Raw genomic sequence first — 143,002 nt, 5'->3', positions numbered from 1 at the left:
TTTTTCAGTATCTCCACAACGTCAGAGAGAGAAAAAGGCCGGCCAGGAAAGAGAGGTTAGATAAATAAGAAGCCATTCCTGAAGTTTGGTGATATTAACGCCTCAACACGTGCAGAGATCAACTGAAAAACCCCACATGGATATTCATTTGCACACAAAAAGTCAAAGATGACTGAATTTGAGCTCCATTTTTTTATTTTAATGTAAGACACGATGTGATTCCTTTGCTTGAAGGTCATGGGAGCACATGAAATATAAATGATCCCTGGAGATGAGGGCTGTAGTCATGGAAAATATGGGGCATTAACTGTGTGCTTTGAAGATGATGACACAGATGGAACATCAGGAAATGGGAAAAGTCAAGGAATCACTTTAGATGTTGAATCACTTTAGGATGATTGTTGATTATTTCCTCTCATTTCTCTTGGTTTAGATCCCTCCTGAAAACAGTTAGTCTGCACCGTTTTTAATCTTCAAGCCATAAAAACAAACTCAAGGAAAGAAAAGCGCCATGAACATTATTTATGGCTGGCTTCGATTAAAATGACTTAGAGGAACTTTGCAGTAATTAAAGTTCAGCAAAATGGGCTGTAGGAAATTGTAATAGACATGTTTCCTTTCTCTGACAGTTGATAGACCAAACAATTATCTAAGAGAATAACTGACAGATGAATCGAAAAAGGAACCAATTAAACCAATTTAATGAAACAAACAACATTTTGTGGTTAATTTACATCTTATTTCGACTTGAATGCCTTGAGCTATTTGCATACACAGCCTACACTAAACTGCAGAGAAAGTGAGTAGCATCAGACACTGTGCAACAGAGGATGTAAGATGATTATTCTCCACTCTCCGCTGTCAGAAACCTGCCTGGAAAAACAATAATGTAATGCCTTATGAAAGATGCAGCACCAAATCGCTTCCCATCCCACCGGCTGTCAGTCAAAATAGGAGGCATACTGGTTGCATAAGTAGGTAGTGAAGAGAAAATATCCGCCAGAATAAGTGTTATTCTTCGATGATTGAATTATTTTATCCTCTCTGCCAGTGTCAGTGTCAGCTTGAGGGGTGAATATGAGGACTTCTTTAATTGAAGACAGAAGCTGAATGTAAACTTCACTTTCAAATGTTTTTTGTTCTGGATGTGCAAAAGTATAGTTTCGTCAGTGGTGCTCTAAGGGTTAACCTTCAATCAGGTAAACTAGAGGATGTTTGAAAGATCATTTGCCTGCTATGATACGGCTTCAAAGTTCTCGAAGGAGTTTCGAAGGGTCTCGGAAGCACATTTATATTTGTTATTTTATGAACTTTGTCAGGAAACAGGCGGTGTTCACATTTTCAGTCTTTATGCTAAGCTTAGCTAATCAGCTGCAGCTTTACATTGAACAGACATGTGATATTGGTATCAATCTTCTTATCTTCTCTCATCTGACAGCAATAAATCTGATGTTTTGTTGACTGGAAAAAGGACAAAGCTAGGGATTTGTCAATGTCTACCAAAAGGGATAAAATAAGCACCACATATTCGCCGCTATCAACATTTACACAGACAAGAATAGCATGCCATACAACGGATAAGTATACAGGCTATCGACCTTGAAGCTATTCCAGAAGCAGACAACTCAAATTCACAGAAGACAACTTTATCTGTAGAAACTCAAACAACACACTAGATTTAGAAACCTTATCATCAAATCTACCTGCAACAGTCTAAATAAAGCTCTGTATTGGATTGTAGCAACACTTGTGTTAGTTTGCAGCTCGTTTGTGGTCCTGGTTACACTGAACACGAAGAGGTGGTCCTGTCTGTTACTGATATATAATCACCATTTTCCATGTTCCAGCTTGTAACGCCAGGTTTTCTTTGATTATAGGAAAGAATTGTATAATGATTTGTCTTCACGTGAGCTTTCCCCCCAGCTGGAAATGATGGAGGGATGTAGGATAAATAAAGGGTCAATCAATCAGAGAGCACATTTTATAAGGTCAGGTATTTGGAGAAGTCAATCGCTGAACTAACTTGACTTAAACTAACTTAACAATAGTTGTGCTGGTAATAAACTGTCACTGGGGGAGATCACTGGGGCAACAATTACGGCTTCGGCTGCTCGGCGAAGCTAGCGTAAGTATCATAATAACTGGCGAAAGGCAGAACTTTCAAGGCTTTCGAAGCATTAGCTAAGCGAGCTAAGCAATAGCAACAGTGTTAGTAGTATTCACTTTGTAGAGTCGTTAACCTAGATCTTCATGAATGACAGATACATCCTACCAATTGCTCTAAGAAAGAGGATCAGCATCCTGTTACCATGGAAAATGCTGGTTCCTGTCAAGTTGCTGGACGCGCCGGAAATCACGCCTATCATTTGTGCAAAGTATCATTGGAATAAGGTGTCCATGGTGTTTGCCCATTTAGTACATTTCCTTTGGGCTAATGTGAAAGCTGTCAAGCAATCCCTGATAGTGACCAAACAACTGGACTTGATAAGGAGAGTATCTGTCACCATTAAAAAATGCAATGAAATGTTGCTGAATAAGATGCCTCTTTTTCGTTCCGTGTCTACCAGTTTGTCATTACTCATGGTCAACGCGTGGTCAATTTGTAGCCTAATGATGCTCATAATCAATGAGGTCTTTGACATCAGAGAATGTACATATACATATTAGAGACAATACGATGCTGCATGACTGCTGTCGCTCACAAATATTAAATTCTCCCATGTGGTTCCTGATGATGCAGGATGATAGCCGCCCGAACTGTCCAATCGATCGAATCAGGAGGTTAAATATAACATGGTATGTAGCATTTTTCCCTCGTTCGAAGCAACTTCGACAAACTACAGGTGTGAAAGTAGCTTTAGATAGAAAATATGTTTGTGTTTGTGCATTACTCAGAGTAGCCAGAAATATGCTGTTGTTGAATGTCATTTTTCAAAGCTGTGAGCACCACAAAGAAAATGTTATTTACTTCCACTGCATTGGGAAGGTAAAAGAAATCTTAGAGATGGATATTTCAAAGCCTGGACAAATAAAACCAAAACAAACATGTAGGTTACGAGTTTACAGTAGATAATGTATCGCTTGGTGTAAGAAAATCATTTCTTTTCATAATCATTTCATAATTACCCTGATACTTGAGTTCCTCTAGTTCTGACAAAGAAAAGCTATGACCTGTTCATATGGTTGTTTTCTCTCATTTTCTGACCTATAAAGGATTTTCTTTTTTCTAGCAACAATGATGTGACATTTTCTTTTCCAGGAGCATAAGCAGGTTTTTATTACCAAGTCCTGCAGCCATCCATGTGATATATTTGATTCTGATCCTGTGAGAACTGCCCAGCGTGGTTGTCCAGACTGCCTGTGATTTATCTGGTGTCTCCAGATTAAACAGTGTACACTCCTGGCAGCCTCAGAGACAAGCTGCGCTCTGAACAATTTCAAATGTAAATACAACCTGACTATGAAAATCTATCTTTGAGCTTTGGGGCTTCATTGTGTTCTCAGAGCAAACGAGGGCAGGGAGCAGGAGCCAGATGATTGACTGCACAGGGTGTCCTCCTGCAGCTAGAGGAAAAACTTAGATAGGAGTTTTGGGAAGTTGTGCAAGCCTGAATACCTGGGCTAGATACCAGGAAAGGGAGCAAAATGTCTCTCTAGTTTGACGCACATTAATGCAAACAAAAGCATACACGCTGATCGGATAATTTAAACAAGGTGAAAAGAGAACAAACATTTGGTCTAACATGGAGTCTAAGCAGAACAAGCTGAACAAATTCTCCTGTACTGTGATTATATTCTATTAACCCCAGCCTGTTTTCTCTGTAAGAGGCGGGGGTTGAAAGCAAATGCTGGCAGCACAGACACAGCGCTGTATTAATGATCCACTTGGGAGTGGTTTGAGTCCAGAACATATTTCATGAGCTACAAGAATGAGTGCTGAGGTTTCGGGTTTGGGGTCATCTGAAGAGTCAAGACCAAACATCCCTCGTGAGGTCCCCACAGGAAGTCATCGCTAAGAGTGTAATTAGGTAGAGGAAGCCCCAGTTTTGGTTTTTTTTTTTGCTCTGTGAGTCTTCCTGTCCAAAAGATAGCATTAGCATCTCTGTCCTGGGTGAGGATGTCAAACAATATCTGGTTGATTCAGTGAAATGAAAAGTAAAACTAATGCTGAAAATGTGTTTTACACATGGTCCATGACTATGAAGATGACAACCATGGCATGGTGCCAACACAGCATCAGAGTTTTGGCAATGATACCAAAAATATAATTCTTTTGATTCCTAACATTGAGGAATTTTTTGTTAAAATTCATCAAAATAAGAAAAACTTCTTAAACGTTTCAGTTATATAAGAACTGTCCAGGTAAAAAAGCCTATTTTATTTTGATCAAAGAAATATGTAATCAAAGAATAGTAGACAAAACTAATCCCTGATGATGCTTAATGATGTTTAGACTACCAATTGGCGACTGACATCATTTGTATTCACCAAATTATCCACTCTTGTGATCCAATTTCTGCTTGTAGCAAATAAAGCATGATTAAACTTTTTTATGGTCATGTTTAGGCCCACACAGTACTCGATTACAATGAGAAACAGATTGAGGTCTTAGTTTAATATTAGAAAAAGGCAACAGTAATGCCAATAATCAATATTTGTGCATAAAAAAACTTGAGCAAAGATGCCACAAATTTGAAAAAATAAATCTCAAAAATGTTTTTTACATTATGCAAAATACAATGGAAAAAGACTTAATTTGCTGCAGAGATGAAAGCAGCAGCAAGTGAAAACACCCGATGTGTCTGTGGTGATGAGAGGTTCATCAAATTGAAACATGAAACAAACATAAATGTCATATTTTCATTAAGTTTACCACTTTGTTTTTGTTCGATTGAGCTTTGACTGGCACTCCTGTAATTGGGTCCTCTCATTGCGCCTTTTTAGCCTTTTGCTAAATTTGGATAAAACAATGTGGATCAGTGCCTTGATCCATGAGACAGGATGTCTTTACTTTTTTTAATATGTAATCAAAAGCTACAGCTCAAAACATCTTCACTCGAAAAACGTTGTAAGTGTACATACTCAAGGAAGCAGTTATATTACGTAACATAACGGGCAAAAGAAAATATTGGTATGTAAAATTGTTGCTACTGCTGTAGTGGTGTTATTTTAGATCACACTACGCTGCTCGACATGACCCGCCCTACTCTGCCTCTGATTGGCTACATCCTGCCTGTTAGGCAATGTGCATGTGCAACTCTCACCAAAGATTGAGGCGAGATGTCTCACTCTGTAGCTAAAATGGAGAATTCAAGACACACTGTGAAAAGCAAGCAGCAATGCACCATATGAGAAAAATAATGTGTTTTTGGAAAATTAAAGTATGTAAACCTATTCTACTCGGACCCCCAAATAAAAGTATGAACCTGGAAATTAACATAATATGACCTAATTACAACAAATTTTGTTTGGTATACAAATATTAAGTTTGATTCCCATCCCTTGTTGGGAACAGATGGGGACATTGAGACCACCAGAAGCGCTCACAGGTTTTAAGGCAAGGCTCTCTGAAATCGTCAATTATGGCCAAATTGAAACACAGTGACAGTTTAATGTTTTATTATTTGTTCGTAACATTATCAATGATTGATGGAGGTGAAGTAATAAAAAAAAAACATAAAAGTTATCAGCTGATTTAATTCAATCAAATTAGCACAGTTAATAGAGCTGCTAGCCAGTACTCTGAAACCGATTAAAATTTTTAAATCTAACTTTCCCAGTCTCTGCATGTCGATGTCTCCGACTGTGATGACTTTTACGTGACCGTTTACTCACAAAGCTGAAGGATGTGTGTTTACGTGTTGAGGAGTTTGGCGTTCGCACCAGGCGGGCTTCTGCTCCAGCTGGTTGTTTATGTTCATTTTGGAGACCAACCACCTTCGACCGACATCAATTCAGGCAAGAGAGACACAACCACCATGTGCGAGTGTTCTCTTACTGTAAATATTTCTTTAGCTGTCGGCTGCCCTCCCTGCCAGCACTCACATTTTTAAAAGGTGTGGGCTCAGACAGATTTAGACAGTGCAGGTTTAACTTGTCACAGTGTTATAAACTATGTCTTATATGTCTTTCTACTCAAAGAGAAGTTAGCAGGTAAATAAATGTGTACTTTTATTTATCACGTTGACAAGTGTTGGCTTTGCCCTCATTAGACGCCCACAGTAAGATGCAAACCTGATCTTAGACCAGATCTTAGTATTCATGTAATCTAAAGAAGTAAATAACCTGAACAAAAAATAAATCTGATACACGTCAGTTTTGACAAGAACCTGCAGGCTGACTCAAAAACACATTACTTTCCTTCACCCCACAAAGGTGCATTGAGACTTCCTGATTTTTATGATTTTAGACACATTTAGTGCTGATTAGGTGTTTATTCAATCAGTTAAATGAAAGAAATTTAAGTTGCAACCATTCAACCAAAAATGGCAAGGCTTCACCCAGCCCAGTCCCCAGATAAAGTGTTGGCAGTTAACCTTTCTTCAAACCACAGACATTCACATTTGTGCACGTAATACAAGGTTACAAGGTAAATTTATTAAAAGGCATTTAAAAAAAATACAAGACTATGCTTGAGTCCTTGTGCTACATCTTTATATATACATAAATAGGCTGACATACCATATTGACATTTCTAAAAAATGTGTAATTTCATGTTCTCATTATATTTTTATGACCTGACTGTCATATCAGGATGTGGAGGGGATGGTGGTGGAGATACAGGCGATAAGGCTGCCAAGCCAATGACCGCAGATCATTGCGGCCATTGCAAGGCCGTGTTTCAGCATAATGTTAGTGCAAAATTACTGGATATTTTTAAGGAGACCTCGGGACAATTAAAAGGCGTGTTTGTGGTGACAAAGAACGGCTATTTTTCAGGAGAAGTCGGAACATCCTCAGCTGTGTTTGTGGCGATCAAAGCAGGTATTTTTAGCTAAAACATTATGCTTTTCTGAACCTAACCAAGTGTTTTTTGTACCTAAACCTGACCAGATCATAAACACAGCATTGTTGAAGCATAATATTTAAAATTAAATCTAAACAAACGTAAAGTTTCAACATATCTTTGTTTTGTAAAACGTACACCCCAAAAATGTATTCTCGTGATTGGGTTGCTTTACTTCACTCCCCATCAAAAGACATTTAACATTACATGAAAGCTTAGCCTTTCTATAGGATTGACAATTTGAGCATTCAGGATTTTTCTTCAAGGAATTTAATGTCAGTACATGTTTATACAATGAAAGAGTCACTCCCTATAGCTGCTCCATGAACAAGATACTGCATCAGGTTAAACCGTGAAGGGATTTTACAATAACGACACACTACAGTTCACAACTATTTACACAGAATCAAATATCTTGTATAAAATAGTACTCAGTGGAGTGTACTGTACCCCTGTAGTTTTGTAGGAAGAATATGAGAACACATTACATGACAATGTGGACTTGTGAGAGGGAGGATATACAAAAAACAGTACCAGGAAAAAAAAAGACTCCAAGCTATTCATTACTAGATTATTGGCTCACGGTTTTCACTTAGAAGTGATGATCGGAGTTTAAACTTTCAGAACACAGTCATGTTCAGGGGTCTGGAACTGGTTTGCTGGATCAAATTAAGTGTACCAGAATGGTATGAGCGAGTGTCCTCAAAATCAAATGTTTCTCTTGTGGCATTTTATTTCACGAAAGCAAACACAAGCATGACTAATCGCAGTGTATAGTCTCACTTTTCTCCTTTTCTTTTTTCCACGGATTTTGAGGCTTTACACTATTTATCTTCCCCAAACTGTGTCAGCGTGAAAAAAACACTAGTTTTTATTCCAATCCAGAGAATAATGAGTGACCAGAACACATCAGTTGGGTTTAGAAATGGATTTTTTCACAATAAATAATTAGTTTCTATGGCTATGCTGAAGGGAAAATATGATGTTGCTCCTTTGGAATGTCTCCTCTATGTCCTGCCAAATCTGAGCTGGAAACACTTAGTAGGGAACCTGTGTGCACTAGGAACCACTAATAATTTGCTTAAGGGAACCTCACATCTGGTCGGACGGCTGAGGCAGAGGTTAAGAGTGTCGAAACTGGGCCACTGCTCCTTGCCAGTTGCAGGCTGAGAATAGGGCCTAATGTTAAACAAAAATCTTAACTACAGGAAATAGGCCTGTTATCATAATATAACCATTTGCCTTGGCTGACAACCAGGCTAAAATTGCTCCTTGTTTACTATTTTTGAGTAGGGCCAAAAGTTTATGGACAGATAAATCACAAATCCTTAGCGGAGCAACTGCAGTCGCCCGCTCTGTTTGTTTTTAGTATCATGGCCAAAAAGTTGAACAAATAGACGGAACAAGTGTGAAAAAAGGCAAGTTTGTTTACACAGCTATCAGCTTTGTTTGAGGGCTTAGATGATAATCCGGAGAGTTCCGCCCTCTGAGCTACTGAACACTGACGAGTGCTCGAACGCCTCACAACTTCTTGCAACAGCTGCTTTGGAAAAAAAAAAAACACAGAAAAGTTACAATTTGGCAGGAGGAAAAAATGAAAACCAACTTGAGGATGGAGATGTTTCTTCAGCCTTCTCTAAGGGTGGATAAAAATATTAGAGAAATAGCAATATGGCCAAGTGCAATAGCCAAAGAAGTTGTATGTTTTGATAAAGGTAGAAACAGCACTATAATGAATTACTATAATGCTGCAGAGATGCCAAACCAACAAATCTTGTTCTCCAGATGTAAGAAAACATGTTTGTTTGGTAAACACCCCACCAAGAAAAATGATCATGATAATTCCCACATCTGGTGAATCATACTGCAATCATAATATCTGTCAAAATAATCAACATGATTATTAACTACATTGTGCAGCCCTAGTAGTCATGTATGTATGATCTGAAAGTAAGGTCTAAAACATGTCACTCATCATTTGTCCAGAGGGAATGAACAGATGATCAAACCAGAAGGATTTTTTGGCAAGACATTTGTGCTTCAGCATCATGGATGAAAGTTGGTGTGGATTTTGGCCTCAAGGGTCTCACCTGTGCTCTCCCAACTCTGCTGACGAAGCATTCCTTCGACTCGTATAACCTTCAGTTCTTTTCAGCAATAAATTAACTCAAAGCGACAGCATCGCAAAGTTCAACTCAACGTGAAAACGACTTCTCAAATCCCCTCTAAAAGAACCTTTCAGACGGCGACTGCAGGACCTGAGCGGTTCATTGGTGACCAGGATCAGGCCTCAAATCAGTGCTGTGTTTTGGCTCCTGCATCAGAGTCTACTTTTCCGTCAGAAATAGGGTGAACCACATCCATATGAATTGCTGCATATTTGAGGTTATTAAAGGCAGGGCTTAGTAGCCTATGCTGGCATGCTGATCCTCAGTTCTGTGTATGATAAAGTTTTAGGACCCCGGGACAGTGTGGCACCCTTGTTACTGCAACAGACCCGCTGCGAGAGGCCTAAAGTAAAAAGAAAAGAGCAGCTGGGAACACTTAAAACCAAAGCTAGCATATGAAGTTTTTCCAAAAGCAAAGCAAAGGTCCTTTCACTTATATCGCTATTATATCAGCTTTTTTTTTTTTTTCTTTTTGGCTTTTCTTAAATGTGAGCAGTGTTTGTTACCCATTTTATTTTGTGTTTTGCCTACCATAGAAAAGTTATTTTTATGAAGTTCTTCAGAAGTTTTAAGCTAAGGGTTTGGACCGGCACTAATATGTAATAAGAAATACAGTGTAGGCTACTGTCACGACAATAAAACCCAGGGAAAGTCAGAGTAGGGCATACCATGGCCTGACGACTGCCACAAATGCTAGCTTTAGCTCTTTTTTTAAAGTGGTATTGTAGCATCCTCTTACAAATGAATAGTTGGATTTATTAGTAGGAAAACACATTTGTTCAGTTCAGTACACTACAAGGTTTTGCTGCTAAAAACCTCACTTGGACTGGTGTGACCAGTTGCTTATGATGGCTAATGCTCAATACTGTTGAGTAATTGACATTACTCTGTCACTTAAGCTGACTTTACCTGCCTCCTTTACACAATGACAAAGCATATTTGTCACAAATAAACATTTCAATGGTTTTATTATACAACTAAGCATTTAACTAGCTAGCATTTTGTGGCTCATCATGTTCATTTTCCAGCTCGCAACTTTAGTGTTTTGGCTCACTCTCTTTGCCTTCAATTTCAGCCACAGTTCACAACTGTATTTAAAAAGGGAAAAGCTCTGATAAACCCACTATACACTAGCGGGTTAGCAATAGTGACGTTAGCAACGAGTTGGTGTGCATAACGGAGGATTTTGCCACTAAAGACCCTGATATATTCCTCCAGAAGTGGTGGAGACCAAAATCAGAGCTAAAAGGAGAGTGAATATTGGATTTACTTATCAGGTGGGCACAAACATAACTCTAAATGAATGCTAAGATTTTATTGGATGTGTAAATAAGCAGCTGCTCTGCACATCAACTTACAGCTTGTTTCTGTTGCCAACAAGTGGCCAAAAATTCAGTTTTTGCAGGAATAAAGCAACTGAGTTAAGATAAACTTGGTAAATGAAGTAGAAATAAATGCACCATTATGCCATAACTTTGACTTGTGGCCACAACAGCAAGTTCAGCAAAAGTTGGCATTCTTTATTTCTTCAAACCACATGTCATATCACGTTCCCATTACATGAACAACTGCCACCTGGGCGAGATGGTTTTCTAGTGAGAGACCAGCATTTCAAGATTTATAAACATGAAACCACTGAATATTTTTAACGCTACAATGGGACAATTTCCAGCTGAGTTTGTGGCCACAGAAACATGTAAGCCAAAAGCATTTTTTCTGGTGATTGGGTTGCACTTTAAGATCATATCACACTGCAGAAGCGTACTGATATCAAGTTATTCACTTTCAACATTTTTTACATGAGATGCGAACCACACAGACATGCAGCATAAATCTTCAGAAGGAAAGAGAGAACAATAAAGAAAAAGTGGGTATTGTATGCTGTGTTTTGTCTCACTATCAATTACACCAACACACTGTGTAGACAACTCCACAGGGATATAATTAATGTCTCAGACCAACAAAAAACAGATGTAATTCTGTTCATAAAGAGGCCAACGTGCAGCCTCTACCAATGTATTACAGAGAAACTATTTGCTTCAGGCACTGCTACATGCTTATTTTCTTTTAACAAGGATTTCTAGGCTCATGAGTCGCTCATATTTAGGCAGTGAAACACAAAGAGGAGAAACTAGTCTGGCCATGAAGAAAGGTGACATTCAATATAAAGCTGTCCTTTACAGGTAGTAAAGGAAAGTTGGAGCTTCACTTCTAGGAAACACCTGATTCACAACATCATTTTTGCAGGATTTGAAGCTGGCACGTTTATTCGGAAAAACAAATGTGGGGAAAAAAAGTGTGTGAGAGAGAAGGGAGGTAATTACGAGCACAAACCTTGGACAAATATGTAACGTCACTTATATCCCTGACAACCAAGTGTTTCATTTGAACACCATTAAACATAAGAACCGACCAGTGACAACGCTAATGGAGGTTCCTCCTCTGAGTCTTTCACTTTTATTTATAGTGGAAGTTTATCAAACAAAGTAGAGTGGTGTTACATTTTGTTAGGATCTCATTAATACCAAACTGTCCATTAAAACCAGAGTAAAGGTTAGAAAGTATAGTGCTGCGAAGGCATTATGAAGTAAAGTGGTAGTAAAAAGATTAGACTATGGAGCCAGATGCACAAAAACGTCAGTTTTTCCCAGCGTATTACAGTTTTTAATTACTTTTATGATCATGAACACATGCATATGTTCCAAGATTACACATCAACTCGTGTAATCAGGTTTTTTTAGTTTTTTGGTTTTTTTTGCAATTGCATGCTGTTTTTCTAGATTTAACAACCATTTGGTCAGATTTGTCTTGGTTTTATAGACTTCTCACATCTTTCTGAGCAACAATAGGCTCAAGTGAGCCTTGCATCTCCCAAACACAAAATAGACCATCAACATCTGCAAGGGTGCGAGCCAGCTTTCCAGCTTTTTTGTTTTTGGTCACTGTGACTAACATGATGACTCACTTTTTTAATGGGAAAATGCAACAGGTCTCTTTGAGGTTTACAGTTATTTTTAATGGAAAAACTGTTGTAAAGTTACGAGTTACTGAAAACACATTCTCCAGTACAAACCCCTTTCTATGGGGTCATTACAAGCAAAGAGAGGGTTTAATTGTGGGACAAATCCAGGAAACAGCATCATTATGGATTACATTAACTGTACTTAACACATGGACGCTGTTTTTCAGGTTTAACAGAATAAAATAAAAGGTTCTGTGCAGAAGTCTACATTAAGTGTATTTTGCTGATATATCAATGGTATGAAAGCAGTGCTTTTTTTTAGTGCTAACACTCACAACAAAGTCTTATTTGTTTTCAGGGTGTGACAGGTAAAAGACTGTGTGAGACAAACCAGTACGTTTTTGTCTGCAGGCCTATCTTAACCATCTGAGGGAACCTAAAGCAGGGGGCCGAACCCAAATCTACAGACTCTTGTCGGAGTTCATTTCCCCCTAACCTCCTCCTGTCAATGAATTCCAGATGTTTTGCAGACGAAAGTGAATTTTAAGGGGTGGAGGGGCACTGGCATGGGGGGGAGGTTTTTTTTTGCACAGTATGTATTATGTATGTATGTCGCCTACCTAAAAAGCAGTATAGGCCTCTTACACATGGCAGGACTCCAAGGTCATGCAGAGACATTTTGTCCTTAATGTCTTAAACAAGCAGTAACTCACCATTCAACTGTAAAGGCAGATAAACAATTTACATTTAAAGAAAATACAAAGAGTAATATACAGCCGATACAGCTGAAATAGTTGTAACTAAGAGCAAGTCCACACATACTATACGATTGCCAGCACAGTTTAAGTAACAGCCAGCATAGAAACTATTCCAAGTCTAATGAAGTCCTGACTTGCACATCTTTGGCACAGAAAGTCCACAATTCTGCGAACCCTCGAATTCAAATAGTAGGTCATGCAAACAAGCAGAGGAGGTGTTTCAGATCTAGTGACTGTGTGTGGTCCGCCTCACTGGAATAACCTGAGGTAATGAAGTCACGACTGGAAGAAATACACTCCCCTCTATTTTTAATAAATATCAAATCCTTCTTGCCTGAAGGCAAGATGAAAAGAAGCCTCGACCTAGTGTTCCTCTTGGCTCGTAATAAAGTGGCAGCCCCCATGCAAGATTCTCACACACGGGGGAATCAAACAAAAAAATGCATGAAATGCAATTACTGTCCCTGCAGTCTATATACGAATGTATGAAAGATCTAAAAGCTCACTCGCAAACAAATTAATTTAAAGGTTGCACTTGAACGTTAAATACTTTTAAATCTCGTCTTTTCGCTTTTAACAGCTTGTGGTTTATTTTTGTTACAAATATGAATGAGGCTGGTGTGAAAAATTAGTGTTTTACCATGAACTTCCCTGACCGCTCATGAAAATCATTACAGCATCCCTCAAATTGCTCTAAGCACCACTATCCTCGAATCAGTCTGACTTCTAGCTGCAAATCATGGTTTCATGCTCACCACTCTTTCGCCTGACTCACTCGACCAGGACTGCAGACTCATTGTTTGCTTTCCTTCCTGGTAGCGGCACACGTCGGCTACCGCGCATGACATTGGCAGCAGATGTGGCGGGGCCCAGAAAAAATAAACTGGTCGACGATGATGCCATCCGCAGAAGCTAAATATTGACTTAGCGACCTGTAATCAGATTCACACACATGACAGAATGGAAATAAACAGCAACATTTGCCCGTGTCGCCTCTGCCGACCCTCCCACCACAACACAGGAACCCCAGCTCGCTGGGAAAAACCAGCCGCCTGGGGCTCTCGGCTCAGCCGATCTGGTAATGAGAACTTGCCGATGACGCCAAGGGGTGGGAATAAGAAAGAAGGAGACATATTATGATGTATAATTAGTTGTATGACAGTCCTGCCTCCTTTTGCTTTGGAGTGAAGCTTTGGAGTGGGCTCGTCTCAGATTTGTTCTCAAAATAGAATTCTACTTAAAAAGTCAACTGAGGATTTTGAGCTAAAAAGCCAACCTTTGAAGATAAAGTGACTGAGTCGCCGATTACTATTCACTGCAGCTATATTTTGACCTTTTAATACAAAATAATGACTGAGTACAAACAATTTTCAGATTACATTCAGTAGTTTAGATCTGAGGTTCCTGTATTTGAATAAAACTAATGCTGCCTGTATAAGAGATAACCTTTCTCCACATCTGTTTATAAGATCAATGTAAATCCAAGCATCTGTTGATCTGCCTGTGTCACAGTGCTGGCTCATCTCGAACAGAGAGAGAAAACATTAAGCATGCATTCTCTGAGCTCTATAAATTAAGGCTCCAAATAGAAGACCTTCATGTGGTTGGAATCTGGAGATTAAACAATGGTCGTAAATCAGGCCCATCTGGGGTGCAATAAATCTGTCGTTCTATCTTCGGGCTCATCTCGCTCTGGGTCCCGTTTACCAGGATTTGAACAGCTCACAGTGCAGATAGAGGAATCACTTTGGGAGGAGATTATCTCACGCAGTTGTCGCATTGTTCATCCATGAAAATCACTTTTTGCTATGGATCAGCATGTACTTGGAATCAAATTGTCCATGAATTTCATTACTTAGATACTTAGATTTGGTTCCAAGGATTATTTTTGGCTCGGCGTTTCGCTTTTCACTGATTTGCAAAAAGGCACATGATTGATTCAGAGGTGACTCATGCAGCTTCATGGTTTGAATTGAAAACTTTGAGCGAGTACCACCATGTGTGGTATATCCCAGAATTATACACCAAACTCTTATTGACTGAATTATGAGTCATACCTATGGGAACAAGTTATCACATCCAATCATTTTTGCTTCCAAATTGTCTTCTGCAGTATCTTTCATCATGTTACGTGACCATGTTCATATATGATTCAAGACACTCGTCCTTCCTCTGGACACACACAACCACTCCCTTCTTTAAGATGTGTGTTGATTTATGGCAGTCATTCCTTCGTTATTATGAAGTAATGTGTTTTATGTCCTTCTCAGAATGCTATTGAATTCATTAATGTATTATTATGTTGCTGAAGAAAAGCAAAGCTTTGATCCAGCTGTAGTCACGTCTATATTTGAGTTTCACGCATAATTATTATTTCTCTCCATGTCTCCCCGGCTTATTTGCAGCAGATGTTTGGGAATTGATTCTGCATTATACACCAAGCCAGCTGTTATTCATTCACTCTTTATTTGTTTTGTTTTCTATGAATTGAACACACTCAAAACGAATGTTCAGAATCTTTCATCACTTGCCAGTGGACCCAACTAATGAGGGATATGAAAGCTTTCTCCCTGGTTTTATGTTTTGGAGCACTGAAGCTTTTGACCACATACTTTTGCCTAAATATATATTTGTATCTAAAGTCATCAAACCTAAGTACTGTAAGAGGAAAATTTGATGCTGAAGTCAAAAAGATGTTCATGTTTGAACCATAAAAGAGTTCGCAACATAAAGAGCTTGAAGCTTAAAAGTGAGACCACACCGAGTTGGTGTGGCGTCTTTCCAACCAAACCCGTACTGTTTTTACAAGAGTTCAATACTTTACTTTTTCCACCCTTCTCTCATGCACTTGAGTGTACCAGGAAAGGTTCACCATGCATTCTGCAAATTCAAGCAACAACAACTCTTGACTACATTAAAAGAAAACATGGCGTCCATTGTGATGTTTTATGTATCTCAAGCAAGCTTCAAGCCTCTGCAAGTCGGATTTGGATTCTGTGCTGACATGAACTGAAAGTACTGGCTGCCTGGAAGGTACAGTAAATCTAAGAATCTATAATCGGCTTTTGGAAAACTGTCAAATGCTCAAAGAACGTCCAACTGTAGCTTGTTTTTGACGTTATGTTTCCAACAAGGCTAGACTTGTAAAACTTTATCCTTAGCATCCAGCATTGTTCTCGGGACATTTGTGCGCAGGGAAAACAAGTAACCATTGTACAATTTGACTCCGGCAATTCAGGGCTACCTGACCAATGATTTGAATCATCAAAATCAAGGGGGAAGCCATCATTTGTCCACAAAAGTCTTTAGCTTGCAGGTAGTACTTTATTGACTTAAGATATTTTTTATCAAGTTTAGATGAGTAAGAAGAAGATGAGAAGTATTTTCCAGTTCAACAAGTAGTAAATATTCACTGCTATACCGTATATCCGGTATATTACTGACATAGTGAAATATAACAGTTAAAGCTGAAACTTAATGTGGAAATACATTGTAAAGGACTGCAGTTGTTACTTTTTCCATACAATCTGAATAGCAGGTTTTGAACACGAGCCAGGTGAGATGGCTGCCATATGGTTCCATTTGTGTGTGGGAATGTGTTTTGACATTTCCCCTCTATTGTTAAGATCTAAATGAACTATCCAAACGTTGCCTTTTATTTCAGTAGGAGGCTGTAATTGTCGGATGCCTGGATAAACTGTCGGCTTAGACCAATTTCTTCCACAGCCATCTGGACCATTCACGATTTGGCCCATTAGTCCCTCTTCAATGCTTGGACATTTTTGGCCTCTCTACACAGGAGAGGAGATAGCGGCTCAGATGACGCCAAAGGTAATCACAGGAACTTGAACGAGCCCCTGCCATTGGGGCACGGACCGGACTGATAAGTTGGACAAAATGCTCATTGGGGGTTGAGGAGGAGATTTTATTCGAGGTCAGGCTAATTGCTGCTGATTGTCGGGTAGATTGGTGGATCGTTGGCTAATCAAGATGGCAGCAAATTGATTAAACCCTGGCTGGTCATTTTAATGAGAGCCTGTTCCCTCCAAGTTCAAGCACTCTGTGAAAACATAAAATCAGCAATCAGGAGAAACACGATTGTTTCATGAAAAATATGATCATTTTTGGTCTGTTTTGTGATAGCAGTGCATATACAGAGATACATTTTTTACAAACAACACAAGAACATGTTAGGGAAAGTGGTTGGACCGGGACATTAGACACGTTATCAGATCATAGCTATTTCAAATCTAATCCTTCACACATCTTAGCTGTCAGGTTCTTGCATAAAAGAGCTGGAGACACTGTACGAGACATCAAGACAGGGTTTTAATGAGGTTTTCAACATATGCTGGACAATTTTTTATCAAATCCAAATCATCTGAGAACTCCATGTTGTGTAATATGGAAAAAAATGCAACAAAAAAAAAGGATGAAAAAAACATCATAAACCATTTTCATGATTAGCTCTGAATGAAAACCACACATGGAAACATAGCAACCTCCATAATAAAGACATTTCCATGCTTCCTCAGGGCCATGAAGTTGTTGCCTACTATAGCTTTTCAGGACGTTTGGTTTATGTGTGGCAGCTCTTCCTGGCTTTCCTGCTGGGGTGTCACTAGCCGAGTGTGTAAAGGCAGCTGTGGGGAAAGCAGAGGTGAGCTCCAGAAGTCATAAATCCTCCTCAGTTCGCTTGTTGTTTGCTTGGTGACACTTCTTCAAAGAGGAACCCCTTCTTCAAATGAACTTGTTGCCTCAACTAACACCGGTTTGGCTTGTCCAGCTGTTTAAAGTGTTTCACTTGTATTATTTTGAACACCTCAAAGATGATAAATGAGATGGTGAAGCAGTGTGCTCACACAGTATCAGTATCAATTCTTGGAACAAAGCAGATCCCCAGAAAATCAGCCTGGAGAATGTCATGTGCATCTTTTCTACATTTTCCATCTCATCTAATTCATTTCCTATGGAGCTTTGCTCAAATGAAACTCTTCACTTGCCTCTGGCAGAGGCAATAATGTGGAGTAGTGAATGTTTACTGCAGCGGACTGCAACCATAACAGGGAATCACCAGAACTTTCAAACACAATATCCAGCAGCAGTCAGTGGTTCTCTGATAATCATAGCTAACTTTATATAAAAATCAGTAATTAAAGTGATAAACCCTGTTTGACTTAGCTAAACAAACTTAGCAACGGCAGTTGTGTTGGTTTGATTTAGTTTAATTGAATAAGAAATAGATGAAATTAATATTAAACCTGCATTTTTTTGGCCACTTTAAGGCAGTGCAACAGTGACACATTATCAACGTATGAAAGACACACACAACCACTCATAAACAACATAAGTATAGCACTATTTCAAATATTCACCAAGACATGCAAGGACAAAAAACATATAATATCAAATACATCATGATAAATTGTGAATAGCATGAAACACAAACAAGGTTTTATGCTTAAAACTGAAGCGTGACAAAACGTAACACTAAAACACCTTTTACCTCCTTTATATTCTTCATCATCTCTAGCTGCTAAATCCTTCACTGTGTTTCCTACACTGGGTTTATCAAAGCTTTTTCACTGAAAACAGCTAAGGAGAGTAAGAACCAACCAACATGACCAACAGTCAAAAAAAAATAGCTAAAAGCCGTTCAATGCTCCATAGAGTTGAGGGGAACTGCATAGATGTGGTAATTCTCTGTAGGTTTATCACTACCTTTTATATTACAGTTACTATCTACATCATTAATATCAGCAGCTTTAACTGAGCTGCAGTTAATGTGCTGCATTAAACCTTGAGGTCCAAATTTCATTGTGCAGTCATAAGTGACAATTGCAGCTCCTCAAGTCAAATGTGAGTTTCAACTTTAAGGAGATACAAAGCGTCTATAATCCTTCTCGCTAACCTGAACACCTTACTGTAGGGCAAAGGGATTTCTGTTACTGAAAGAAGATGGATGGAGAGTAAGGACAGAGCAGTGACCCTCTGGCAATTACATTTATAGATTTCATATAAACAGATTCGAGCTTCAACTGCTTTGTTGTCTTTTACAGCTGCACTCTAGCTTTAGTCACACTTGTGGTGATTTTTGCGCATTTCACCCCTCAAATTCACAATGAAGCCACACGCAGTATTATTCAATAACGCATCTAACTGAACTTTGCCTCGCATGAATTTAAATCCACCCTATTTCCATTTGGGAAGGGCTGTCAGAGATACAATCACGTCAGAGACGGGGGACAGCAAACTGTTGTTTATTCTTTGGTTTTCTCCAAGGCACTAAGGAGATGCCAACAAGGTTTCCATTGTGAAGGAACAGACATCCTTTGTGTGCCCTGCCACTGAGCTCTGTGTTTCCATAGCCCTGTGCTCTCCACCCTCTAAATCATATAATATTCCTGAATTACAATGACATGTGCTGGATAGGGTTTCTCCTCTCTCAGACGTTTCTGTCAGAGCGTCTTAAAGTTTTGTCTTGGCCGGGAAATCTGAGCCCTGCTCCACAGGCAGCTCAACACACTGGCTGAAGACAATGGCTGTCAGTAATTTATTGGCTTGAAGAGGTCTGGTGTAAAAAGTTAAAGTCTCATAGAAGAGGAGGAGTTGTGTTTGATTTTTGAATTGGGAATATTTCTTGTGCCAGCAGCATCCATCATGGATTTAATCAGTCAATCACAATAGCAAGACAAGGAGTCTGCCGCCATGGTAGCAGCTCTGTGAGTCATGGGTCAGCAGGGCATTGAGCTAAATGCTATCGTTAGCATGCGAGCAAAACAAAGTTGTTGAAAACCTTTACATTTTGACTTGATAATGGTGCTACAGGGTAAAAAAGAGCATCTGACATGACTCTCTAAATCAAATTTCATGACAATTCATCACATAGTTTAATGAATGACTTATGGCATGCAAAAACAGATGTAACGGCTGATAGCTCCTTCAAATTTTGCTACATTTTTGTCTTTTTAACTATCAGTTTTTCTGATTTATTGTTTAAACAAGTAGCTATTACCTATGACAGAATACATGCATCAACATTGGAGAAGAAAGCGCAGGTTTCGGACTAAGAGCAGCAGACTTTAATACGATTAAACCATGCTAACCCAGCTTGGATTTAAGGCTACTCCTTGCTAATGTCCAATCACAGGAAAATTACCCAGTTGGCCAAGCAACGGGGTATCAGAGACTGTTGTGCCCACATCATTATAGAGTCCTTTCTCCATCACAACATCCAGGATTGCAGAACTGAAGTGGGACAAGAGGTGGACTCAAATGTTTCTACATTTCTGTAGCATGAAGGACTTTGCAATGTTTTGTTTCATTATGCAACAACATTCAATACAAATGTCAGCCTCATGGTGGCACTAGAGAAAAAGTCAGGGGATAACCAAAGCACCATGACTGTCTGATGAATGCCTAAACTTTATGGAAAACTATCCAGTAGTTGTCCAGATATTTCAGTTGTCCATCCCTTGAAGCTTGCCACAAAATTGTCTGAATTTATAACTTGCTAGAAGGCTGTATATGTTTTGGGGAAATGCATGTACACGTGTAATTGTGTGCTTCTGTGTTTGACCCTCCCACAATTCCTGTGCATTCATATCTTGGCAGGGTACTATCTGTTATAATTCCTGCCTTTTCTTTCTCACTCCTTCACTCCTTCACTCCCTCTACAGCTCTGCCTTCATTCCCTCCTCTCCTCCTCTTATTGGCTGTCGGAGACATGTCTGTGGTTCTGTGGGATCCTCCCATGTAAACAGGCATGTTTTACCGCCAGCAGACTGCCAAAACCCCTCAATTTGTCACTTCCCGGAGTCAGTTAGTGTTTTGTGGCTTGCAAGGTGCTAGCAAAGGTACTTCAAGGGGAAACCTCAGGCAAAGTGAGGCCAGAGATGGAAGCGATGTGGTCGGTGGCTTGGGCTGTTTTGTAGGTGTGCTGAAAGTACAAACCACCAGAGTGCCTCCAACAGAAACCAATACAACCTTCATCTGTTTACACTTCAGACTATGTTTTAGCTTGACAGATGTTACTTCTTAGCGAATTAGACCATCAGATCGTCATATTACTCTCAGTGCAGCTTGACTGTGCAACCGATGGTCACTGGCAGGCTCTGCACATCCAGGACTTGGCATCTGCCTGGTCTGAACCACAAAGCCACCATTCATTAGCAGCACATGGCAGTGGAAGGTTAATATGCGAAGTGCAGAAGTTGAACACTGTCTTATGCAACCTGGCACTTCATATGCTTCAGCTCAAGAGTCACAGTGTCAAGAGTTTAACAAAAAGTTTAAAAAATCACAGACATCTCACACTGCAGTACTACACATGAAGGAATTCATTTCAGAAAACTCTCCAAATGTCATCTGCATATTCTCAGTATGAATGTTTTTTAGTCTTCCATGAGAGTGAACAGAATATCTTTTGGTTTTGGACTGTTTCAAGCTGTGATGAGCACTTTTCCTGCTGTTTTTGGTATTTTAGAGAACAAACAAACAATCTATATGTTAACTGATAATGAAACAGATTGTTTTTTACAGCCCCAGTCATGACATCTTTGAAGTTGTTCTCACAGCCAGAATCAAAGTGCAGAGGGACGTTAGGCACCGACCAAATTCAGCTTCATGTTAACATACTGAACATACAATTGACTGGTTTCATGATGGTGTCAGCTTTTTATACTTGTAACAGCTTGTCAGATAATCGGCCTCCGCATCTTGATAATCTAGTGTGGGTCTGATGGTACTTGCGTTTTCATATGTACAAAGGATATCTAAACATTGACAATGAACTCTGAAAATTGCATTCTTTTTAATACACAAAAATGCATGCATCACGGGCCACAGGTCGGAGTCAGATATGGGCTGCTGCTAAGGACTCAAGATAACACAATTATTATTGATTTTTTTTTAAGTTAAAATCACCGCTAAAGGAAATAATTTATTTTATGTTGAACAAATGCTTTATCATAATTTCAGAGATTATGTCCCAACAGACATGAAACTTGATATAAACTTAACACACACTTTTACATATTTTTTTAATAACATTCATATGGTATCAATAAGAAAATGTACGGAAAATGATCACAACCAGATCAGCTACAGGGGCGCCCCATTAGTTCCACTTTTCATCTGCATGTAACCAACAGCTAAAAACATCTTCAATCACCTCTTGTTGGCTCAGAGAGCAGAAACACAACAGGTTTCAGTGGCAGCCTAATTAAAATGAGGTGCGTTGCATAATAGAGTGAGGAGAGAAAAAGAAAAGTTTGGTAGGAGGTTTGTTAGCGTCAGACCTTTATAAACCTTGGTGAGACGCTTTGAAATGGAAGCAGCTACTGGAACCTGTCTCTAATTGTACCTGAGTAACAAAAAAAAGTATGTAAGCCAAACACAGTGTGCACTGACTTTAACTCCTTTCTGTATAAACCACTTTGAGTTATGACGGCTACTACACAAGAGTTGTTAGTCCCCGCACAAATCATCCAGTAAACTTATTCCTGTATGATTTTGTCCAGTTCTTGTGAAGACCTAGACAGATGGATACATTTGCTGTCAAGCGGATCAGGACTGACTGCCCAACCACCAAGCTTTTTATACGCAGAGCATGTTCATGCTACTATTGTAAATTGGCGCATATTGAGAGATTTCAGCAATCCTTGTTGGACAGCTTAGCGACTCAAGTGTCAGTGGTTTTTGTGGGTGTCTGTTCAGTGTCGATACAGAACCAAGAGCTCATATGAAAATACTTTCAGATGGGATTTGGTTGACGAAGACGCACAGTTGCCTTTGTCATCTGTGGATACGGCACACATGCAGATGTGCACAGCCGCCCCCACACAACACACACACACACTCGCCCACACACTTCTCCCATTACTTGTCTGTTGTCTTTCCACAGCTCATGTTCACCAGATGCACCAAGAAACAGATGAGAGAGTGACAAAGAGAGAGTGAGAGAGAGAGAGAGAGAGAGAGAGAGAGAGGAGTAAAACAGTAAAAAAGAAGATAGAGAGAGATAGAAGGGAGGAGAAAAGAGAGGAGTGTGAACACAGATGTGTGCGTATCTGATGATTCACGCCTGCAAGGTGAAGGAAGAGAGGGGTCAAGGGGACTGCAAGTAGGGGAGGAGGGGGAGACAGAAAGAGAAGATAGCACATGCTGGCCTCCTGCTGATATCTGTGTTAGCCATGAGACTGGCCTGGACAGGTCTCCTCACTCTCTTCACACACTCTCTTCGCATACTCACACACACCATCTGCTCTGTGCTCTGCCGCCTTGAATTTCCTCCTCTTTCTTTTTCCTTTCTTGAAAGCTCCAAACTGTTGCAACCACACTGCCACTCTTCATTTTCTCCCTCTTGCTTTTCAAGTGGCCGACAATTCAATTAGAGCTGAAATGATGGCTCGATTAATTGATTAGTCCATCAACAGAAAATCTTGGAGCTTTTTTTTCCAAGCATGACCGCAAAACGTTCCTGATTCACACAGATTTGGTGCTATACGTCGTCTCATGTTATGGGTAAATGCATATTTCTGGGGGATGGACTGTTGGTTGGACTTAACAGGCAATGTATAGAAATTAGCTTGGCTCTGAGAAATTTTAAAGGACAGTTTTCACTATTTTATTCCATTGTTGGACCAAATTATAATTCAATTAATCAAGAAATAATCATCACAATCATTGATAATGGAAATTATTGGCAGTTGCGGCCTAAATGCAATTTAACATTCACTGTGGATTTCTCAGTGGAATCATATTGTGATGATGTTTATTTTATCATGTTATTGATGTGCAAACTACAGCAGGATCAAAAACTGACCTAATGAGTTATGGAAGTTCTTGTTTTTCATGTGAAAAGTCATTGCATTCAATAAAAATTTTGTGTTAGAGCTGAAAATATCAAATAATTAGTCAATGGATTGACAGAAAATGAATTGGATTACTTGTTTTGTCAGTTTTGAGCAAAAATGCCAAAAATTCAAAGGTTTTATCTACTCAAATACGAAGATTTATAATTTTCTTTGCATCCTATGATGATAAATCAAATATCTTTTGAGAAGAAAAGAAAACATCTTTTGGTTTTGGACTGTTTGTCAAACAAAATAAGACATTTGAAGATGCCCTATTGGGTTCTAGGGTCATTTAAGACTATTTTCTATGAAAAATGATCAATAATCACCAGATTACTGATAATGAAAATAATTGTTCGCTGCACCCCAAATCCGGTTACATGTAATTTACCTGAATATTGGGAAAATATGATTAATTTCACAACAGCTTGAACCAAACTTCTTTCTTGAATCATGTGTCTTTCTACCTTGTAACTGTACATGAAAATGTGTCCCACTTTGCCTCCCTTCCGCGCAGACTTCCACAGGGGCACAAGGTCAAACTAGAACACAGAAAAAGCCCAGGAGCCTCCAGGAGATATCTGGAGAATGCCGAACATGGCCGACAAATGAAGACACAGCTGCGCTCGTCTGAGAGCTCCCAGTCTCTCAGGAACGTGGAGTTATGAGGCCGCTCACACACGACTCTGTTTGCTTAGTCTCTGACACGGAAAGACAACCAACACAAGAGATGGGGAGAGAGAGAGAAAGGAGGAAAGGGAAGAAAAAAGAGGAGACGATAGTGGGTGGGAGAAAGACTGATGGTAAAGTAGAGAGATCAAAGTGAGCACAAAGACAGATCCCATAAAGAAAGAGTAATACCAGGAAGATATTGGAAGGACGTTGCTGTTACTGGAATGCTCTAACACCCTGCAGGCCCCCTAACACATGATCAGCCTGGACTGCTTTCACAACAAGTGGAAGTCAGACACTTGTTAAAGTCATATGCCCTTTTAGAGAAACATTAACAAATACAAACACCAGCTGCTTTAAGTAATTCTAATCTGGGGTCACAAGAGTGTTCAGGGGCTTTTTATTTAATTTACTGACAGGTTCATTTGTTTCTTAAAAGAATGCAGAATACGGTTTGATACAGAAAACTGCAATATTATGTATTTTTAAAAGAAAAATTGTTCCCCAGATTCGCCATAATAACTCAGTCTAGAATCTTAAATTAGATCAAACTCCTCCTCATTCTACAACTAAAACCTTTCTTTTCCACCACCAATCACTTTCATGAGATGTCAGACGTCATGCTGCAGCCACTTTTAGATATTATTTTGTGTTTTTTCCAATGGGTGTGACTCAGTCGGAAAAAAAACGGTACAAAAATGTGCTCCCATCACCACATTTTATTATATTATTTCATAGATTTGACTGTTCGGTTCTTTAACGAGATTCCAAATATGGTTTCTGTCTGAGAACTGAGAGATTCAACTAGTATTTTTTCTGTTTTACTCATATACTGCAGATCACGTACACTCTGTATTTCCAGGCGAACGTTTGCCAAAAGTGTGCAGCAATATTTTAGGTATCTTTCTTTTCAAAACAACCGATCTTACAACTGTAATGCAACATATACATGATTTGTATTGTAGCAAATGGACTACAATATGCAGAAACACTGGTATGGCCCTTTAACATTTCAGAATGGCACACACACACACATACATACCAGGACTCTATCCAAAAGGTGTCATTGCTCCTGGTTGGTGGCCCACTGATGTCAATCTAAAGACAAAGACACACACACACACACACACACACACACACACAGTTGAAACAGCTGGCCAAGCTAAACCTGTATCAGTGAAGGCAACAAGTTCATTTGAAGACAGGGGTTCTCTTTGAAGTCATGCCACTCGGTCAGTGAGCCAACACTATTGTGAGCTGAGGAAGATTTATGACCTCTCCAGCTCATCTCTGTTTTCCCACAGCTGCATTAACACGATCTGCTGCTAACAGCCCAGACACACAACTGACTACCACTTTTTAATGTAGTAGATGTGATGCATTATACACTCACTAAAAATGATGCATACAACTACTGATTCAAGCTTTTTCTTTTTTTTTTTTTTTGGCTAGCGTGTACATATCTGTACATGGTAAAACTACAATAATTGGCTTTATTTGTTTCTTTTTTCTCATGCACGTTTGGTTTAAATATAAAATCTGAACTTAATTTGTGTCTGGGTTTAAATCCTGATCCTGATGAAAAACTTTGGCTATGACCACCTCTCGTCCAGTGTTAGAGGGAAACTTGAGATTTATTTTCAGGGTGAGGCAGTGACAGCCCAGTCAGCCAGTGAACTGGTGCCCCCTGCTGGATATGAGCAGGTACTTATTATTGGCAGCTCGAAAGGTGTTAAGAACTGAGATTTTGATACTTTCTGGTAGGTCTGGATGATATGACCCATCATCTATACCAAAATCTATTATAATATTTACCCTGATGATTATAAATGTAACAAGAATTGTTGTTTTATATGGCAATATGCATTTTTTTATATCATGTTGCTGTCATTTCTGATCAGTTTGTGGTTTTTATTTACAATAGACCAGTTCTTGGCTGTTGGCTGACTGATGGTTTGTTGGTTGTTGTTGTTTTGTTGTTGGAAAATAAAAGCAAATTTAGGTCAGTCACAGGGTTAATCTGTTTTTTTAGCCCTGCATAGTCATATTTTTTTGACATTGAAGTGATGTATTGAGTTATGCATACATGCTTCTTCACACTAGAAATGTTTGGAACTGATACTACTCAATTAATCAATTGGGGGGGTGCCCCATATTGGAAAAAAACATTGCAAAGTGCCCTCTTGGATGCCCCTACGGAAGATAGAATATAATAAAGTGCTCTCTAGGGTGCCCTTCCAGTGAAGAAAATGTGATAAAGTGCCCTCTCTTCACTATATATATGTCACGACTTTCTGCGTTCTGGTGCCCCATCGCACACAGCTGGTGCCCTTCTTATTTTTTTCACCCCTCCCCCTCAAACATCCTGAGTCCGCCACTGCATTCAAATGTCTAACAGCAGTCGCATACTTTAACAGCAGGCAGAATAATGCTTCTTCTGCTCTCTTTTCTTCAGCTACACAGACTACACAGCAGGTTTAAAGGCCCTTTAGAGCTCCGCCATTATCCCTGTAAGAAAAACAAGTTCTCACTACATTCAGTCTAAATTATTGCAACAATTGAGCTGCACTTAAAGGTCATTATTTATGTTAGAGCTCAGGCTGCCAGGTTGAAACCAGAGCATCAGTCTCCTATGGCTTAGATGGAACTGGTGGAGCGTAAGAGCAAAGAGGTAATGCCACTATTACACATCTGTAATGTGTCTGCTCCTTCTTGGCTCCCTGATGGTGGAATAACTGTCCTACTGTGATCAGAAGAGCAGTCGCTTCCTTCTTAGAAAGTCATCTTTCTCGACTATTACCTCATGTCACCTTGAAGCAGTCAGATTCCATGTCTGCTTTTCACTCAAAAGTTTCCATAAAACTCCCCTCTCACAGCTCTTCAAATATCATACTGAGGCCATGGAAATATTAGAGAAATATTGTACTGGCAATTGTAATACTTTTAATTGTTTGGCTCTAAATTTAGCAAAGTAGGAAAAAGAGGTTGTCCTGTTGTTGTGCTGATTATGCGGTCTGCATAACGGCATCAGTTTAAGGCCTGAAGCGTGAAAACACTAGAAGTCTTTAAAGTAGACAGAGACATGGAATAGATTCAAACTTCTGGGAGCAATATAATTCTGGCAGAATTACATACATAAATGGGGTCTTTGATATGTAAAAACTGGATTGCTAAGAAAGTCACACAGATTTGGCTGTGTGTAATGTAAAAATACAAGAAAATAAAAGGAGTTATAATTCAGTCCACAATGTTTGTCCTTCACATTTTCAGTAATATACTACATGCTTGTGAAAATGTACCTGCACATGTGGGGAAACAGCTGCCACACTGCGTGAGACATCATCGTGTACGTAAGTGTTTGTCTTTCATCAGTTACAGAAGTTCAACTGCAACATAACTTTTTTCTAAATAATGACTCAAAGCTATTAGTCGATCTTCAAAATTAAGACTTATTTTCTGTTGATCGATCCTTGATCCTTGCAGCTCTAAATGATACACACATATACTCTGTTTTGAAGTGCTGAGTCTCAAAGGACAATGAGACACTTTACGAGTGATGAAATTATTAGGCAATTAATTTATTGACACTCATTGTTTATTATCAATTGGTTTTTTTTATTGTCCTTTTAACATCTGCGCAAACTAAAACTAATGCAATCCAATACAGCATTTGAGCACAGAGTTTTTCTGTTGACACTGTAGAGGTTAGTGTTGTCACGATACTGTCATTTCGATACAGTACCTTGAAAAATATCAATATTCACTAACGTGTTCGATATACTGAAACAACATTGAGGGCATTAAAGTTTTGATTTTATTAAAAGATTAACATAACAAGGCTTATGCACTTTGTGTTTCTCAGTTAATGTATTTATGGAGGGCGCGGGACTATGTGGGCACTGCAGCAGCGTGTGTGGCAACCTCGCTATCAGAGAGGAGAGCGAAAAATCGCAGCTAGTACTGGTGTATCGAAACTGTTTCAAACATTCAGAATCGATACTGAACAATTTTTCAACATTTTTGACAACAGTATGGAGGTGTTAATAAGGTGTTGTTGTACTGAACTTATTTATATTTACATGTGTTTCTTATATTCTGCTCATCTCATGTAAATGTCAAGGACAAAAAAATCAGAACACCTCTCAATATAATATAGTTTAGTACAAAACCACCTTTGACTACAACCTCAGTGATAAGAATATTATGTGCTTTGTAGGGAAAGATATCATGGCAGAACAGTTGTATTGCATTAGATCGTACAGGTGTACCTATTAAAGTGCCTAATCCTAAATGCAAAAAAAACACAGGCCTTAGTCAAAGCATATAGAGCCGTTAAACTATATCTTAATAGATAAAATACAGCCAACAAGAGGTCATGTATTTATGGTGTTCTTATAGTGATACTTTTTGCTTTGGTACAGTCTAAATACTGTGTTAGTTCAGATTATTACAGCCAACAGTTTTTGATCAATAGTTTCAGCCTTATGAGTCATCAAACCTCCTGCCAAAATCCACTGCACACCTGTCTCTCCAGATTCCTACACGTTTTAGTCACAAATGCAACATCTACAAAAATCCCACATCCTGTGAAAATTAGAGCTCAGTTTTCTAAAACATGCATAACTTCTTACACAAAAACGCAAACAAACAAAGCCAAAGCAAAACTGGGGTCGCAAAATTGCTACATTGGTAACCATGAAATTACAAGGTAACATTATAGTTTATACAGCTATAAAAACATAATTATGCACTGTGGCTTTATGAATACTGCGGCTTTCAAAATTAGGTCTCTTAGAAAAGCTAAATACCTTTCTGTTAATTTGCTCCCTTTTCCCAGGCCTTTGATTCGGCCTCTGCGGTGAGATAAACGTTTATAAATCACGGGGTTAGTGACTGAGACACTTTCTGCAAGCACACAAGTGTGTCGGGCCAGAATGAATATGGTTTTGATTTTGCAGTGCACGCCAACGCTCCAGCCAACGCTAATCACCGGGGAAAGCTTGTGAAAACCATGATGGATTTCGCAGACATGGTTTTTGAGCTCAGGGTTTCATCACAAATCCATTTAAGCTTTTATGTAATTTGGTTAAATATACAGAATCTTTTTAATCTTTTTATGTGTCCATTTTAGACACACTGGCCTTGTTGGAAAGTATGATATAGACGGGAAAATTCCCACTGAAACTGACTTCTTTATGAAACTTAAACTCTGCTCTGTGTGTGTGTGTGTGTGTGTGTGTGTGTGTGTGTGTGTGAGGGAGAGAAAGAGTGAGGGTGATGTTAACTGAACTGACAGAGCTGACAGAAGGTAAAGATAGACATTGTCTGAGTTTAGTACTGTGGCGTTTGGTATAAGGGGCTCTGCTGTCACTAGGGTGAGACAAACAACTCAGCTTCACGCAGTCTTGACCGCTGTTCAATCCAATTACCACAGTGTTATAACTAGAAACATCGATTCACTGAAAAACAAAATGTCAGCCGAACAATACAGGCAGTGACAGGCCACTCCAGCCTGCTGTGCTTAATGAGAAAGAAGTTGGGGAGACTGATGTTTTTAATGAGACCAAGGAATCGGGTCTCCTGACCTGTGATGATTCCTGAGTATTTGAGGTCTAATCAGGAATACAAAGACCTCTGATTAGTTTCAAACCACACAACTCACTGAGCAATTTTATTTGTTGCTCATATTTTTTTAACCATGATATGTCTTGTATAATACAAAAAAAAACAACACCTTTTTGACAGGTTAACAAGGTTAAAACCTTGATTTTCAGTGGAGGGGGTCTTTAACTATTTGATGCATTTTTGAGGATACTTTGTAAGATCTGCCCTAATCATCGTATTCATAATCTATTTACAGGAAGGTACACAGCATTACAATGCCAAGCACTTAAGATATTAATCCGATAAAAGCAGCTAACAAATATTATAACACAGTAAAGAAATGTAAAAGAAATTAAATTCACAACAAAAAGGGAAATTGACTATATTGCCCTTTTCTAGTCTTGACAACCACTCAAAGCGCCTTAGAAGTCAGCATTCACACACACATCCACACACTAGAGACAGAGGCTTCATGGATCGGCATGAGGGTGAGTAGATTATTAAGGGTTTTCATTAATGGGTGAACTTACAACTATATTCAGCATACACAAGTGTGATGTGGAAGCATGAAGCACATAAACTGAGAATGGACTTTACAGTGAAGTGGGGGACATCTTTTGTCCAGCAGGAAAAATTCAGAAATTACACACATTTGAATAGATCATAGATTTTAGGATTTCTTTTTTAATGAGGAAAGAGTAGATGAAACTTCAACAACTGTAACAATACAGGTTTTTTGTATGAGAATAAATGTATTAGTCAAAGTAGAGTGTTTAATATTCATCTTAAAATGTCTGGAAGGGATCTTTAAATAAAGTGTATAAGGCAGAGTACAAAGGTCAAATAAGATATACCGACATACATCCATGCCCGAGGCAAATGGCAATGAAACATTGTGTAAGTGATTCACTTTACTTGTTCATCAAGTAGAAATCACCATAGCTAGATGGATGGTAGGTACTGTAGATGAATGGTGGATAGTTCTTTCAAATAGCAATTTAGAAAGAAAACAATGCATTTTAATGTACTTTATTTTGGGCTGTTTTTTTTCTTTCAGTAGCCCCCCATAGGCCTACTCACACTTACTCCATTAATCACATTATGAAACTTTACAGAGTAAAACAAGTCATCCAGGATGATTACAAATATCTGCCTGTTTGAAATTGATATGGTGGTGGAGGTTGGGGTAAGCAGAGTGGAGGGCTGCGACCAGCTGTGCAAACACAATCTAGATGATTTATGAACCCACCTGTGAGCTGCTAATAGTCGAGCTCTGGAACCACGACCCACTGATTAACCACTGCAGCTCAGGCTGATAAATGTACAGTACAAAGAGGACGGTAGGTGGTCTGACAGACAGAGACAGTGCCTGCAGTTTTCTTTCATTTTTATCATCTATTATCACTTTGTATATCCCAATGAAACAATATGCATGTACACTTCTTTTGGTATCTGACAGCAACCTCTGCAGTACAAAAATATTTTGCAATGAGTGAGCCTTTGACTGTGTGTGTATATATAACAGAAAAGAGGAGGAAAGATGAAGAGATAGATAAAGCGCGCGTGTGTGTGCATGTGAACAGTGAACACAGGAGTGCAGCCCCACAGCTAGAGCTCAAATAAAATTTTTTACTGTGTTCAGGCTACTCCTCTTGAGGAAATTATACTGAAGATAATGTCTGTGGTAGAAAAATAACGTTAACATGGCATATTTGTTTAAGAGGTAATAATGAGCTACTTGCTGTAAAGCACACTTTGTGTCTGGAGGATCTCAGCTTTAATGGCTGTCTGGCACCGAAACCACTCTCAACATAACTACAAATTCTGGGGGTTACTTTAACAGCAGAATCTTTAGGTTAGCCTGATAACTTGCACATAATAATTATTAACGTATCAGAGGGATTAGAACAGCCCCTAGTGTGTAAAAGAACCCAAAAGTAAAAATAAGGACTATGTATTTAAATTTATGGAGGCTAAAAAATAACAAACTTTAATTGGGGAAAGTCCCACTAGATAGCCAAATGAAGTTATAATTGATTCAATGCTGCTGGGAGGTTTCTAATGACAGATGAGCAGCATCTGTTATTTCTAAAAAAAGCAGATTATTGAACAAGTTAGGATGTATCATGAGGGACTATATTAAAGAGTCATACAGTCTTAATTAAGTGAGACAGAGACAAAAGGCATTAGCAGCATGAAAGCATCATAATATACTTCCCATACAAACTAAAAACAAAAAAAGGTCTGCCAATAAATTAATTCACAATAGATACCAATGGAAATACTGCATAGGGGCAGAAAAAGCAGAAATTGGCAGCCTAGATATGTGTTCACCAGGGATGCATGAAATATTAAATCATCCATCTTTGCTCACTATATCTTAGCCCGTCTTACCCTAAGGTGTGCATAAAGCATAGTACTTCTTTTTAAAATACAGAAATTTGAAATGATCAGTTATCTCTATCAGCCAGGAGAAGCAGGTAATTATTGGTTATCGATGTCGGCTGAAAAAAGATCCATATTGTGCATCCCTAGAATTCATACTTTGCACCTAAATACAATATTGTCTGCTCAAAAATAAAAAAATAAATAGTGCAAGTAAACGAACGACCACATGATGGCAGAAAGAGATCATGAGCAATGCAATGCTGCTAGAAGGTTTGTAACAGCAACTGGGGCATTGGTTGTAACCTGTTGATGATGGAGGGTGTTTTTAACAAAATAAACTCTAGCTCTCTAAAAGAACTCTAGCTCCTTCTTTTTTTGTTTTGTTTTTTTACATTTGATAACTTTTTCATGTCATGCAAAGGTACATCATTTAAAGAACTTATACTTGGTGAAACATCCTTATGGACTTTCATGTGTTTCTTCAGTGTTCCCTTTCTCCTGAACCCGTCTCCACACACATTGCATTTGAATGGCCTCTCACCTGTATGGATCATAATGTGTGCTCTCAAATCTGTTATTAGGAAAAAACTGATTCCACAGGTGTCACATTTGTATGGTCTATCACCTGTGTGGATTCTAATGTGCTTTGCCAAAGATGTACTCATAGTGAATTTTTTCCCACATGCAGGGCATTCATATGGCTTCTCCCCTGTATGCACCCGAAAGTGATTCTTCAACGATGTGGAGTCTTTAAACCCCTTCCCACAGTCGCTGCAGGTGTAAGGCGTCTCACCTGTGTGAATCATTATGTGCCTATTCAAATTAGCACCACAGGTGAAATTCTTCCCACAGGTGACGCAAACATACGGCTTCTCGCCCGTGTGAGTCCTCATGTGTGAAGTTACCTCAGCCACCTGGGCGAACATTTTCCCACAAAAGCGGCATTTGAAGGCTTTTTCTCCAGTGTGAGTTTTTGTGTGCCGTTTCAGAGTAGACGGACAGGTGAACGTCTTTTCACAGTAGCTACATTTATAAGGCCTTTCACCAGTGTGGATTCTCATATGAACTTTCAAGTTTTTGGACAAATAATATGATTTACTGCAGTAGCTGCAGATGTGAGGCTTGTCACCTGTGTGAGTCCTCATGTGCCTCTTCATATTTGCACCACAGATGAATGTTTTCCCACAGGTGCTGCAAACATACGGCTTCTCACCCGTATGAGTTCTCCTGTGTTTGGTTAAATCACCCGACTGAGAAAATGTTTTCTCACAGAAGCAGCATTTATAGGGTTTTTCTTTGGGAGTTTTTATTTGTTGTTGGTCCTTCTTTGGTTCTGGCACAGTATGTGTCATTGGTGCCGAGTCTCTGTGGTTTTCTCCCCTGTGATTCTGGTTATCTGCTACATGGTAGGTGTCAGTTTCAGATTTTACACATACAATCTGGATTTTGTCAAGAGGATCTTCCTCTGCTGCACCTTGCGGAGTTTGTTTAGGATGTAAAAGCAGAGATTGATCTTTGAATTCAGTTTGATCATACGTAGGAGTCAACATAAAAGTATCACTTTCCTGCTTCAGGACAAGCTGCTCTCCATCCTGACTGGTGCAGAGTTCCTCCTGTTCCTCTTTAATCTGTGGAGGCTTGGAGTCCTCTTGGTCCAGACTGGAGTCCCTCTCCTGCTTACAGAGCTGCTGGTCAAGAACAACCTCCTTCTCCACCTCCTCTTCTTCCTCCTTCTTACAGACATATTGTGGGAGCTCTGAATGGACAAAACAAGGAACAGTAACGATGTTTTGCCTTATGAAGCACTGTGTGGTTTTATTGAGAATATTATTAAAATATTAAAATTCTAAGTTTTAATTTCTTCTCCAAAACTACATAGTGCACCTTTAATGTCTGAAATGACATCAGTCACAAATTACGCCAAGCATCTTTTTCTGCATCATAATGCCCCATAATAATGTTTTTCATATTAGTGCAACTTGAATATATACATCAATACCAACATATCTATGATAGACCAAAAACAGCCGATAAGATCTGCCAACCGGTGCATATCGGCCAGGCTCTAATTTTCAATAAGGGACATGAAACAAGTTGTATTGTCATTTACATTTTATTCTACGTTTCACCCAACCAGGGACATGGGAAGTCCCTCACAGTTGGGGGTGCAGAGCTCCTTGGTGATTAATTTGAATGGTCAGGATAACAAGTATCTGATCGTTGTAAACAAATAATTTACAACTTGAGAGCGTTTGGCACAACAGCAGACAGCCAACTTGAACACCAACATATCATAGGTCAAAGCAGCCACATTAACTACAGTCAACAACAGCAAGGAGATGAAGAGAGAGAAAATTCCCCAGGCTCCCTTAAAAAAAAGCTAAATTTTGTGAGTTGTCGAGTTCAGAGGAACTTTATAAACTTTGTGAAGCGCTGTCTCTGACAAATTCTTAAGTATTTGGGCCTTCTTGTAAATTCGGCATATGTTATAGTCTCGTTTTAGGGGATGCTGCAGCCCCCTCAGCATCCATCCACCCAGCTTCATCCCTAATCCCAAACAAACGTCCTCCGATGTTCGTAACATTGATGTGAGAAATAACCAACTTGCTGAACGGTTAAGAAATACATAGCTGGTTGGTAACAAGAAAAAAACATTTGAAAAATAAAACTTACCAGGAACACTGAAGGTTTGCAACACTTTATCATCCACTATCACCTTAACGATTGCTGCTGATGAGTTCAAGGCCTCGGTCAGCTGGCATGCAGGTCTATCGCCGAGGACCGAGTCGAGTACTTTGAAGTAGGGGTTACTCTGTGGCTGCTCACTGCCGCTTTGGGTTTTCTTTAGTTCCCTGTACTCAGCTTTCAGCTTCCTGAATCTGTTGACGATCTGGTCCAAGCTCCTGTTGTACCCCGCTGTAGACATCCCGTGTTGTATCTGCTCGTACGCGGGTTTTGTTCTCCTAGTTCCGACTAGTTTGCTCTGGACTTCAGGTGAGGACCACAGTGCAAGGAGACAGTTCGTCTCCTCCAAGGACCATTTCTTCCATTTGTCTTCCATAGTGAAACTCTCCTCTTCTTCTTCTTCTCCATATGATTAGCCGGGCTACATTTGCAATGTTTATTTAAAAATGGCGGTCACAGTTTTACTTGTTCCGGTGGGTGACGATAACCCCGCCCACAGCCTCTGACGTAAGAGGTCAATTTTTTAAATGTTTTTTTTATTATTATTTTATTTTTTATTCAAGAACATTTAATACATACAAACAATCCATACAAGTTCAAAATTCCAGTCCACCCACAGCACAACCAAACAGCAACAAACAAAACAAAACACAGTTTAGAGGTCTGTTAATTAAAAAGAGTACATTTGAAATGCCTAAATAGTTGAATTGTTTTTGCCAATTTCTGGTTTTTCAGATTAAAATTTTCAATGGAAGTCAAATATGATTTGAAATCTGTCACTTTAAAAGTGTGACAGGAGGGCAATCTTTCAAGCCATTTCATTTTATGAATGTAATATTTTGCTAAAATAATAATTACATTAATTATTTACATTTCATCTGGGGAGAAGTTGGGCTTGTTAAAAATTAGTAAAATATCAATTTTTGTTAGGGTGACATCTTTTTCAAGCATTTCTGAAAGGTATTTCTGTAAATCAAACCAAAAGGCAGTAGTATGGAAACAATCTGTAAAAATATGTTCAATAGTTTCTCCCTCACAATCACAAAACGTAAGAGGTCAAACTTTCTATCTAGAAATATAGGTCAAATGCTCATGCTTTATGTTAGTTATAGTCTAATTTATTTTAAACATAATTTAAATTGACAGATAAATTATATCCAACTGCTGCATGAAAGCATCATAATACACTTTCCAGACACACACAGGAGCAAAAAAAGGTTGGCCCATAAAATGAATTCACATCAGATACCAATGGAAATACTGTACAGGGGTAGCTGACAGTTGCACAAGACGAAAATGGCAACTTAGACATGTATTTACCGGGGATGCATGATACACTACTCAAAATTAGTTAGGGATATTGAGATATTTTTCACTTGATTGTTTATTCTGTGACATATCAGAATTTTTATTTTCTATTTTGTGAATATTTTTGGTCCCCAAAAATAATGCAACACGTTTGACTTTTATTACATATCCCAATATACTTAACTAATTTTACATGTTGTCTGCTTAAAAATACAACAAATAAATAGTGCAAATAAATTAACAACCACATGATGGCAGAATAGGACCATGAGCACGGTGGTGCTCTGCAGAGTTTGCATGTTCTCCCCTTGCGTGGGTTTCCTCCGGGTACTCTGGTTACCCCCACCTTCAAAACATGCACACCAGATTAATTCTCCAGTCAGTGCCCGTGACCAGGGCTCACATCTGGAGTTGCTGGTTCTTCAGGATGGGTTTAATGCAGAGCACCAGTTTCATTATGTTGTACATTGTATCAATATGATCAAATAAAGATTGGTTGTTTTAAAATTGAGTTATATCCCAGACAGCAGCTGACTCCGGGTGCACCAACAGAACTCTGTCTGAATCTGTAGATCCATTTCCACCAGGGGTGTCATTTCAGTTATTTCACCACTTTCGAGTCATTGTTTATGCATCTACATCACACTTATTTGTGTGGATCAGGGGCCTGTATCATGAAGCAAGGTCAGACAGCAATTTCTTGAAAATCACGGAAGAAAACCTCCAAGAGCAGTCAGTTCATTGGGGTTATGTCTAGAAACAAGGACGTGAGGTGAAAACATTAAACAAGATCTACAGAGAAGTTTTTTTTTTGTTGTTTTGTTTTACCATTTGACTACTTTTTCATGTCATGCACAGGTACATCATTTAAAGAACTGCTACTTGGTGAAACCCCCTTATGGACTTTCATGTGATTCTTCAGTGTTGTCTTTCTTCTGAACCCGTCTCCACACACATTGCATTTGAATGGTCTCTCACCTGTATGGATCATAATGTGTGCTCTCAATTCTGTTTTTTGGATATAACCAACTCCACAGGTGTCACACTTGTATGGCCTATCACCTGTGTGGATTCTAATGTGCTTAGCCAACGCTGAACTGATTGGAAATCTCTTCCCACATGCAGGGCATTCATACGGCTTCTCCCCTGTATGCATTCGAAAATGATTCTTCAACGACGAGGAATCTTTAAACTCCTTCCCACAGTCGCTGCAGGTGTAAGGCGTCTCACCTGTGTGAATCCTTATGTGCCTATTCAAATTAGCACCACAGCTGAAACTTTTCCCACAGGTGACACAGACGTATGGCTTCTCGCCCGTGTGAGTCCTCATGTGTTTAGTTACCTCAGCCACCTGAGCAAAAGTTTTCTCACATAAGCGGCATTCAAAGGGCTTTTCTCCAGTGTGAGTTTTTATGTGTCGTTTCAGGATAGAGTGATGGATGAAGGTCCTTTCACAGTAGGTGCATTTATAAGGCTTTTCACCAGTGTGGATTCTCATGTGAACTTTCAAGTTTTTTAAGAAAAGAAACGCTTTACTACAGTAGCTGCAGATGTGAGGCTTGTCACCTGTGTGAGTCCTCATGTGCCTCTTCATATTTGCACCACAGATGAATGTTTTCCCACAGGTGCTGCAAACATACGGCTTCTCACCCGTATGAGTTCTCCTGTGTTTAGTTAACTCACCGGACTGAGCAAATGTTTTCTCACAGAAGCAGCATTTATAGGGTTTTTCTTTAGGAGTTTTCATCGGTTGGTCCTTCTTTGGTTCTGGCACAGTATGTGTCATTGGTGCCGAGTCTCTGTGGTTTTCTCCCCTGTGATTCTGGTTATCTGCTACATGGTAGGTGTCAGTTTCAGATGTGACACATTCAATCTGGATTTTGTCAAGAGGATTTTCCTCTGCTGCATCTTGCAGAGTTTGTTCAGGATGTAAAAGCAGAGATTGATCTTTGAATTCAGTTTGATCATATGTAGGAGTCAACATAAAAGTATCAGTTTCCTGCTTCAGGACAAGCTGCTCTCCATCCTGACTGGTGCAGAGTTCCTCCTGTTCCTCTTTAATCTGTGGAGGCTTGGAGTCCTCTTGGTCCAGACTGGAGTCCCTCTCCTGCTTACAGAGCTGCTGGTCAAGAACAACCTCCTTCTCCTCCTCCTCTTCTTCCTCCTTCTTACAGACATATTGTGGGAGCTCTGAATGGACAAAACAAGGGAAAATAAATATGTTTTGCCTGATGAAGCGTGTGGTTTTATAAAAAAAAATATTCCATCACACAACCTTTTATGTATAACATATGAATCAGTATTTAACTGCTGTGAGAGTATAAAAGTACAAGTAGTCTGAAGTCAGCTCAACAAATCAGAGGTCAAATATAGAAGTTAATACAAGCTGCACTATAACTTCAGTCATCCTTTACGGACTGTGTGGGAACTATTGGGCTAGGGTCAGAAATAGAAGACGGTATTGCAAGTTTTCTTTTGTTCTTAATGAAAGGTAGTCCGAGTTTTCGGGGGCACCAGAGGGACCTACGTTTCAACCCAGCCATGTCCCTGACATTGAGGTGACAAACTAGCAACCGTTCATTCGCTGAACCATTAGGAAATAAATAGCTGATTAGAAACAAGGCGAAACATTTATATAAAAAAAAAATTAAATTAAAAAAACAATTGAAAAATAAAACTTACCAGGAACATTGAAGGTTTGCAACACTTTATCATCCACTATCACCTTAACGATTGCTGCTGATGAGTTCAAGGCCTCGGTCAGCTGGCATGCAGGTCTATCGCCGAGGACCGAGTCGAGTACTTTGAAATAGGGGTTACTCTGTGGCTGCTCACTGCCGCTTTGGGTTTTCTTTAGTTCCCTGTACTCAGTTTTCAGCTTCTTGAGTCTGTTAACGATCTGGTCGAAGCTCCTGTTGTACCCCGCTGTAGACATCCCGTGTTGTATCTGCTCGTACGCGGGTTTTGTTCTTGTCGCTCCGACTAGTTTGCTCTGGACTTCAGGTGAGGACCACAGTGCAAGGAGACAGTTCGTCTCCTCCAAGGACCATTTCTTCCATTTCTCCTCCATTGTGAAACTCTGTTCTTGTTCTTCTGAAAATAAGCCAGGCTACAAAATCTGTGGGCTAAACAAACACTGTTTATGTTCCGGTGGGTCACGATAACCCCGCCCCCAGCCTCTGACGTAACCGGCCCATGTTCTTTTTTTCCCTCAAAAAACTTTATTAACAATAAATTGTATAATTCTTGTAGGAATAATAATAATTTGCATTGCATAAAACAATACAAGCATACTGCAAACTGCAAGGCTAAGTAATACATATATTAATAAAAAAAAAAGGTTCACACCTGTAAATAGATAAAGAAATAAAGTAAATAACTAAATGTACTTAATCAAACACCGAGGTGAAGTTAGTTTTAGGCTGGACATTGGATTCATATAAAATAAAAGAAGCAGTAAAATGTAATAAAAGAGAAGAGTCCCATTTGTCCCATTTAGTCACAATTTGGCATTGGTTTGGAGTCACTGGGTCACGTGACATGGAAGCTATTGAAAATAAATGCTTAATTTTCTTAATAAATTTTCATAAAAAAATAAAAGGAGTAAATTCCAATTAAAAGAGGCGTGTTCTACGTGACCTGTGTGGTGATACAATTTGGCATTGGTTTGGAGTCACTGGGTCACATGAAATGGATGCCATTGAAAATAAACTGCTGAATTTTAATAATAATTAATATTCATATAAAATAAAAGAAGCAGTAAAATGTAATAAAAAGAGAGTGGAGTCTTATTTGTCCCATTTAGTCATACAATTCAGCATTGGCTTGGAGTCACTGGGTCACATGACATGGAAGCTATTGAAATAAATACTGAATTTTCATAATAAATATTCATATAAAATAAAAGCAGTAAAATCCAATAAAAATAGGTGTGTCTTACTTGTCCTATTTAGTAATACAATTCAGCCTTGGCTTGGAGTCACTGGGTCACATGATACGGAAGTTATTGAAAATAAACACTGAATTTTCATAATATCCAAATAATTAATTTAGCTGCAATTCCGAGACACACTGTCTTCATTTCGTCACTTATCTTAGCAAAAGTTTCTTACTATAAAACCTAGAGAGCAGTGCTCATCTACACAAGCCAGTTCAAGTGCCTTACATCTGAGGCATCCTATCTGTCTGTCCATCAGCTGCCCAAAATGTAAATTGCAAGCAACATTACAACCACACCTTTTTATGAAAAAGGCAAATTTTGGTTTATTTAAGACTGATTAAAAATCATTCATAATACATTCATTTTGTGGGTTTTACAGAAAAATTGTGCTGTAGATTAGAAGCTGCACTTTTGAAAACAAACTCATTACCAAGAGGATAAGGCATTAAGGCATTAAGACAACAAAGAGGCTGCATTTCTTTTCCTAATACAATATATAACATGCTCTCTGATTAAAACAATGATACAGCAGATCAAAATAACCGTTTCTGTGTATGTTACTGTCATGAAACATAGCAAGGCCCAAAACGGTGGGATTACAAACTGATTTTGTCATCCATATAGATTTGTTCCATCAGAGTTATAAGTGAGAGTGCCTCTACCTCAGTCAGATCACCCTGTATTTAAACAAGATTCAGGTTTTTCTAGACCCTGAAATACATTCATTAACAACCTGCACATTTGCTTATTACCATACTCATGACATATTCATTTTGAGTCACCATCATGCGACGGTGCCAGAGATAAGGCTGTGTCCAGACTGACATTAGTGCTACAAGCTAATGTGCAGCCCGCTCATTCATTTCATAAAGACAACTCAAGAAAGAAAAACAACAAAGCATCCAACATAAAACTTAAAGCTAGATGGACTTTTGCTGCAACACAATGCAAGTTAATCCAGCAAATGACCACTCTGGCCAGTTGAATAAATGCTAGCACACAATCCAGGACTACATTGTAGCATGAACCATATAAATCCACTGTTTGTCTATAAAAATGATTGTCAGTTTGATATTCTAATGCTCTGTGCAGTGCTAGCTTATAGATCCATTACTCAAACCACCCTTCCTGGACTGTATTTCATCCTCTCTAAAGTAGCTGAAGCAGCAAACCATCACCAATGCTGCCCTTTGAGTTTATAAGTGCAGCTCCATTTTTAAGCCCTGGATGGCCCAATGAGAGCAAAGCGAGCTGGCTAATACCCTAAGCTCAGTTACCGCATCAAACACAAGGCATGAGAAAGACCTTAAAGTATAAAACAGAAAACAGAAAATTAAAACTTAAAAGTTAACTCCACTTTTAACATCAAAGTCTGTTTACAGGTCTTAGAGAGTATTACTACATACTGTATGTGAAAAAGTTGCATTTGGCTTCAGAGGGAGCTGTGTAAAGTCTGATATGTTGTCTTAAGTGACATCCAGGCAGCGGCAGCCAGTTAAAAAATATATATATATATTTTGTACAGGCCTCTGTAGCCCCAAGGCTACATTATTAGCCGCACACAACTGTATTGCTGACTGGTCAGTGTTGGCACCAGATTTTAACAAGGAAGAAGGAATAAGGAAGACTGGTTCTGTTGGAGTGATGAAGTCCAACAATGTTTTAGAAATGCTATGCTAAATTGGGGGAGTTCTTTTAAAATAAAATGTTAAAATACCAGCAGAAATTCTGCTTTAGTGCAATTCATGTACCTTTATCAGCAGTATTGTGCATCAAATGCAGACTTGTTTTTAAGTAGAAGGGCTTTGTGCTTCGCTTGTGTGCTTTCTCTTGTGTTTGCTGTGTTTTAACCAGGTGGAGAACTTTTCTCCACAAGTGCTGCATTTGTAAGGCTTCTCCCCAGTATGTAACCTCATGTGTCCTTTCAGGTCTGTTTTATGACCAAACAACTTGTCACACACAGTGCACTTATATGGCTTTTCACCTGTGTGTATTCTGGTGTGCCTTTTCAAAGTCGTACCGGTAGCAAATTCTCTCTTGCAATAGGAACACTTGAAGGGCTTTTCCCCCGAATGGACTCGCTGGTGATTTCTGAAAGCCGAAGAATCTGCGAACTCCTTCCCGCATTCGCTGCAGCTGTAAGGCTTCACACCTGTGTGAATTCTCTTGTGCTTTTTCATATTCACCAATGAGCTGAAGCTTTTATCACAGACGTCACATTTGTATGGCTTTTCTCCAGTGTGAACCCTTGAATGCAGATCCAGATTATACTGGCGGTTGAACCCGTTTCCGCAGACCGTGCATTTATAAGGCTTGACAACAGAGTGAACCACCAGATGTTTATTCAAATCCCAACTCTCCCTGAACATTTTCCCACAATCGTCACATTTGTAAGTCTTTTCAACAGTGTGGGATTTCATATGAAATTTGTAGTTTTTGAAATTAGTCATCACTTTACCACACCTTTCACACTTGAAAGGGTTGTCAGTTTCACCCTCGTTACTACTACTACTACCTGAGGTGTTCCCATCATTCTTGTCTGTTGGTGCTGTAATACTTCCAGTTGACCCTGTGCTCTCATTGTTGTGTTCCTCACTTTGCTTTTGCTCTGTATTTCTGGTCGGTGTATTTTCATCCTTACGTTTCTTTATTGGTGTTGATTCACTACTTCCAACCGATGTTGCGCTTCCCTCCTTAAGTCTCTTACGAGTTGTCAACCCCTTGCTGCTTGTAGACTCTGTGTTGTCATTTTTCGGTTTCTTATTTGGTGTCAACTCACTGCTTCTGGTTGATGTGGTGCTTCCATCATTACTCTTGTTTGGTGCTGGTTTAGAACTTGAGGTTAATTTTGCTTTCCCGTCATTGGGTTTTCTTTTTGCTGTTGGATCAGCACTTTTAGCTGATGTTGTCTTCTCATTGTTACGTTTCTTATTTGGTGCTGGCTCAAAACTTCCAGTTGAGATTGGTCTCCCATCTTGGCTTTTCCTATTTAGTTTTGGTTCACTATTTTCTTCTGATGTTGGGTTCTCATCATTATATGTCTCATTTGGTGTAAGTTCGGTGCATTCATTTGATGTTGTGCTTGTATCATCACCCTTCTCCTGTGGTGTAGCTGAATTGTTCTCACTGTTACAATCCTTACGTGGTGTTGGCTCAACACTTCCAGTAGAAGTTGTTTTACCACCACTGTGTCTTTTTGGTGCTGGTTTAGTACTCAAAGTACTTTTGGCTGATGTTGTCTTCTCATTGTTTTGTTTCTTATTTTGTGTTGGTTCACCATTTGCTTTCGATGTTGAGTTCTCATCATTTGATGCTGTGGTCTTATCGTCACCTTTCTTCTTTGGCGCTGACTCGGTATGTGTAACTGATGTTGTCTTCTCATCATTACGGTTCTTATTAGTTGTTTGCTCAGTGTTTTCAGTTGATGTTGGATCCTCAACATTACGTTTTTCAACATTTGGTGTTTGCTTGGTGCCTTTAGTTGATTTCGTGGTCTTATCGCTGCACTTACTCTGTGGTGTTGGCTTAATATTTTTAGCTGATGTTGTTTCTGATTTCCTCTGTGGTGTTGGCTCAGTATTTCTGATTGATGTTGTGTTCTCATTTGGTGTTAGCTTGGTACTACTAATTGATGCTGTTGACTCACTATTACCTTCTGATGTTGGGGTGTTATCATTTCCGCTCTCAGTTGGTGGACACTCAATGTCTCTAGTTGATGCTGTGGTCTTATCATTACATTTTTCATTTGGTGTTGGCTCAGTAATTTTAGTTGATGTTGTGTTCCCATCATTGCTTTGGTTATCTGATGTGTGCTCCATACTTGTAGCTGATGCGTTTTCGTCATCACTTGTCTTATGTGTTGTTGACTCATTATGCCTAGTTGGGGTTGCACCTCCATGGGTGCAAGTTATGTGATCTTGACTCTCAGCTTCTTGAGAGTTGTGAGTGAGATTGTCATCATTTGTTGCTGATACCGCAGAACCCTCCCCGTCAGATCCAGATAATATCTCTTTATTTGAGTCGCTGGATGGAGGATCTTTATTTGGCTGGTCTTTGTCCAAATTCTGAGATTGATCCCTGTGGACACTTTCCTCACAAGCTGGAGTCACCTTAGAGGCATTGGTGTCCTGTTGCTGTGCAAGCTGCTGTCGTTCCTGACTGACACACATTTCCTCTTGTTCCTCCTTGATACGTGCAGGATCTGGTTGGACCGAACTGGAGCCAGTCTGCAGCCTGTTCCGAAGGACTGCCCCCTCCTTATTGACAGATAACTGTGCGAGCTCTAAAGGGAAGGACAAAGAAATAAGACAATGATGAAATGCTGCACATTAATAAGCCTGTATTCAACGGTTGTGATTAAGAAAGTCTATGATGAACAGTGTTAATTAGACACACAACAGTTCACCTCTCAAGGACTGACAAAGCAAGGCAAGAAGTTTGATGTCTTTGAGTACCAACAACTCCAAGACATCTGTATAATGACCCTAACTGGACCTTATTGTAAGTGATCACAAGCCAGAAGGTTTAGGAATCATAGTTTTAATATTTAATGAGGAAATGTATTGTATTTCTTATAACTTTAGACAAGTAGCTTTAACTAGTTGAATGATTAAAGTAGTTGAGTAATACAATAACAGTATACAGGTGAAACCATCATGAAATTGTAATAATCAGGTCGTAAAAATTCAGTATTTAGTCAAAATTGTATTACAAATTACTTGAGTAAATGTACTTAATGCTAGTTACTTTTAGTGGTGGAAGAAGTATTCAGATTATTCACTTAAATAAAAGTAGCAATACCACACTGTGAAAGTACTCCACCATAAGTAAAAGTCAGGCAGTCGAAACCTTACTGAAGTTAAACTATGGAAGTATGTCAGATTAATGTCTCTAAAATATCCAAAATAAAAGTACTTATTGTGCAGTAAAAATGTCAATGTTTGCCAGTCAGTATTTTACTATTGAACATTAAGTTTTTGGATCAATATTACTGCTGTATTAATGTGTATGTTGTATGTTAACGCTCTAGATGTTTAGATTTGAGCTAAATACTGTTGGGTAATTTAATCTGCAATGGATCGTATTCTATAAAATCATCACATGTTAAATAAAATAATCAATTTGAAATAATCAAATTTAAAATCACCGAATTTTGAGATAGATGGTTTTCTCTGAACTGAAACGGTATGATTTTTTAAAACTAATAAAGTAACTAAAGCTGTGGGACAAATGTAGTGAAGTAAAAAGTGCAATATTTACATCTGGAGTACAAATTTTAAGTTGCATAACATAAAAATACTCCATTTGAGTGCCAGTACCTCAAATTTGTACATAAAAGGTGCATTATTTTAGTTTAAAACATTAAAAAAAATGAACTAACCCTATCAACGAGTGTGAAGAAGTGGCAGTTCTGGTGTTATGTCCAAGATGTCTTTGTACTGCATTGCAGAGATATCCACTGCTAAGCAGCCAAGTACAGGCTGTCTCTTCTGTAATACATTCTGTAATATGTCCTCCTGGCCTGAGGGGGTTATTGTGAGTCGCTGTAGCGACTAGTGTGCTGCAGGAGATGATGAAGAAGTCGAGCCAACCAGAGGAACTACCATAGAGAAGTTAACAGCCTCATAAGTTATTCAGTAAACACAAAGATGCAGCTCCAGAAAAACGACTTTTATCATCATCTCAAACAACAACTCCTGAAAAGACACCACGTCAGGTGCAGAGAAAAGCAGCAATGTAAAAAGTAAACATACTGTATACACAAAAACCACACGTGAAGATCATAAGAAAGCTTATTTAAGTCTTATTTTGACAAGCCGTTGGAGGTTCAGCAGTTTGGTCGAGTTTTGCATATTCTTGCTCTGCTGTCAGTTATTAGTTGCTTTTATTTATAGCAGGTGAATGTAAATTGTGTTTGTATGGACCCAGTAGTAGACAGACTGAAAAAATGTCATTTGATTCATCATATTCTAACCACTTGGAACTACTGCCATGAGATGAGGCAAGATTTGAGGTTATGTAACTTTGCTATACATTTTTGAGGACATTATAAGGTTTATTACTTGTGTCTTATTGCAGCAATGACACTGTTAGATATTATGTACAGTCAGTAAATCATCAAGTTGCTGCTCCAGGAAAGTACAAGGAGCAGCTCTGGCTTCTACTCCCATGAAGTGGGACCAGGCCTGCAGAGCTGGAAGATCCTGCTGTATCAAGCATTGGACCGAGTGACCGTGACAAGTAAGTCTACGGTGGCTGAAGATCTCAGTTAGTTGTAATTTGTAAACCGTGTGTCCAGTGAAAACCATGTGGCGGTCTGATGAACAAGTTTATCTCTGCAGTCCATGTTTCTGCTGTGTGACAGTATAAAATCATTAGTTTTGTACACAACTGTTCTTTACTTTCTTCCTGAAAGAGGGCAGATGGCACTGTGATGTATGTATTATGAGTAGTGACATCATCTGAGTGAAATAATGAATAAATCCTCCCTGTAATATTAAAATTAAAATTCTCATTAATCATATATTACATGTACAGAAGGCTTAACAAAAAACATTCAAAATGCTACAGAGTTCACATTGTATTTATCTTAGCCTGGTCACATCACTGTTCACACTGTATAGTAAACACAGCCCTAACATGTTTTAATAAAAACAAGGTGTCTGAACTAAAGTAACTGCCCTGCCCCACCTTTGTCTTTTTAGAAGCAAAGTCCAGTCCAGCCACCCCCAGTGATGAATTACCACCCTGCCCTTTATTCTTATCTGCAGCTGGTCTCATCAACAAGCCCCCCCCCCCACCCCCAAAAACTGTACAGCTTTGTAAGTCTAAAACATGCATACCTGTTATAGTATTTCCTTATATTTTTATTGTAATTTTTATTTTTTTTATATTTATGGTCTTGACTGCTGCAGTAATTAGCCTCCATTTTTTTAATGCACCAAACACCACGGCAAATATTCCTGTGTCTACTATTGCACTGATATTTTTGTACATTTTGTTTTTGTTTGTGATAAATGCCAAAACACAAAAGGCTTTTTGTGTTGACAATCACTGAAATGAAACAGTCCAACCTGCTGGAAAGGCTTTTGTGCCAGCTTTACTCAAATGAAGGTTACAGTGGTTGCTTAGTATGTCTGCTTACACAGACCTGTCTTTGTTACACAAATTGAATGAGCTTTCAAAATTTAGAATCAATGTAAACCTCCAAAAGTTTTATTTAGCACTTATTGTGCAACAAAAGAATGATACAACTGAGCAATGGTGAATATATGGGTAACTAAATATATAGATAGAAGTAATTATTTCGGTGTTCACAATTTTAACAACGTGCAATATTGAATTTGCAAGGAAACAAATGAAATATATAGGATAAATGCCAAAAAGGGTTTGAACTAAACCTTGATAAAGGAGGAAATACTGCCCCCTATTCGTTTTAAGCAGGTGGCTGGACATTACAAATAGCTCCTACAAATAGTACAGTACTTGAGTAAATGTACTTAGTTACATTCAACCACTGGTTAGTTTCCACAACTGCTTGTTGTTAACAAAGTTGTCTAACATAACAACCGATGGCCGAGTTCAGGCTTCTGGCAATGTTTAGGATATGTCAATTATTGTCAAGTTTTTATCGACCCTCAGGAGACAGGACCGAAGTATTATGGCGACTTCCGCATGTAACGAGGCTTCACGTGTCTAACACGCTTTGTGACAGCAGTAAGTGTAATACAGTGTAATGTCACTAACAATTTGGACACATATATTTATGCCTATTTAGCGACATGCTGAGCCCACTCATCACGGTATCTTCTCGAAATCTAATGATTTGTTACACCTGTTAAAGTGTTTTTTCCTGTAAGTTGAGGCTCGACATAGCTGAAAAATAACACATGACTTGACCAATACCTGCGACTGTTTAACACAGAATTGGCTTTATGAGGGGAAAAAAATGAATTTTCCCAACCTGTCCGGTGTAACTTTATCTCAGGCGTGAAGACAGAGTCCAACAGCCTGCGTTGACGAGCGATTTCTGCCTCGCAATTTTCCAATTTCTTCTCAAAAACTCCCAGTATTTCTTGAGCGGCCGCGGTTAGCCGATCACAGACAAACTGTCTCATACTTTGAGCTGAAGACATTGTTGAACTTTGAGTGAGATACTTCTTCCTGCAAAAACTTTTATCAAAGTATTTGCGAAAACTGGACTTGCCAGTTCTGTTTACTTCCGCATGAAAAGTTCTTCTTCTACTTCTTCTTCTTCGTCTTGTTCGGCTTCTTGTTCTTCTTCTTCTGATTTTATTGGTGTTTGCCTAACAGCTTCCGGGCTCATTACCGCCACCCAGTGATCTGGAATGTGGACTCATAATTTACCCTCTTTCTAATGTGTCTACAAAACATGAAGAAATACAAAAAACAGCTTAAAAAAAACTTAAGAATAATGAACCTAAAAGTAATACACAATGAACAAATTACAGTTTCGATGATATTTCTCAAAATGTATTCATTAGTCTTGTTGATCCTGCACTGCAAACAAATACAGCATTCAACAAGTTAAAATACAAAGTACTTCCCTAAACAATCTTTCCATGTGAACAGAAAAAAAAACTAGTTCAACATTAATTGAGATGACGAATTATGTAATTTATTGGATTCAAGTTTGATCACAAAACCATACAGATTACAAACAAGCTTGTTTGGAGATAAGATTTCAAGCCCTAATGAAGTCTGACAGGTACATCCAGTAAGCTGCATCAGGGACATCGGAAAATTAAAATCAAGAAACTGGCTACAGTCTACTCCAGTTTCGATGTAGGATTGGATAACTGTACATGACGTAATCTTGATATGAACTGCAGTGTGATGTTTTGGGGACGTTTGAGCAAAGATTGATTAGTATACATAAAACCCTCACGCATGACATCCAGCAATGGACAGACTGAGCAGCATGTTTAATGTGAGATAATAATAATAATAATAATAATAATAATAATAATAATAATAATAATAATAATATCTGGACAATCACACAAAAGTAATCTGATCCTGTCAGGGGAAAATGTACTAACATGTTGAATTTAACAAGCAATGCAACAGTAGAAAATAAATCAAACTAGAGATTAGAGTTTTGATGCACTGATTACTCTTTTAGCCAATTAAATAGTGAAAAATGTTCAACGAAAGGTCAGAACCCAAGATGACGTCTTCAACTTGTTATATCTAACAATGAGTTAATTACTCAAGGTATTAAATTCATAATGATACAAAGTAAAGTAAAAGATAGAAATAAAACAGAAAATTATATATTAAAGAAACTTTCTGCAACATGTCCAATATGGCAGTTCGAGGTGAATCCCAATACTGTAATCTTACTTAAGTTTTGTTTTTTTTCTTAACATTTCCAAAAAGAAATTTCAGCGCTGTTGTTTCGCCCATGTATGGATCATCTTGTGTAATTTCAATTTTCTGTGCTGAGCAAAATTCTTCCCACAAAGGTTGCATTCAAACGGCTCCCCTGTGTGGACTTTGGTGTGTATTTTCAAACTTGCGTTGGCTGCAAACGTTCTCCCACACCAACTGCACTTATAAGGTTTCTCCCCTGTGTGCACTCGGACGTGAATGGTGAGAGTTGAAAAGCGAGAAAACCCCTTCCCACAGTGGACGCAGCTGTACGGCTTCTCTCCTGTGTGAGTTCGGCTGTGCCTCCTCAGATCTGTGCCGCGGTAGAACTTTTTCCCGCAGGTGATGCAAGAGTGGGGCTTCTCACCTGTGTGAATTTTCATGTGACTGATGTAGCTTGACTTCCAGCAGAATTCCTTTCCACAAACTCCGCAATTGAAGGGCTTTAACCCGGTGTGACTCATCATGTGCGTCTTCAAACGTATCTTTCGGGCGAATTCTTCCCCACAAGTGTCACATTTGAAACGCTTTTCATTGATGTGGGTCTTTTTGTGATTTCTTAACATCAAATTATCATTAAACTCCTCAGGGCAAAAGACACATTTGAAACGTTTGTTCTCTGTTTTCTGATCACTACTTGCATTCTCTTGGTTTCCTCTTTCAGGGTCTTGGCTCGTCGCTCTGTGAGAGTTGTGAGAAAGGTGGTGGTCACAGTTGGGTTCTGATAGACCGTAGCCCACTGTGTCAGATTCAGATTTTATAGCTTCAACTGAGATGATGGTCAGTGGCATTGGATCCAAAAGTAGAGTCTGATCTTCACTGCAATCACTTCCCTCACAAGTGGGCCTAAACTTGAACAAATCACTCTCCTGCTTCAGTACAAGCTGCTCCTCCTGTTCCTCTTTAATCTGTGGAGGCTCTGGGTCCTCTTGGTCCAGACTGGAGTTCCTCTCCTGAACACAGAGCTGCTGGCCATCGAGAACCTTGTCATCACAGACAGACTGTGATATCTCTGAAGGGAAGGACAGGAGAAGCACTCTTAGTTCTCAGATCCTTTGAATATGTAAACATAGCCATACCACAGTGTGAAAACACCATGACAGGGCCCACATTAAACATTTCACTTACAGGTTCAATTTGTAAGTTTTCTTGTTTGAAGCATTCAAAAATTATCCAAATCATCAACAGAATATGAAGCCAGTAACAGTTTTGAAATAGGCTATCTAATAAGGCGATCGTCCAATAGTAAAACACCAATAATCCTCCGCTGCTCCGAGCTACCACTCTCGGCAATGTCAGCTAATGGGTAATTCCTTGCCAACTTACCTCGGGCTTCCCACTTCATGACATGGATTTTCTGGATAGAATAAATGTGAAAACTTTTATTAAGTTCATGGGACCTTGAAAAATCCTGTAGCTGTACTCCAGATACTAAGTTTTGATTTTTTTAAGTTTGGCCATCTGCTAGATTTCAGCATTTTAGTGATTTCTTGTATGTGTATTCAAAGTTTCACCAATCACAATTTTTCATTGGATTGGACTGAAATTTGTCCTGAACATCCAAGAGACTCTAAGGAAACTTGACAACATTCGTTCATTTATATAGTTGTTGCTGAACTGTTATAGAAATCAATAAAGTAACAGGAAGGCTTTTTTTTTTCTTTTTTTTAAAACCGGAACGAAGAATCTGTCATTTTCAAAAAATCGTATCTCCACTAGTTTTCACTTTTAGGCAACCAAGTTTTGCAACGTTCCAGAACCCAATGACAAACAGGCTCAATAGGTATCAGACAGATAGAAAAACTTGACGTCAACAAGTACAAATATCTACTGATGAAATAAGACCACTGAATGTAACATTGCAGCCAATGAAGGATTGGGAAAAAACAGCTAATTTAAAACAAACATAAAAGATGAAGGGGTAATATAGCATTCCTGACATTTTTTTTATATATATACATACAATTAATGTCAACACTTTCACATACAAATGTTTCAAGGAAATTAAAATAATCCTTCTTGGGAAAATCTACAGTCAAAATAACCTGAAAAGTGGGTTTTTCAGCTCTGAAGCTATATCTAACTAGATCTATGGCCCTCAAATTTTTATGCAGGAACAAATAACTAGATGTGACAGCACTACATTAATAATACACAGAACCAACATTTGGTTGCAAGACAGTAACAAACTAGTGGAGATATGAATTTTTGAAAATGACATTCTTCATTCAGGTAAAAATTAAAAATGACTTAAATAGTACTGAGCACAGCTACTGGATTTTACAAGGTCCCATTAATTTAATAGCAGTTTCAACATGATTCTTTCTTGAAAATCCATGACATGGACTGGGAAAAGTTCTGGATTTTGGTTGGGATGACCACAATACAACCTCTAGCTGCACGGCTAACTGAGCTTACTAGCTAACGTCAGCAGTTACCAGTTGCTCTGGTGATATGCTGCCCCTACAACAGTGAGCATTAGCTTATGCACTTTACACGGTAGCTTCAAATAACAAAAAGCTGAACATTGTAATTTCACGTAATCCCCCATGTTATTAATTAGCAGAGTATTATTACAAACCTATCCTGTGTAGTTTTATCTCCGGCTTCAAAACGATATCGAGTAATTTGCGCTGACGGTTGATCTCCTCCTCGTACACTTTCACTGTTTTTTCAAACACTTCTAATATTTCCTCAGTCGCAGCAGTTAGTCGCTCATTTACAAACTGCCTGAGACACTGCACGGAAGACATGTTGAGGGAATAACTTAAGATACTTCAGATCATTTCACTTCAACACCTCAGTTGATTCCGTGATACTGTAAGTGACGCTTTACTTCCGCCGGACTCAATATGATGTTACTCCGATTTAAAGGGAACGCGTCGCTTTCTGGAAGTTTCCTCTGTGGCAGCAACATGTTGATTTTAGTCAACAACAAGACAACATGAGGGTTTAAAAGATGACAACAAATACTGAATGTGCGTGGAAATTTACCTCCACAAATATTACAAATAATCACAAAGAAAACTTGCTCTTAAGTATAATTAACTGCCTGTATTCAACCAATAAAAGGAAAATAAATATTCAAAGAAAAAGTTGATTAACAAACAACCTTAAGAATCAAACCATCTTAAGAAAGTGTAACTCAAAAAGTATAAAACTCCATAATTTTGTTATCTTAAATATCTCTCCACAGCAGAGCCATAGAAAGGATGTTAGCAATAAGGAGGTCATAAATCCCCCTGAACACACAGCTTAATCCTCAGAAAACCACAAAGATGTCCAGGTTTTTTTTAAACTACTGGATAAAGATGGGTGGTCAAATTTGACCTTTTCAATGAACTGTTTAATCAAACTTTATATGAAGGTCTAACTCAAAGCCATTTCCACAGTGCAAGGAATAAAATGCCAGGGGAGAAACGTTGGAGCTGGATCCTTTATTGATTAGTTAGTTTACTTAAAAGCAGTCAAATGTAAACAAGTCAAATAATACCAAGTCAACTTCATAAATAACAGCAATGTGTGAGAACCTTTTAATTGTAGAAACACTTAAATAAATATTAATTTAAAACACAAGACTGCAGCACATCATGTCATGTCCTCCGAGAAACATACAAACAGCGATGGTTAACACATTTCTATATTGCTGGGAATTCCCCCAAAGCAAAGACTGATTAGAGGACATAACACTCACACATGAGATCCAGATGATAGAAGTACATCTGGAAATGAAACGTAATCTGATCCTGCTGGGAATCCAACGCGTAATCCAACAGTAGAACATAAAGGCAACAAAAGGCAACAGACTGTAGAAGTCAGTGTAGGTAAGAAAAGGTTCACAACGTCTGTCTCATGCTCCTCAAAGCTGCATGCTGTAGACCCAAACACCCCTCAAAACTGATGAATACAGTTAAAGAATGAACATCAACGGTTACTCGTTAGATATCATGTCTAATATTGAGCGGGCAATACCAGTCAGTCTGTTTTGTCATCTCAGTGGATGCGCTTGTTTCTTGGGTGGCAACTAATGATCATCGTCAATAATTAATCAATTAATTTTTTTGATGAACTGATTACTTTTTTAGCCGGTATAATAGTGAGAAATGTACGACCAAAGGTCAGAGCCCAAGATGCCATCTTCAACTTGTTACAGTATATCTAACGATGAAATCAATACTCAAGGTATTCAGTTTATAATGATACAAAGTAAAGAGACAAATAAAACAAGATTACGCTGCGGTCCTGCTTGAGTCCTACTATCATGACCATTATTATTATACTTAAAGTTGTATAAATATTCATATCTCAATTAGTAAACACGTTATTACTGTTGTGGCTGCTGTATCCCCCCATCCTCCCGTCTTTCCCACAGCTTCTCTCAATTTTATATGTCCATCTCCTGTCTGAACAAGCCCCCAGTTCGGTTTTACCTACAAATCCTGAATATTACTGGGTCAGACATAAAATCTTTTCTGCTCCCCAGTCTGATATGGCAAAAGTTTGAGTTGAATACTGACAGTTTAATCATACTTTGTGCAAGTTTTGAACTCCTTTATTCAGAAATGTCAGCTCTGTTGTTTCTCCTGTACATGGATCCTCTTCTTGTGTAAACTCATTGATGTGATTAGAGCAAAACTAATCCCACAAATGTTGCATTTATACAGATCCACTGTATGAACTCTGTTGTGTTTTTTCAAAGTCGAGCTTTTGGCAAATGTTTTACCACACCAACTACAGTTGTAGTATCTCCCCTGCGTGCAGTTGGACATGATTGTTGAAAGCTAAACTGTCAGAAAACCCCTTCCCACAGTGGAAACAAATAACCAGCTTCTCCCGTGTGTGAGTTCGGCTGTGCCTCCTCAGATCTGTGCCGCGGTGGAACTTTTTCCCGCAGATGATGCAAGAGTGGGGCTTCTCACCTGTGTGAGTTTTCATGTGACTGACACAGTTTGACTTCCAGTAGAATTCCTTTCCACAAACTCCACAATTGAAGGGCTTTAACCCGGTGTGAATCATCATGTGCGTCTTCAACTGTATCTTCCTTGCAAATTCTTTCCCACAAGTGTCACATTTGAAAGGCTTGTCATCAATGTGGGTCTTTCTGTGAATTTTTAACATACAAAAATCATTAAACTCCTCAGGGCAAAAGACACATTTGAAAAGTTTGTTCTCCGTTTTCTGATCACTACTTGCATTCTCTTGGTTTCCTCTTTCAGGGTCTTGGCTCGTCGCTCTGTGAGAGTTGTGAGAAAGGTGGTGGTCACAGTTGGGTTCTGATAGACCTGAGCCCACTGTGTCAGATTCAGATTTGATTGCTTTAACTGAGATGTTGGTCAGTGGCAGTGGATCCAAGAGTAGAGTCTGATCTTCACTGCGATCACAAGTAGGCCTAAACAAATAGCTCTCCTGCTTCAGTACAAGCTGCTCCTCTTGTTCCTCTTTAATCTGTGGAGGCTCTGGGTCCTCTTGGTCCAGACTGGAGTTCCTCTCCTGAACACAGAGCTGCTGGCCATCGAGAACCTTGTCATCACAGACAGACTGTGATATCTCTGAAGGGAAGACAGGAGAAGCACTGTTAGTGGTTCATTTAAAGCAGCTCCAATCCATAGCTACACACATCTAGTGTTGGGAGAAAGTTCTCAGACCCTTTGAATATGTAAACATAGCCATACCACAGTGGGAAAACACCATGACAGGGCCCACATTAAACATTTTACCCAAAAGTACAATCTGTGGGACTTTTTGTTTAAAACATTCAAAAATTGACTAAAATTATCAACAGAATGTGAAGACAGTAACAGTTTTGACATTATTTCAAAGACATCTTTGTATTGTGTTACAGGGGTATCTAATGAAGTTAGCATGCTAACTAGGTAGCCACTACCCACATCAGAGGCTACCTACAGAGGTGATGGTCCAATAGTAAAAACACCAACAATCCTCCGGTGCTCCGAGCTCCCAGTCCGGTCAGTGTCAGCTAACCTCTAGCTGCACGGCTAACTGAGCTTACTAGCTAACGTCTGCTACAGTTACTCAAATAACAACATGCTGGACATTATAATTTAACGTAATCCCCCACGTAATTAATTAGCAAAGAGCAGAGTATTATTACAAACCTATCCTGTGTAGTTTTATCTCCGGCTTCAAAACGATATCGAGTAATTTGCGCTGACGGTTGATCTCCTCCTCGTACACTTTCACTGTTTTTTCAAAGACTTCTAATATTTCCTCAGTCGCAGCAGTTAGTCGCTCATTTACAAACTGCCTGAGACACTGCACGGAAGACATGTTGAGGGAATAACTTAAGATACTTCAGATCATTTCACTTCAACACCCCAGTTGATTCCGTGATACTGTAAGTGACGCTTACTTCCGCCGGACTCAATATGATGTTACTCCGATTTAAAGGGAACGCGTCGCTTTCTGTTGAAGTTTCCTCTGCGGCAGCAACATGTTGATTTAAGTCAACAACAAGACAACATGAGGGAGTAAAAGATGACAACAAATACTGAATGTGTGTGAAAATTTACCTCCACAAATATTACAAATAATCACAAAGAAAACTTGCTTTTAAGTATAATTAACTGCCTGTATTTAACCAATAAAAGGAAAAGACATATACAAAGAAAAAGTTGATTAACAAACAACCTTAAGAATCAAACCATCTTAACAAAGTGTAACTCAAAAAGTATAAAACTCCATGTTTTTGTTATCTTAAACATCTCTCCACAGCAGAGCCATAGAAAGGATGTTAGCAATAAGGAGGTCATGAATCCTCCTGAACACACAGCTTAATCCTCAGAAAACCACAAAGATGGCCAGTTTTCTTTAATCGAGGGAAAAAGACGGATTTGTCATATTGGACCTTTTTAGTAAACTTTATATCAAGGTCTAAATGGTGTTACAAGTCTTCTCCACAGTGCCAAGAATACAATGCTGGAGCTGGAGCCTTTATTGATTAATTATTTTGTTTACTTAAAAGCATATGTAATGTATCAAATGTAAACCAGTCTAATAATACCAAACCAACTTAATAACCACAATGTGCAAGACCCTTTTTTTTTTGGTTGAATGTAAACTCCCTGCTTGTTGTCAAAACCCAGAATTTTCTAAGCACTTAATTACATCATGTCCTCCACACAACAAGTTCTCACAATGGATAAGCTGTTCTGCAATTTTGCTCGTGACTTCATTGATTATCATATACAGTTGTTGATTTATTTTCTGCTGATTTATGTATTATCACAGACTTGAAACCAACATACAAACTTTCTCACTCGCAAAATGCATTTTTACTTAATTGTTACATGTAGTTGAAAATACTGCTCAATCCTTAACACTTTTATTTTTATTTCACCTTATAAAACTACATTTTTTCTGTATAAGAATAATAGCACATCTCTTTAATAAGTCATCTTATTCTACACTTAATGCTTGTGTGTCAAAGTAATTCAAGCTGTACTGCAGGTACAGATTTTTAAGGACACCCAAGGTTTATTAATCTCTCTATAACAATATCTAACAAACATTTTTGAACAGATTTTCCAGAATGACTTTTATTCAAGCCCATGATATCATTCAGTTTAAAAAACAAAGGTAATAACAGCCTAAACCATTTGTGTCTACTATTTCCAATTTAAGTATGTAGAGTCATGTGCTGCTTCAGGTTTGAGCTGGTGGTGAACGCTCTTTCACAGGTTTTGCATTTAAAAGGCTTTTCACCCGTGTGGATTCTGTAGTGGACTCTCAACGTTGTGCTGACACTAAATCTTTTCCCACACAGAGAACATTCATAAGGCTTCTCCCCAGTGTGCACTCGCAGATGCCTCTTGAAAGATGAGCCACAAACAAACTCCTTCCCGCAGTACTTGCAGCTGAAAGGCTTCACACCTGTGTGAATTTTCCTATGTATTTGTAAGTATTTCCTTATTTTGAAACTTTTCCCGCAGATGGTGCACACGCACTGCGTCCCGCCTGTTCTAACATGCTGGTCGTTGTCCCTCTCTGGATCTGTGTCTACAGAGCTCTTTTTTTCCTTTGTTTCAGAGTCAGATTGCATCCCCTCATCTGGAATGCTGGTCTGAGGTTCTCTCTCTGCTTCACTCCAACTTTGGTCCAAAAGTAGAGTCAGATTTTCACTGTGGTCACTTCCATCAAAAGCAGGACTCAACTTTAACGCTTCAGTCTCCTGTTCCTCCTGATGGGTGCAGAGTTCCTCCAGTTCCTCTTTAATCAGTGGAGGCTTGGAGTCTTCTTGGTCCAGACTGGCGCTCTTCTCCGAGTCACACTGCTGCAGGTCAAGAAGAACCTCTTCCTTACAGACTGACGGCTGTGGGAGAGCTGAGGGGAAGAATAAAGAAAGTACTCTTTAGTGTTAGGGTCTCCATGCATCCACAGCTACGGAAGTGACCCTGAAAATTACCCAGGACAATCGCATCCATCAAGAAAATGGCTCAACATATTATCCAGTATCATGGTGACAATGCAAAAGATTACTGAGATTGCAAATTTTAAACATGTTTTATTTCTTCGCCCTGTACTCCGCAATCTGGACTGTATCTTTTAAAGGCCTGTATGTGCTATGGCACTGATAATGTATATAATATTATTAATAATTATTATTAAGTAATAGTGCCCAGGTTTGGACACGTTTTAAAAGGCAATACATTATTATGAAGCAAAACAAAAATACAGTATATAAAGTAGTAAAAACCAGTTAATCATCTACATTTAAATACAACATACACATTAATAAAGCAGTTATATTAGTCAGATACAATAATGAACACTAGTGGGGAGCATTTTACTGCACAATGAGTACTTTTACTTTTAATACCTTAATACATTTTGCTGATTGTACGTAAGTAATGTTTTGATTGTAGGACTGTTGCTTGTAATTGAGTATTTTCACAGTATGCTGTTAGAGGTAAAGGGTCTAAATACTCTACTATGAAAAACAAATAAAGAACATGTTACACCAAACTCATTATCGTATCATCTTCCCGGATTTCGTTGTTAAAGGTCTGAATTATCTTGTTTTGAACGGCTAATGAAGGTAAGTTAGCTTGTTAGCTAGTAGATCTGTCTCGGTGTGTTACCCAGTTAGTATTATTACTTGTCAGGCCGTGTTGTCTTCTTTCTGTCCTGACCTTGTTCTTACTATTCCAAGTTCAATCACTTGAATAAGAATATAAAGACATTTCTGATCCCAGTTTTCATCAACCAGCCTTAAAAAACACAATTTTACAAACCTGTCCTCTCAAGTTTTATGTCGGGCGTCAGTCCGCCCAACAGTCTGCGGTGACGAATGATCTCCTCTTTGTATACTAATAAAGTTTTTTCAAACATTCCAAATATCTCCTCAGCAGCCGCCGTCAGACGCTCGTTGACGAACTTCTTCAAACAATGACCTGAAGACGTTTCCATTGTCAGACAGAAAACACAGACAGCTTCACCACAACACTGTTCTCCGTGATCTCCGCCCGCACGTCGATTGTGTGTTTCTGTCGGACTCCAAACAATGTTACTCAGAACTTCCGGCAGACGCTTTTGCGTTACACTGCCATCTTGTGGTGCTAATTGGTTATTGCACACTATAGCTGTGTGCCAAATACGTCGTCGGCAGGTTTGAAAAGGTGTGTTCACACTGTAAAAAGACTATTGCTGTCAGATACTGTTCCCCCTCTGTTCAATATGAAAGGAGGCTCACACATCTTTCAAATTCATACTCCTGACTTCTTTACCCACAACAGATAAGTCCTGTGATTTTCAGGCTGATATCATTAAATTTGACCATTTACAACAGGGGGAACGCATCCTGACAGCTTGGAGTTTATTACCTGCTATAATGGAGCTGGATTTAAGACAAATATGATAAAATAGCGTTTTATATTTAGCCTATAAATGAATGAGCATAAAAGTCCAAAAGTCCATAATATTCAAAATGAAAAGTCTCTCACAAATATAATATTTTTTATTGATAGAAATAACAGTAGTTGGTTGTGTTAATAAAGATATAAAAACACAAACATATGTGCTGTTGTCCCATTTTAAACTTTCACTTCTACAATACAACATCTTCAGATAAGTTTTGAACCTTAGCTCTCTCCACAGTGCCTCTGTGGTACGAGCACAACAGCTCGGGGGCGAGCTTTTTGTGAACGCGCTCTTCCTTCGCCCTTCGGGCCATTTCGGACGGGGGCGGTGTGGTGCCGAAAAGTGACTGCACCCTGTAAGTCCTTATTGCAAGGAGTGATATTGACCAAATTCACTGTACATGCACCTGGTTTCCTCTACTATTAATGCTGAAAAGACAGCGAATGTAACCCCTCCCAATCCAGAGTTACAGGGTGCAGTCACTTTTCGGCAGGGCCTGCCGAAAAGTGACTGCACCCTGTAAGTCCTTATTGCAAGGAGTGATATTGACCAAATTCACTGTACATGCACCTGGTTTCCTCTACTATTAATGCTGAAAAGACAGAGAATGTAACCCCTCCCAATCCAGAGTTACAGGGTGCAGTCACTTTTCGGCAGGGCCTGCCGAAAAGTGACTGCACCCTGTAAGTCCTTATTGCAAGGAGTGATATTGACCAAATTCACTGTACATGCACCTGGTTTCCTCTACTATTAATGCTGAAAAGACAGCGAATGTAACCCCTCCCAATCCAGAGTTACAGGGTGCAGTCACTTTTCGGCAGGCCCTGCCAAAAAGTGACTGCACCCTGTAACTCTGGATTGCAAGGAGTGATATTGACCAAATTCACTGTACATGCACCTGGTTTCCTCTACTATTAATGCTGAAAAGACAGAGAATGTAACCCCTCCCAATCCAGAGTTACAGGGTGCAGTCACTTTTCGGCAGGGCCTGCCGAAAAGTGACTGCACCCTGTAAGTCCTTATTGCAAGGAGTGATATTGACCAAATTCACTGTACATGCACCTGGTTTCCTCTACTATTAATGCTGAAAAGACAGAGAATGTAACCCCTCCCAATCCAGAGTTACAGGGTGCAGTCACTTTTCGGCAGGGCCTGCCGAAAAGTGACTGCACCCTGTAAGTCCTTATTGCAAGGAGTGATATTGACCAAATTCACTGTACATGCACCTGGTTTCCTCTACTATTAATGCTGAAAAGACAGAGAATGTAACCCCTCCCAATCCAGAGTTACAGGGTGCAGTCACTTTTCGGCAGGGCCTGCCGAAAAGTGACTGCACCCTGTAAGTCCTTATTGCAAGGAGTGATATTGACCAAATTCACTGTACATGCACCTGGTTTCCTCTACTATTAATGCTGAAAAGACAGAGAATGTAACCCCTCCCAATCCAGAGTTACAGGGTGCAGTCACTTTTCGGCAGGGCCTGCCGAAAAGTGACTGCACCCTGTAAGTCCTTATTGCAAGGAGTGATATTGACCAAATTCACTGTACATGCACCTGGTTTCCTCTACTATTAATGCTGAAAAGACAGAGAATGTAACCCCTCCCAATCCAGAGTTACAGGGTGCAGTCACTTTTCGGCAGGCCCTGCCAAAAAGTGACTGCACCCTGTAACTCTGGATTGCAAGGAGTGATATTGACCAAATTCACTGTACATGCACCTGGTTTCCTCTACTATTAATGCTGAAAAGACAGAGAATGTAACCCCTCCCAATCCAGAGTTACAGGGTGCAGTCACTTTTCGGCAGGGCCTGTCGAAAAGTGACTGCACCCTGTAAGTCCTTATTGCAAGGACTGATATTGACCAAATTCACTGTACATGCACCTGGTTTCCTCTACTATTAATGCTGAAAAGACAGAGAATGTAACCCCTCCCAATCCAGAGTTACAGGGTGCAGTCACTTTTCGGCAGGGCCTGCCGAAAAGTGACTGCACCCTGTAAGTCCTTATTGCAAGGAGTGATATTGACCAAATTCACTGTACATGCACCTGGTTTCCTCTACTATTAATGCTGAAAAGACAGAGAATGTAACCCCTCCCAATCCAGAGTTACAGGGTGACACAGTGATATTCACCAAATTCACTGTACATGCACCTGGCAAACACAGAGAATGTTATGCAGAATGTAAAGGCAATCCGTTACAGTTAGCCTACAGTTCTATATATACTGCATTATTGTATTCATAATTATGCTCTTAAAAGTACAAGTTATCCAAAAAGTAACTTAAGTAAATGTAATGAAGTACATGTAAATCTTTATTACCCACCTCTGATAGCACTTACTAATTTCTCAGTATGTGTTATATGATTGCTATCTAATGTGACGTGGAAACACTCCTGCATTCTTTTCTGCATTGATTTCCTAATCCTCGTTATAAAATCACTGAAACAGGGATATTGAATTATGACTTTATTTATAGATCAAAGCGGTGTAAAATCACATTGCAACAACGATAACAACAACAACAACAACAACAACAACAATAAAAGTGGCAAGGTAAAGCATCTACCCTCATCAATTGTTGACAACTAGCCTACATTATGGAAACATCAGGTTACTTTTTTTTATCTGCGCCGTTCTTTTTCCGTAGCCTCTTCACTTGGGCTACAGGACTGCACAGTAAAAAAAACATTTCTCTCGGTGCTGCGTCTGCCAGCTGACCCGTAGTAGACCTCCGCCCACCTCCTCTGAACTGATGCGCGTTCCCGTCGGGGGCAGTCGTTTTTCGGCAAGCAGTCTCGGCACTACACCTGTTCTGCTACTATGAACTGTTTGCATTGTGCCATGAATCACACATATGATGTTAGTCAATTCAAAAGATATGGCAATTCAAGAATGTCACAGTTTGTTGAAAAGATCGTAAAATACCATTTTGTTTTGAGTAAAAACTGCTCAGTAAACTGCATCGTCTCGCACAATATACGTCAACAAAACCAACATGGCCGTCAACACGGCAAATAATTATTCCAAAACGGAAAAAAATCACAGTAATGTCTTGTCTTAAATTAGGCTTCATCTTTGCTGTGATGTTAAACATCCGAGTTTTTAATAAAATGTCATCAGTTGAAAGCGGAACAAATAAAAGCTCCAGCACTTCCACTGTCGGTACTTATCAGCGTGACACCCAGCGGAAGTAAACATACAAACGCTGGTAGCGCGTGAGCTGGACGAATATATTGAAGTAACTGGAAGATGGTATTATAGTCTCAGCACAGATAATAATTTAATTTGTATTAAAAACAACAATGTCTTCAGTTGAGTGTTTGAGAGACTTTGTTAGCGAGCGACTAACTGCTGCTGCTGAAGAAATATTCGGGGTTTTTATTAAAACTATCGTCGAGTACGAGGAAGAGATCGACCGTCAGCGCAGACTGCTGGATGTTGTTTTGAAACCGCAAATAAAGTTACACAGGATAGGTTTGTAAACGTATTTATTTAATAACACAAAACAGAAGAAATCGATGAATGTAACCCCGGTTGTTTAACTTAAACTGTAATTTGCTCACATGTCTGCATATTTCTTATTTTCGTCATCACAGTAATGTCCTTTTTATTTTGTTCTCTGTCTCTTCAGAGCTCCCACAGCAACATGACTGTATGGAGGAGGAGAAGGTTCTCTCTGACCAGCAGCTCTGTGAGCAGGAGAGGAACTCCAGTCTGGACCAAGAGGACTCAGACCCTCCACAGATTAAAGAGGAACAGAGGGATCTCAGCACCAGTCAGGAGGGAGAGCAACTTGTACTGAAGCTGGAGACTGATACCTTTGTGTTGACTCCTACTTATAAGGAAAGTGACCACAGTGAACCAGAATCAAAAAGTGACCACCAGCTCCTCTCTGAGAACTGGCATGTAGCTGAGAGCCAGGATCAGAAAGGGGGCATGTATGGAGACTCCAGACCAACTACAAATACAGAGCCAGAACCAAAGAAAACACATCCCAAAAGCAGAAGTCAGGGTATCGATGTATTCAGATCAAACTTATCAGAGATTGACCAGAATATGCACACAAGTGAGAAGAAGCAGTGTTCTTGTGAAGCTTGTGGGAAAGTTTTTAAGTACAAGTCCCGATTACATATGCACATGAAATCCCACACAGGTGAGAGGCCATATCCGTGCAATACCTGTGGGAAAAGATTTGCTTGGACAAAAGACTTGAGAAAGCATGTAAGAATCCACACAGGCGAGAAGCCATATCCGTGCAATACCTGTGGGAAAAGATTTGCTTGGACAAAAGACTTGAGAAAGCATGTAAGAATCCACACAGACAAGAAGCCGTATACATGCACAACGTGTAGTCGAGATTTCAAACGTAGCAGTAACCTTGTAGACCACATGAGAACCCACACAGGTGAGAAGCCGTATATTTGCAAAACATGTGGGAGAGCTTTTGCACGTAGTACTCAGGTGACAGTTCACATGAGAAGAGCCCATACTGGTGAGAAGCCGTACCTTTGCAAAATCTGTGGTAAGAGGTACTTTGAGAAGTCTGTATTGACCACGCACATGAGCGTAAAACACAAAAATTAACATACAGGGGAGGAACCATCCAGCTAAAAACCCCTGAGGAGACAAATTTTCATCTGTGAAAACATGTTTTTGTTTTTTTTAAAAAAAAACAAGTTTTTTCCCCCATGTTTGAAACCTGGTGGGAGAAGAATTTTGGCAGGAGAATTTTTATCTTTTTCTATTACATGAGTGAAACCAAGTGGGGAAAAAAGATTTTTTGAAGGAGAACTTTTTTTGTTCTGTTTTGATTCTGTAACGCTAATTTTTCTTTGTGTTTGTGTTGGTAATGATCATTTGACCACAAGAGGCTGAAGTGCACCACTACCCTATGTTCTAAATATGACTAAAATCATCAGTCAGTTTTGTTCAAGGAGAGTTTTAATTTCCCATTCACACTATACACAAGATACATCTATTGTGTGTTAGCAGGTTAGGTAACATGAGTGTCATGTCTTTCTTTTGGCTATGAATGTGTTATAATTTTCACTAATCTGCCCACAGTGTCACAGGTGGAATGTTGTGTATTATCAGCAATGACCCATACAGGCAAGACACCATGTGAAGGAGATTTCAGGCCTCTAAAAATATGTATGACATCACCGTGTCTCAGTTCTTAAACACATAACATAAGTTGGAGCAACAGCATTTCTCAGAACAACAACTTTGGTTCAGATTAGGTGCACAATAGTGGCTGTAACACTGTTATGTGGATGACTGATTGTCGTGTGGATAAGGGCGTTTGCTGAACTTAATAAAGGTTCATTTTTCAAAAGACCACTATTTTGTTTTTTTTGTCAGTAGTTCTAGTGTGAATTCAGTTCAAAACAAGGAAACAATACTAAACACTAAAAATATCACTTTTGTAATGAGATACTTGTTAAGATGTGAGAAGTAGAGTCCCCACTTTTTAACCTAAAACATTTATATACCATGACAGCTAACATGCCATAGTTAGTTCATAGGTTAACATAATTAAAAATATATATTATTGTATATTATACATTGTGTGCCAATGGGGACATGCAAAAATAAAAATCCCGTTTGAAATGTGTAAGGAATTACACATATGTTTGTCAATTTTTAAAAGATAATTTTGCAATTCAAGAGTCACATTTTGTTGGAGAGATTGTAGATTACCACTTAGTTTTGTGTAAAAACGGTTCAGTGTAAAAAAAATGTTTTGAATAAACCTTTATTTAAGAAAGATCAATTTACAAGGAGTCCAGGTAAATCAAACAGTAGCACATGCAATCAAATCTAAGTGAAAATAAGGTTACATAGAGGACACAAGGGAAAGAAAACATCTCAGTAATGTCTTTATGTGGAAGGATGTCTGTTATTCAAAAGTGATACAAAGGACTATCAACGCGATAAAATTAGGCTTCGTCTTTGCTTTGATGTTAAACATCCGGGTTTTTAATAAAATGTCATCAGTTGAAAGCGGAACAAATAAAATCTCCAGCACTTCCACTGTCGGAATTTATGAGCGTGACACCCAGCGGAAGTAAACAACACAAACGCTGGTAGCGCGTTAGCTGCATGAATGTATTGAAGTAACTGGAAGATGGTATTATAGTCTCCGCTCAGATAATAATTTAATTTGTATTAAAAACAACAATGTCTTCAGTTGAGTGTTTGAGAGACTTTGTTAGCGAGCGACTAACTGCTGCTGCTGAAGAAATATTCGGGGTTTTTATTAAAACTATCGTCGAGTACGAGGAAGAGATCGACCGTCAGCGCAGACTGCTGGATGTTGTTTTGAACCCGCAAATAAAGTTACACAGGATAGGTCTGTAAACGTATTTATTTATTTAATAACACGGAACATAAGAAATCGATGAATGTAACCCACGTTGTTTAAATTTATACTTGCACTGTAATTTGCTCACGTCTGCATATTTCTTCTTTTCGTCATCACAGTAATGTCCTTTTTATTTTGTTCTCTGTCCATTCAGAGCTCCCACAGCAACATGACTGTATGGAGGAGGAGGAGGTTCTCTCTGACCAGCAGCTCTGTGACCAGGAGAGGAACTCCAGTCTGGACCAAGAGGACTCAGACCCTCCACAGATTAAAGAGGAACAGAGGGATCTCGGCACCAGTCAGGAGGGAGAGCAGCTTGTACTGAAGCTGGAGACTGATACCTGTGTGTTGACCCCTACTTATAAGGAAAGTGACCACAGTGAACCAGAATTAGAAAGTGACCACCAGCTCCTCTTTGAGAACTGGCATGTAGCTGAGAGCCAGGATCAGAAAGGGGGCATGTATGGAGACTCCCGATCAATGATAAATACAGAGCCAGAACCAAAGAAAGCACATCCCAGAGTCCCAAGTCAGGGTATCGATGTATCCAAATCAGACTTGTCAGAGATTGACCATAATACACACACAAGTGAGGGGAAGCAATTTTCTTGTGAAGCTTGTGGGAAAGTTTTTAAGTTTAAATCCCGATTACATATGCACATGAAAACCCACACAGGTGAGAAGCCATATCCGTGCAATACCTGTGGGAAAAGATTTGCTCGGACAGAAGACTTGAAAAAGCATGTAAGAATCCACACAGGCGAGAAGCCGTATTCATGCACAATGTGTGGTCGAGATTTCAGATTCAGCAGTTCCCTTTTAGTCCACATGAGAACCCACACAGGTGAGAAGCCATTTATTTGCAAAACATGTGGAAGAGCTTTCGTATGTAATGCTCAATTGACAGTTCACACGAGAAGAGCCCATACTGGTGAGAAGCCGTACGTTTGCAAGATCTGCGGTATGAGATACTTTGAGAAGACTGTATTGACACGGCACAGTCTAATACATGAGAATAAAAACATGGGGGAGGAACCATTGATACGGCACAGTCTAATACACGAGATTAAACATACAGGGGGGGAACCATCAAGCTGAATGTTTCCTATTTAAAATATATTTTGCTGGTTATATATCTGTACTTTTACTGAACATTTTGAATGTACCGTGAATTACACTGTGGTATTTCTAGTTAAGTAACTTGAATACTTCCTGAACCACTGCTTCTTTGTTTATTGTATGCACAATCCTTATTTGTGAAGTCACAAAGTTCAAGTAACTTTAGCTGCATACACTAGTTGAAGTAGCTGTATGACAATACTGTTGTCATAGCATTACTAATTATTTATTTTTTAATTAAAGGGGCTCTCGAACTTTAATGTTGTGTTGAAATGTTTTTGTTCATGTTAGCCCGAGGCTTGTATAGGCAACTGAGAGAGACGCAAAGGCCTAATTTTTTATGACACTCACACACGGTCATTAATAAAGTGATTAATACGCGTAAATTGCTACAAATTGTTACACAGAGCAGCTTTAAGAGCAATGTCCTCAGTTGGTTATTTGAGAGTTTGTCAATGAGCGACCAACTGCTGCTGCTGGAGAAATAGTTCTTAAAACTTCAATGGTCACGGGAATATGACTCATATATGACCATATTCAAAATACTTGGATTAATCTGCTCAGATGTCTGTCATCATCACATAGGTAAACTATTTCTTACATCCTTTGTCTCTCCAGTATGGAAGAGGATTAGGGTTGAGTTTTGTTGAGTTTGGATTTTTTACCCGATTCTGAAAAAAGTCAGAACTCATTTCTCTCGATCTTCTTTTTCTTCTGTATTTCATGGATTTCTGATGATGATTAAAGGGGCACTATGTAGTCTTGGAGTCTTGCAATATTTACAATATGATTGTCGAATAATACAAACTCATAACTAAATGAATAAACTGTTCTCAGAGGAAAATAAGGTCTCTGTAACACTGTTTGAAGCCAGAAAAGTGGCAGGGTCTGCCACATATAAACAAAGTAAAACAGTATGAAATTGTGTTGTCCTTTAAGGTCAGTTTGTTTATTCAGTTTGTTAAGCATTAATAAATCCATCAATGAAGATCCCTCTCTTCCATGATGACGTCCTCAAATATATTGTTTCATCTACAAACCAAAGATATTCAGGTAACTGTCATTGAGGAGCAAAGAAACCAGAAAATATTCCTATTTATAAAGCTGGAATCAGAGAAGTTTGACTTTTCTTCTTAAAAAATTACTCAGTCCTATTAATCGATTATCAAATAGTTGATTAATTTGATCTTTGACAGCTAATTAATTAATAATTAAATCAAAATATTGCAGCTCTAGAAGTACTATAGCTATAGCTGTCGAAGAAACGTAGTGCAATAAAAATGTACAATGATTATCTGTTGAATAGTAAATAGTATTTATATATGTTCATATATTATATATACACACACACATACACACACAGGTCCTCAGGTGTTTCAAGTATGTGAATTAAGTAAAAGTTATTCCACAAGATGCTGGGCTTTTGAAAAGATTTACTTGTATGACATTTTAAAGGCTCTTATGCACACGATATCGGTCCTTCACATCACAACGTTAGAATTATAGCCACCACTGTGTGCTCAGTGTGAAAAAGATACCTGAGACACAGAACGTACACCTTTTTACTGAACTGAAACCTCTTCCAAATGTTTTGGCAGAATATCAAACTCACTGGTGGCAATTTGTCAGATCACATGCATGTAGCCACAGAAGCTTTCCCACGTGTCACATTTTAAAGAGTTTTTACCTGCACAGTATTACAGAGAATATTTAACTTAGTAGAGTAATATATATCGTGTGACTCAGGTAGGCATGGGATGATATGAAAATTTCTTGTGACAATTATCCTGTCCAGCATTCACAATATTATCACAACAATTTAAAAAATATTCTTGAAACTTAATAATAAAAAATAAAAAAATATATTGCACTAAAATATACTGAAATCACTTTACATTTGGTTAGAAAACATTTTTATTTCATCACAGATAGAACACAATCTTTTCTTTCTAAAGTGGAAAACAATCGAAGAATCTTAAATGTAATAATAAATCATAATGCTGGTATCCTCCTCTCACTGTTGTTTTTTCACTTGGAATCCATTATATTTCAACACATCTGATTTCACTTGTTTTTGTGGGGGATACAAAGTGCAAGCCGAGCCTTCAGCCATTGTGACAGGATTAGGCAATTCAAAATAAATCTGGAATTCAGCAGGCCAGAAAGACTTTTAAGTCATTCGTGACAGGATTTTTACGATTATCTTGATTCAGGATTAACCCCATGATAAAAATGATCCAAGATCAACTAATTGTGAGTGTTTTTTGTCACAATTGGCATTAAATTTATTTTCGTCCCATCCCTAGACTCAGGTGCTTTTTCCCTAAAAGGACTGCAGACATGTAGCTCCTCAGATCTAGTGTATTTATACATTGAATCACTAGAACTGAACAAGACTACTTTCTTGTCTGTGGTCTTGTCTTGTCTGAAAGCTCCCCCACATGTTTAGCATGCTTTTTGTGCCTTTGCCAGTCGGGCATCCAACAGAATCTTTAACAATAATATAGCTCTTGATCTATGTGAGATGTCCTATGCTTTTTCAATAAAAACCCGACAGTAAATCTCATCCCGCAGATCTTGCAAACGTATGGCTTCTCACCCGTGTGGCTTCTCATGTGAACTTTCAAGACACTGCCAAGTCGGAAATCTTTGCCACATATTTCACATGAATACGGCTTCTCACCTGTGTGGATTCTCATATGCCTGCTCAACGATGAAGCGTCACAGAATCTTTTCCCACAGATTTTGCAAGGATATGGCTTCTCCCCTGTGTGGCTTCTCACATGGACTTTCAAGACACTGCCAAGTCGGAAACCTTTGCCACAAATTTCACACGAATACGGCTTCTCACCTGTGTGGATTCTCATATGAGTTTTTAAATCTGTACCTTTTTTGAATTCTTTTCCGCAGGCGCTACAAGAATGTGGCTTCTGACCTGCGTGGACCCTTAAATGAAAGTTCAAGGATGACGTCTGACTGAATCTTTCCCCACATATGTTGCAAGAAAATGGCTTCTCACCTGTGTGACTTCTCAGGTGGATTATTAAGCCACTACTATATTTGTAAGCTTTCCCACAGGTTTTGCACACATGCGGCTTCTCACCTATGTGGATCCTTAAATGAGTTTTCAACTCTGATGTCTGACTGAATCTTGTTCCACAGATGCTGCAACAATGTGGCTTCTCACCTGTGTGGACCCTCAGGTGCTCCTGCAATTTTGACTTGAACTTAAAAACTTTCCCACACTGGTCACATTTATGAGACATTTCACCTTTGTCAGTATTACAGGGCGTTTTGTTTTTTTGATGTATTTTCTTTGGCTCTGAATGTCTTGTTGATCCTGAGTCTGGCTGCTCAGGCTGGTGGTCACTTTTTTGTTCAGGTTCACTGTGGTCACTTTCCTCATAAGCAGGAATCCACATGAAGGTATCATCCTCCTGCTTCAGTACAAGCTGCTCTCCCTCCTGACTGATGCAGAGTTCCTCCTGTTCCTCTTTAATCTGTGGAGGCTCTGGGTCCTCTTGGTCCAGACTGAAGTTCCTCTCCTGGATACAGAGCTGCTGGTCAGAGAGAACTTCCTCCTCCTCCTCGTCCTCCGTCTCCTTACAGACATGTTGCTGTGGGAACTCTGGTGGGACAGAGGACAGAATAACGTAAATTGAACAGCTTACATTAAAATTTAATTCCTCTGTTTTGTGCCTTTAAAATAATCATGTTTTACACACCTGTCCTTTGTAACTGTATTTCAGGTTTCAAAACATCCAGCAGTCTGCGCTGACGATCGATCTCTTCCTCAAAATTGATGATAGTTTGTTTAAAAACTCTGAATATTTCTTCAGCAGCAGCGGTCAGTCGCTCGTTAATAACCTCTCTCAAACTCTCAACTGAAAACATTGTTGTTTGTTTACAGTTAGATAAATTACTAGTGCTACGACTACCACGTCCTCTTCCGTATGCCGCTACTAAGCTAGCTACTTAGCTAACGTGTATGTTGTTTACTTCCGCTGGATGTCACGCTGTCAGGTTCCGACAGTGAAAGTGCGCAAGCCTTTCGTTCCGCTTTCACCTGATGCCTTGGTGTCCAAAGTTAAAGGAGCACCATGTAGATTTGGAGAAGAAATATTCAAACTCAGATTTTCCGCAACTGAATTGAGATGTGTCACTGACAAACTCGCTCAAATACTCAAATAAAGATATTGTTGCTGAATGGAAGATTTCTGAAGCAGAGTCTGAGGAAATCAATCAGGATACAAGTCAAATCTTAGTTTAGGCTGGTTTATTCACACTTGTGAACGAGGCACAATCCATCCGAGTCCGTTAAGTACAAATGGCCTCACTTTATTTAAAGTGGATAGTGTGTATCAGAATCAGAATCAGAATACTTTATTAATCCCCGGGGGGAATTGTTTTTGTTCCAGATGCTCCATGCAAAGTAGAAAAAGAAATATGGCATGAATGGAAACAAGAGATAAAGGTAAAGATATAAATAAAATAGTTAAGTAGACAGTAAAATAAAATAATAAAGCAGACAATCTAAGTATTTACAGTTATACAGTGCAATATACATATGGTATATGGGAAATATACATAGATACACATTGGTCTTTGTTGTGTTGAGCTGCAGGTGGTTCAGCTCACACCATGTGACAAAGTTGTCCACCACAGCCCTGTATTCAGCCAGACACTGTCAGGGCCTGCAGCCTTACCGGCAGGGAGTTTGCTCAGCTGTCTCCTAACATGAAGCGGTGTAAACAGTGCAGGTCGAGGAGGGGGAGAGTTGGAGTCCATAGTGAGAGGAGGGCAGGTAGCATGGGAGCCAGAGGAGGTGTGAGGAGTGGGGGATGGGTGTGAGGGGCTCATAAAGTTGGATGGGGTGCTATCAGGAGGAGGGGGGGGGGGGGGGGGGGGGGGGGGGTCAGAAGCGGTGGTGGCTGGAGACAGTCAACAGGAGAGCCAGCAGGGGCCAGGGCTGCAGTATCAAACCTATTGAAGAACAGATTCAACTCATTGGTCCTGGCCACACTACCATCAGCTCCACTGCTAGTTGGTCTGAAACCGGTGATGGTCCTCATACCACTCCAGACCTCCCTCATGTTATTCTGCTGGAGTTTCCACTCCAGCTTCCTTCTGTAGCCGTCCTTAGCCTCTTTGATCTTGACATTCAGGTCCCGCTGAATGTCCCTCAGCTCCTCCCTGTTGCCACCTCTGAAAGCCTTCTTCTTCCGGTTAAGTATGGCTTTGATGTCTTTTGTTACCCAAGGCTTGTTGTTTGGATAACAGCGCACAGTCCTTGCTGGGACAATGCCGTCCACCAGAAATTGATGTAGTCAGTAATACACTCAGTAAGCCCATCAATGTCCTCTCCATGTGGCTCACAGAGTACATTCCAGTCAGTCACCTCAAAGCAGCCCTGCAGTGCCTCATAGCAGTCCTCTGACCATTACCTCACTGTCTTTGTGGTCACAGGCAGCCTCTTCACTAGAGGCACATAGAGGGGGGTGAGAAGCACCAAGTTGTGATCTGATCTTCCCAGCGGGGGGAGAGACGTGGCGGTGTATGCGTCCTTTACATTAGCATACAGCAGGTCCAGGGTCTTCTCCTCTCTGGGTTTACAGGTCACATACTGGGTGAATTTCGGGTGTAGTTGTACAGTATATATGCAAATATCTTTATAGTATAAAACACAAGTCTGTACCTTGTGCAACCACACAGCTACATTCTTTATCAGATGCTGAGGTTCCAACTCCTGATAAGCCTTTGGACACTTGAAGCTCATCCCGTACCATCTGAAATGGATTTGAAACGTACGTCCTACTAGGGGTTCTGCGAGATTTTTTGCTTATCACTCATCCTTAATTTGCAGAAAACAAGGCATTCTGTCAATACTTAAGTACTCCTTATCTAAAGGACACATAAGAAATCTGCCTGGGTCACTCTGCCCTGCTACTCGAGGACAGACTGACTGCCATCAGGCCTTGCTCAATATCTAAGGCCATTTTAGGACATTTAATAAGAATGTGTGTGTGTAGTTTTATCTGTAACAATTATGATAAGAATATACATTTAATATAATGTAACCTGTAATTAATAAGGTGAAGTGTATGGGCTGTCGTCCTCGAAAGGTGTCGGCGTGTAGTATGTTGATAAGAGATTCTACGGAGGCAAGGCTGGGTGGATTTGACAGAGCAATCTTTATTGAAACAGATTTCAAGCCAGCGTCGGAACCAGAGTGTGGCCACTCCCTGGTATTCTCAAATCTTGGCAAAGTGATGCCCAAAATACTTTGCCCTCTGCTCTATCAGAACTCCTCTCAGACCCTCAGTCTTAGGAGATCAACCAAAATCACCCCCGTTCTCTGGTGTGTGTGTCTTTTTAGAGTCTATTCGCTCAGGCCCGCCTGTTTCTCTAATTGTTTCCTTTTTGGGGAACTGAGGGCCCATCTATCCTATTAGAAAAGGATGGGTCTGCATAACATCTCTCTCTCAAGGGAATATGTGTACATGGAGGTGTGTGCGTGACTATGTTGATGTTAGTCTCTATATACTTAAATGGAAATGTGTACATTAAATCAACCCTGAACCTCTTCCTATCCTTAGATAGAAATGTATACATTGAACCTCTGAATTCCTCAGTCCTTGGTGTGGGCCTCTTCCTTTAACTATTCTCTGAAGCACACTACAGAACTAATGTGTTGTTATCCTGAACATGAGACCTCTACATTGTCTCCTTCCCAAATATACTTAAAGAAAAGCATTTGATCCTGTCCCATCCTGTCCTGTCACTCAGAGCTCAGGAGGTATAAGAAACACTCAGACACTACAAAGGCTTAATAAGTAAATATATAAAAGATCTTAGAGAGGTTATGTAATGATTATGATAATACTAAAAAATGAATTAAATGTCATTGTCTCAGGTCAGCATACAAAAGCCACTTTTCAGAGCTGTTAAAGGATATTCAGAATGAAACCCTGACATTAAATCCTGCCAGCGCTCGTTGTCCCCAGGACTTTTGGCTGCATGGCGACAGTAATGGAACTTCTTCATGCTTGCTCCATTAATCTCAATGTGACTTAAGTTAGCATCACTAATGTTATGGTTGGAGACCTAATTTATCTGTCATAGTGTAGTAGAATAACTTTCAATAATAATGAAAAACACGGAGAGAAGTCTGCTTGTCCTCAATTCTTTATTAAGCAAAGAATAAGCACCACAGTCTGCAGAGCATGGAACCAGAGAACATAGCAAAATGTAGTTTCCTTTACACACTTGATTTTTCTGCTTACACTTCCCTTTCTCTCCACCAATGGGAACATTTCTCCCGCTTCTGGACGCCTGTCAGTTTAACTCATACAGTTCACGGCTGGCCAATCACACGAGTTTCCTTATCTCTGTCGTAGGGTCTAACCCAGAAGAGGGGAGGTTTTCACCTTTGCCTTACTTCCTGTAGAGGGGGTTTGAGGGGATTTTTTACTTTTGACTAATGTTCTGCTGTGTAAACAGGGTTTCATCATACTTCAGCAGTCTAATGATTCTGTGTATCTGCTTCACTAGGAATGGACATAAGAAACATCTGCCAAGGTTCTTCTTTGATGGTTATTCGAGGCCAGACAGGCTGCTGCAAGGCCACTTGCTCAATGGCAGTGCTATCTGAGGACACATGATAAGAATGTGCAGGCAGTATTATATGTGTGTGTGGTTGTATGGATATTCTTTGTAAGGGTTAAATGCCCAGAGACTGGGAAGTGTCCTTCAGAACTGGTTTGGCATTACACCGTGCATACACTTGTATTGTTGAGCCATTTCTCCTCGATAGAGCTTCATTAAATACTTCAAAGTAAGGCATCAAGTGTCCTGAGTATCCTTCATCACTTGAGTTGTCAAGATTAAAGACAATCCTCAACAGTAGCAGCTCAAAAGAAAAAGCACAACGCGTACATGTAACATTTAAACTACAATTAATTTGTCTCCTCTAAAGCCTCCCAAAACCAAAATATACACAGAACGAATCACAACGCTTGTTTACAAAAAACTTCCTGGTAGAAAACCCTGGCATCACACATTGTAAGTTTACACAATTAATCTAAAATGCATGTTTGATGCTTTGTCATACCTCATTAACAACAACACTTTCACTGATGTTATGTGTGGAGAGCTTATTTACCTGTTATAGAAAATGACAGCTTGATTTTACCAAAACTAGCATTTAGTGTGAGATGTGGCTGTTGTGAAGATATCAAAGACTCCAGCAAAGACACATAAATCTATCTTTACCCGTTAAAGTTAGGGTTCAGGGTCCAGTTTTCCAAAGCACAACAGAAGTGACTGTTGTTGTGAGCTTGACATCACGATGATTCGGTTTCAAGTTGAACCAATAACAAAAAACATTACAGTTTGAAATCCACTCATATAATTGAGGTTGAAACTCATTTAACAAGTCATTTGTAGGAACTATGCAATGATTGTGCATCAAAGTAAACAAAAACAACTGACAAACGCTGTTGCTCAAATAGGAGTTTCAGCTCTTTGGTCTCTTTTGTGTGTATGCTTGTTGAATGACGTGAAAGTCAATCATATGGCTCCTCACTTCTTGTGTGAATGAACCATGAACCAGTAGAATCCAGTCATCTCCCACAGCACAAAGGCTTCTTGCCTCTATGCAGTTTCAGAAGTTATAAATTAGGATCCATCAGCACGTTGTTTCCTGCAGATCTTGCAAAGGTACAGCCTCTCACCAGTGTGGGCTCTTCTCATGTTGACTGTCATGGCAGCACCAAGTCTGAAAGCTCCCTCAGGTATACAGATTTTTACTTGTATGAATGCTTCAGTGTTTTTTCAGGTCTGGCATCCGTCAGAATCTTTTCCTACATCTTTGGCAGGGTTACATCTGTGTAATTTCATGTGGACTGACAAATTACTACTACTTCTGAAATGTTTTCCACATGTTTTGCACGGGTAAGGCTTCTCACCTGTGTGGATTCTCATGTGAACTTTTATGTCCCCCTCAAATTGGAAGTTTTTCCCACATGTTTTGCAGGAATGTGGCTTCTCATCTGTGTGGATTTTCATATGCCTTTTCAATAGCGACTTGATCTTGAATCTTGTCCCACAGGCCTTGCAACTGTAGGGCTTCTCGCCTGTGTGGGATCTCATGTGGACTTTCAACTCCCCACCGAATCTGAAATCTTTCCCGCATGTTTTGCAAGAATGTGGCTTCTCCCCTGTGTGGCCTCGCATGTGGATTGTCAAGGCACTGTTGAGTCTGAAAGCTTTGCCACAAATTTTGCACGAAAACGGCTTCTCACCTGTGTGGATTCTCATATGGCGTTTCAGCTCTGAACCCTTTGTGAACTTTTTTCCACATAAGCTGCAAGAACACGGCTTCTCACCTGTGTGGACTCTTAAATGACCGTTCAACGTTGATAACTGACTGAATCTTCGCTCACAGATGTTGCAAGAATATGGCTTCTCACCTGTGTGACATCTCAGGTGGACTGTTAAGGAACTGCTATGTTTGAAAGCTCTCCCACATGTTTTGCACACATGCGGCTTCTCACCTGCGTGGATCCTTAAATGAGATTTCAACTCTGATGTCTGACTGAATCTTGTTCCACAGACGCTGCAACGATGTGGCTTCTCACCTGTGTGGACCCTCAGGTGCTCCTGCAATTTTGACTTTCGATGTCTTTTGGTTTGACTGGTTTTTGGTTTTGACTCTGTATATCTTGTTGATCCTGAGTCTGCCTGCTCAGGCTGGTGGTCACTCTTTTGTTCAGGTTCACTGTGGTCACTTTCCTCATAAGCAGGAATCAACATAACGGTATCGTCCTCTTGCTTCAGTACAAGCTGCTCTCCCTCCTGACTGATGCAGAGTTCCTCCTGTTCCTCTTTAATCTGTGGAGGCTCTGAGTCCTCTTGGTCCAGACTGGAGTTCCTCTCCTGGATACAGAGCTGCTGGTCAGAGAGAACTTCCTCCTCCCCTTCCTCCTTACAGACATGTTGCTGTGGGAGCTCTGCAGGAACAGAGGACAGAGTATTGAGATACAATTATATAAAGTCGAATAACTCTGATTACCTTGTGATATTATATTAATAAACAAATATAACACTTATTCTGCCTTATTCTGTTGATACCTGCATGAGTATATAAATACATGTGTGTTTGTAAGTTTGTGAGTGTGCGTATAAACAACTGTCTGTATATCTATATCCGATTTCTCTGTTTTGAGTTGTAAAACGTTAATCAGAAACAATAACTCGATATCACAAACCTATCCTGTGTAACTTTACGTCAGGTTTCAGAGCGACATCCAGCAGTCTGCGCTGACGGTCGATCTCTGCCTCGTACCCGGCGATGGTTTCTTTAAAAACTCCCAGTATTTCCTCTCCAGCAGTAACAGCCACTCGCTTTCCCACCAAGTCTCTCAGGAACTCAAATGAAGACATCGCTGCTTAATTACAAATCAAGGAGGCTAACTCACTGCGACACATCCACCACCATCCTCCTCAGTTGGAAGAGTGTCACGATCATCCAGCTGCAAACAGCAGCCACAGACTTCTTCTTCTTCTTCGTCTCTCCGTTTTATGGCGGATTGAAATCATGACTTTTAAGGCACATACCGCCAACTACTGGGTGGTCTTTTATTTATGGAGAAAAAAAAGGCATTTGGATTGTTTAACAAAACATCATCATTTTATGAGCTCATTCATTTTTTTTTAAAGAATCCTAACCTGCAAGTTAGTTATAGGTGGTGAAGTATTACAAGGCTGTTTACGTGTTAACAATTATTTCATTACAAAAGTGATTAGACTGTATGTGAATCAGTCTGTCAGTCTTTAACAGCAGTGTTTCCTCTAATCTTCTTTCCTGTAAACACATTTTAAATATATGTTGGTTATTTCTGCTCTTCTTCCTGCTTTCAACCAAAGGCAAAGCACATGTTATTTTCTCTGTACTACTCAGTTTAATTGATGTGGTCTTGAGCTGTTTCTGTTAGCAGGGCCGGAGGACTTTAACACAGGCGAGTAAACGCAGCAAAACAGTTTGATCAACAGTAGAACAAACTTCAAGAGCCTTGGTTAAAAAAGTTTATTACAAAAGGAATCTGTGATCAGAGATTGTTCCACAGCATGTAAACATGGACACAGTCCAAAAACTTCAATTAGTGTTACATGATCTCAGCTTAAAGGTGCACTATGTAGTTTTGGGGAGGAAGAGAAAGATCTTCATTGACTATTTGTTCTAATGCTTAAACAAGCTAAATAAACAAACCCTCTTCATTTTCATGACTGAATAAACTGAATAAACAAACTGACCTTAAAGGACGACACAATTTCATACTGTTTTGCTTTGTTTATATTTGGCGGACCCTGCCACCTTTCTAGCTTCAAACTCTGTCCTTGCGACCTTATTTTCCTCTGAGAACACTTTTTATTCAGTTATGGAAGGGATGTGTATTTGAATTATTACCTCGTTAATATTGCAAATATTAAAATTCTGACTTTGACTTCTTCTCCAAAACTACACAGTGGCCCTTTAATACAGACTTGAGACACCAGACACCCGAAGCCTCCTAACATCAAGTATGTCGAGTGTGAAGGCCTCTGAAGAGGCTCCCAAACTAATGCACAAGTTAAACATTCTTTAAATTTCTACCACAACAGTTTAAAAACACACCATGCATTCACAAAGTTAGTAAACTGGTGAAACTACTCTCAGAACAAATGTGAACATGAAAGCACTTATGCTCAGAGGTCCATCTCAGTTTTACTGAGGCCACAATGTACAAATAGCAATGATTCATGTCTTTCAGACTTACATATCCTTCAAATTATAATTCATTGTACTGTACAAATACTGATGCCGGCACCCTGGTTCACAAAGATGTGTGAGGGGATGAATTAGACGAGGTGGAGCTATCTTATTTTCAGCCTAGTTCACACACGGAGGGACAGTTTAACGAGGCATCATATAAAATAAGCTAATAATACACACACAAGAGCTGTCAAGTAAATGTAATGGCCTAAAAAGCACATTTGCCTGTGAGATCTAGTAAAACAGATGTACGTGTAATATATAATCAACGTGTTTTTTTTATTAGCAGCGTTCAAGATTTCATATCTGTAAGATTATTTACATGCTAACTTGGCCAAATGAGGACAATCAATGTAGTTCAGTTCCACCGCTGCCTGTATACTCGTTCAATATGAGGCAGCTTCACTGTCCAAACTAACAAAAAGGTATCAAATCGTACTTTAACTTCAGCTTTACTTCTGATGTCACATGATGTTTCAGTAGTGCATCTCATTTAACAGATGAGTTTCTCATGTGAGTATTGATCCTGGTGTGTTTTTCAAGTATGCAATCTGAGTAAATGTTCCAACAAGTGCTCCCATTTTGTGTCCTCTAACTTCAGTCAGTTCTAATGTGTTTTGACCATTAACCACTACGACTTATCATCTACAACATCCTGCAAACACTATTGTGTGAGAACATAGCGGAGATTTTCATTTCCTTTCATTTGGGCCTTTTGGCTGCATAACAGGAAGGGTGTTTACACCTTTGGGCCGCTGGGCTGAAACACAGGAAAGATGTCCGTCTATGATCACATCAGAGGAACTCGCACACAACTTTTGCTCAGTTTACTTGCCTGTAAACATTCTTACACACCTTTTTCCCCACAGGTGCTGCAGGGCTATGGCCTCTCACCAGTGTGGGCTCTTCTTATATGGACCAACAAGCCACTACTACAGCTGAAATCGCTGCCACATATTTTACAGAGGTACGGCTTCTCCCCTGTGTGGGTTCTCATGTGAACTTTCAAGACACCGTTGAGTCTGAAATCTTTCCCACATATTTCACAGGAGTACGGCTTCTCGCCTGTGTGGATCCTTATATGCGTATTCAGTTCTGATGTCCGACAGAATGTTTTCCCACATGTTTTGCAAACAAAGGGCTTTTCACCCGTGTGGATTCTCATATGCCTTTTCAACGGTGGCATGGTACGGAAAGTTTTCCCACAGGTCATGCACAGGTACGGCTTCTCACCTGTGTGCGTTCTCATGTGGGATGTCAGGGCAGTAGTAAGTGCGAAATCTTTCCCGCATATTTTGCAGGAATACGGCTTCTCACCTGTGTGGATTCTCACGTGAGTTTTCAGTGCCGACATGTATCCGAATCTTTGATCGCAGAACTTGCAAACATACGGCTTCTCACCTGTGTGCACGCTCAGGTGCCTCTGCAATTTTGACTTGTACTGAAAGATTTTTCCACAAGTGCCACATTTATGAGACACTTTACCTGTGTGAGAATCACAGAGAGTCTCTGACGTGGCAGAGTTATATTCATTGTTACTGTGACTTGTGCTCTCATGATGCTCAATCTGTAGTTTTGTCTCTGCATTTGTAGTTGATTGAAAGTCTCCACGCACGCCCACTTTCTGATCTTGGCTCTCAGCTACATGAGAGCTGTCAGTGAGGAGCTGGTGGTCACCGTTCGATTCAGCTTCACTGTGGTCACTTTCCTCATAAGAAGGAATCAACATAAAGGTATCAGTCTCCTGATTCAGGACAAGCTGTCCCTCCTGACTGGTGCAGAGTTCCTCCTGTTCCTCTTTAATGTGTGGAGGCTCTGGGTCCTCTTGGTTCCTCTCCTGGATACAGAGCTGCTGGTCAGCCAGAACCTCCTCCTCCTCTATAAAGACATGTTGCTGTTGGAGCTCTGGAGGAACAGAGGACAGAATTAATAATATTATGATGATTGGGGAAAAGTACCTGTAGACTTAAACAATTAGCATTATATATAAATCTAATGGATCTGTGTTGTGGTGTTACTGTTGTCACGTTTTACACACCTATCCTGTTTAACTTTATTTCAGGTTTCAAAGCCACATCCAGCAGTTTGCGCTGACGGTCGATCTCTTCTTCGTACTCGACGATGGTGACTTCAAAAACTCTGAATATTTCCTCAGCAGCAGCAGTTAGTCGCTCGCTGATAAACTCTCTCAAATAAGCAACAGAAGACATTATTGATTTATTACAATTTAAATATTATCCACGTTACATCCACAATATCATCCTCCAGCCGACGCTCCAGGGTTCGCTTCCGCCGGGTGTCACCGTATTACGTTCCGTCAGTGAAAGTGAGTTCGCTTTTCTTTCCGCTCGGGCATCAGTCTCGCTTTATTTCATTGTTAAAATGAGATTATTTTCCACACGGTATGTTTACTTAAATCTTTTCGAGTAATCTGCCAGCCAATGATTTTAAATAGAAAACATATAAACATGGGTGTAAGAAGTTAACACGTGTGACGAAAAGTACCAAAATGTGAATATACTCCTGCATTCAAAATGTTATTAATAGTGGTGGTGAAATATAAAGATAGTTTACACAAGTAAAAGTACTGTAACTACTGTAAAAAATAACCTGTTGCAAGTAAAAGTCTCAGCTGCATCACTGTGTCGTTGTCTAATCCTATGAATTAAAGAGAATTGCTGTTATGCAGCCATAAGAAGAAACCAAGCATATGCACGCATTTTCAATATATAAACATATGTTTATGTTGTCTGGAGCCACTTTGAATGCAGCAGAAGAAACACATTCAAACTGGTCAGATCTTTACACAAAGTCCGTCACATTCAGGCCTTTGTGTTCCTGTGGTGAATAATTCCTATTTCTATATTATAGCCTTATTAATTACAGGTCACATTATATGACATGTATATTCTAATAATATAAAACTACACAATACACATTCTGATTACATGTCCTTAATGGCCTTGGATATTGAGCAAGGCCTGACGGCAGCCAGTTTGTCCTCTAGTAACAGGGCAGAGTGGCCCAGGCAGAGGTTCCCTGTGTCCTATTCAAGATAAGGAGTGCTCAAGTACTGATAGACTGCCTTGTTTATGCCACATTAAGGACGAGTCATAAGCAAAACAATCTACTAGAACCCCAGTAGGAAGTAAGGTGAAGGTGAAGTGCAATCCCTAGACCATTGCTCTGCAGACCAGAGCCAAGTATGTATCACACACACACACACACGCACACACACACACCATCAACATGTCAGATCTCCTTTCAAAACAAAGTGACATATATGACACAGATGTGTACTGCTAAAAACTTCTGGTCAAACTTCACTATGATGAATAAAAGAACAAACTCAATTAGCCTCAGTTGTCCTTACTTGAATACATATGTTTATTACAACACATATCTGGTGTGAGAGAAGACCTTGTTACAGCATGTAAAGATGGACACAGTAAAGTACCACAACCATTGCATTCTCTCAGCCTAATACAGGATGTTCCTCGTCATTCAGAATCACGTATAACACCACCACCAGGGAAAACAATTTATGTAAGAGACAGAGACAGCAGACATCCAAAGCCTCCTCACAAAAAGTATGGCAGGTGTGAAGGACTCTGAGGAGACCTCCCAACCATGTCGTTGCACAAAATGAACATTACTTGAATTTCTACCACAACAGTGTAAAAATACTGCATGCAATAAAAATGTTAGTAAACTAGCAAAATTACTCTCAGAAAAATGTATTTAAGGTATGAAATGTTTAAGTACTCATGCGCAATGGCCCTTCTCAGTGTTACTGAGGCCGTGATGTATAAAAAGCTTTTTTGTGGCGGCTAGTCGAGGTGGAGCTATTTTATTTTTTACGTAGTTCACACACGGAAGGATAGTTTAACAAGGCATCACATTAAATAAGCTAATTATACGTTTTTCTATTCATGTTATTAGCACACTAAAGCTGTAAAGTAAAATCTAATGGCCTAGTACAACATTTGCCTGTGAAATGTAGTAAAAGAGAAGTACATGTAACATACAATGAAAGTACTAAAAGAAGAAGATTTCAAGATTTCATATCTGTGTGGAATTTACTTGCAATCGTGGCAATATGAAGGCAATTAATGTTGTACATTAGTGCAGGATTTAAGTAAATGTAGTTTGGTTCCTCTACTGCATATATACTTGTTCAATATCACTTAACCTCCAGGTGGTGAGCTTCAACATTAAAACGCCTCTTGAATGCTGTGATTGAACTCTTTGAAAAGAACTTCACTATAACTACTTTTACTTTTGATCTCAGTCACACCCGTTTACAGTCTTGATGAACAGATTGGGCCTGTGGTGAAGTGTGAATCTGGTATCCTTATATGATCACTTAACAAAGATTTATTGTTACAATACATGAACAAGAATAAAAAAACAGCACATTGTAAGCCACTTTCCTTTAGGTACTAATAACAGTATGCACTACAAGCACAAGGGGAACTTAAGTCTGAAATGCTGGCATTTAAAGAATATATTTTCATTCAAATGGAGCAAATTTTCAACAATTTGTGTTTACGTGTCACCTCTAAAACCTGAATTCAACTTTACATGAAGGTTAACCAATCACAAAACACTTTAAAGTGTCCAATCAAGAGAAATACTACACTTTGTAATAAAGATTTGGGAGATTATGATTGTTTTCAAAGAAAATTGTTGCTACTAGAGATATAAGTCATGTAGTAATATGAAGAAAGAAATACATTAGTTTAACAAAACTTGGTGTTGTTGAAAATGTACTACATAATTACATATCAATGTATACAAATACAATCAGTAACAGTTGTAGCTACTGCAAAAGTGCATTTCATTCTGTAGGTGAAACTTCTCCACAGGAGTTTCAGCTCGATGGTTTCTCCTGCAGTTTATTGATCCTCGTGTTTTTTCAAGCACGTGATTTGAGTCAAACTTTTCCCAAAGTTCTTCAATTATAAGGCTCCCAATTTCTGTAGTCTTGTGTGTGTTTTGAACACAAACCACTACAACTGAATTGTCTCCCAAGTTTCACGAATACAAGGCTACTTGAATGTAAATCATCCTATATACAGGGGTCAGCAACCATAGGCACGTGCACCACCATTGGCATGCAGTAGCTTAACCAATGGCAGACTAGCACAAAGACTTTTTGGAAATGTTTATTGCTGATGAACAAGATGAATGATTCCAAGTCAGATGTAGATGTTTTCATGGAGATGGCAGGATTCTTGTATACTGCTTATTTTGGTAATTTCTCTCTTTTGGACATTTGCTGCCATTGAAACACTTTGTCAATAAGAGGAATTCATTAAAAGCCGTGTGCTGATATGGGAACTGAGCATATTACTTGTAACCACAGGGAGTAAAAAAACAAAACAAAAAACAACTATTTTGTTCAGTTTATTGCTGATGAACAAGATTAGTGGAATTGTTAATGATTTTAAATTCATGTTGATGTTTTCGTACGCATGGCAGCTGTGTTTAGTGCTCTCGTATGATTTTTTAAAATGTTGCAGAAATAAAATTACAGATCTATTGGGAGATTTATATTTGATGTTGTGTCATGATTAAACTTAATGTTAACCTTAAGGCTGATGTGAAATACTGATTAACAAGATTTTAAAATGGCACTTCATATCAAAATGGTTGCCAACCCCTGTTATATACCGTACCAAACCATAAACTTTTCCCACAGGTGGAGCAGTGCTATGCCTTCTCACCAGTGTGGGCTCTTCTTATGTGCGCCATCAAGCCACTGCTATAACTGAAATTGCTGCCACATATTTTACAGAGGTACGGCTTCTCCCCTGTGTGGGTTCTCATGTGAACTTTCAAGACACTGTTGAGTCTGAAACCTTTCCCACATGTTTTGCATGAAAATGGCCTCTCGCCTGTGTGGATCCTTATATGAGTTTTCAATTCTGCTGACTGAGAGAATCCTTGCCCACATGTTTTGCAAGTATACGGCTTCTCACCTGTGTGAACTCTTATATGCCTTTTCAATGTTTGCTTGTCATGGAATCCTTTCCCGCAAGTTTTGCAAACGTGCGGCTTCTCGCCTGTGTGGATCCTCATGTGGACCCTCAGGGCACTGCTACGTGTAAAATCTTTCCCGCATGTTTTGCACAAATACGGCTTCTCGCCTGTGTGGATTCTTATATGTGTATTCAGCACCGACATGTAAGGGAATCCTTGCCCGCAGAACATGCAAATGAATGGTTTCTCACCAGTGTGGATTCTCATGTGCTTTTTCAATGCTGGATTGTCACAGAATCGTTTTCCACAGGTGGTGCAAGAATACGGCTTCTCACCTGTGTGGACAATTAGGTGTCTCTGCAATTTTGACTTATACTGAAAGGTCTTTTCACAAGTGCCACATTTGTACGACACTTTACCCGTGTGAGTATTACTGTGAATGGTAGAGTTAAATTCATTGTTACTGTGACTTGTGCTTTCTTGATGTTCATTCTGTGGTGTTGTCTCTGCATTTGTACTTGATCCAGAGTCTCCATACACGCCTCCTTTCTGGTCTCCACTCTCAGCTATAAGGGAGTTATGAGAAAGGAGCTGGTGGTCACTATTTGATTCAGATTCACTGTGGTCACTTTCCTCATAAGCAGGAATCAACATAATGGTATCATCCTCCTGCTTCACAACAAGCTGCTCTCCCTCCTGACTGGTGCAGAGTTCCTCCTGTTCCTCTTTAATCTGTGGAGGCTTGTAGTCCTCTTGGTCTGGACTGGAGTTCCTCTCCTGGATACAGAGCTGCTGGTCAGGAACTTCCTCCTCCTCCTCCTCCTTACAGACATGTTGCTGTGGGAGCTCTGCAGAGAGAGAGAAAAATGAGTAGGACACTAGTGTGATGAAGAAAAACAACGGAGGAGAGTACCAGTATATATTTACAGTTTGGATTATAAATCAATCTAATGGATCTGTTCTGTAGCCTTACTGTTACCACGTTTTACACACCTATCCTGTTTAACTTTATTTCAGGTTTCAAAGCCACATCCAGCAGTTTGCGCTGACGGTCGATCTCTTCTTCGTACTCGACGATGGTGACTTCAAAAACTCTGAATATTTCCTCAGCAGCAGCAGTTAGTCGCTCGCTGATAAACTCTCTCAAATAAGCAACAGAAGACATTATTGATTTATTACAAATCAAGCGCGTTTCAACGTTACGACTACAATACTGTCTACCTGCTAATTCCATACATCCGTGAAGCTAACGCTAATATGCTAATAGCACCTGCAGTGTTTACTTCCGGTGGGTGTCACCGTATTATGTTCCGTCAGTAGCAAGTGAGTTCGCTTTTCTTTCCGCTTTCAAAAAGGGCTGGGGCATGTTTCTCGCTTTATGTCACAGGCAATTCATTTTCTACGTGTATGTTAAGTCTTTTCGAGCATAAGGATCTGAATACTTCTTCAAACCCTGTTGAAAAGTAGTAAAGTCAATAATGTGTAACATCAAATGAAAGTAATCAAAGAACAAATACCTTCCAATGTACTTCTTTTTCATTTGATGTGTTTATTATTATTATTATAATTACTATTTCATATCTTGATATACATGCTATCTTGGCCATCCGAGGACAATCAATATTGTACATACATACATACATACAATACTTGAGTAAATGTAGTTATATCACTGCATACATGTTTATTCAATTTGGGCAGCTCCACTTACCAAACTATCAAACAATACCAGATAATACACTTAACCTCCAGCTGATGAGCTGCATCATTAAAGCACTTCTTGCACGTTATGATTTAACACTCTGAAAAGAGTTTTAGTATCAACCATAGTATGTTCAACTAGCACCTGTGCTTTTACTGCTGGTGGTAAACATAATCCTCCAATCCATTAGTTTGGGAACATTTGTCTGAATAACTGGCATTAAATATGTTTTCATTGGCAACAATATTCTTTGAGAACAGCTCTAAGAGTGAAACAGAACTTATAAAGTTGACCAAAAAATACATTAAATATTAAATCACATGACAGACAAAAAAAATGACAACAAGAGTGGTCGAACAACATGTGATGATTCTCAGCTACGTCATCAGAGAGTTCACAATCCACTCGTATAAAAGAGGTAGTGCAGAAAATTAGTAAAAAAGAATATTCGTTACACAGGTCAAGCATGCTGAAGGAACTGTGCACTCAGTATGCAAGAAAGAATTATTCAGATTTGTAAATTATGGTTGTTTCGAAGAAATACTGTTGCTAACGTAAATATGACTAATCAAGTAATATTAGGAGAAAGATTAGTTCAACGAAACTTGATTTGATTATTGACAATGTACTACTTCATTACTTTAAGATATTGTGACCTTTTCTTTATGGATAATGGTTAGATACAAAGATGTAGTTTTGATGAGTATTCATTTTAGTGGGTGACCACTTGTCCAGCAGTGGTTCAGCATGATGGTTTGATGATCCTGTTTATGGATTTTTCTGGGTTAGGGTTAGAGTTGCTGCATTTATGTGGCTCCAAACACTACTTGCATTTATGCACTTTTATATGCCTTGAAAATTCAAACACTCCAGAGAATCTTTTCCCACATTTGTTGCAGTGATACGGCTTCTCACCAGTGTGGGCTCTTCTAATGTGAACTGTTAAGTCACCACTATACCTGAACGCTCTCCCGCATGTTTCGCAAGAATATGGCTTCTCACCTGTGTGGATTCTTTTATGTGCGTTTAACACTGATGTCTGATTGAACCTTTTCCCGCAGGTGTTGCAGGAATATGGCCTCTCGCCTGTGTGGATTCTTCTGTGAGCCTTCAGTCCAGATGTCTGATTGAATCTTTTCCCACAGGTGCTGCACGAATACGGCTTCTCGCCTGTGTGGATTCTCATGTGAATATTCAACTTTGACATACACTTACAATCTTTCCCACAGGTGTCACATTTGAAGGACCGTTTACCTGTGTGAGCATTACAGTGAATCTCTGACAAATCAAGGTTGCGTACATCTTTACTGGGGCTTTGGCTTTTCTTTGGCTCTGGTAAATCTGAGTCTCCGTGCTCACCTTCTGTCTGATCTCGGCTCTCAGCTAAATACAAGTTATGAGAGAGGAGCTGTTGATTTATTAACTCTGATACTTCTGAATTCTCATGGTCAGATTCATTTTTTACCCAACTGATACACATGCTAGATGGGAGCTCTGTCTCTGCAGCACTCTGACTTCCGTCAGGATTCAAATATAGTGTCTTATCTCCTTTGGGGTCACTTTCCTCATAAGTAGGAGTCAACATAAAGGTATCAGGCTCCTGCTTCAGTACAAGCTGCTCTTCCTGTTCCTCTTTAATCTGTGGAGGCGCTGGGTCCTCTTGGTCCAGACTGAAGTTCCTCTCCTGGTCAGCAAGACCCTCCTCCTCCATAGAGACATGTTGCTGTGGGAGCTCTGCAAGGACAGAGAACTGTCATAAATTAAAAATGCATAGGTGCAAGCAAATCAAATAATTATGTTTTGTGATAATAAACATACCCATCCTGGGTGACTGTATTTCGGGTTTACAAGCCACATCCAGCAGTCTGCGCTGACGATCGATCTCCTCCTCGTACTCGACGATGGCTTTTTTAACCACTCTGAATATTTCCTCAGCAGCGGCGGAAAGTCGCTCGCTGATAAACTCTCTCAGATGCTCGACTGAAGTCATTGTTGCTAAATTAAAATGAAGGTGGCTAATAGTTTTACTGACAGACCAACCCCCTGTCAGTTAACCCAGGGAATCCATGCAGCTGACGCGACTGACGTCTGCTTTGTTTACTTCCGCTGGATGTTACACTGTTAAACTTCCGACAGTGAAGTTATTTATTGTTTTGTTCCGCGCAGAGGTATTTTCTGTCTTTAAACTAAGCATAAGAACTGTCGTGTTGGTATGACATTTTGCACCCTCACTGATATTTTAACTTCAGTTTAATATTTGTATTTTACTTTTTTTTTTTTACTTGCAGCTTCGTAAGCCACCAATGACTTCACACTGGAATAAGTTGAACTGCAACAAAGCTACTCTAAGGAGAAATCTGTTTGTTAAAGGGGCACTATGTAGTTTTGGAGAAGAAATTCAAACTCAGAATTTTAGTAATTACAGTATAAATGAAGTTATAATACAAACTCAGATTTTTTTTTTTCCATAACTGAATAAACAAGCTGTTCTCAGAGGAAAATAAGTTCCCCATGAAGCTAGAAAGGTGGCAGGGTCCGCCAAATATAATCAAAACGGTATGAAATTATTAATTGGTGCCCTTGATGGTTAGTTTGTTTATTTAGTTCATTCATTCATGAAAATGAAGAGTTTGTTTATTCAGTTTGTTTAGGCATAAAAAAAAAAATCAGTCAATGAAGATCTTTCTCATCTGATTAAAGTTTTTTCTCCAAAACTACACCATGCACTTTTAACTACAGCCACCTATAAATAGTAATTCAAACTATTTTGTGAAAAATTGAGAGTTGACATGTGATACAAAATTTTACCAGAATGTACCAAAAAAACACATGCCAGTAAAAAATGCCATTTAACTGAGTTTATTGCAAAAAGTGCCAACTTTTTCACAGGTAATACATACATACATAAACCAAAAAATAATAATAGTAATAATAATAGCCCACTATTCATGGGAAAGTGATAGGAATGTTTTTTTTTTAATACAATGTCAATGCAAAATGTAGTTCAACTTACCGTTTAATAACATATAGTCAACTACTTTCCAACACAGGATTTCAGTGTGAATTCAGTATTTGTCTATTGGGACCTCATGCTGTAAAACTGCAGTGTTCAAATAAATACATGACATTTTTTAAGTCTGACAACTGACAAAATCTTTTCCTACAGGTGTTTCATAAGTACAACTTCTCACGTGTGTGGATTCCCATGTGTAGATGCAATCTGGAGCTACACTTAACCTTTCCCAGTATCTCATTTTAAACTGTTTTAACTTTCACAGTGAATCTTTAACATGTTCCGGTTGTGTATTTGTTAGTGTGACATCTTGTTTTTAGTTCTGACTCTGCATCTCTGGAGACGCATTTCCAACACAAAACTTTTCTCTGGGGACAAGGAACCTGTGGAGGACCTCAGTGTGTATCCACCGCAGGAAGCAGGGTCTAAATTAAGTTCCAGGGATTTTTTTTCATTTCTCTCAAATTACAGAGATGTAGCTATTGCATAAGTGTATTCATCTTAGTTAATGAAATACTTGTCCAGCAAGCTTCAAGGTATATCATTTGAAGAATCATCTATCCCTTCACTTCTGTGGGTTTGGCCATCTTTTGTCCATGAAACACTACAACTTAATTTTTCTCCCACAGATGTAGCTTTGCAGGTATGACTTCTCATGCAGACTGTCAAGTCATCACAGAGCTCTCCAATGTTTGGCAAGTACGCTTCTCACTGGTATGAATACTTAAATGCCTTTTCATGATTGTCATCCGAGAGTATCTTTTCCCACATATCTCGCATTTAAATGGCCTTTTACCTGCGTGAATTGCCAGGTGGTCTTCTAAGTGCTTCTTAAGTCTGAAGTTTCTCCCACATAGTTTGCATGGAAATGGCCTTGCACTTGTGTGAACCATTGTATGCCTCCTTAATGTCCACATGTCCCTAAAACCCCTTCCACAGGTGTTGCAAAAACATGGCTTCTCACCTGTGTGAGATATAATGTGTCTAACCAATTTGGACTTGTTCTCACAGTCTTTCCCACAATAGTCACATATGAGAAACTTTGTATCTGCACAAGTATTTAGCTGGCTCCTACACACATTCATCCTCAGTCTTTTCTTTAGTTTTGTGTCTGCATTTCTAGTCGATGCTGAGTCTCTATGCTCGCCCCCTTTGTGATCTTGGCTCTCACCCTCGTGTGAGTTGTGGGAGAGGAGGTGATTGCCAGCGTTTGATTCTGGTAGCACAGAGCTTTTGACGGATATGTTGACGATAGTCTCCTTCTCAGTTGCACTCTGACTTAAATCATCTTCAAAATACATAGTGTGATCTTCATTGTGGTCACTTTCCTCATAAGTAGGAGTCAACATAAAGGTATCAGGCTTCAGCTTCACTACAAGCTGCTCTCCCTCCATGAATGGTTTCTCACCAGTGTGGATTCTCATGTGCTTTTTCAATGCTGGATTGTCACAGAATCGTTTCCCACAGGTAGTGCAAAGGTACGGCTTCTCACCTGTGTGGACAATTAGGTGTCGCTGCAATTTTGACTTATACCGAAAGGTCTTTTCACAAGTGCCACATTTGTAAGACACTTTACCTGTGTGAGTATTACTGTGAATGGTAGAGTTATATTCATTGTTACTGTGACTTGTGCTTTCTTGATGTTCATTCTGTGGTGTTGTCTCTGCATTTGTACTTGATCCAGAGTCTCCATACACGCCTCCTTTCTGGTCTCCACTCTCAGCTATAAGGGAGTTATGAGAAAGGAGCTGGTGGTCACTATTTGATTCAGATTCACTGTGGTCACTTTCCTCATAAGCAGGAATCAACATAATGGTATCATCCTCCTGCTTCACAACAAGCTGCTCTCCCTCCTGACCGATGCAGAGTTCCTCCTGTTCCTCTTTAATCTGTGGAGGCTCTGAGTCCTCTTGGTCCAGACTGGAGTTCCTCTCCTGGTCACAGAGCTGCTGGTCAGAGAGAACCTCCTCCTCTTTACAGACATGCTGCTGTGGGAGCTCTGGGGGAGCAAAATAAGCAGATGTGTGACACAGGCACCAAAGCATAAAGTATCAGGTCTACGTAATTAAAAACTAATTAGCAAATGTGTGCATGCTAACGCACTGATGTTAGTGAGCATTACACCTGCGCAACACAACACGTTATCATTTAAGTAGTGTCTGTAGACATTTTTAAATATCATTAAGATTTATTTACCTATCCTGTGTGACTTTATATTAGGTTTCCAAACGATACCCAGCAGTCTGCACTGACGAGCGATCTCCTCCTCGTACTCGACAATAGTTTTACTAAAAACTCCGAATATTTCTTCAGCAGCAGCAGTTAGTCGCTCGCTAACAAAGTCTCTCAAACACTCAACTGAAGACATTGTTGTTTTTATTACAAATTCAATTATTATCTGAGCCGAGACAATAATACCATCTTCCAGTTACTTCGATACATTCATGCAATTCACGCGCCCCTATCGTTTGTGTTGTTTACTTCCGATTGGGTGTCACGCTGATAAGTTCCGACAGTGGAAGTGGTGGAGCTTTTATTTGTTCCGCTTTCAACTGATGACATTTTATTAAAAACTCAAATGCTTAACCGCAGGCATTGTTGTTTAATTAAAATGACAGTGTTACATATAGTCCATCCTCTGTCATCTTAACTCAATTCATCCACGTGGGGGAACGCGACTGGTTGCTGCTGCTGTCTGTTTCCGGGGCGACAGATATCGAGACGGTACTACTTCCGGTAGCTAGTTACTAGCGCTAGCTTATGTTGATTTACGCTCCGTCCGATAAAATTTAGATACATTAGGGGGAGAATACCCAAAAAGCAACTCGAAATGTTTGTTTTTTAGCTCAAGTCCCGCGTCAGCTTAGTTCTGGTTCTCACACCTAGTCTAAATGGGTGCATATTACTGTGCGATATGTAGGCAAACAACATTCACTGGGAAGGGACACATCTTCGGAAAAAATCACCAAAGCAGACTCAGAGTGGTTCTTCTCAAATTCTTAGAAAAGGTAAGTAGGTTAATATCGACTCAAGAGTATTTTGTCATTATATTTTCGTCCACTTAGCTGAGCCTAGTAGCGTACAGAGTTGGCCGTGATGCTGATTTTAGCTGCAGATCATCGTCACAGACAACATTTTCAGTGTCACCTGTTGAATGACACTGGTTTTATGTTTAATATCTTTTGCTGCTTGATACCATAACTTTTTTGAAATCCACTAAAACATGTTAATATGTATTTCTGGACTGATTGATTGATTGATCATCTACAGATGGCCACTAGGAGGTGCGTCATGAACATTCAATTTATAATCAATCTAATAAAAAAGTGGCATTATGTTAACAACAGTAATTTGTAGAGGAGTAAAATCAAAATCATTCTTCGTTTGTTCAAGTTTATGCTGTTTTCGTCTGGGCTACTTATTGTGCTATAACTGGAGTAGTAGTAGATGATGTAGTAACATATCTTATTACAGCACATTATTATGACACATGTAGTTATTTATCTCTGTAAGGTATAATTTATTATTACAGTATAGTTTTTGCACATCACACACACTTTATTAATTCTTATACCTGTATATTTTTCAGAATATCTTGTACTTCACCATTGCTTCTTTACATAAATAAGACCTAACAAGTTACTACCTCAATAAGTATTCAAGGATGGGAGATCATCACATTATCTATTCTGCACAAATGTTTGCATAGTTTATATATACAGTATTGTACATGGCTTTGCCATCGCCAATTTTTCCGAATTCCTCATTTAGTTGTGTGTACTTTATCATTCATCAGCCCCTGGTTTTCCTTCCACTTACCTGTGTTGGGCAACATGTAATCTTATCTAGTTTACGTGTATGACCATTGCTGCTAACTAGAGGAGACTGAATTGCCACTTTATTTCACTTTATTAATTCAGTGGAAAACTCCCAAAAAAACTCAATATTATTCAACAACACCTCAAATTACATCCCCCAAACATTTTAACATTCAACAATGGAGGAATGACTGCAGGGCTGTTATATTAGACTGTATCAGTTTTAGTTGGTGTAACTTTTTATGTTTCCTGTCTTTGTTTCATCCTCTGTCTTCTAGGTGAAGGAAGCTCGCCGAACACTTAAAAAACCCCAAGTAGAAAAGTTTGATTGCACCCAGCACAAACAGACATTCTGGTGCTACTGCTGTGGGCTTGAAGTTGAAAGAAATGTTACAGACGGCAACATGACTGTGCTGTACGGAGGCCTGATAGAACACATGGCTACGTAAGTTTTATTTAAGTAACTTTTATTGACCTGGTTTTATTTTCACCGATATCTGTATCCCATGGACATGTATCCCAGAAAAGTATATAATCAATCTTTTTAGTAATATTTGCATGAGCAATCATCAGTGCTTTGTTAGGCTGATGAAAAATAAATTGAATACATTAAATAGTCTTGTAGAAGAAAACTTCAGAATATTGTTTTTGTCATCCTGACTAGCTTATTTTGGCTTATACCTCAATTAAGATGCAAGCTGCCCTACACATTTGTCAAATGTCTGTGGGCTTGATGGAATTCTCATATTCCTGCTTTTTTCCTCATTAATTTTTGTGAAAAAGAAGTTTTGTTTTGACTTTTAAAATATATCTGCTTTCAGCCCAGAGCACAGGAGGAATACTCACAAATTCTGGTGGGACAATAAGGCCGACCCCAAGTTTAGAGACAAGGTCATTATCGCAGAAGAGGAGAGTGAAAGGTAGTCCCGCTGAACCAAAAGTCTATATGAATAAAGTTTGTTTGGAAAGATTGGAAGAAAAAAGATTCTTCACGTTTTGTTTGTTTTTTGTTTAGGTTTAAAGCTGAGGTGGCAAACGCTTTGGAATCATTTGTGGAGAAGGAAGATGAATTCATAAAACAGGTAATACAACAGCCAAATTTCACCTTAACTTTGATTGACAACTTAACTAGACTTGTACTTAAGCAAGCACACTAGTGTTTGGAGCTAAATGCAAATTATGATTTTTTTGCAAAACTTCAAGGCAGTCCATCCAATAGTTGTTGAAATATTTCATATGTCATAACCAGTGGTGGACAGACCGACATAGTGTCCTAGGGAGTGTTATTTTAACCAGACTTAATCTGTTTGGTATTTTTGTTTTTTTCTTGGTTTCCTTGCATGGCTGCAGCAAGCTGAAGTCATCCGGGCCCATGAGAGGCATCGGCAAGAGGTTCTTCAGTCTCTTTTAGAGGTTTGTTTTCCAGGGATGCAGTGGCAGTATCCATCACTTTGGCCTTGACTGTTGTTTTCTGTTGTTGTCTCCATTGTAACTGCCAAAGTAGGTAAATAATTGAAGGACAAGGTTTGTTTGTTTTTTTAAAATAATTTTAAAGTAAAAATTTAACAAAAAATGTTGATCCAAACTGAGAATTGTAATAAAGTTGGAAAGGGAAAAAAAACCCTGAATAGAGAGGGGTTTGTGTCAACATTTGGGGCAAACTAGTGTGGGTGATAAAAGTCGAGATGACGCATGATAAGTGCTCAGATTTCCTCTGTGAAACCCTGTTGGCTTTTCCTGAATCAATATCAGCGTGACACAGAGCCGGAGTTGTTCAATGGACCCAACGGCACAGACGTGTTTGCAGAGGATGCTGTCAGGTAACACTGTGTCCATCATTGTCATTTTATCCTTCTTTGCATTTGGTTATTAATAGCACTTGAGATAAAATTGAAATTGTTGATCTGGGGCTCATCTTATTGTCTTGGGAACAGCTCTCAGTTTCCGCCTCAGGGATCAGACCGGCCGACTGGGAGCGGCTTTGTCGACTCAATGGTCGAAGTACCGCGGGCTGCAGCAGGACAAGGCCTGACTTTCATAGGATATCAGGTAAATGGACAGCTCATTAAGAAAGTCATCCAGTTTGAAAAGTAATTGTGTTATTACACAAATGTGTTTACATCATTTGATCCCTTGTTTCTCTGTTACAGGATTCATCAAACAGTGGAAATGTTCATACAGGTACAGTGATATATGAGTTTGTGTTATAGCTGAGTATCTGCAATATTGCCAAGAATGAGTTGTATATATTTGGAGGCTCAGAGTAAGCACTACTTTTGAGTAGTTGAGTTGAAATGTTACGATTATTATGTGTAAATTTATAAGACATACACGTTATTATTATTAACTTGTATTTATTTCTACTCTTGCCCAATGACATAGAATCAATGATCAATGTGATTTTTTTTTTTCTGATCCTGATGTATTTCATTATCAGTTGTTACCAGACAGTAGTTTAGACAATTGCCTCATACATGGCCTTTCCTGTGCGATACTGATGCTGATCACAACTAATTTTCCTCGAGGCATAGAAGACCTTATAATATACTTCATGAGAATGTAATTATGTCATCTTACATTAGCAAGATTGCTCTCTGTTTCAGGTGAGGTTTGGTGAGGTACCTCCTCAATAAAACGCTGTGGGGAAACTATATTTTGTAATTATTAAGATTAATCATACTGTAAATATGTATTGTAGCCATTTCTGAAATTTTAGCTTTAAAATTAATTCCGTCTTTTTTTTTCAGATGAGTCTTATTTGGATTAGATAGGTCTGTTGGATGTATTTTGTGCTTATAGTAATATTTCTTAGACCCATGTCACGCTGAGGATTATTATTCTTCACAAAACATCATATTACATCCTACATGGTCCTGAAAAACAGCACAGTTGCATTTATATTGAGCGACAAACATTGGTTTCCGTCAACCTAATAAAACATTTACTACTTTCCTGTTGTGTTTTCCATGCATTTCAAAGCTTGCGCAGTAACCCACTGTCTCTAAAATTTATGAGCTCAGTTCACCTCAGCATGTGATTGACAAAGAGTAAGCGTAAGCCGCCTCTGTGTGTCGCAGGTGCTGTCCCTCCGTGGCTCCAGGATGATCCTCTGGAGGGGACCTCTGGAGCTGCAGCACACCCGGAGATCGGCCCTTCACTCCAAGACTTCCTTAAACACAGTAAGAATCACACACAGAAATCTGTTGTGTAAATTTGTTGTCAGCTGAGCAGTTTGTTTGCACAGAGAAATATTCGATTTCCATGAGCATTTATGTTTTATTGGTTTCTGTCACATGACTTGTAGGGAGCTGTGATTTATAATTCAACATAACAAATTTAGATACAAATTTATACTGCTGCTTAACCCTTTAGAAATTAATTGCACTTGATAGTATCAACATATTTGTCTCTGATCATTTTCAAAATCTCACAAAGATTTTAGTATAACTAAAATGGCCTCAATTGTCTTTTGTCAGAGGAGCAAGAGAAGCTGAGGAAGCTTCCACCAAACAGAGTTGGGGCCAACTTTGATCACAGCTCGCATACAGACGCCAACTGGCTTCCCTCCTTTGGTAGAGTGTGGAACAGTGGCCGACGCTGGCAGTCCAGGTGAGATAACAACACTACATACTGCACTTGAGACTAACAGAATTGTTATGAACCAAGAGTCTTCTCACACAGTTACATACATTTTTACACACATATGGGCCTTAACTTAAGGTTTGATATCCTGTGTCTGTTGTTATCGCTACCAAACACTTTGGTAGCAAAAGCCAAAGTGGCCAGTGGTGTATGTGGGAGAAAAATCTACAGGAATATGTTGTTCCTGGATAAACATTCAAAGGGAAACATAATGTTTAATATTCAGCTCAGCAGATTAACTTCACCAGCCTCTCTTTTATGTTTTTAACAGGCACCAGTTCAGACAAGAGGAAGGGCAGAAGAACAGACAGAAGAGAAAGAGGGAGCACGGAGCAGAGGGGTCAAAGAAGACGAAAACGACTGAACAGCTGACAAATTCTGACAACACTTAATCTGAATATGATATGTGGTGTGTGAGAGTTCATGAATGAAGGGATGCATATAGTTTGTAGTATGTGAATGAGATTTTCTATTATGTTTCTGAGAAGTTGTACTTGGTTTGAATGCCCATGCTGAATAAACACTCACTAGCCCAACAGTAGTGTGTATATAGGAAGTTGTACCTAACCTTCTTTATAACATAATTGGGAGTTTGCAGTAAAGATATTAACAATATTAAGCGGTGCCTATTGGATATATTTATGTTGGAAAGTTACCTTGAATGATTGCATTACAAGGACCGAAATCCCAACATGCTGCACGCTCAATGATTTTAATCAGCTTGGTTCTGCCACTTGATTGGTCACTGACCTTCTCCATTTAAACAAAGGCATCACAGTGAAAATCCTCATTCAAGTAATTCTTTCCTGCCTACATTCTTCCAGCAAGTCCAGGATTGTGATTAGAAAGTAAGTCTGTCTACAGCACTTTGATAGATCGGAACAGAACAAAACTATTCTGGTGAGTGAACAGCAGGGGGCGCCAGTCACTCAACTAATGTAACAAAGATATCTGACGCGTGAAGAGAAGAGTTTGATATAGATGGTAAAAACCTGTACTGTAGCATCCATTTTTATGATTTGATATACCTATTTGTGCATGTGGCCAATAAGTGGCAGGAATTTTGTTTTTGAGAGCAGCATTTCTCAGTTTTTCCAAGACCTGCAATAAATGTCTCTTTTTTGCAGCGGACTTGCTGAATAGCTTTCATTTCCCTTTTCAAAACACATGTGATGAATAAAGGCTGCAAATGCAAATTACATTTTAAATAAGATGTGAGAGTTACAAATGTTGAAAAACTAGATCATATATCTTTTTTTCTCAGCAGGATCGGCACTTTAGACTCAGTGTTCTCCAAAACCTGAAAGTTGGTCCACTGGCTTTCTTACCATTTTTTGTAGAAAGAAGGAAGTTAATTGGTGGAAGTATGTCAGTAAAAGCATCAGCGACACTTCTGGTCTCCAGCAGCTAAATTTAATATGGTGATGTCACAAATTAGAAATGCTCTGGTAATGGGACATCTCAAACACATAGACACTGGTCGGGCGGACACAACCAACCATCTAAGTGGCGTCTATTAAAACAAAACAGACAATCCATGATGAAAACGTTATTTGCCAGCTGAAAGGGGAATTTTTGCACCCACATTACATGCATGTTTACTGCTCTGATGATGCCAAATTTTGTGGTGCTTAAAATGATAAGAAGTCAATTGCTAATTGGTTTTGTAATGGGTGTAATGATTTGGTTCCTATTGCCTGCAATATATATATTACAGACGAACAGATCTAGAGAAAAAGAGAAGTGATTTTGCAGTGAAACATGTTGCGGTTGCTCTGCCAACATCAGAACAGAGGTGGGTGAATGGCCGAGAGCAGTAAATGCGATATCCTTTATTCCACTCTCAGAGCTTTCAGTAGGCCCTTCTTTTATCTGCACAGGCCTCCTCTCCACAGCACAGTATAATCAGGCCCCAGTGTGCTCTGGGTAGATGGGCGTGGAGCTCAGTGCAGCTGCAAGGCAATATGGGGATACAACGTGTAGCTGATCTATTCTTAGCTCTGTGACAACATGGCTCTGACTGATCAGTACAAACGGAAGAGAAGAAGAGGGTTACCTCGTTTCTATTTGTTTGTGAATATAACGATTGTCATAAACTGTAAATAAATAAACACACGATGTCAGTGCTGTGTAACTATATAAAGTTTTGCTTTCATGTAAGACGACTGTTTGTTGGAGGTTTTTTGTTAGATATAACAGATCTATTGACAGCCGGAGCTCCAGAGCAGCAGCCACCCTTGACACTAAAGAATAGGAGGAGAGAAAAAGCACGTGTACTGGGCGTGTCTCGAGTTAATCCATAGTCCAATCACGGAGCGGTATTTTTGAATAAATCTGCATGATTTAAAGAAGGCGTAATCCCCGAGTGTTGATTGGTTGAGCGGAATAGAAGCGACCAATCGCTTAAATGACAGGCGCTCAGCTGGCCGTGAAGTCCCGCCCCCTATATATACACTCGCGAACCCCGGAAACGTTGTCGCTTAAAGGGACAGAGGAGGAATTTCAGGCAAAGGTTGAAACAACGAAAACAGCTGCGAGCACAGAAAAAAGACAGGCAGAGAGAGAGGAAGGGACGTAGTAGGCCAACTAGCGAGCTATGTGGCAAAGCAGAGTGGGAGGACGAGACTGAAACTGTGCGATTATTTTACCCGTGAGACTTCCACCTAACGTTGCTAGCGGCTTTTTAGCTTCGAAGTCGATTTTCGCCCCATAACGTTAGCTACCTGGAATCCGTCAACGCAGCAGGCAGAGAGATAATAAAAAGGCCAAACTCCCAGACGACAGGGACGCGTCAGTTCAGGCTGCCAGGCTGTGGTTTTCCTCCCGAGTCCACCTTTTTCTTTTGTTAGGTGAGTAGACTTCAACATTTTTTGCTAGCTAGCTACCTCTTAATCTTCTGCATTGTGTTAACATGAAAGAAAGCCATGTATTGTGTTGACTTTGTACAAATGCTCAGGTTTATTTGCTAATTTCTGGATGATTTCAGTTAAATGTTCCCACTTTGAACGTGCAGGTCATCAGTTGCATCATTTTCTTAATTAATCAGTGAATCTGAGTAAGGAATGAGTGGAATCCAGCCTAAGCCAGCTGATGACCTGACAGTATCTTGGTGTAGGGGGCGTTCCCCTGCTTTGTCTGCCTTCTTCACTCTGTCTTTATGTGTGTGTATGTGTGTGTGTGTGTGTGTGCAGTCTGCAGTGGTTAGGGACAAAGTGATAGAAATCCCAGTCTGTTACTCATCATATTGGGTGTGTGTGACCATCAAAATGCATGTGCAAATATTTCATTTTGTCATCACTGCACACTCATGCCCTCCTGGCATTGTGCACATATGGGCTGTGCAAGGAGGGGGGATCAAGCAGCAGCACTGGTATATATCTGTGAGATTATGACTGTAGCCAAGCGGGTGGAGTGATGATGATCACTGTAAAGCCTACAGGAGAGAGGATAGTACCAGTGCAGTGGGTGTATTGTTCCCTTGGATTGCACTTGGGAGTTGCATTGCATCATTCAGGGATGGGAGCATTGATGTTGACACTATTTTTACAGTATATATGAAATCTATAAAGTATTAGAGTCAGCTATTACAATGTTTTATGCTCAGCTGCAAAACAGGAGCTACCATTGTCCTGACAAGCAGGGCATGATGGCATTGACATACACATTAGGCACACATGTATGCACTCACACACACTATACATCAGCCATACAGCACACGTGCATGTGTAATCGACCAGCTGTCTCACAAATGGCAGATTTCTGCACAAACACACATATACACATACACACATTGCTGCAGCAAAATCCATCTGCAAGTCGACATTTCTCTCTCTCTCTCTCTCTCCCTCTCGCTTGTCCTTGCGTTGCTCTGACAGCCACCCCCCACCTCCCTGTCTGGGAGAAAAAACCAGTGGGCTTTGTCCTCAGCTGAGTGTGACGTCATGCAGATCTTTGCTGTAACCAACCCTGAAGGCGAGGTGCATGTTGTTCAGCAGGCCTGGGTCCTGGGTCTGGGCTTGTCCCATGCACAATGTCTTTTTGACTTAAGTTCCCAAATGCTCAAACACACTGGGAGAATCAAAGAGAAGACATTAATTCAGTCTGTTCAGGTGAGACAAAGGAACTTAGAAAATCCTCTCACGTGAAAAGAAAAGGAAGGGAGGGAGAGATCAAATAACTCAAGGAAGGGAAACAACATCAGAAAACCCTGATGATGACTGGTCTGTTTGTTTACTTCAAAATGTATAACTGCTGTCCCAATATATTCAACCTCAGGGAAATACTGTATATCACTTTATGCTTACCAGCCAGCCAAATACAATGAGTCATGAGTAACCTTGTGCTTTCTCTATACAGAGCCACCAGTGCCTAGTTAGCCTTTTTATTAGATCAGTACATTATGGTCGACATGACGCTTACTTGAGGCTTGTGATACTGTAAGAGCCCAGTTTCTCCTGATTCTGTCTGAATCGATTAGGCCCACGCTAACAATATTACAGCCTCTGTCAAGCAATGGTCTGTAAGTGGCTCTTCTTACCTAGCCTTCTGTACACCATTTTATTCATATGTAGTTCTCTGATATCCAAATTAAGGGACACTATTCATCAAATGGTTCTCTTTGCACCCAACATGGAGTATATACAGTACCTTCCGTACCTCTCGCGTCCATCTGACTGGTGTGGTTAATGGCTGCAATGCTCCTTTTTAGCGTTTGAACCTGGCAGCGCTTTGTGTGTGTGTGTGTGTGTGTGTGTGTGTGTGTGTGTGTGTGTGTGTGTGTGTGTGTGTGTGTGTGTGTGTGGAAAGTGGGGTCGGCTATTAAACGTGTTGAGCTGTTGAAGGCTTGTTGTCAGCCCTCCAATGTGTCTCTGCAGGATTTGATGTCCGAGATTACAGATGATTATATGGGTTAGATCCAGTACTCAACGCTGCTTTGGGGCTATATTGATCTCTAGTGTGTGTGTGTGTGTGTGTGTGAGAGAGAGAGAGAGAGAGAGAGAGTGTGTTTGTGCCTCCACAAAATGTACGTGCATCCTTATGAGATCAAATTACCTCTCTTATATTAAGAGCTATTTAGTAGTTAAGGGTTAGATTTAAGGATAAGAGCAGGAAAGGTCCACACAAAAGTAGTAGTACGCACATGTGTACGTCACTGTGAATACATGGTTTTAATAAAGAACCTTAAGGCATCACCAAGAACCGGTGCTGACTGGTAGAGTGACAGGAACAATGTCTCCCTTGTGTTCAGATAATAAAAATGTGCATAGTTTCCCTAAAACCATAACGATCGTCCAATGAAAAAATACCTCTAAAACACTTCCTATTCATATGCCCCCTTATGTGTTGTACCAAATGAAAAAAAAGGGACACAATGAAGATCTTTTTTTTTTGTTATTTTACGTGATCCATTTGTTGTTGAAGCCCTGTGGTTGAAAATGTAACATTAAAACTTTTATCACAAAGATTAACGGCAGTATACAGTGCTTTTGGAAAACAGGAAAAAAGAGTGCTTCAAAAATCAGATTCAAACCAGGCACCCTAAATTAAAAAAAAAAGTATCAAATGAGGAAGGAAATATTTAAAAGCCTTCATTATAGTGTCTAAATTATTAAAAGGTCAGTCTTGCATTCTAGAGCTGCAGCATACACGAGCTACAGCGATTAATTGCTTTGTCATTGGGTTGTTGAGAAAAGAAGACATTTGAGGACATTATCCTGAGCTTTAGGAAATACTGATCAACATTTCATCATCAAACAATTAATCAGTTATTCAAGAATATAATATAATATATAAACATTTCATCAGTTGCAACCCTGTTTCATACATCTTCTGTCGACCCTCTTAGGGTTTGATAATCAGTGTAAGAGAGAGCTAATCAGAGTGCTGCTGTTTGCTAGAAGATACCTCTTTCAGCCCAGAGACAGAACGGAAGCACGTAGAGATGAAAGATAAAGTTAACAAGAGGACAGGTCAGAGGGCAACAGTAACTGTGTGTGTGTTTGCTTGTATTTTCACCTTTAATGATGACCAAATGTCTTCACTCTAAAGACTAAAGAAAGCCTTCAGAAGGAAGACTTTTTGATGGCTGTCACTTTTACAAAGAGTGGTCATAAGGAGATAAATTTGTGATATGAATCAAAGTGTGGGTGAATGTTTCCAATTTTTTTCTCTCTTTCTTACATCTTATTCCTAAAATAGCACCTGTGCAGCTTTGACTGGTACCACTTGAACGCTAAAACCCTCATTCTGTAGCCTTGGATCTTTATACACACAGAGACACATGCACACACACAAACTAAACCTAGCTTTAGGCTAACCATAAAGATCAGTCCACTTAACAGTCTGTCGATAAGAAGAACTAGTTAGTCCTCTTAAAAACCTTAAGTGTCCATGTGTTTGTAACTGTCTTCTAGCAAATGTGGTTAATAGGTTAACCTATAGGACAGTGAAGGCCATTAGAACTGAATGCGTGGAATAACAAAATTCAAAGGCAAAGAGGTTTTAAGTGAATTGACAATTAGGCCCAACAAAGCAATGCAATAATTGAAAGAAGATTCAAAATAATGAGCTAGTCACCTACGCAGTATTTTTTTTTTATTTGATACCTTTGGAGGTTTAGATTTCAGTGTATTACTTCTAAGTCTAGTGGCTCAAACAACCCAAAATGATGCTGCACCATGTTTAATCAGGCAAATTAAGCAGGTATTAAATGTAATTTCAGTGTGCTGCTTCTGACTGACCTTGCAAAGGGTGGATAGTGCTTTCTAGATTGTGGAGTTAGGTGGTAGGATTGAAAACCGTGAATGAAAAAGGAAATGGAGCACCACAAGCTCATAACTTGAGGAACACTAGAATACCTACACAAGTATACATATTGAGAATTCGCTATGTGCTAATGGCTAAAAACTGGCTACAAAATGCAAAAAAATCCCAAAGAGAGGTACGACTGCCTCCACTTCCTTTATTCACACTCATCTTTCATTAACACCAGGAAGCAAGCATTGCACCATTTGAATTCTCTCTCCTGTCAAGTGCTCCATCTTAGTTTAGGTTGATTGCTAGCTTCATATTTAGTAGCAAGAGAGAGCAAGAGAGAGAGAGAGAGAGAGAGAGAGAGAGAGAAGGCTACAGTACCACCTGCTGAATAAATCAACATGGATTGACATTACAACCTGAGAGGCAAAGAGCTCTGATATCCAGTTCTGTACACGATGGGCATGTCAGAGTTTTGGCTAGCATTACATATGACTGTTCATTTGAGTCATTTATCAAGCAAAAATGCATTTACTGTGAATTGACAAACTAAACAATGAATCAGTAATTCTGAAAACAAAAGACTGGTTAATTGACAAAAATAATCATAAAGTCTGACCAACTTATATGCTGTCCAATAAGCACTGATCTGAAATCTTTTTCTTCATATTTTTTCTTCACATGAAGACAATATAAAGAATATTGGCTGACATACCGATGTTTTTTACTGCCTAATTTTGGTATTGTCATCGCCCCAAAAATCTGGTATCAGTTGAGCTCTAAAAAATAATAATTCCTTGCAGTCTTAGTTGGGGACAGTGCCACAGTGACAATGCTAATCCATAAATATGGAACTAAAATATCTAGGTGGATAGTGGAAGATTATATTGTGGGTAGATTGCACCAAGACAGTTTACAACAGCTCCGTTCAGAAACCACCGTTGAACGTGGCTATTGTTTGCTACATCAATGCTTGATTGATAGTCTTTGTTGTTTTGATTTTATTTGCACAAACCACTCTGGAGAAAAACAAGTTTAATATGTGTTGTTTAAAATGTGCAATATGTGTATTTTGGACACAAGCTATGGGCATTTTATATTCATAATTCAATTCACATATGGATAAACAACAACCTCTTGGGTGTTGAGATGCCCAAAATCCAGTGCTCAGAGCTCCATAAGAGGGTTTCATGCTTGATCACAATGAATGATTTAGCATTCACATATGCAGGCTAAATATAATTCTGTGCATGTCGCCTGTGAGCCATTTAGGCTGTTGATATGGCTTTCATACAGAGCCCAGAATCAATGAGTAGATGTTGGAAGGCAGATGTATCTCTATGCATTATATAGGTCAACACAGAGCTTATCAAGCTAAGACCTGTTCACTCTCTGCCCCTCTCCCTTTCGTCCTTGTCTTGTTCCCTGTGTCCATTACTCTCTCGTACGTTGTCATTTGTCTCGATCCTCCCGTGTTGCATCAAAGCCCTCCATCTCTCTGTGCTACTCTCAGTCCCATCTCTCTATCTTGTGGAGCATGTATGTCAGGCCTGGGCCTTTGCATGCATCATTTGTCACTCAAGTTGACCTTTATACAGGATGAAAAGACGTTTCCCTTTGGAGAACTGTGATACCCACTATTTGAATTTCATTAATAATATTATTTTAAATACTGGATTTGTAAGTTTGGATAAAGAAAAAACACAATAATGACCTTCAGGTAGTGATCCAAAATGTCAAGAAGGTGCTTCCTGCATATTTGTTTGAAGTGTGTAAACCTGAACTGGAAGGATGTTCAATCAATTGACACCCAGTCATGTTTTCCTGAAAATATAAGGACACAAGTGTGTATTTCCTGCACGCCTGAATTCAGTAAAACATTGCAAGTCCTCCAAAAGAGCTTGATAGTTGTTGTGTACAGAAGCACCTTTAAGGAGAACAGGGCTGTACATGTGTGTGGGTGTGCATATTCTATAGTTGATTTTTCTCGTAGCACCCAAAGCGATTCTTATTTGTGGTTTAGAGTGAAATGTCTCATCAACTATTGGATGGATTTTCATGAAATTTGGCACCAAAATTAAGTGCCCCTCAGAATAGTAAAAAATGCTTTGGTGATCCCATAATACAATCATTGGGTCAACATATTCATTTGCCCAATACTTTGGTTTAAAACCAAATACCTGCAAATGTAATCACGCCCCCATCAGCCTCAACTGCACTTACTATTAAGCTGTACTTAATAATGATAAGCTAAACTAAGCTGGGGAATAGAAAACATTATATATGCAAAACAGTAGCATGTTGGCTGGGTATTAAATTGATATTACATGTATAATATATAGTATGTAGAATGATATGAGACTTTATATTCTTAGATTGTGGATAACTTTATCTAGTGATATGGCATCAGTGCTGTCTCTTCCATTAAAGTGATGTCATTTTCTGAACTTACCCAGCTCAATTAGCATGTTGAAGATAGTATTTAGCCTCACTGAGCTGCTAGCGTGCCTGTAGCACAGTAGCTATGGCACAGTCTTTTCCCAGGTTCTCCATGGCCCCTTGTTGTGCATTTTGGTTCATTTTAGATGACAAAGATGAGTTAGTTATAGCCTATAGAATGTTATTTTATGGGCAACATTTAAAAGCATTAAACTAAGATGTTTTTGCATGTAGCCTAATTTGATATACTAGCAGCTTCCATGCCAAGAAATGACAGAAAACATTAGACTTGTGTCCAACCTCTTGAGGTTCTCTGTGTTTTGTCTAATTACCTATTTGGACTCTGATTCACATTATTTGCTGCAAATATAGTGTGTGCAATTCAAACACAGCGTAGCAACTCTTGTGGTACCAAAGCTTCTCATTATTAACTGCTGCTTAACGACTACAAGTGTGTGTGTGTTTGTGTTGGACTGATCTCAGGATTAACCCTAGCCAGACCTCTCTCTGCCCTTCACCCTGTAATGCCCGTCACCCCCCACCCCACATACTCAAATGGATGAGCTGCTCTCTATATATGCATTTGTTCATGAACACGCATGTGTGCGAGCTTCACTGGTGTTTTAGTTTAACACTTGTCCTTAGGGTCATTGTAAAGTTGTGCTTCGTTCCCTCATGTTCCGCCTTATCTGCCTACAAATGTGGCTATAAACTGCCATCATAATCTTCTCCACCATCCACCAATCATTAGCCAGGTTGGCTGGTTAGATAGTGACAGTATGCCCTGGTTAGGCATTAGGGAGGTACACAGGAAAGAAAGGGTTTTTTTTCTTCTTTTCATTACACTGCCCAGATGGCAGGCTGAACTATACTACCAGTCTTGAGTGGTGCAACACCACCATGCTGTGCGAGTACCCCAAGCATGAAAGAGAAAGAGAGAAGAGGAATTAATTTAAACTGAAGGAAGATGGACAGGGAAAAAAATGCCGAGAGAGAGAGAGAGAGAGAGAGAGAGAGAGAGAGAGAGAGTGAGGTAAAAAGACAGGCAGCTGAATTCAAGGTGAAGGAGTGAAGACTGAGAGGGAAGGGAGGAGAGGTAGAGAGAGAGAGAGAGCTTTATTTCCTGTCCTCCATGAATAGGCAGCATATTTCTCTGGAACATTCCATCCTCTGAGCTGGCCCGACCTGTCACCAAGACAGGGTGCCACACTCCTCCCCATCTCTGCAGTTCTTCCCATTACACCCTGTCTCTCTCTGTTCTCCCTGTTCATATCACCCATTACTCTATTTTTCCATTTCATCCTTGTTATTCCCATCTTTGATTTATTACACCAAACTTTACAACAGCTGATTACAACAGGATACACAAAAGAAAAGTTTGCACACTTACAGTGCTGCTGCATATTGCATCATTAAATGAATGGTGGGAGTGATTGCCAAAATGAAATGGATGGAGAGACATATCTGGTAATGGAAAAACAAGCAGAAGCTATTTCCGGAATGCTTTATTTGGACAGTGTGGCTTTTAAAATGGATTAACACAAAGTCTGTGTTCAGCAAAGTCTATTTACTCCATATGCCCAGTTTACACCTAACCCCAATCCTAAATGTAATCCTCTTGATCATATTGAGAGTCACAATTATATCAACTGACACTTATAGCCACTAGATAGTAAATTGAGCATAGACATATAGAATTCAAATAAAGCAATAACAATCAAGGTTTTATTTGTCAAATATATCTAGCTAATTTGCTTAAATGACAAAGAGGGCAAAGTACACACACATTTGCACACACAGTTAAATGCTTATACCTCCCAATGCTTGCGATCCCATTTGTCAACACACAGCTGGTCAAACATGCCCTTCCAGAGAGTTAGTCTCACCGGATTGTTACAGTGCTTTAGATATGTAAATATGAAGAAACCACTCTTGGTTGGGAAACAACCTGTAGGAACTTGTTATCTGATTAGTTTTGGTTGTGGGATTGTTTGGGGGTGGGGTTATAGCAGTCAAACTGGCAGTTGAGCATCTTATTCAGAGGTCTTGTTCTATTGTAAAATCCTGAGAAAGAAAGTGGGATTTACAAGACACTCTGGCCTGGCTGAGAATTAGGGCTGAAATGTTGAAGATAGAAAGCAGTTAATGTTATTGCCATGTGGCGACACGTAATAAGTGAGGCTGCTGAAAATAGAAAATGAGGACTAAGACAAAAACCATGTGCTGTAGAAGTGGGAAATCCAGTTTTAAATTAGCACTTTTAACTTTATTCTTGTCAGTGGTGTAGCTCTGAAATGGGAAGCGTGTTATATTTAAGACCTACATACGACTTAAAATATGCCTGACAGGTCAAAGTTAATTTGAAATGCTGATGGTTGTTACTGTAAACTTCAGCCTTCCTACAATATTTCCACCCTATTACCGCGCACTTCTTCACAGAAATGTTACATTAAAACCAAACACGTTGCATCAGAAAAAAATCAATGAATCAGAATCAGCAAGTCGACACATTGCTGCTTGTTATTTCCTTGTAAATATTTTCAAGGATAAATAATTTTCTTCTGCACACTGGAGCTGTCTTGATGTCCATGCTCTCATCACACATGTGTCAGAGAGATCCACATACTGTACATTCATCTCCATGTTCGTCCTACTAACACACTCTGGTACATGCCAAAAGAAACCAACACAAGCATGGGCCCATACCTCTTTAAACATGTTCAGTATTACACGGACACCCCCTCCCTTCACACACACAGACACAAGTGTGTGTAGACTTTCCTTTCCCACCCTTCCTCCACCTCCCCTCTTCCTCTCCTCCTTTTGTTCTCTCCCTCCTCATAGAGGAGGGTGAACTGGACCTTGTTTTTGATATTTAACACTGGTCATTTAAAACTGTGACTAACCGATTTTCCTCACTGAGGTATGGGGCTGGTAGTCAAATCGAAGCTCTTTATGTTTTGAATCCTGTGACTGTTGGGTGCTGATGGGTAAATCACACAGCTGGTGTCACTTTGAGAGGCCTACAAAAACAAGGTGTGCGTGTATCTGTGTGCGTAAAGGCAGTCTTTGTAGCCGCCGTGGCTGAAAGTCCAACCCCACCTTCGTCATATAGACATCCAAACAAAACTGCCATGCTTTAAAGTCAGGATTGCATCAGTATGTGTGTTTGATGGAATGTTAGTGTGTTTTCAATGCTTCTTTCTCCTCAGCTGCACTCAGAGTGCCCTTGAGTGGAGGAGGGTCTTCTCAGTGAAGACACACCCTCTATTGCCAAATATGGAAGGCAACATGGGCTCTTAAAGGGACAGAAGTGTGTGAATGTGTGTGTTTGTTAGCTCTGAAACACGAGATCCTAAGTAACGTTGCTGCTTGTGAGCAGAAAGTCCACATTAATACAGTTTTTACAGGCTTTGCTGTTGAAAGCAGCAGCTGAGCCTGTTTAATGACAGGAAACTGCCTGGTTGCAGTCTGGATGTGTATCTGTCTGTCAGTTTATCTTCCTCGGTCCATCTTGCTGTCAGTCTTCTACCTCCTCCCTCCCCTCTCTTCCATATCCCCACATCTCTATATTTGGAGGTATGTAGCAGAAGCCCTGTCTTGTTTTTCAAACCTCATCTCTGCTTACTTTTACCACTCACACGCACCAAAACAACTGTGACATACTTCCACACATATTTATACACACTGCATTCATCTATGAGTATATACATGTATAGCTCAGACAATTAATCAATGTGTCAATTAGCAGAAAATTAATTAGTAACTACAGTGTTTTGATAATTTGATGCAATTTTCAAACAAAAACTCTCCTTAATGTTAGTATTTGATGTTTTTATTTGTCTTTATAATACAGTAAATTGAATACTTTAGGGTTTTGGACTGATCACTATATAAAACAAGCAACTGGAAGTTAAACTTGGACCTATTTGTCCATCAATGGCAGTGACTGCTTAAAAGCAATAGGTTCAAAGTAGAACAACAATATTCATTGTACAGGCGAACAAAAACAGGCTCAAAAGGCAGTAAAATACATTATTATCAAACAGTGTAACACAAAACTGGTGATAACGTTCTAGTTTTGCTCGTTAGATAAAGTGCAATGAGTGATAATAAAGTGCAGTCTCACATAAAAGGATGTGCGTCATATTGCATAAAAAACTAATTTGTAATAAATTAAATGTTTAGGCTGGTAGAGTTCAAATTTGGAGTATTTACCAGCATTTCGTCTGGTGGCTGTGGGTAACCACATCCTCCCTATAAATATGTTACTATAATTTTAAATGCAGTTGAGAAAAAATGTGTTTTTCAGGTGGATACATTTCTTGTTATCACGAGAAACGTGATTGTGACATAGCGAGGTAATTGGTCATGAGTATTACAATAACTTTACTATTAGTCATTTTCATTTAAAAAAACCTTAATCATGCAATGAACTTGGAGAGCTTTACAAACCATACAACATACGACGCCTATTATACTTTCATCTAACAGAGATAGCATATCAAAGCAGCAGCAGCAACTAGCAGGTGTAAAAATGTCCACCTTGATTTTGAAACGGACACGGGTTGAAACATACAGATGGAAACTGTGGAGATAATGTAGACGAGGAGAGAGACAGAGAACTATCAATAGGTTTGTCTCGCATGTCTCAACCTGCATGCATCTGATAACAAGACAACCCTGCTTTCTTAAAAAAGGATCAAGTGTAACGTGGTCAGTGTGTTTGTCTGTCGTGCGCTAAATATGTGTTCTTGACAGCTTCAAATATGTTTTTAGAGTGCTTTCAACTTGTATACTCTCCACCCGCTGTGTGTGTGTGTGTGTGTGTGTGTGTGTGTGTGTGTGTGTGTGTGTGTGTGTGTGTGTGTGTGTGTGTGTGTGTGTGTGTGTGTGTGTGTGTGTGTGTGTGTGTGTGTGTGTGTGCGTGCGTGCGTGCGTGCGTGCGTGTGTGAGAGAGGTGAGAGTGCATAAACGCTAGTGTGTGATGCACTTGCTCACAGTGTGCATACTTTAACCACACCACTCTGTTCGAAATGGTTCCTGCCTAGTCAACATGCTGTTCCTTATTAGCTCACAGATGGCAAAACACACGCACACACATGCACACAGCTGAGGGCAGCTCCTGGTACTCAGCTGATAAACTTTTTCACTTACATCTACACTCCAGCAGCAGATAAGCCCTCTGCCTTCGTGAGCTTGTGTCGGCTATATGTCGCTGTGTACAGTTCATACTACACACACACACACACACACACACAGCGCCTTTGTGAGTGTGAGAGGGACGACAGCAAAGGAAGGGGGAGGGCTGATTGCATCTGTGTTTGCATCTGTACTCTCTGAGGAATAAACTCTTTTATTAACTGATGTTCTTTAACTAACTCACACACAGACATACATGTGGCTGGCAAGCTGTGGGAAGAGATTACACAAGTGAAAAACTGTGCACACAACATGCTTAAAGCTGTCAAGGACACACATTTAACACACACACACACCCACTCACACAGTGTTTGGGGAAAGTTCTCCATGGTCGAACTTCTGCAGAACAGGCCAAGCAGGAGCAGGTGGGTGGAGTTTGGGCTCCCCACACCTCCTCCTCCCTTTAACTCCCTCCCATGACCAATCAGGACCTGAGCTACTACAGCTGACCCCCCTTTTCTCTAGCCAATCAGCTTGCAGCAGCACCACCCCCCTTCCCCTGTATGCCTTCACTGCTGAGTGAGCAAAGCATGCCTTGCTCTATCAGCTGAGAGGAAACCGACAGAAAGAAAACAGAGAGAGCGCAAGAGAGAGGTTGAGGGTAGGATAGCTAGAAAGGGTTGAAAGGAGGAGAGAAGAGGGTGAGGAAGAGGAGGAATGGGACAAGAGGAAAAGGGGAGTGGCTTTTGTATTCAAGATATTTTGGAGGGGCGCGAATGAGAGAAAGGAAGAAAGAGGGCAGGGGGGGAGCTTGAGAGAGAGACAAGGAGAGGGAGGGAAAAAGGGAGATGGGTGGGGGTGAAGTTGTTGATGGGTTTTTGATTTGTGCATGTGTGAGGGTGGAGAGAGGTAGACAGGAAGAAAACAAGATACAGAGAGAAAGAGAGAGAGCAGGCTAGCAGGCCCCCTGACAAAACAAGCAAAGGCAGGCCAAACAACTTGACTGTCTTCTCAACACCACTTTTTCAGGAGGAAGGAAGCACAGAGAGACAACAAACCAGAGAGCCGACGCAGAGAGAGACAGACAGAGGGAGAGAGAGAGAAGGCAGCTTAACCCGGTGGAAATAGAAACACAGAGGAGGACAGTGAGACAAGGCAGCAGAATCAGCCATCATCCAGCCACCAGACGAAATAGAGGAAGGAAGGAGAGAGGCAGAGAGTGAGACAGCGAGATAAACCACATCTTTCTGAGAGGGTGAGTGTCACAAGTTCTCCTGCTGTCAAGTGTACTAATGTTGCTCCTGTCATATTGTCAGCAGCACTCGGGTGACTCAACGTCTCCTAAAATGGCCACATGAAAGGCAGACAGAGAGACAGACAGACAGGCAGGCAGGCAGGCAGGCAGGCAGGCAGACACACAGACGGACTGAGGGAGGGAGGGGGGAGACAGAAAGGGACCCCGTGTCAAACAGCATTCTCAGCAACTATGTCACTGGACCAGCTTAGTTTATACTGCCATGACTCACCAGCTTGAGTACTGTGTGTGTGTGTCTGGTGTTACATTGTCTCGCTTAGAGGTTTCAGTCAGTTTCAGTGAACACAACCTGTCTCCTTCTGTCACGTTCTGTCTTTCTTTGCCGCTTCCTGTCTTCTGTCTTTGTCTGATACTGAAACACACACATACAGACACATACAAACACACATGCTCGACTGTCATTCCATCCCCTCGTGCACAGCGACATCAGATTTCCAAACTCTAGATGCCTCCTGTAATCCAATCAACAGGTGATTGTTTGCAGGAGCGCTTAGCAACTTTTTGTGTTGAAGAATGTGTGCATAAGTGCGTCTGAGTGTTTATCAGCCTCCAGGCCCTGTACAAGCCTGGGAGTAGCTCGGGTGGGGCTCTGCTAAAAGTTGATGAGACAATCGGGGCATTTGGGAGGCTGCTAACTTCATGCTGATGCTATCACACCTCTGTTACAGGCTGAGTGTACTGACGACATTGTGCAGCTGAGCAGCTAGGGACAAGAATTTCCACAGAAGACTCATTCAAGATGATAGCTCACAGTATGTGATTGATAACAAGTCATTTCAGACAGTCTAGGTGAAGAATTAACCCTATCCAGATGCCAAAGGCTGACTCTCACAAAATATGTTGCAACACATTTTTAACAGTTTGGTTATTATGGGACTTTGTCATTAGCTAGCACTGTTTCAAGCATTCCTAAGAAGGACATTCAATAGAATGATGCCTTTCTTAATGAATGGGTATTTTGTTTTGTGTGATGGAAAGTACAAACATGAGCGCAGGCTAAAACCTTGCTTTTTGATTACTCTGGCATTGCATTGGTGACTCTGAAGGCTATGACTGCCTCTATCACTAGACTCATTTTAATGTTAAAGGGGACTGCCGGGAGAATAGAGACTGTCAGAAGTTTGCCATCAGTTGTCGAGGTTGAAGTTTTTGATGCAAATATTGTCCTGTGTTAGACTAATTAATTCAAATTAATAGTGTGGAGGAAATTAAAGGAGAAACGCAATATTAGTGTCCATGGTTTATTAAGTAGTCCTGAAGAAATAATCCAGCCTGGCAGTTTAGGATCCTGATCAAGGGGAGGAAAAACCTATTTTGAAAATGAGGGAAATTTCCCACAGACTCTTTTGGCTTTTGAATGTCATGGATCTACAGTCCTACATATCAGTATAAAGTATAATATAACATCTCTAAACTAGTGAGGAAGTAGGCAAGTTTCTTGTAAGTTCAGTCAGCTGTAAACCGAGCAGCTGTTTCTCTCCCATAAACAGTTTCTCAAAGGTGGAGTGCAGTGATTGTCAAAAAGGCATGCCATAAAAAAAATCTGAACTATGCAGTGACTGTGTTTGTTGCACTTGTGGTGAAGACTGTAAACAAATACAAGTAAATGTAGTAGCTTGTCGTACTTCGTCTTCGTTCTGTCTTTTTAATTGCAGAAAGACATAAAGTGATGTTGCCTTGCATGTGTGTGTGTGCACACATGCACGAGGTATCTGGGTGTTGTGATGAATGTGCACAGGCCAAATGTCAGGGTATTTTCTGGCTATGAACTCTGCCTCTTTCAAGCCTATATATTTCACCAAGAGCTGGTTTTGCGGTCAGAGCCGTCAGCATGGCACCTAAAGACAAGTCTGTGTACATTTTGTGTGTGTTAATGTGTTCCATTCCACCTGTGAGCAGCTTTTCAAAATGCACAGGATCTTAAGTGTACTTTTGTCTGTTCTGCAGATGTTTTTGCTTAAAGTACTGATGCTCCAGTTGCCACAATGACTCATAAGTAACTCAGTCTAACAAGTTCTTTATGGCCCCCTCAGTGGAACTATCCAAGTGTGTGTGTAATTTATTTGCTACATGTAGATCAATGACACCTTGTTTGCTTTTGCCTTAGCCTTTTACCACCACCTCCTAACGCCGCCTCTCTGATAATGGTGAAATTAAATGCCTCTAGGTCTCCTGGTGTGCTCGAAGTCATCTGACCCAAGACCATTGGCCTCTGACCTTTTGACCACAGTCTTCTTCGGCCTAAATTAACACCCAGACTGAACCCATTGACCTCAGTCCTCACATGATGAGCGGTAGTGTTTCTTGATGCTGTTCCTGAGGTTTGGATGCCTCTGAACTGCACAGTTGAATTGCGAGTATAGCATTTTCAATTATTTTCTGTTGTGGATTCCAGCAGCTAATACATAGAAGTTCCACCTTTCCCATCCCATCTCATTTTCCTATTGTTGTCCTAAGCTTGTTTCTATTGGACAGTCATTTCCCAGGTTTGGTTATGGTCTGATTGCATTTGAATGTTTCTGCAATCATGACTGATGCTATTGCTATTTTGATTATTTTGTCTTGGTCATGTTCACAACTTTACTGATCCCATTTGATTTCCTCTCCCAAGCACACCCATCATTGTTTTACACCTATTTCCTCATTTGTTTCACATAATCACAATGGATTTCCTCCTCCTTTCATCACAATTAAACAAACAAAAAATGTGACTGAGTAAAACAATATTAATTCAGTAGTTATATGTGTGGGTTTCTTCCCAACCAAAAGTAATTTTTGGGCCTTTTAATTACAGCTAATCTTCAGTCTGATTATTGTACTAAAAACAATAATATGCATGCTACAGTCCAGCCTTGCTATTTGTATTTTTTTTGGCAGCAGGAGCTATTTGTCCACTGGACCCTTTTCAAGAAATAACCAATTAGAAGTGGGTTGTGGTGGCTCAAAAGGATTTCTTTGGCCATTTGTGCAGCTTAAATTTAAGGCTATGAGCTGACTCAACTGCCGGGTTATGCACTGTAGCCATGAGCACTCTGAGTTGGCTCTGACACCTGGGAGTGCTACCTGCTCCTCCTATATTTATATCTTCCTCAAGGTCTTTGGCTGGGCTCTCTGTGTTCCCCTCACCCTCTCTCCTCTCCTCTTTGCTCTGTCTCTGTCTAGCTGCTTCCTTCTTGTCAGGCATTTCTCATTCCCTTTGTCTGTCATCTCACCATTTCTACTTTCGCTCTCCCTCAGTGAATGATTGCTTGCTGCTCCACTTCCAGAGAAGCTGCAGATGTTGCATCGAGATTGCACATGGCTTGCCAATGATGTGTAACATCTTTATGCTCGATTGTCAGCTGCTTTAACTCAAGGAAATGTGAGAAGAAATTTGAGGGTAATGACTTTTTGAATGTAGTGATAGCATTTAGCTAAAGCTTGGAGGGGGGTTAATGGTTTTATGTAGATGAGATAAAATGTGTTTTTATCCTTTAAGTCTGGAAATTGTTCCACAGAAAATGTAGATTTCCAAACAGGGAGTAACACAAAGAATGGTTGCTGTTTTGCTGTAGGTGTTAACAGATTGTACAGGTAGATGATAGGTGAATATTGGAACTTTGTCTAATAGGGCAGGTGGAGTTTATTAAAACCATTACAATGCTCTGCGATAATGGCGCTCTTAAATTCTCAAGTCTCAGCTGGTACACACCCTGCAAACTGAAGCCTTTTTTTGTGTGTTTCTATGCCTTATTGGCTCCTGGATCAAGCCTGAAAAGGGTTGGGCAGCCTCTGCCAGCCTCAGGCTCAGCTAGTTCAAAATAAGGTCAGAAATCAAGTGGGACCTAGCACAGAGCCCTTTGGTACTCCCAGTGAGCTCTGATATATGCAATGACTATAAATACTAATTGCTGACTCCTCTTTCAGTCTTTCCCCATCCCCCACCCCCTGAGTCCGCCCTTGGTGGTCACCCTGGAGACTCCACCTGTCTTCAGGCAGACACAAAACAAGAGGAGGTGATTTCTTGCATTATGTTGATTGAACTCTAATATGCAAGTCATGCTGCCTATCTTTTATCGTTTGACTTGCAAATTCAATTAACCAGACATTCAGGTTTTACCGGAGCAGTTCTGGTTCAACACAAATCCCCAAACTGAGAAATATCTGCAAAATAATCTGAACGGTATACAGCATTTGTCCTTCAAATGTCCTAGCATGGACAGCAGTTGATATGTTATGATGATATGCGACTCCATAATGTTTTCAGTAGTTGTAGACACATCGCCATGTACCCTCCTGTTCATTTTAGCAGAATTCCTCGAAATTTCAGTGTATTTAGGCTATGAATGTCAGAATAATAGCATGTTTTTTAGGTTATATTCTTTGGTATTTATTTAAAAAACTCCCCCATCTCGGGTTGTCTAAAAAGTATGTTGTGAAGATTGGGAATGGCGCTCACATATTTGTGTGTTTAGTCTGCACAACTGGGTTTTCCCAAAGGCTGCACCGTGTGACTGAGTGTGGGCCATATGTCATGTATATAATTACAGGTGACAAAGGCTTGACGCCTGACATCGTATCCTTGTGAAATCTTTTGTGCGCACTGATACGAAAGCATAATTACCTGATGATATACCATTATGTTTTCAGTTGTATATAATCAGGCTGTAATGTACAGTATATAGGTGCAAATCCTGTCTCTATTTCTCTGTTTGTGTCTCCCTGTCTGGACCATCTCATTCTTTTGTCATCTTTGACAGACGATCACTCCTTTCTTGTTGACGTTTAAGACTGTGTTGTCCCGAATTAGTGGATAATTTGGTTTTTAGAAAAGATATGAAACACAATGCATGCTTATACAAACACTATTTGTCAGCCAAGCAGTTAAAACACCTGCAGCAGAGTGCAGTGTTACCCTCTTGCTATATTTGTGTAGAAATTTGGGGATTTTTTGTAACATCCTTTACAACTCCACTGGTGTTTACATTTCAGGTATGTTTCAATCGAGTGGAAAGTACCCATGAACCACTCTAGTTGTTTACATTTCCCTTTTCTCACCGGTTTTACTTTCCTCTTGCTGGATCTTTAGGCTTATGTCATTGCTTCTGTGCACATAATGGATTTCTTCATGTGTAATCACTGTTTCATCATGATGATTCAATAGGAAATACAAGAAAGTGAAATTGCTGGTTGCTGTAATGTAGGTCTAAATGGGAACCAACTAAATGGCAGCAGGGTAGCTTTCTTTCCCGTTTTCAAAACTTGTCACATTTTGGATGAAATGTGTAAGAACTTAAATCAAAATCTTTTGCTTGCTTTGGGTTATCGCAGGGCAGTCATCATAGTGTATTGACATTTTTGAATGGTTGTACACACCTCATGGAGGACAACCATTTTGTTGTGTTTGTAGATATTTTCTCGGAGGAGCATCTTTGCCAGCCTATCCCCGCCCCCCCAGCACCCCCCAACATCCCCTCCCTCTAGTTCTGCTTCTCTTTCTCCCTCTTTGTGGCCAAGTACAAAGGAGCCGTTATCCTTGGGCTACTGGTTGCCACAGCGACAGCTCACTGTGCCCCCCCCCCCCCCCCCCCCCCCCTTCCCTCCACATTCCCAAGTTCTGGTCCAAGTGGGTCGGAAAATGTCCCGCTTCTCTTGGCCTAGCACCATTTAGTGTCAAGTTTGAACTGGCTCCTTCTTGTTTGATCCTCAGCCCAGAGTCTTTGGATTTTTGTTCTCAATATGAGGAACTTTAGTTATAGAAAATAAAAAGGAATGAGTGAAAAATGTTTTCCTTTGAAATTATTAATACCAACATTATACAGGAATTTATTATTTGATTGAATCGTCTTTTGTGTTGTTCTTCTCAAGTTTATGAACGGACTTAAATATTGACTTCCATTTTGCCATGTTTGCACAATATCTGTGCGTTCGACTGCAGTGTATGTCTGCTCAAGTATGCACAAGTATGAGTATATATTTGTGTACAATATTGTGTTCAGTATCATTCATATTCTGTGCATGTAAACGCGGGGGGTAAGATAAAAGCAACTGGCTGACCACTGATTTGTTTCTATATCTTTCTGTCTCCTCAGGGTTTCTGGGTGGAATGACCCTGTCATGATGCTACAGCCGTGCCACACCATACGCCCAGGTGACCAAGGAGGGCGTGTCTGGCTATCAGCCAATCACAGATGGAGCCCCAATAGAGTTACTTCAGATTCCTGTTCAGACACATTTCCTCTCAAGAGCCTCCTGCATCACTGACACTTTGCCCCTCTGGTAAGTTTTAGCATTCAGGACGATGATTTTCAAGTCACTTATTTCAGTCGATTCTCTATTTACATGTCCAGTGAGTAGGATTTAGGTGCAGTAATTGAATATAATATTCAGAAATATGTTAGCATTCGTCTATAATGACTTGAATGTAAAAACCATTGTGTTTATGTTACCGTAAAATGAGCCTTTTAGAGATGCCGCTAAATCCTACACACTGGACCTTTTTAAATGTTCTTAAACAAACAAAGGTAATGCAAATAATTTGTACTGATCAATTGGTATGGCCAAGTTGCCTGTAACTTCCAGTGATTAAAACATACAAAAACATTTTTTTTTATTCTTGTCAAGGTATTAAAAGTGTTTAACAAGGATGCATGTCAAAAGTGGAATTTCTTCAGTTTTCATCCAGTGGTCCATTACACATAAATGCACTCTGAATTATAATATCTATCATGGTTTTGGTTGATTGCGTTTTCTTTTTTGACCAACAACTTATCTTTTTTTATTTTTCCTCAGGTCATTGCTCCCTTGCCCTCTTCCTTCACTCCTGTTTTCTCTGGAGTCCTTACTGTTTCCTGATTACCCATCTTGGGATGTTGGAGTCGTTTTGTGGCAGCTGCCATGGAGATAGACGGGTTCCTTTAGTAGGCTATTTAAGACACAACCTCCAGATGTTGGGCCAGATGCAGGTCGTCCACACGGGCAGAATTAGACAAGGACGGGCACAGAGGTAAAATGCTGATCTTGGACATTGTCTTTAATTAGACAGGAGGCAAAATAGGCTTAAGCCTGCCCTAAATTGTATTATGTAAAGTGGACCATTAATGCAAGAGCTGTACCTTCATACAGTTTTAGAGCTGAAAGGTCCTGAGTGGTATTTATATGTTATACTCAATCAAACTTTATCTATAAATATAAGTAGCTGATTTTCCTTTTTTTTCCTTTTTCCATTTTGTGGCAAGATATTTTGTCAGGGCAGAAAAGATGTACTACTACAACTTATTCAGATAACACCATGTCATGAAGTCATGACATTATAGTTGTCATTTTAAGTGTAGTTTGTCAAAATCAAAAATCACAAGGCATACTATTTCTTTGGTGTAACAATAAGGGAAATAGAGAGTAATATCTTTTTTTTTTTTCATAAAAAGTTTTTATTATGTAGCTCTGCATTTCTTTTGTGGTAACAATTGGATGGGCGTGTTAGCAACACATGCTGAAGTGAGCATGTACCACATGCGAGTGGTGTAAACTGACACACTGTTTATAGATATGATTGATTGCTTAATGTGATTCATGTCTGTGACAGTCAGTCAATACTCTGTGGAGAACTGTAAAAGACAGGAAAACCTGCATACAGAATGAAATGAGTTCATTTTAGTTTTGTTAGAACCCAAAGAATTAAATAGATCAGTAAATGTCCTCACATCATTGTTGATGGCTCAATGCCCTTTTGTCGTTTTCCATCACTCCTACAGTCTACCATCATCGATTGCTTTATTAAACTCCATCCTCAGTAATAATACTGTATTATGTTCCTCTCAGGTGCTGTGCAGCTCAGCTTCCTGATTCACACTATCTGACAAAATCACAGCAGGAACTATAGGACTTCCTATTCCTGTGGAACATCTTGCTCTGGCACTTGTGAGGACCTACTTGACCCTGTTGCACAAAATTTAGTCAGGACTCTTATCCTCCAGCGTAGAAACCATGCGGCACATTCACGTGGAGTTAGCCCACAAAAAGGCTCCATTAGAGCTTCCAGCCCAGGAGGGGGACCTGCCTCAACCTAAGGTCCCAACACAGGGCCTAGATCCTGGGGTCAGACCAGGGGCACCCAGGCACTTTGGACAGGAGGAGTTACGTCTCCAAAAGGTCTACCAGCTCTCTATTTTCTCCCAGTTGGGGGGATTTTCTACCTCCACAGAATCCCACACTGATACCCAACAGAGGCCTGTCCGGGTGGGTGTGAAAAGGGGGCTAGAGGAACCCCAGCTGACTCATAAGCGCCCTCACCTGGGGGACACCTCAGATAAAGAGGCGTTTGAGGGAGGGGTGCTATGTGGGCCGGCCCCCGCTCAAGGTGTTGGGATGGGGTTAGCGATGAGCCCTGCTGGGCCTGGTTCTGTATACTCTTGCGCACAGATGGAGCACAGAGACTCTGAGGGGGGACTGTCACCCAGGTCTCCACCCCTCTCCCCAAGCCACAACCCCTCCCGACGCCCAACTCAGCACAATCATGACAGGCCCATTCCTGATGTGTTTGCTCCTCTCTCACCTAAATCTCCCCCAATGTGTGACCCACATAGTCATCTGTGTGACCAGGGTCATTCCATCGGAGGATCAGCCAGGACTGAGGCACCTAATGGGGGCCACACACCCACCCACCCACTAGGTAGCCCTGGAAGTGAGAGTTTCAATAATGGCTCATCTGGAGGCCAGCCCAGCCCCTACTTATATGAAATGTCCACATATGAGATTCCCAACCCTACCAGTCCCACCAGCCCTCCAGGCCCTTTCTCGCCCCCACACCACACAGAGCTGCAGGAACCAGGGGAGGCCACTGAATGGGAAGTTGGACTTGAATCCTCCCCCCCTGAGCGAAGTGCCACCCAGACTGCTTCCTCCTCCTCTAATGGTCTGGCTTCCTGGGAGAAAACTCCCAGCAGTAATGGCCACCGTCTCTCCTCTGGAGGCCATTGGCCGGCCAAAAAGAGACTGCTGTCCCCAAGTGACACAGGGGAGTCATGTTCAGATGATGAGGGACCCTCCACATCCAAGAGAAGCAGGCTGTCATTGCTGGCTCCAGGACTTGGCCCAGCATCGTGTCGCAGCACTGATGCTAAAGCTGCCCCTTATTGGAACCACCTGCTGCCCTCTGCATGGGACCGGCCTAAGGTCAGCAAACTTGCATGCATACACAAACATACATCATACATCTCTCTTAGGAAATTACTTTGATTCATCAGCCTAATGTTCCAACCACTTTCCTCACTAAAAGCTAACATGAGCTGTTCTGCAACCTGGGTGTAATACCAAGTAACTGAGTCTTAAATTTATAGATGTGACAGACAAATGTTTTGCTGTATCTTGATGTTATTATCTTAGTGTCATGATTGTATAGTATATTGAGTTGCTACTACTACAAGAAAGAAGCTCAAGGTGACTTTATTGCAGCATACATAGTAAAACAGCATGTGCACATTTGCATGCAAATACTGTGCTCTTAGACCAAAAACATTGAGACCACCATATGCGAAGGCTCCTAAAACTTTGAATACGGAATAAGAAATAGCCGTTTCAAGTCAGTGGTTGATGGTAAGACATCTGCGAGCCTTGACAGTTGTGGCAAAGAGGCTGAGGTATAAATAAAGGGAAACTAAGAGAACGAGTAAAAAGTGAAAGAATGAAGTGATGGCTCATTATCACGCCACGCTGGAACAGGCTGAGTAGCTCCAGAATAAAGCCCATTGAGGGAGCGTCCATTGTTCCCCCTACATGACTGTGCTGCGTCTCTCATACACATGCACACACAAACACACACACACGCACGCCCACACACATGTACATACATCCTGCTTGAAAAATGGTTCTGGAAGTGAACTGGCCATTTTTGAACATTGGGAGGCCAGAAAGAGCTTTATGTTTGCAGGTTGGTGGGATGGAGAGTGTGCTAATGGTGACAATAGGGTTCACTAGTTCATTAGTTAGTTTCATACAGTGGTGGGAACACCGTGGATAGAGGTGTTCAGTGTTGTGTGAGGGAAGCACAGGGAGAAACAGATTTAAGAAAGAGTACTCAAGTATTCAAAATAGGGACAAAGAGGGCAGTGAAAGGAGCAAGGCTAAGCTGTCACAGGAACAGGTATTTAAGTAAGTTAGAAAAATATATTTTTGAGACAAAGAAAGGGGAGACAGGAGAATATTCGAAAATGCCATCTGTGGTTTTGATCGAGAGCGACGATGAGACGACAAGCTGACAAAGAGCTCCGAGCTCTGTAGAGAGCCAGTGTAGCCAAGGGTTAGCTAATACCAGGGAGCTGACCATGAGTGAAAGGTTTGCTGTGGGCAAATGGCTAGCAGGTAGCATAGGTCTGGCTAGTGATGAGTCATCCGACAGCTGGGTGGCCTTTACGATGAACAGCAGCTTGGAAATGGGGAATGTTAGTGCAACTTCCAATAGTCAACGCTCAGTAAGTAAGAGGACACCCGGAATACACAATTACACATACAAATTTCTCTCACGTGAACGCAGAAACACAAACACATGCCCATTTATTCTTTGTTTGAGTATCTGTACTTTCTCTGTGTGTATCGAGAATCTAATTTTTTTTAACGTATTAAGGAAGTGACTCATTTGTGAATAGCTAGGTGCTGACATAAATCAGGGATATTAATAAAGAAAAACAAATAATAATTTCCTTCTTTTTGTCCTGTTCAGACCGGCACAGACTGCACGAGATCAGGGAGACGGCTAAAAAGTGGGCTGCGGCTGAAGAGGTGAGTGCTGTGCCGTATTTCTGACGAGAGAAAAATATTTAAACGGACAGTTAACCTCAAAGTCTAAACTAGATATTTTTGCATCTCTCTCCTGTTGTGCTATTAATTGATTGAGGTTGTTTCAGTGTGAATTGCTCAGTTGTCAAGATATTGGCTGTACAGATGTCTGCCTTCTCTTGAATATATTCCTTCTGCACGGTGCATAGACATAAAACACATGAAACCGCTTTTCTGGGTTATCTTGCGTAACTTGGTCATGATTTCTGGAAAGAGACACTGCGGTTGAGGTTTTCAGATGTACCTTTTGGCCGTTTTAGCACCACAAGCCAAATGCCATTTAGTTCCATTATATTAGAGAGAAGGCAAACATCTATTGGCAATTCCAACCAAAACAATCTAGATGAATAGATAGCTATACAGGTGAGAGGAAAATATGTACATTTTAATTTGTGATGAACTGTCCCTTTAAACCAGCAAAGTCAACACAAGGAAAGACAGTGGGAGTTTGCGTAGGTTAGATGTTATTCTAAATTAAAGGGTTTTGTGTCTGGACTTGAATACTGAGACACACTCAGTGGCATGTGACATGTTGGTTAAGACAAAATTAGTGTGATGTTAACCACTAACCACGGGTCTGTTTTTGTGTGTTTGCGGTCCTATTTAGCCGGCAGCTGCGCAGCGGCAGACACACAGACACCAGCCGCTCCACACGTTCCAGTTGGCCCTCATCTTCCATCAGCAGATCGCTACTCGGCAACTTTGAGGTACGAATTGTAAAAAATGTTTTAATAACTTCAGAAGACACAAGTAACTGCAGGTCAGAAATAGTGCTGTGTCCACAGAGTATTGGCAGATCCAGATGCAAACCCCGACCAATGGGTTTACCATTTCAGGTAGAGCCAGGAGAGTCCTTAACGACATTCTCTCTGGAGCCACTTCATGAGGCACACCTGTACAATCCAAAGTCTTTTACAAAGTTTATAATGTTCATGTTTTGGTGACATTGTTGTAAATGTTTTGTATTTCAATTATATATTTATTATGAGGGTCTTAGTTAGTAGAGTGATGTTGTACTGGACTACATTATATTGACGCTACAGTATGATCTTAATGCTAAAACATATATATGAATCAACAGCTTTCGGACAGTGTCAAAAGAATCATGCACTTTTATTGTCCGTCTTTGTTAAGAAAACTTCACTTTAGTAAATGGGACATTTATGGATTGCCAAGAAATGGTCGAAATTGTGATGTCCTGATGTACAAGCAAATGTAATTAAAATAATAATGGTAAGTAAAGTACAGGGAGTTATATAAAACTTTTATAAAATATATGTTTTTTTGACAAAAGTATTTTTAAAACATTTTTTTAAACAGGACTTTCAGGAAGATGGAATTGTAACAATTTTCATCATTACATTTTTTATGATAGGTTGCATAATATTGTTAAGTTGTTGCTGTTAGTTTTGATACAGCCTGAATATCTTAATGTCATTAAAAAGAAAATGATTGTTGGAGATGTTTCAGTGCTGAAAGTCTTATTTTGGGGTCCTCCCCTAGATGTTGACAGGCCCAGGTCTCACCGAAGGATTATAAGGACTAACAGTAAATGGAGAAAGTTAGTGCTAAAATGACATGTCAAATATATCTTTGACATTTCCTTTACTTTAAGACAGATGATTCTAATGTATTGGCACTAAATGAGGTAAAAAGGGTGACATTGTAATCAAGTGAGTTCATGATTTAATGCTTTCAAAATATCCTCCCCTAGGCTCACATTGTTGTTGACCTGCAGATACATATTTTGTTTCTGTTCAATGCTGTTCTGGTTTCAATTAAGATAAAAACCGTAAATATGGATTTTCATGGATTTCACAAAGTTGGGCGTTTCTCTGATTCTATGGCCAAACTTGACTCAGAGTGCCGTAGTAAACCACGTCCTTTATGAACCCTAGGTAGTATGAAGAGTTTTAAAGGCTCATATTCATGACTATATACCCTCTTCTCTTACTTGTTTCAGGAGTCGATACTGAAGGGTCGATTCTCCCCGTCAGGCCGGATCGAAGGTTTCACAGCTGAGATCGGTGCCAGTGGCTCCTATTGCCCGCAGCACGTCACCCTGCCCGTGCAGGTTACGTACTACGATATCTCAGAGCACAGCGCGCCCTCACCCTTCCTGGTCAGTGTGTGTGTGTGTGTGTGTGTGTGTGTGTGTGTGTGTGTGTCTGTATGATATTATGTGTTTGTGCGTGGTTGTGTGCACATTTAGTCAAGCACAAACAATAAATCAAACAAAAAACAACACTGTTTATTTCTCATGGTAGATGGTTTGTCTGATTGCAGGAAAAAAAATACACTCATTGAAAGAAAAACAAATCAGATCAGAACAAGTACTCAAAACAATAACAAATATAGAATTGGCTTCAACAAAATTTATGTTGGCTTGCTTCCTCAGAACCAGATGCATAAAAAATGTGGCATGTTTTTCCTTTTATGCATTTATCGCAAGGCCTTTTCCCACATCTGTCCACATCAGCACAGAATACAATATACATTAACAATTTGTATGCTCAAATAATGATATATACAATCACCTAGTCCTTAGTAAAGAAGGATCAGCATTAACATGTGAACAACTTTAGTCCGACTCATAATAAGTCTTGGACGGTGTCTGCTGTGGCTATTTGGAAACCAGCTGTTTTCAATTTCTTAGCTTAATGCCTCATGTTGACTTTGAATTGTTGTGTATAGACGTGGTGAGTGTTAGGCTTCTTTTGATTCAGTTCTTTGAACTGTGAACGGACATTTAACATAATAGGTCTCCCTGTGTAGCAGCTTTGTAACTACAGCTTGATGTAGTTATTTTAGAGTTCATCCACTTTTATTTTAGGTCTTAGTCTTGTTTATTTGGTGTTTTTTGATGTCGATTTGATTTTAGATGCATAACTTAAACAGACATGTCTTGTCAGTGAATAAAACCAGAAATGAAAATTGCATTTTAATGATGTAAGTTTCATTTCAGCACCTTTAAGACAGATCGTGACCCTGCTGTAGAAGTTCACAGCTATTAAAGTGTACCAAAGAGAAAGAGTTATTTCACCACTGCAGTGAATGAGGACATTAATCAGTGCCATGTCTCTTTCCTTCACAGGGGGTGATATCCCTCGAGCCTCTTGGAAAGAAAGGATACAGCATACCCAAAGCAGGGACCATTCAAGTGGTGAGTTAATCTTTTCCTTCAACCTCATCTCGTTCCATACTCAGGTTAAGACCAGGTTGTCTAAGAAAAATTAAAACATTTTCAGAGATATCTCATCTATGCTATCACAATGTTTTACCATGATGACTTTGAATATGTTGATATCATTACACCCACACTATAGGGGATTTGTACTTTTCATGGCAAGGATGAAACCATGTTCAATAGTTCTTTTGTTGTTTGAATAAAAAAAATAGTCTCATTAATTTAAAACTACTGCAGTCTGATTTGTGCTGTTTTAAATGCTGACTTTTGACTGACTTCTGTTCTCAGACCTTATTTAATCCCAACAAAACTGTGGTGAAGATGTTCCTGGTGACCTACAACTTCGGCGACATGCCCGTCAATCACATGACCTTCCTGCGCCACCGCATCTTCCTGGTGCCTGTAGAGGAGGGGGTTGAAGGGAAAAGCGAGGTGTCTCCAGGGGGTGGAGTAGTCGACAGGAAGAAGATTCTCTGCTACCTGATACATCTCAGGTGCGATTGAGCCTTCAGCTGTCTGCATTACTTACTACACCTGAAGTTTTGTCAGCAATTGTCTCTAAATTTTGTGTTATTAGTCAACATTGTGTCTGGAAAAGTATAATAAAGTAATGATATCAAATTTAAAATGCTTATTTGAAATATCCCTAATCTGCACAAGCATTAAAACAGAGCGAAATTACAGCATCAGTAAGACGTGAATTCTTAATATTATGTTGTTACACACCTGTAAGTACATAATGCTTTTGCATTTTTTTCATTGAATACTAGCAAAATACTTTTATGCACTTGCAGTAATTTTCCAAGTTTAAAGAAGACAGTTCACCCCAAAATCTAAGCTACATATGTTTCCTCTTACCTGTTGTGCTATGTATCCATCTGGATTGTTTTGGTGTGAGTTACAGAGTTTTGGATATATCAGCTGTATATCTGCCTTATTTTGAATATAATGAAACTAGCTCAAAGACCTTGTTGTGAGCAGTTTCATGAAGGAATGTTCTATCTACTGAACTGCACCCACTAACTGTATCACCAGTAGATAAAAGCGTGCATCTACTCATGGACAAGGTGCTTGTGAAAGCGGGATATAAACATTAGTGCCCATTAGGGACGTCCTCCTCGGTGAGCTGTAACTTTAGCTAGCTTAGTTATCTTAGTGTGCGCTTCTTTTATGCAGTGATATTTTGTGGGTGAAGTTCAGTAGAAAGAAAGTACATCCCACATGAAACTGCTCACATAATAATATAATAGCAGGGATATGATTTCTGGAAAGAGACATTGCTGTTGAGTTTTTCAAATGTATTTTCTGGGCGCTTTGAACGTTACAAGATGAGTGCCATCTAGTTCCATTCCTTCTGAGAGAAGGCAGACATCTCTATGACTGATATCTCCAAAGGTCAGGAACTCACATAAACAATCTAGACAGATAAATAGCACTACATGTAAGAGGAAAACTATGTACTTAGAAAAAAGTGTTTTGCTAATAATTTTTTTTTCTTGCTTTCTCAGATTCCAGAGCTCCAAATCTGGGAAGATCTACTTGCACAATGATATCCGGCTGCTATTCTCCCGCAAATCCATCGAAGTGGACACAGGGATCCCTTATGAGCTGAAATCTTTCACCGAGGTGCCAAGAAACCCCAAATACTCCCCCCGCGTGTGACCCCCAGCTTGACCCTTTGACTCTCCTGACGCCAACGCAGCCCCTCTTGTGCTTCCTAAAGAGGAGGGAGGGAAACAGACAGACTGCTAGAATGATGGACACAAAACTTGATAAGACTTGATGAGACACGCCACATGCACACAAGACACAGGTGCACACATGATACAGTGTCGGTGTTAGTAAAAGCCCTGCTTTTATGCATTTATTCAAAGTCAAAACAGTTTGGTGATAGAGAACTGAACCAAACATGGCATTCCTTGTATCTTTTATTCTCTGAAAATATTAGAATTATTAGCAAAGGAGCAGCCCATCCGGCATGCAGTCAAAAGCAGGACTTTTACGACACCTTCAACTGTACAAACACTGACATGTACACAGCACACACCCCACACGTCACAGCTGAAACACTTCTGGTGGAGACTGTGAGTTCAGTGTTAACATGCATGCCTTGTGACTTAAACACCTGAATTTTCCTCTAGTGCCGTATCACACTGTCCTTCACTCTGCCTGCAGCTCCAGCCACCTCGTCGGACCAATAATTTCCACAAGTTTCAATTTGACAAGAGGCCACCAAACAAAAAGCACATGCCTGATTGTCGGGAGAATAAAGTAATTACCCTCCCTTCACACTTTTCACACACTCACACACTTTCTGACCAGCAGAGGAGCAAAAACACAAATGCTTGTGAAAGCGAAGGCTGAAGCAGAATCAACCATCTTGATCTCGGATGTCTCATCATTTAACACGATTAAAAGAAACACAGACATGATTTGACCAAACTCAGGACATCTGTTAAACAATACATCTCTCTTCTTACCATTTCACCTGCCACGGTATAGACCACTGTGTACACTTCAAACCAGGAGGGTCATACCATGTAGTGATAAAACAGGGGAATCCAGTTCATGTTATGTAGCCAGACTGAGGGACACTGTGCCGTTTCTTTTTTTCATTTTTCGTTTTTTTAAGATTCTGTTCAAAACAGTCAGATGTTGGAGCAGAAAATGGAAAAAAAAAACAAGCTGTAGTATTTTTAATTTATGTTTTTCGCAAATGTCTTAATAAGCAATATGCTGCACAAAGTAGAGTGTGTTTTTCAGCCGGACGAGCTTTCTCTCTGGAGCGGGGAACAGAGAAAGCGGAGAACTAAGAGTGGGAAGAAATGGGAGGAGGGAGGAGGGAGGGATGATGAGGGAGGGAAGGGTGGTGGGGTATTTAATATGGGGATAAAGTCTATGTATATTTAAAAGAATAAACTCTGCGACTGGCGAGTAGCACCTGTGTTTGTTGTTATTTCTGACTGACCCGATTGTGGAAATGCTACTTTTTACCTCATCATTTACTGTTACTGCCCCGTGACTTTCCACCCAATTCAGTGGTTATCAGCCAGATGTGATTATTCTGCATTAAAGACAGTTAAAAATAATAAAATGATAAAATATCAATAATCTGCATCGACAGTTTGACAGAAAAAATAGCTAAAAATAAATATGTGGGCTATAATTTGAGTAGCTTTTTTCTCTATACATTTTTGAGTGCACTTTTAAATCAGTAATTCATTTCAGTAAATTCTTGATAAGGTTTGTTACTTAACTACTTTTGGAAAAGCCATCATCAGAGCAGTATACATTTGATTTTTTTATGTTATGGTCAGGAGGGAAGCCAGCGGAGTTTGCACTTCTCCTTCTACTCTGAGGAAGTTTACTGAGTGGGAAAAGATGGTCACCACTTTTGACAGCATCATTGAATTGGAGAGAGATTATTTATCTATTCATTTTGAAATTGTTATGTTCAGGGTGATACATTGGACCTTTGATGATGACCATTTCATTTGAGGGCTAATCCAGCGATTAGAATAAAAATTGGGGGGGGGGGGGGGGGGGGAACGGTGGAAGCTGAAGCAGCAGAGTCCTAGATATCCTGATTTTTAGTCCTTCGCACAAGTCACACCCCAAGAACTTTGATCTAACACTTTCATAATACTTAAGTTTAATAGTGTCTTTTAGACCCTTCCTGCTTGATAAACGTCCTCATCTTTTGAACTCCACACACCCAGTATGCAGGCAGGCTTTCGATTATAAAATAAAATAGAAAGTCTCAAGCACCAAGCTGAGACTTCCATTATGGCATCACTAGGACATCATCAGGGTTATTTTTTTCCTCCAATTTCTCCAGACACAACTGGTTTCACATGGGGGGTAGCACTTACCATAACAACTTCACATGCAAAATTGGTGGAGTTTAAACATTTTTTCTAAACATAAAAAAATACAATGTATATAATAACTTTTCATGTGTCAACGGGCCATTCTATTTCCCATCTACTTGAGACATACCAGAAATAATAAATAACACAATATAGAATAAAGGAAGCAGCTGACACAAAAGGAAGCCTGAGAACTGAGATTCAGTTTGATTTCTATCTTGCAGATGTTCACAAATCTGCATGAGAGGAACCTTTAAGACAGAAAGGGCTTCCTTCCCCAACTTCTACCGCACCACTGAAACTACTAACAGGCTAAGTCACAGACAGACAGACTTTGGTTGTTCTGGGCAGGTCTGCAAATATTGACATCAAACTGTGTTAATGTCAAGCACTGCATTGCTGAAAAGAGGAGTCATCCTCTGTAAATATTCCCCAGCTAAAAATATGGAGGACATCTATATATATATCTGACCAACAAAACAGCCAGTCATTCCTGCAATACTCAGTTCATAATGTCAGGAGACTTTGCTTATACAAGATAAAAATATGACCAAAAGTCTGCTGACAAAATTGCATAAACCAACATTTTAATAAACAAAGAAAACCCAAACCAACTGCAAATAGTGCGACAATGAGACTTATATTAGGTTGCTTGTCCTCTATTCACAGCACATGTTCATTATGTCCTTGCTTGTTACTTGTGTAGTTTCTGTGACTGATAGACATTTAGCTTGCTTGTAGGGCTCTGTTAGGTGTCATGTGTTGCTTTATAGGCCACTTTTAAAACCTCACCATGCTGCTAAGTGACATTTAACTTCACTTAGTATAAGTGCCTGTAATTTAAATATAACCAAGAACCAAAGCAACCCATCTTTTCGAGGGAGAATAAAAGATACACATAAATGAACCCATCCACCTCTCAGATCTACCAACCCACACAAACTCACAGTTATTCATTTACACACCAGTGCTACCCCCAAGTTGTGTTTCTGCAGCGGCTGCAAGGGCTCAGATGAGCGTGACTAACACTGTGGGCTTTAACCAGAGAGGAGGGGTCTGGATAAAACCAGCAATCCCTGAGAGACCTATGTTTACAGGAGAGCCTGAACAGGAAATAAGTTAAGGAGTAGACTTTTTTTTTCATGCTTTTCCTCTTCCATCCCATTTCTCTCATCAGATATTGTCACTGTTTGTCTTCAATAACCATTTCAGTAGTGAATTGTTGCCACTACTGCTACTCAATTTTGTGGAAGCTACACTTCCCAAACACTAATCCCAAATGCTGACTAGGCTCTAAGGATTGTCTCAAAGCATTTTCTGACCCCTGGTGGTAGGAAGTAGTATTGCAGCCTCACATGAAGGCCTGCACCAGGGCAGCAGGCTAAAACAGGATGCAACTGAGGCCCATAAAGTATGTGTAGGTTTTCAATGAGGTGCAGTCGATATTTCCAAGACCAAACCAGTTGATGCATTAAATAATTTAGATTTTTGCACGTGCAGTCTGGCTAGAGATGATTTAGTCTCTTTGGAGCTCTGATAGTCATCTCATGTTGCTGTGAACGCTGACATATCAAGGTGCTGATTGCCTGATATCCTTGACAGCTCACAAGCATTCACCCTAATTGGACAAACCTTTGCGCCAATTCTTCTTACTTAAACGTCATTCTATTGTATGCCATTACACCAGTGGAGGATGGTCTTGATCCATTAATTTCTGGATCATTAACCCAGTATTACATTGCATCATTCTGGTGTAATGGCTCTGCAGTGTCTGTCAGCTTTTTCTCTTTCAGTCTGGTGGCTTACTGCTCCTTTCAAAATAGATTTGACACACACAGTCATCGCACAGATCTTGTGTGAGCATTTGATCTTTGAAATAAAAAAAATTACCATGTCAGTGTCAGTACCCTAAAATTTTAATTCTGAAAAGAAGAGATTTTTGCAGTGAGAACAAAGAAACACTCTATTACTCAGTTCTTTAAATCTATATAAAAACACAAATTAGTTTACTGAAAGAATACTGAAATGCATCAACAATAATGAAAAGTCAGTTTTCACACTATTCTACAGATTTAGATGTAATATCAACATTCAGTTAGAGCAGATCTGCCCAAAGTGGGGCCCTTGGGCCAAAGCTGGACCACCGTAATGTTATATGTGGCCTGCCAGATGTTTCTAAAGGAAAAATAACAAGTAAGTTTATGAATTATTATTTATTACAAATGATAATTTTTCAAATCTGAGAATAGTGGACACTTTGTGGAGGGAGCCTGGGATCCAAGGACCATTTTTCATCTTAAAAATACAGTACTATAGGTTTTGGCCATTCAAGTAAAAAGTTTGGGCACCCATGATTTAGAGATATTCAGCCATCCTGTCATCTCCTCAGTTTTGATGAGGTGGTTAAAATAAGTTAATATCTTTTTATACTTTACTGAGGTGGATATGTGTCACAAGTCATTCATAACGTAAGTGACATTTGCTTTATAGTCTTTTCTTCATTATTGTCATTATGGCACTCATTGTGCATTCAGTTTAACAGCTGTTGTACACTTAGAATAACTAAAGCTGTAATAACAACAGTAATTGTAGTTCATCTTTGATGAAGTGCTTTAATGAAAAAGATTCATCATATTGTTATATTTTAATCCTGTTACAAAAGTAGAATACATCAATCATTTTACTGTTCAGTGGTATGCTTTGTTTATTGATTCCTATATTGCCTCACTTAATATCATACATAAATAGTCCCATCATGGCCTGACCGGCTCCAGGTCCCTGTCTTTTTGAAAAAAATCACTGAGCAAGTGCAGTCCCTCTCTCCTCCCTCCTCCTGCTCTATATGACGTCAACCAGTGTGTTGGCAGCGCCCTCGATGTTCTGGCTCAGGACTGACAGGTGGTAGTGCACTTTGTTCCAGTCGCTGGACTGTCCTGATGACTCAGCTTTAGCGAAGGCATCAGCCAGACCTGGGAAGGTTGACATGCCAGCACTGCTTGAAGTCCAGATAACATGTCTGTGTATCACACAAGGAAACAGAGAAATGATTTAACAATGAATTTTAACATCTCACATTGCAATCCATCCAATTATGGTCAAGACATTTCTTTCAAAATTGTCAACCTAGTGGTGAAACTTAATCTGGCAACCATGAATGTTTTTTCAAAATTAAATGGCAATCCATACAAAAGTTTGAATCTGGATCAAAGTAGAGATCAGGAAATTGGCATTGGCATAACCCTTCATTCCTCCCACTGCCTTTGCACGCATTTACTTTATGACTGTCAAGTACAGCGCAACCATAAAACTACACATGGCAGCTTAGTTTTATTTTGAGGCTGTCATTTCATTTTCTTACCTGAATGCATATTTATCTGGGAAGGCCAGAGGGTCCAAGAAAGCTCGGTCCAGCAGCATGAGCTGGTCGTTGATCCTTCTGACCTTCATTGGTCTAAGAGAAGAGAGTCGGAGAGAGAGGGGATGGACTTAAATTCATTTCTTTGTGGGCAGCAAAGGAGATAACAACATATGTATGTTTGTGCTCTTACGTTTCGTTTGCCAGGTCTGAACTGCGAATCACCTGGTCCAGATGAGAAGCTGCACTGCGAAAGCTGGCCACTGCACGTTTTAGTGGCTCTGAAATAAGACACAGGTCAGCTGTGCAGCCTCTCGGCAAAGATTTCACCCTCTCTAATCCTCTAGTAGGAGAAACAGATGTTGTTTCTGTTGTTTGTTCTGCTCTTAAGTGCAGCCCGAAGACATGTTTTTAGCACAGATGTCTTCAAGTTTTTCCTGTTACAAAAAGCATTTTGGTGAATGCAGGTTCCAGTCAGAGACATCATTGATGTTAGGTCCAGCGACTAGACATAATGTAGTAAGTAAATTATTCCAGCTGCTTTGGCCCAAGATGGACACACAAGTCAAAACATAAGAAAGAAAACATAAAATTCACAGCCCCATTTCAAACACTGAATTCTTGTCTTGACATATTGAAACGTAAAGTATTCTCTAACAGTCCTGTCCTTACCCATGGAGATGGGTATAGCTTGCAGTTTGCTCTGATATAGATCCACTGCTCTGTTGAGGTATGCCTCCAGAAGCTCAGCGTAGTCACTGCAGTTGAGTGGCAACACCAGGCTGTCTGCCAATCGAATCAGGACGTTTCCTGCCGTCCTGGCAACAGCTTGGTGACTGAAGAACCCTGAGAGGACGAAGTGTCAGAATCAGTGTTGGGGAAGCTACTTTGAAAGCTTTGCTGGCTACCAATTACTTCACACTAAGAAGTTTAACTGCAGAAAAATTAGCCTGGGGAGAAATCTAGTTTGGTTAACATCAGCTACTTAGAAAAAACAGTTCAAAGTACTTTGTAATTGTTGGGAAAATGTTTCTGCTTTCTTTGCAGTTGGTAAATCAGAAGATGGAGAAAAATTATTAGAAACTAAGAAATAAAAGCTTCTTCATTGAAATAGACCACAGTTTCCACTGTTATATTACATGAAAGACAGCATAATCTGCAGTACCATGACAGAAAAAGGGATCAGGGCTTCCAAGAATCTCCAATATGTGGTAACATGAGAGACATCATTACTCACCTGGATCAATGTACTTTGAGGCGTAATCAAAGGTGTCGTATGCTGTGTGGTACGCAGGGTATATCCGAGCATTTGTTTTACTCTGTAAGAAGAAAAAAAAATCTATTTAATAGAAGTTACATGACTGACTGAATGAGTTCAGTTCACTTCTGATTTCGCCTCACAAGCTCACTGAGGCAGAAAAAAACTTTTGTTGGGTGACAGCTTGTTTCAAACAAGAGATACAATAAGACAACTTAAGAGTAACAGCGCAGAATGACAGCAGTGTGCAAAAAATGTAAGATTTATCCAATTTACAGGGAGGAGGAATGTGTCTCGGACCCAATGAAGAGAAACTAAATGACAGCGGAAGATTAAAAAACAAGTCTTTTATTTGAGGCATTACTTTGGTATCTATGTCCTACTGTACATAAAGCCACTCACATGGTCATTACACAAAAATATATTGTAGTACAGCAATTCAAAGGCAGAGTTCTTTCATACCCTGTCATATGTGTATGAAATGTCCATGGCAGTGATTCCCAGATAATGGACAAAGGCAGCGTAATCGCTCCCTGCTCCTGTAAGGTATCCCATCCTGTTAAAGGAAGACAGCAATAGATCAGCAATGGGCAAACAACCAATCAATTCTGAAAACTTCCAAAAAATAAAAACCTAAATAACTATTTTCACACAATGCAATGCAAGATGTGGGAAAAACAGAAAGGTTTAACTGTAGTCCATTACTTGGGAATGAGTCCATGTTCTGGGCTTGTCCAGTTGAAATATTTGATCCAGTTGTCGTACACAGATGTTGAGTCCATTCCAGCTGCATTGACCTAGACAAGAAACACATTTTCATGTAACAGCCTCCTTAAATTTCTGGAAAGAACCACCTGAAGTGACATAAGTTGGTTTTTAAAGAGCTCACCTGTTTTGTGGCTTTGAAGATGACGTTCTGTACTGACGGCATCCCTGAAGCTCTGAGAGTGGCGTTGGCTGAGGAGTGGAAGATGAATACAGGTTTTGGATTAGTGTCACCATTAACTTGAACAGCTCCAAGGCACAAGGCTGGCAGTCAGTGAACACAACCTACAGTGGCAGCCATTCCTCTTCATGCATAACTTTGTGTACCACAAAATAATACATGTTTGTCAACGAGAGTTTCAAGAAAAAACCTACAAACATCTGAGTTGAAATGTAAATTTTTAAAAGGTGCTTTTTCGAAACAAGTAGTTTTGTGATCATTTGTCCAACTACATGGCTGCATCTGTACAGGTGGACCCAGGGACTGAGACTATTCCTGTCATTGGATGTCTTTATTTACTCCTGGGAGGCAGAAAGAGCTTCTTACCAAAGACAGCTATATCCACATTGATGTAAGCAACAGTCCGTTCACTGAGCTTGGTGAAGTATTGCTGGAGAAAAGACAAGATAAAGGTTATATTTGTCAGTGACAGTAAGTATACAAGCAGAACTTAAAGTCAGAAAAGTTACTCAGTGATTTGTTAGTGTTTGTTGTTATTATTTGTTAGACAGGAGTATCCATCTAAAGTTTGCTAACATTAGACACCATACCAAGGAAGGTTGTATCCATAAAACCTATGTGTGTTGAAATGAGCAACAAGTGTTTCATTGCTTTATGAATTCCATTTTTTAAAAGAAGATTGATCTTTCTTGCCTTAAAACAAAAATAAAAATAAAAATTTCATGTTGGTTCGTGTTATGTCTGATCTTGTGGATTAATTGAAATCACCTCTGTGTATTCTGCGGAGCCGATAAGGCCGAACTCCTCTGCTCCCCAGCTTCCAAATATTATTGACCTGCGAGGCCTCCATTTGCCTGCCACAGACAAGAATAAAAACAAACTCTTTATTCAGCCATATATGCCAAACAATTAGTAGTTCATACAGCTTTTAGTATCCTCACCCTGCTTTACCATCTTGCCCAACACTCTGGTCAATTCCAGCATGACCGATGTCCCACTGCTCGGATCGATGGCACCATGAACCCAACTGTCCCTGTGGTTCCCATAGATCACATACCTGTCTGTGGACGCAAACACACACAGAGCACAAACAGAGAAATTACAAGGTGAAAACAGATTAAATTTAATGGCCAATTGCGACATTGTTTCCAGTCTCACCTGGCTCGACACTCCCTCTGATAACTCCCATCACATTGGAGGAGTTCTTAAGTTCTCCATGATTGAAGATGTCCAGTTTCACATCGCTGGAAAAGAGGATCGAAGTCATAAGGATGAAGGAATTGACAAAGGTCCCACTGCTCGACTGCTACTTCTCCAATGGGATGTATTCAGAAAAAAATTGTTTACTCCCCACTCTGGGAGTTAGAAGTATTTTGACTAGTTGTATCAGACTTTTAAAAGAAAGGTTTGATTATGAACAGGCATAGCTCAATAAAAAAGCTCCTGGATCAGCTTTAAATGCAGCTAATGCCTGAGTATGTCTGGCTACCTGCCGTTGAAAGCAGATGTTTCTTTGAACCCCGGACCTCCAATGTTGTAGGTACAGTTGAACGCTCCCTGCCAATCAGCTAGAGCTGCTTCTCCTCCTAGCTCACTGAAATGACCAACAAAAAAACAACAAGTTAGAATCGATTTATTTTGATTTTGGCCTGTATTTATTCCTAAAGCAGATTTCTCTGATCACAAACCAGATTAGTACGTAGGCATCCTCAAATCCGATTGGTTGAATTGGAATGGGAGGGATCCCTGTGATGTCCTCAACAGGAATTCTGTAGGTTTCATCTGCAAAAAGAAATGTACAGTATAACTGAAGAATTTATAGAAAAGTAAAAACAGCATAATAAAATGATTTAAAAGTATCCAACTTTATCTTTATAGGTATGTTTGAAGCTGTCATAAAAGTCCCACCTTCAGGTAGTATTGAGCCAAAGTGCAGCAGGAGAAACAATAAAAACACTACTGCAAACTCTGTGTACTATTTTTACACAAGTCACTGGTAATTACCTTTGGCAGCCAGGTAGGGTGTGCGCATGTCTCCAAAGTGAGTGTTGAAGGAACCTCTCTCCACACCAGAGGGAGGCAGGTACCAGGAGTGAGGATACGTCTCATCGATGTCTGACATGACACCATCGTTGATGTCCAAAGGGTCTGTGTAGACAAGCACACCGATGACACCGTAGGGTGCTGCATTGATGGCCTGGATAAGACACACATGGCATTTGTTAACACTTGAATTTCATTTACATGATTTATTTATCTTTTAATTCAACTTAATGTAACAGGCACTACCATCTAGAAGCATTGCAGTAACCATTTTCCTACTGATGGACATTAAACTGTAAACAAAACTATATATGCATAATGATTTACCCAACCTTATTCTAAGTCGTAATGTGGGAAAACATCCTTTTTACATGGTGCTGAGTGGTGATTTGGGCATTGCAGCGATGCAGTGAACACGTCAAAGATTTGTAAGCATTTGTAAGTCTGCAGTTTTTATAATCTTTCTTCTCTGTTTCTTCAGTTGTAAAGTAATGACACTGTAACATGTTGTCCTCACTATCACAATAAAATGTGTCACTGTGTAACTTTTGTATGTCTTGGACAGAATGTTCCTGCTTATTATTTAAAACTACCAAATAAACATTATAATAAGTCATTCACTTTTTTAGCACAAAGTGCAACTCACTTTAGCAGCTCTGCCTGCTCCACCATATCTGGTGATAGCGATGGTTCCTCTGAGGTCCATTGTCTTGTTCAATTCTTGGTAGTCACTTGGTTTCCCCTGGTTGGCGTACACCAGTTTCCCCTAAAACCATCAGAAAAGTCAACGTTGAGTCAATTTGAGCAGTAATCCCATGAACCATTGGCAGAAGTATGATCTTTTATGAGGAATGTGATCTTTTCATAACACAAATTGTAAAAATCACAGCTGCCTTTTGTGCAGAATTTTTCAGTCTGGGAGATAATAAAAATATACTGTATTTTTTATCACAATTTTTTTATCAATTCATGAAAACATTGCTCTCAAAATGATCTCACTGCCCTCTGAGAATCCTTTCACCACACTCTTGTCTAGATAAATCTTTATTTGATTCCTTATCATTTTTATTCAAACCCTTATCATGGCCTCCTTCACCCCTCACATAGATGTTCACAGATAGTGATATTACATCATCTACATCATAACTTGTAATGTTATCGGTACTTGATAAGACATGCAAAAGATTTGAGCCTTAAGGAATCATAGAGTATCTGACTTTGACTATAAATTGAAAAAACGCAAAAAAAATGATCAATCATTGGTCTCTTATGTTTTATCCTCTTTCCCTTTCAATGTATTCTTGTTGTATAAACATATATAAACTAAACCTTCCCCCGAGCTTATCATCGAGACCATGGACCGTCACTGCAGTAAAGTAATGACTTCCCTGTCAAACACACTCTTATTCCTGACAGCAGAGTAGTAAAATATTTTGATGAGCCTACTATAACAATGACTTACAGATAAATATGCCTGTCACGCCTCAAAGGTTAACACAGGTAAACTTCTGATGTGTGAGGCAGGGATGTGACAATCACATGCTTTTTGTTGTTTCAGTGAGTTACTTCTCAGAAGTTATGTGTGCTTCATATAAACAGGAAGTTCCATAAACGCAGACTATCTCTCATCTGTCCACTCATCTACCCATCCATGTAAATAGTGAGAAAATACTCAAGATAATCATCATTTGGTGTAAAAGTACATTCACCCAGAAGGAAATCAGATGTACATTCCCGATGCACCTCAAGTAAGGATGTAGAGGACTATATGCAGCACTTTAAGGTCAAAATGACTTTACATCATGGGACCCTTTCTGTTCATCCCATTAAGTACATTCATAGTTAGAGGTCCCTTTATCAGAATAAGCACAATAAATTACAGACGCTTGAATCCTTTTTATTTAAAAGTAAAATTGAATGTTGAATAGGTATTTTCATGATTTTTTTCTCTTAAATCATGCACTGAATGCCAGGCCACTTTTTCAGTTACTCAGTGATCGAAAAATGCTGGCTTAAGGGATACCTTTACTAATCAAATGTATAAAGAGCTCTGCCTGGGGCTGTCAGGGAGCTAAAGGAGCTTTTAACAGATTTTCAGATACATCAGGGTGCAGCTTTCTACCTTTGGGTGACCAGGAGGGGAGTATGCAGCATACGGTTGAACCACCTCAGGATCATCTTGGTCAGCAGTGTAAGCCTTCTCTTTTTCTCTGGCAGTGTATCTGACGGTATCTGATGGACTCACTGAAATGGAAACAACTCATGGTGACTGATCAGTCGGTAAATAAAGTGAAACTCTGGCAGAATGAAAACCCACTCAGTGTTGTCAGACTTTTTTAGATTAGTTCCAGTTTTTTCTTTGTGGTTCGTTGTGTTGAGTTTGGAATGTAAATGGTATTTCAAAACAAAAAATATGACTTCCAGATGAAGTTGATTTTGATGGGAAACATCATGAGCTAAATGTAATAATTCATGAGTGGCTTGAGGACTTTGTCCTGCAGAAGCTGCAGATAAATTAAATCCAGTTTTACGGCAGCTTTCCTAGCAGTAAATCAGACAGCACAACACATGAAGTAAAGGCTGTTGATTCACTCCATTTCTTATATTGTAATGTTGTGTGAGACCTGCTCGCCATTAATTACTCAGTAATCATAAACATTCACAAATTATGTTGAAAGGCAAATGAACTAGTGAATTTAAGCCTTTATAAACGTACTGAGAGTGATGGTATGACTGTCTGGACTTTCACACATTCAGAGGTCAACTCACCTACAGTGACCTTGTTGGGGTTCTTGGTGTCGGGGAAGGACAGGTAGACCATATACTCCTCTCTCCAGGCCTCGTCCAGGCCGGTTTCAGGGTCCTGCCATCTCTCTAGCATAAGCTTCACTGTCTGCTCGTCTCCAGGTGTGGTGGCCATATGGGGCACTTTGGTCAACTCCCTGTGGAGGAAGATGAGGTTTCAGAAAATCTTGATTAAATTGAATGTTTCATATTGTACTGTCCAACACCAAAAATGTCTATAATAAGGACTATTGCCACAAGAATGCGGATTAGTCTTCAATTTATTTAGACCGAGACACCTTAATGTGAAATACAAAAGCTGCTGTTTATAGGTCTCACATTTTTGTTACTTGAGCAAATACACAACAGCAAAAGTCTGACTGAAGAACAAAATCTAAATTTGAACATTCATCAACTCACCTTAGGTTCTCTTGAATCTCGATGTTGTCAACCTCAGACAAGAACTTCTCAATGAGGGTTTCGTCCACATCCTTCGCCAGATCCCCCACCCAGGACGGTGCCGAGCTGCCCTTGTCGATACCAAAGTGACCGATCAGGATCCCTACGGTCAGCACGGCAACAGCACACACAACCGAAATCACCACCTTTAATATCATTCTCCTCTCTCTTTCCCTTCTTGTTGCACCTGAATCTGCCTGACAGCGAGCTTTCTCCAAAGGTCAGGAATGTGTAAGTGTTGCTTCTGAAGCCAGGCCCAAATGATCACTGCAACACCGGTGCAGCTGCAGAAGACCTCCCATAAGAAAGAGACATGCTCATTGTAAAGTTTACTCGTTAATGTTTGCAGATGGGATGGACTTTATCCCTTTGTGTATGTGCGTGAGGTTTGTGTAAATCCATTTATTTTCAATGTTAACACTCAAACAGCGAGTGTGGAATAAATATTTGGATTATAGGAGGTATTCAGTAGAGCTTCTTTTTTTTTGTTTAAAACTTTGGATCCTCACCAGTTTCTTAAGTTTCTGAAAGGAGGTTATGCATGCAAAAGTGACCCTCTTCAAAGAATTAAGTACAAGATGACTTTTATGAGCCAAATTGTCTGTTCAGCTTCATATAATGCTCTGATCTGCTGAACGAGTAGTTGTTTTATCATTCAAAGCTGAGGTGATGATGGGGAGGGAGAAGCTATCTGTACTACTTACTACTGTAATCCTGTATTGTGTATCCTCGTCTTCATTACATCAATAAGTTAGTCAGTTTATCGACTTAAATATAACAATACAAAAATATAAACAAGTATATAAGTTATGCAACATTAAAACCTCCTTGTGGTGCATGACGTTCAATATGAAACTTGTTTGATGACAGTCCTGTGAAAAATTGTGTTTTGTCTCTTTGAACTGTTGAATCATTTAATGAATTAATTATTTATCTATTTGTTTTGTTTCATTTTTAGGACACATGACAGAAAAAAAAGTTCTGTATTTTGTTTTACCATTTAAAAAAATGTTTTGGAAACACTGCTGTAAACCACAATTGTCTATGTATGTATGAAATGTGCTGTACAAATAAAATTGTCTAGCCTTGCCTAACACTAACTACTGTGTCAGTCTGGGTGTCCCAACAGTGACGCTGCAGTGGTGTCTGCCAACCCAAACCGTCAGTATTAAACAACCTGTGAATGAGACTCAACTCTCCTCAAGAATCACTGAGCTATCCTGGTGTGTTCATGAACAGCAACTGACAAATCTTACGTACTCTGCCTTTAATTTTGGCACCTCCACTGCAGGCACTGACATTTGTTTGGTATCTGTGAGACCAGGTATCTCTCCTCTCTGGGTCTGCTTCTTCCTCGACTTTCTGCACAGTTGTGAACACTAAACTCATCACCCCAGGGCTCACGGGGAACACAGCAGACAAGTCCCACTGTTCACTGAGGGAGAGCAGGAAGCATTTTAATATAACATCATGACTACATTAAGGTCTGAGAAGATGACTCAGGACACTTACTGCAGTCTTTGATATAAGGCAGGGCTGGCGGCTTCCTGTCCGGCTCCCCAACAGCT

At 39.8% G+C, this 143,002-nt stretch overlaps 10 protein-coding genes across 14 annotated transcripts; 3 read left to right on the top strand and 7 right to left on the bottom strand.

Annotated features, from left to right (window-relative positions):
• Positions 1-31,668: 31,668 nt before the first annotated feature.
• On the bottom strand, positions 31,669-39,538 carry LOC140995522 (uncharacterized). Of its 2 annotated transcripts, XM_073465526.1 has the most exons (3): positions 39,090-39,538; positions 37,438-38,597; positions 31,669-33,679 (listed from the first exon to the last, which is right to left on the bottom strand). In XM_073465526.1, the coding sequence occupies exons 1-3, from the start codon at positions 39,475-39,477 to the stop codon at positions 32,774-32,776; spliced, it is 2,454 nt and encodes an 817-aa protein (XP_073321627.1). In that variant the 5' UTR covers positions 39,478-39,538; the 3' UTR covers positions 31,669-32,773. The 2 variants fall into 2 exon arrangements, with proteins under 2 accessions (XP_073321627.1, XP_073321626.1); XM_073465525.1 differs by lacking the exons at positions 37,438-38,597; positions 39,090-39,538 and adding an exon at positions 35,088-35,465 and having other exon boundaries at positions 31,669-34,170.
• Positions 39,539-40,650: 1,112 nt separating this feature from the next.
• LOC140995645 (uncharacterized) lies at positions 40,651-59,202 on the bottom strand. Its single transcript, XM_073465725.1, has 8 exons — positions 58,992-59,202; positions 57,384-58,080; positions 55,857-56,050; positions 54,476-55,289; positions 52,322-52,515; positions 49,762-50,752; positions 48,311-48,558; positions 40,651-44,629 (listed from the first exon to the last, which is right to left on the bottom strand). Exons 1-8 carry the CDS (start codon positions 59,164-59,166, stop codon positions 42,138-42,140), a joined length of 5,805 nt encoding a protein of 1,934 aa, XP_073321826.1. The 5' UTR covers positions 59,167-59,202; the 3' UTR covers positions 40,651-42,137.
• A 3,612-nt stretch (positions 59,203-62,814) lies between these two features.
• On the top strand, positions 62,815-67,873 carry LOC140995644 (uncharacterized). Its single transcript, XM_073465723.1, has 4 exons — positions 62,815-63,091; positions 63,249-64,195; positions 65,783-65,969; positions 66,136-67,873. Exons 1-4 carry the CDS (start codon positions 62,920-62,922, stop codon positions 67,077-67,079), a joined length of 2,250 nt encoding a protein of 749 aa, XP_073321824.1. The 5' UTR covers positions 62,815-62,919; the 3' UTR covers positions 67,080-67,873.
• A 1,123-nt stretch (positions 67,874-68,996) lies between these two features.
• On the bottom strand, positions 68,997-71,024 carry LOC140995525 (uncharacterized). Its single transcript, XM_073465530.1, has 2 exons — positions 70,826-71,024; positions 68,997-70,728 (listed from the first exon to the last, which is right to left on the bottom strand). Exons 1-2 carry the CDS (start codon positions 70,992-70,994, stop codon positions 69,593-69,595), a joined length of 1,305 nt encoding a protein of 434 aa, XP_073321631.1. The 5' UTR covers positions 70,995-71,024; the 3' UTR covers positions 68,997-69,592.
• A 3,243-nt stretch (positions 71,025-74,267) lies between these two features.
• LOC140995524 (uncharacterized) lies at positions 74,268-77,617 on the bottom strand. The gene is made up of 2 exons (XM_073465529.1): positions 77,369-77,617; positions 74,268-77,110 (listed from the first exon to the last, which is right to left on the bottom strand). The coding sequence occupies exons 1-2, from the start codon at positions 77,541-77,543 to the stop codon at positions 75,933-75,935; spliced, it is 1,353 nt and encodes a 450-aa protein (XP_073321630.1). The 5' UTR covers positions 77,544-77,617; the 3' UTR covers positions 74,268-75,932.
• Positions 77,618-78,171: 554 nt separating this feature from the next.
• LOC140995643 (uncharacterized) lies at positions 78,172-88,658 on the bottom strand. Its single transcript, XM_073465722.1, is given in 7 exon segments — positions 78,172-80,817; positions 80,951-81,130; positions 84,594-85,745; positions 85,891-86,143; positions 86,609-86,612; positions 87,424-88,333; positions 88,418-88,658. Coding segments are annotated over 7 exon segments (3,696 nt in total). The 5' UTR covers positions 88,590-88,658; the 3' UTR covers positions 78,172-79,792.
• Positions 88,659-90,182: 1,524 nt separating this feature from the next.
• On the bottom strand, positions 90,183-92,137 carry LOC140995523 (uncharacterized). Its single transcript, XM_073465528.1, has 2 exons — positions 91,809-92,137; positions 90,183-91,611 (listed from the first exon to the last, which is right to left on the bottom strand). The coding sequence occupies exons 1-2, from the start codon at positions 91,978-91,980 to the stop codon at positions 90,278-90,280; spliced, it is 1,506 nt and encodes a 501-aa protein (XP_073321629.1). The 5' UTR covers positions 91,981-92,137; the 3' UTR covers positions 90,183-90,277.
• Positions 92,138-92,338: 201 nt separating this feature from the next.
• On the top strand, positions 92,339-97,622 carry cenatac (centrosomal AT-AC splicing factor). Its single transcript, XM_073465531.1, has 11 exons — positions 92,339-92,620; positions 93,709-93,875; positions 94,252-94,350; positions 94,446-94,512; positions 94,781-94,843; positions 95,183-95,250; positions 95,365-95,479; positions 95,581-95,611; positions 96,508-96,609; positions 96,907-97,039; positions 97,344-97,622. Exons 1-11 carry the CDS (start codon positions 92,504-92,506, stop codon positions 97,462-97,464), a joined length of 1,083 nt encoding a protein of 360 aa, XP_073321632.1. The 5' UTR covers positions 92,339-92,503; the 3' UTR covers positions 97,465-97,622.
• A 1,945-nt stretch (positions 97,623-99,567) lies between these two features.
• On the top strand, positions 99,568-129,650 carry atosb (atos homolog b). 4 transcript variants are annotated; one of them, XM_073466626.1, is made up of 11 exons: positions 99,568-99,921; positions 112,436-112,661; positions 118,793-118,979; positions 119,493-119,706; positions 120,522-121,874; positions 123,418-123,476; positions 124,141-124,240; positions 125,497-125,655; positions 126,628-126,696; positions 127,009-127,214; positions 128,229-129,650. In XM_073466626.1, the coding sequence occupies exons 5-11, from the start codon at positions 120,687-120,689 to the stop codon at positions 128,380-128,382; spliced, it is 1,935 nt and encodes a 644-aa protein (XP_073322727.1). In that variant the 5' UTR covers positions 99,568-99,921; positions 112,436-112,661; positions 118,793-118,979; positions 119,493-119,706; positions 120,522-120,686; the 3' UTR covers positions 128,383-129,650. The 4 variants fall into 4 exon arrangements, with proteins under 4 accessions (XP_073322727.1, XP_073322729.1, XP_073322728.1 ...); XM_073466628.1 differs by lacking the exon at positions 112,436-112,661; XM_073466627.1 differs by lacking the exon at positions 99,568-99,921 and having other exon boundaries at positions 112,321-112,661.
• Positions 129,651-133,181: 3,531 nt separating this feature from the next.
• naaladl1 (N-acetylated alpha-linked acidic dipeptidase like 1) lies at positions 133,182-141,758 on the bottom strand. Its single transcript, XM_073466621.1, has 19 exons — positions 141,396-141,758; positions 140,961-141,133; positions 140,314-140,435; positions 138,838-138,957; positions 138,153-138,345; positions 137,837-137,930; positions 137,638-137,742; positions 137,307-137,392; positions 137,090-137,209; positions 136,917-137,002; positions 136,515-136,578; positions 136,092-136,159; positions 135,908-135,999; positions 135,665-135,758; positions 135,182-135,263; positions 134,617-134,790; positions 134,138-134,225; positions 133,948-134,040; positions 133,182-133,605 (listed from the first exon to the last, which is right to left on the bottom strand). The coding sequence occupies exons 1-19, from the start codon at positions 141,590-141,592 to the stop codon at positions 133,428-133,430; spliced, it is 2,229 nt and encodes a 742-aa protein (XP_073322722.1). The 5' UTR covers positions 141,593-141,758; the 3' UTR covers positions 133,182-133,427.
• Between the last annotated feature and the right edge of the window lie 1,244 nt (positions 141,759-143,002).

Source organism: Pagrus major, chromosome 5 (assembly GCF_040436345.1).
Source record: "Pagrus major chromosome 5, Pma_NU_1.0".
Lineage (NCBI taxonomy): Eukaryota > Metazoa > Chordata > Actinopteri > Spariformes > Sparidae > Pagrus > Pagrus major.
The sequence above is the reverse complement of the archived record's forward strand: the minus strand, read 5'-3'. Positions and strand labels throughout refer to the sequence as shown.

What these genes read in the sequence shown, in the direction of transcription:
- LOC140995522 (XM_073465526.1), bottom strand. Translation starts at nt 39,477, where the DNA reads ATGGAGGAGAAATGGAAGAAATGGTCCTTGGAGGAGACGAACTGTCTC. An exon ending in GCAAACCTTCAATGTTCCTG is followed by an intron (nt 38,598 to 39,089) that starts GTAAGTTTTATT and finishes TTGTCCATTCAG; the next exon opens with AGCTCCCACAATATGTCTGT. An exon ending in ACAAGTGTGACACCTGTGGA is followed by an intron (nt 33,680 to 37,437) that starts GTTGGTTATATC and finishes TGCTTCTGTGAG; the next exon opens with AAAACATTTTCTCAGTCGGG.
- LOC140995645 (XM_073465725.1), bottom strand. Translation starts at nt 59,166, where the DNA reads ATGGAAACGTCTTCAGGTCATTGTTTGAAGAAGTTCGTCAACGAGCGT. An exon ending in GATAAAACTACACAGGATAG is followed by an intron (nt 50,753 to 52,321) that starts GTTTGTAATAAT and finishes CCTTCCCTTCAG; the next exon opens with AGATATCACAGTCTGTCTGT. An exon ending in CATACATGGGCGAAACAACA is followed by an intron (nt 48,559 to 49,761) that starts GCGCTGAAATTT and finishes GGAAGTAAACAG; the next exon opens with AACTGGCAAGTCCAGTTTTC.
- LOC140995644 (XM_073465723.1), top strand. Translation starts at nt 62,920, where the DNA reads ATGTCTTCAGTTGAGTGTTTGAGAGACTTTGTTAGCGAGCGACTAACT. An exon ending in AATAAAGTTACACAGGATAG is followed by an intron (nt 63,092 to 63,248) that starts GTTTGTAAACGT and finishes CTGTCTCTTCAG; the next exon opens with AGCTCCCACAGCAACATGAC. An exon ending in ACATGAGCGTAAAACACAAA is followed by an intron (nt 64,196 to 65,782) that starts AATTAACATACA and finishes ATAATTTAATTT; the next exon opens with GTATTAAAAACAACAATGTC.
- LOC140995525 (XM_073465530.1), bottom strand. Translation starts at nt 70,994, where the DNA reads ATGTTTTCAGTTGAGAGTTTGAGAGAGGTTATTAACGAGCGACTGACC. An exon ending in AATACAGTTACAAAGGACAG is followed by an intron (nt 70,729 to 70,825) that starts GTGTGTAAAACA and finishes CTGTCCCACCAG; the next exon opens with AGTTCCCACAGCAACATGTC.
- LOC140995524 (XM_073465529.1), bottom strand. Translation starts at nt 77,543, where the DNA reads ATGTCTTCATTTGAGTTCCTGAGAGACTTGGTGGGAAAGCGAGTGGCT. An exon ending in CGTAAAGTTACACAGGATAG is followed by an intron (nt 77,111 to 77,368) that starts GTTTGTGATATC and finishes CTGTTCCTGCAG; the next exon opens with AGCTCCCACAGCAACATGTC.
- LOC140995523 (XM_073465528.1), bottom strand. Translation starts at nt 91,980, where the DNA reads ATGTCTTCAGTTGAGTGTTTGAGAGACTTTGTTAGCGAGCGACTAACT. An exon ending in TATAAAGTCACACAGGATAG is followed by an intron (nt 91,612 to 91,808) that starts GTAAATAAATCT and finishes TTGCTCCCCCAG; the next exon opens with AGCTCCCACAGCAGCATGTC.
- cenatac (XM_073465531.1), top strand. Translation starts at nt 92,504, where the DNA reads ATGGGTGCATATTACTGTGCGATATGTAGGCAAACAACATTCACTGGG. An exon ending in TGACTTTCATAGGATATCAG is followed by an intron (nt 95,480 to 95,580) that starts GTAAATGGACAG and finishes TCTCTGTTACAG; the next exon opens with GATTCATCAAACAGTGGAAA. An exon ending in CAGTGGAAATGTTCATACAG is followed by an intron (nt 95,612 to 96,507) that starts GTACAGTGATAT and finishes TGTGTGTCGCAG; the next exon opens with GTGCTGTCCCTCCGTGGCTC.
- atosb (XM_073466628.1), top strand. Translation starts at nt 120,687, where the DNA reads ATGCGGCACATTCACGTGGAGTTAGCCCACAAAAAGGCTCCATTAGAG. An exon ending in CTGCATGGGACCGGCCTAAG is followed by an intron (nt 121,875 to 123,417) that starts GTCAGCAAACTT and finishes TGTCCTGTTCAG; the next exon opens with ACCGGCACAGACTGCACGAG. An exon ending in CGCTACTCGGCAACTTTGAG is followed by an intron (nt 124,241 to 125,496) that starts GTACGAATTGTA and finishes TACTTGTTTCAG; the next exon opens with GAGTCGATACTGAAGGGTCG.
- naaladl1 (XM_073466621.1), bottom strand. Translation starts at nt 141,592, where the DNA reads ATGATATTAAAGGTGGTGATTTCGGTTGTGTGTGCTGTTGCCGTGCTG. An exon ending in GAGCAGGCAGAGCTGCTAAA is followed by an intron (nt 138,346 to 138,837) that starts GTGAGTTGCACT and finishes TGTCTTATCCAG; the next exon opens with GCCATCAATGCAGCACCCTA. An exon ending in AGCTATACCCATCTCCATGG is followed by an intron (nt 134,226 to 134,616) that starts GTAAGGACAGGA and finishes GTCTTATTTCAG; the next exon opens with AGCCACTAAAACGTGCAGTG.